The 132589-nt window shown below is 38.9% G+C and overlaps 2 protein-coding genes and 3 non-coding genes across 5 annotated transcripts; 4 read left to right on the forward strand and 1 right to left on the reverse strand.

Annotated features, from left to right (window-relative positions):
• The first annotated feature begins 24025 nt into the window (after window positions 1-24025).
• On the forward strand, window positions 24026-93352 carry LOC150088961 (potassium channel subfamily K member 18-like). The gene is made up of 2 exons (XM_090370971.1): window positions 24026-24744; window positions 91854-93352. The coding sequence occupies exons 1-2, from the start codon at window positions 24333-24335 to the stop codon at window positions 92702-92704; spliced, it is 1263 nt and encodes a 420-aa protein (XP_090227097.1). The 5' UTR covers window positions 24026-24332; the 3' UTR covers window positions 92705-93352.
• TRNAV-UAC (transfer RNA valine (anticodon UAC)) lies at window positions 52398-52470 on the forward strand. Its single transcript has one exon. It is a non-coding gene; the product is annotated as a tRNA-Val (tRNA).
• On the forward strand, window positions 54374-54446 carry TRNAV-UAC (transfer RNA valine (anticodon UAC)). The gene has a single exon. It is a non-coding gene; the product is annotated as a tRNA-Val (tRNA).
• TRNAV-CAC (transfer RNA valine (anticodon CAC)) lies at window positions 61004-61076 on the reverse strand. The gene has a single exon. It is a non-coding gene; the product is annotated as a tRNA-Val (tRNA).
• A 19994-nt stretch (window positions 93353-113346) lies between the features above and the next one.
• On the forward strand, window positions 113347-114681 carry wuho (tRNA (guanine-N(7)-)-methyltransferase non-catalytic subunit wuho). Its single transcript, XM_090370369.1, has one exon. It carries the CDS (start codon window positions 113347-113349, stop codon window positions 114679-114681), a length of 1335 nt encoding a protein of 444 aa, XP_090226495.1.
• The last annotated feature ends 17908 nt before the right edge of the window (window positions 114682-132589 follow it).

A 132589-nucleotide genomic window follows, 5' to 3' on the forward strand; every position in this document is an offset into this window, starting at 1 on the left:
CTGGGGTTGGATGAGTAAGGTAGCCCCTAACTGGAGATTCTGAAGATTAAATTTTTTTTTTTTTTTTATATATTTCATTTTAATAGCTTCTCCATCAGCATGAGTTTGCATAGAAACACAATGTTTGGTACATGATCAGGTGTAGCCCCCTGATGAAATACCTGATCTATGTACCAATTTTTAATTTTTTTAATTTTTTATAATTTTAATTCTTTAATTTTTATTTTTGAATTTTATAATTTTTATCTCTATTACCCTCCCCTCTTTTTCTTTCAGCTTTTGTACATATGATTAGCCTGTTAATTCGGCATTAATTCAGACTTAATTCTACTTAATGATTTTTTTTTTTTTTTTTTATAGGTTCTTAACATTCTTTCTCTCTTTTTTTCTCTTCGACTAGGCTTGGCATTTTGTGATTAATAACTTCTCCATCTATATTTATTTTTATTTTATTTTACTTTCATTTGTAACACTTATTTATATACATGTATCCTGTTTTGCTGCTTGGCGCATTCAGGTACACGTACTGTTTTCCTATTTTTCTCTTTTTTTTTTTCCCCCCCTTCCACTTCTTCGTTTTCATATTTCATATATATAGTGATAAGGGAGGAAGAAAAGGAATAAAAGAACAGTAAAAAAAGTCTAAAAATAAAAGAATAAAATTAAAGTATGTGAGGGATATTATAAAAATACACAATTACATAAAAATTGATCGAATGATGATGCTACCACAAAACTTACAAAGGCAACCTCTCATCAGGTGCCAGTGGCTGTAATTGCAAGCAAAATAGCAACATGTAGTAATAGTAGTAGTAGCAATGACAAATGATGCAAGAAAGCAAGCTTATATAGCATCAGCCAAAAAAAAAAAAAAAAAAAACTACAGTTCATCTATCCATACCTCCAAGGATTTTCTAGTTCTTCCTTGAATTTATTCAACCCATCCACTTCCACAACAACAGATGGAAGCCTGTTCCAACAATCAACCACCCGCTGGCTGGAGGTAAAGTTCCACACATTTATCCTGCAACTATCCTTCATCAACTTGAACTTATGCCCTTTCATGAGTGTAGTCTCAGCGAGTGGAAGAATGCCATTAATATTTAGCTTACTCAATCCATTCAAGGCTTTAAACACCTCAATAGATCTCCATTCTAGTGCTTAGTTTTGAGATGCTGCAATTTGTAGAACTGAAGCCTTTCTACGTAAGAGCACCCTTTTGTTCCCTTCACCAGTCTGGTTTCTCATCTCTGCACCCATTCCAGCAGATCTACATCCTTCCTAAAGTAAGGTCTCCAGACCTGTATACAGTACTCAAGATATGCAGCCTAACCATGGCCTTATTATCTCTTTATCCCTGCTAGCAAACTTTCTGTGTATCGTTGACAAAAACCCATGAGTTGTCCTGGGAGCATGTCTGCACTACTCAAAGAATTTCACATCTGACTGCACAATAACTCCCCGGTCTTTTCGTTCTCCAGTATCCTGCGTATAGTACCACACAGTTGATAGGTTACCCTGGAGTTACTGCTACTCATATGCAGTACTTTGAATTTGTCAATGTTAAACTTCAACTGCTATTTCTCAGCCCATTGACCCAATTTTTCTAGATCTTGTTGCAGTAGCTCACCCTGATGACTGTCATTAACCACCCTGCCTACCTTTGTGTCATTTGGAAATTTAGACAAGCCTGATAGTTATACCATCATCAATATCATTAATAAATACTGAAAACAACGATGGGCCCAGCACCAAATTCTGGGGAACTCCACCAATAACATTAGTCCATGAGAGCACTACCCACTGATAACCATTCTCTGTCTTCTTCCACTTAACCATCCCTTTATAATAATATAATAGAATAGAATATTTAATTGCAGTATGACTTATATACAATGAGTCCCACCATGATATGGTGGTGCCAGGGGTTTATGATACATATTTACATCCATACAGACAAAAGAAACACATGAAAAATACATACATGTTACATAATATACATCCAGAACATTGGAAGGCAAAAGCACACTTCTAAATTTTCAGTTTAGCAAGGATGCTCTTTCTGTATTTTTTGTTGTTGGTCTCTTGCAGTGAGATCAGTATTTGCTTTGGCAGGAATCTGTTGGTAAGTACTCGTTGGTTATGGTCTGCTAGCAGCTATGCTGAAGACTGAGATTATTCCTAGCAATAACTTGCCCTTAATGCCACATTTCTCCAGTTTGTACAGCAGTCTTTTATGTGCAACAGAATCAAAAACTTTCCTGAAATCCAAGTATATGAAGTCAAAATTATTTTTGCATTGAGTTCGTTGGTCACTGCATCATAATAAACTATCAGATTGGTTAGACAAGACCACCCCTTCACAAATCCATGCTGTGATTGCAGTATAATTGCATGCCTATCCTGATGGTCCTGCATTACTTCTTTAACCAGTGATTCCATTATTTTCCCTGGAACAGATGTTAACCTAACAGGTCCGTAATTACTCATGTCGTCTTTTGATCCCCCTTTATGAATTGGGGATACATTCATACGTCTCCAGTCCAAAGGGACCTTTGCTGAATCCAAGGATGCTCTCATAAGTATGGCTAAGGGTTTGCTTATTTCCTCTGCTGCCTCTTTTAATATAACTGGATGGATTCTATCCACCCCAAGTGCCATTTTTAAGTCCATCTTCAATAATTTCTCCTCCACTTTCCTTTCAGTTATCACGAAGTCATTTAGCTCCTCATGTCTTCATTTCCAACGTAAACCACATGCTAATGGGTAAAAAGCGTAAATATAAATGAAAACGGGAATAAAATTTAGTTACCAATATAATGGAAGATGCAAAATAGAAATCACTAGAATTAAAAAGGGGATTTTTTAGAAAATGGCTTGTGAAATTTACAGCTGATACAATGAAGAAGCAAAATTAAATTGGAAATAATAATAATAAAAATAATAATTAATAATATTATTATTATTTTTTTATTAATAACACAAACCTGACAAGGGTTCAAAGAAATTATTATTATTAGTGATATGGTGCAAGGAAGCCTGAGGCTTTTGCTGCACCACCCAAAAAAAAATTTCTGAGTTACCCAGGGTGTGTATGTGTGTGTGTGTGTGTGTGTGTGCACGCACACGCAAGAGAGAGAGAGAGAGAGAGAGAGAGAGAGAGAGAGAGAGAGAGAGAGTCAGAAATAGAAGGGAATCACCAAGAAAGAGAAGAATGATGATATCTGGCTTGGGACTCTGGGTGTGCCAAGCCCATACTCACCAGATGAAGACAAAGGAAAATTCAACTATGACTTGGAAAGGGAAAGGGAACTAGTGCCAAAACTATCATAGGTCCAGGTCCACCACTGTGGGGAGAGCTTTATGGGTTAGTGGGGACCTAGAATAGTTACTAGAGAGCAATGGGGGTCCCATTTGTAAATCTTGTGGACAAGAATTTTAAATGAAATGAACTTCAGTTTTCCACTACTGAAAAAAGTCCTATCTTTGTGCTAAGTTGTTTAAAAATATGCTATTTTCTTACAGCAATGAACACTTGACAGGAGCCACAGTTCTCTGAAGAAATGCTTTCAAGAGTTTCAACATACAACTTTGTCTTCCTCTACAAAACTTCCCCATTGCATCATATTTCTCAATCTGACCCTAAATAATGTTGACCTTTAGATGTTGACTGATTACTTCTAAGCCAAGGGTATTTATGTTGAACTGTGAGAAAGGTTAGAATTTGTGTCTGTATTACTGACATGGTTGGCTAATTAAGAACAAATTGAGTGATGGATACACTGAGTGGCTCCTTTATGGGTACACCTACCTACCTAGTAGCAAGTAAGCACCCTTTAGCCCTTGGAACAGAATGCATTCACCATGGCATAGACCCAACAAGGTCTCAGGCATGCCACAGTTATGCTGGCCCATGTCAGTTGCTTCTCATAGTTTTTGAAAATTAGACGGTTGTACATCTCTACTCTGACAAGCTCATCCACCAAGTACTCAACTGGAATGAGATCTGATGATTAGGGACTCCTGCAGTGATCTGTGTTAACTCTTATGTTCTTTGAACCAGTTTTTTTAAAATTCTGGCCTTATGACATAGTGTATTATCCAGCTGGAAGAATCCATTCACAGTCAAATACATTACAGCCAAAAAGGGAGGCACCTGGTCAGAAACAATTTACAGATATCTTGTGACATCCAAATGTTTCTCTACTGGTATCAAATAAATACTAGTACAAATACAAATACTATTACTAATACAAATACTATACTTACCATACAAATAAAACATTCCCCACACTATTATACAGCCACTGCCAGCCTACATATTGACTCTTAACAAGATGGGCCCATAGACTCATACTATTTTTGCCATATTCTTCTTCTCCCATTAAAATTGTCATATACTGAAGGCCAGCCAAGAAATACCTCATCTACAAGTGTGCATTAATGTCCATAAATTTTGTGTGTTCTCTGGTTGGTTTGCCCGTTTTTCCGGGCAAAATCCGTTTCCAGGAAGAACCTTACTGTCCTTGGCTGAGACCAACTAACTCATCCATGGAGTGAAAAAAGCTCATAAAATACCCTTGCGTCACTGATGGGGTTCGAAACTGTGCCTTTCCCACCTGGTGTGGGAACGGTGATTATTATAACTAGTGTACTACCCACGATGATAGTCCTCACATTACAATGAAACAGTAGAAACTGCAATTCGTCACATGAAGCAACTTTTTTTTTCTATCCTCCATTGTCCAGTGTTGATGTTCCCGAACTCACTGCATATCGTACCTTCATGTAGGGATGGAACCCACCTCAGTTGTTGGCTGTGATACCACATCCACAATAAGGTTGAGTTGTGGCAGGGTAACAGAAAGGTTACACTGTATCCTTTCTGTTACCCTGCACAATTCTTGTCAGCCTCTGCTGAATTCTTGCATCAAGCTGTTTCGAACCACAGGGTTGCTGTTAGCTGGATGTCATCTGTTTATTGGACCAATCTCAATATATCTGATATACTCATACATGAAGACAACACTATTGCAATTTCTGAGATACTTATGCCTGCACATCTGGCACCAACCAATATGTCACTTTCAAAATCACTTAAATCTTTTGTCTTACCTATTCTTGGACAAAACTGCACACGTATGGCATCCCTCTGTATTTGCCCACCTGCTTTATATTACATGATTCAAACACATGATGCTGGTGGATACTGTGGGACTCCATTTCATTAAAAGGGTAGATGTTCCTAATGAAATGGCCACTCAGTGTAGATCCTTCATGAAAATATACTGAATTTTCCATGTGCTACACATTTGAGTAGTTCAGGTTGATATGCTATCAGAGAGTGGATATTTTAAAGGATTTTTCAATCAAGGCTGTTAGCCAGTCTCAGAGGATTTATGGCTTGTAAAACAAGCAAGTTGGCCCACAAACATTCAAGACATACAATCAAAATTGATCTTAAACAAACTGGCAGATTTCAGCTAAAGCAGCCATTACACTATAAAGTTCAAAAACAATCACTCAACTAACCCTAAGCTTATCTAGTAAAATGTACATAGCTTTTCATATTATTTCAACCATGCTAGTAAATATTACTAGTTGTATAACATAGCCTTCCCTAATTAAACCTACTGAAGATTAGTTTTCATCACTGTAGGCTTTAATCTCATAAAAGTCTGCACCAAACCAAGTAGCTGTTGTATTTTAGTAAAATACTTGTACAAGAGAAACTCTACTGAAAAAGGCATTATGCTGCCTTCCCTGTGATAACTTTTAATATATATTACTGCATTTAGCAAGGAAAAGAACTGGATGGTGAGTTTACCACTTATTTATTATTATTATTATTATTATTATTATTATTAGCTGTATGGTGCAAGGAAGCCTGAGGCTTATGCTGCACCAGCCAAAAAAAAAAATCCCGAGTTACCCTAAGAGAGAGAGAGAGAGAGAGAGAGAGAGTGTCAAAAGTAGAAGGGAATCACCAAGAAAGAGAAGAATGATGATATCCAGCTCAGGACCCTGGTTGTGCCAAGCCCATACTCACCAGATGTGGGCCCCCGGGGTTAAATTCATACTAAAAAAATATTCTCAGTTTGCCAATGATAATGGTATTTTTTAGGTGTTATATATTAACCTGCTAAAACTATTTAGACATTATCACATTTGGGAAAAAAAAAAGAGTTTTAATCAACAAATTAATAAGGTATTGAGCTGCCTTTGGCCCTAATAATAATGCAGACCTACCATGGAATATTTTCAACCAGTTCTTTTTGTAGGCAGCAGAACCTTCTGTCCATTTCTCATCAGGTACAGTCACGAGTTCAACAGTAGAAGAGGGGTATATTTATTCTCCCTAATGCAGAGTTTGGAATGGCATAAATAAGGTATTTCATGATTCCTAACTGTTAGATACCATGAAATGTCAGGAAAGCTTGCTGGAACCACCTAGTACACTGCACTGTTGCTGGACAGTGCAGTGTCGAGCAGAGGCGGATTTAACGGCGGGTGCACCGGGCGCACGCGCCCTGGGCCCCGACTTCTGAAGGGCCCACGCAAAACCCCAACAAATTAGTTGAACATATTAGTTCAACTAATAGTTAAACCTAATATGTTCAACTATTAGTTCAAAACATTGTGATTATTATTATGTTATTATTAATTATATTATATTCAAATTTTACTGGAAATAAAACATTAATAGTACATAATATTTTTTATTTATTTAAAAAAATGGTTAACATGTATTTTTATTTTCCCTGTCTCTCTCTTTTTTTCAAGGGGCCCAATATTTTCTTCTGCGCCCGGAGCCTCAACCGACCTTAATCCGCTCCTGGTGTCGAGTCAGTTTGGTGTGACATAAGCATTGGGAGATCAAAATTGACAGTAGGAGTGTGTTATAGGCCTAATGACTCTGATGAATATAGTAACAAACTGTACAGGGAAATAAATTAGCCAGTAAATCAGAGAGTCTTATAATGGGGGATTTTAATATCCCAGATATTGACTGGAATTTGTGGGTGGGTCATTCACACACTAGAAAGGCTTTTGTGGATTTATCGGATGATTGTTTTCTAAATCAGCATGTTCGGGAGGCAACTAGAGGGAGCAATACTCTTGATTTGATTATCAGTAGTGATTCTTCATGCATTAAGAATCTACATATAAATGAACCACTAGGTGGCAGTGATCACAGTGTGCTGAAGTGGGATTTACCCAAAGAGGTAACTACCATCAGGGGTAAAGGGAAGGGTTTTTGCTTTTGCAAAGGCGATTATGGTGGTCTGAGACAGTATTTAAATTCTATACAGTGGGACCAACTGATGATGTTACCAACAGAAAATTCAAAATGGGAAGCAGTCAAAGAATTTATCTTGGGAGCTACTAGGCTTTACATACCAACTAAGAAATATTGTTCAAGGTTTAGGCCTAAATAGATGTCAGATGAACTAATGAGATCTATGGCAGAGAAGAAAAATGCATGGGATACATATAAATTAATGGGTGACATGGAAGCCTATGATAGATATAAGTTGGTCTGTAACCAAGTCACAAATGAGATTAGGCAGGCAAAGGCAGATTATGAGAAATCCTTGGCAAAGGATTCAAAGAAAAACAGAAAACAGTTCTTTACCTATGTAAACTCTAGAAGGAAAGGGATGAATCAGATTGGTCGACTGGATATTGATGGTTCAACTGTTGATGATCCTGCTCAGGTGGCTAACAAACTAAATGAGTATTTTGCATCTACATTCACCCATGAGGAGTTATTCAGGGAGGGGAATGCCAGAGGTGAAATAAACTCTGGCAGTGAGCTAGATGATTTTGTAATAACTGAGAGGAAAGTGGAGGAGAAATTGTTGAAGATAAACATAAAAAAGCCACCCAGGGTGGATGGGATCTATCCAATTATATTAAAGGAGGCAGCAAAGAAAGTAAGCAAACTCTTAGCCATAATTATGAGAGCTTCTTTGGACTCAGGGAGGTACCCATGGACTGGAGATGTGGAAATGTGACCCCAATTCACAAAGGAGAATCAAAGGATGACCCAAATAATTATAGACCTGTGAGTTTAACTTCTGTTCCAGGAAAATTAATGGAGGCACTGGTTATAGAAGCACTGCAGGGTCATCTAGACAAGACTTCAATTATAGCTCGGACACAGCATGGTTTTGTTAAGGGAAAGTCTTGCCTGACCAATTTGCTTGGATACTATGATGTGGTCGCAAAGGAACTGGATACAGGGAATAACTTTGATATTATAAATTTGGATCTTAGAAAGGCTTTTGATACTGTTGCACATGGAAGACTGCTGAACAAATTGGAGCAGTGTGACATTGGAGGCAAATTGCTTCTATGGATAAAGGGATGGTTGAGGGGGAGAAGACAGAGAGTGGTAATCAATGGACACTACTCATCATGGAATAATGTTATTAGTGGAGTCCCTCAGGTTTCAGTGTTGGGTCCATTATTGTTTTCTGTATTTATAAATGATATTGATGATGGTATATCAAGCTTAATGTCCAAGTTTGCAGACGATACGAAGGTTGGCATGGTTGTTAAGGACAGTACGCTGCTGTAACAGGATCTAGAAAAGTTGAGCAGATGCGCTGAGAGATGACAAATGCAGTTTAACATTGACAAATGTAAAGTACCACATATGGGAGAGTAACCCCAGAGTAAAGTATCAACTCTGTGGTACTACACTGACAGTGGTAGAGAACGAAAAGGACTTGGGGATAATTGTGCAGGCAGATATGAAGTTTTCTGAGCAGTGTAGATGGTCTGCAAGAGTAGCTCATGGTGCCTTGTCAATGATATACAGGAAATTTTCTAGCAGGGATAAGGAGGTGATTATCCCCTTGTATAAGGAAATGGTCAGGCCACATCTTGAGTACTGTATACAGGTCTGGAGGCCTCATTTCAAGAAGAATGTAGAGCTGTTGGAACGAGTACAGAGAAGGGCAACAAGATTAGTGAATTGAACAAAGGGCTGTCCTTACGAAGAAAGGCTTAATTTTTGCAAATTACAGTGTCTGGTACTAGGCAGTAGCAAGGTGTTCTGTTTGAGGTGTATAAAGCCTTGAATGGTTTGAGCATGCTGAAAGCTGGTGGGATTCTTCCTCTTGTTCAGAATAATCCCTGAGAGGGCATAAATTCAAATTGAGGAAAGACAGATGGAGGATAGATGTGCGGAAGTTTGCCTTTACCCAGTGGGTAGTTGGTTGGTGGAACAGACTTCCATCCCTTGTTGTGGAAGTTGATAGCCTAAATAAATTTAAGGCTGAGCTATACAGGTATTTGGAACAAATAGAGGGGTGAAATGGGGGTAGTTTTTTTTTCCTTTGGCTGATGCTGCATAAGCTTGCTTTCTTGCATCAGAGGCATAGGATGCAAGAAACTTCGACTTACGATTAGTGTTAGTGGTAGTTTTTGGAGTCGACACGAGATGGCACCACTAGATGACGTCTCAACCGTTATTTTTCATTAATAACGGTTAAGACTGACCCAGCTCCAACCTTAACACCGTTGAACATCTTTGGGACAAACTGAAACGTCGGGGCAGGCATTCGCACAATGAATAGCTAAACTGATTACTTTGAGGAAAGGAACAAAATTCTGCCATTCTGTTATCACAAATTTGTTGCAATTCTACTGACGAGTTTACATTATGTAACTAAAGTGAACGGCAGGCCGACCAGATATTGTATCAATACAAGTTGTTTGAAATGTCAAATCCTTTACAGTACCTCTGCTCCATTCCTTTTCATTTGTGAACATAAAACTTACCAGCAGAAGAAGAAAGTGCCATCAACCATGATGTTAAAAGTAGGTGGTTGGCTACAGGTGTCTTAGGACATTGACTGCAACGGTTTTTCGATGGTTCTTTTTATGGGTTCTTTTCGCAACGTGGCTGAGTTAGTTGGTCTCAAGTGAGGGCATAATGGTTTGTTCTCCCGGAAACTCGGTTTTTCGTCCAGCAAACAGAATATCGACCTCAGAACGCATGCAATTTGCAGACAATATACACGGAGCAATTTGGTCTTAGTCACTGATGTTTCCAAAAAATATATATATATAATAAACCCTACTACTGCTACTGCAGACAACCTATGTGTGATTTACATGTGGTTTCAGGGGCACACACTAATTTTTTGTTAAAAGCTCTGCTCCTTTGCCTGTAATCGAATTACTGTAGCCCTGTTATCCCTGTATAATGCATAATTATTTTTTATTGAGAGAGAAATGTTATTTTTAGGTGGTGGTGTATTAAGTAACAACCAACGAATCTTAGAAACATGGGCAAGAACCCTTTTCTTGAAGATATAGGCATCTTTATTAGCAATCAAAAGGCTGCTTCTCTTGTTGATAATATTGGTGATGGCTATTATGTTGATTAGTTATTGTATGGTTTTAGAAACGTCAGAAATTTAGGCCACGTTGTGCCTTAGATAATATGTCTCTAAATTGCGTGTGTTCTGTGGTCTATTTGCTGTTTTACTAGATGAAAAACCCGTGTTTTTGGGATAAAATAACATGCTGTCCTCTTCTGAGACCGACTAACTCAGCCACTTTGTGAAATATACTCGTAAAAATTTCTCAATTCACTAACTGGATTCGAACTCAGGTCTTTCCCACCCAGTGTGGAAAAGACCTGAGTGTGAGAAGACCAGAGCATGGGCTGTTATGTAAGCTGACATATAAATTATATCACCATTCGTGTTTTTTTGGGAAATTCAGCCTGTTTATCTGCGTGTTTGAATTCAAACGCTAAGGATAACCCTAGAAAGATTATAAATTAAGGCCAGAGGTAAAAATATGACGTAAACAACAGTCATACCTTTATTTTAAAAAGTATAAAGTTAATATAACAATTGTGTTTAGTGTTAAGAGTGACACACGGAAATTTAAGGTACTGCAAAGACCACAATTGGTACCACAATAAAAATGTGCTGAAAGTAGGTGATATGAGCTACAAGAGATCACGTATCTTTCTTTTTCGGAAAACTGAGAAGCCCTCATTTTCATCACGCTGTGGCTGATACACAATATCTAAGTTTCTTGGACATCCTTTAAGATTGCACGTTTTAAGTCAAGCTGAAAGGATGGCATAGCTTCGATTTAGTGCGGTTTATTTGGTGGGTTGAGTACATGAATACTAGGCAGATGAGCAGATACATAAGGATGCCGTATTTTTGCAATTCAATACAAGAATCGATAAGACAGAAGAACTGAGTTTGAGAGTGGCATGGTAGTTGACACCAGTGGAGAGGCGCCAATATATTTCGAAATATGGATGTCACAGGTTATGTGGAAATGTTTACGACCAGACGCATCTGTTCATGGCTGCTGCGTATTCATCTGTGATAAAGTCCTTTCAACAGGCCACAAGGCCAGAATTGTACAGAACTGGTCCAGGAACATTAGAGTGAATTCAACTTGCTGTAGTGATCTCCCCATTTAGCAGATCTCAATTCAGTCTGAATGACTGTGGGACGAGATGGAATGAGCTCTGCGAAGAGGAGATCCAAAATCATCCAATTTGCAACTGTGGGAATCAGTTGAGTTAACATGAATCAGCACCCTTTTGCATGGATGCCTTGTTCAGTCCGTGCGACGGGAAATTCTGGCTGTTCTGAGGGCTAAAGTGTGACCCACTGTTTGTCAGTCGTACTTAATTAAGTAGCCACTCACTGGACAGACCAAGAATGGTAAAATTTGTATTTTAGCATTCTTTTCAGGCAACGTCTTGACACGATCCTGCACTCTTCTTTTCTTGTGATGCAGATCGTTTCTCAATACTGTGTCATTGGATAATTTCTGTTATTCATCACATGATGACACGCCATTTAAATTGATATTGTGTCGTCATTTATAGATGCAAATAAGTTCAATTTGTTGTGCTTAATATTTATTGAAATGTGCTCCTCTAAAACTGCTCAACCACTGATACACCTCCATAAAATCTCGCATTTTAGAGTACTTTTCTGGATAATTTATAAATTTGAAAAAACTTAAACACTGTACTGCTTTCTATTCGATGGCACCTTAAGTAAAGAAAACGTGTACTTTGTAAGGATCGGTGTACTTCAATTTTAGATAAGTGTCATCTTAGTATTATCAGTAGTGGAAATGATGCAAGGAAACAAGTTTATACAATATCAGGAGGTCAGCCATAAAAAATTATCCAGTTCGTTTATCTGTTCCTTCTAATAATTTGTCCAATCCCTCCTTAAATTTATTCAAGCCACCCACTTCCAAAAATTGAGATAGAAGTTTATTCCACAATCAATTATGTTTTGACTAAAGAGAAATTTCTGCATATCTATCCTGCAACCATCCTTTTCAATTAAATTTTGTCCCCTTATGCGCGTCGTCTGAGCTAGAGCAGGAACGATACCAATATTTATTTTGCTCAATCCATTTAAGCTTTAAAAAGTCCAATTCGGTCTTCTTGCAAAACTAATCTTGTTGCTCTTCTCTACACCCATTCAGAACCCACCCACATCCTTCCTAAAATGAGGCTTCCAAACCTGTAAGTCGTAGCCTAACCATTGAATTATACAACGGAACAATAACCTCTTTTTTGATAGAGGTCCTAGCTTCCTGTCTGTATTTTTAGCTCTTTCACTTAATTTCAAACAATATTTGAGCAACGTTGAATTTTTGTTTAGTAAATGGACTTTAGGTTCTTGAGACTATTTAGAAGCTTACACCTTCACGTTGGAGACTGTTAGTACCCTGGGTCATTCGCGAATCCTGAAATACAACACCTATATAGGCATATAGGAAGTGACCACTCAGTTGCGGCCAAGAAATAGGAAGTGACCACTCAGTTACCACAAGATGCGAACTCCGACCACCAAAAAATTTACTTCCACTTCAACCCGCAGACTCACGACTTTTTCCCCTTTATACCACAGAGAAGTCAGATACAGAGTGGACACTTTCTCCCTTTTCTCCCCCCTAACTTTTCTTTTTCTCTCAAGTTTGGAACGCCTCCCCCAAGGACTCCAACCAATCCCCATACTGTTTAATTTTTTATTCCTTTCTATTTGCTAAAACAACTTACCACAGCTGACTCCCTAGTGCACAAACCAACCCTTCTCTAGAAATTTCTTATTTTTTTTCACATGGCAGTATGACCTTTTCATGTTTACCAGTCACCCCTAAAACACTCCGTTTCGTGTTCACACCTTCTCTGCTAAATATAGCTAACTTGCCAAAATATTAGCCACCCCGACGCCGTTTTCTTTTGACGAAAACACTGGACGTCTATTCATTTCCTGTTTACTTCCTAACGGTGGCTTAGGTCAAAAGAGGCGCTTCGTAATCCCATTTTACGATCCTATTGTTCTTGCCCTCAGAAACACTTTCTCACCTGTTCTCAAATGGTACTCCTTTCCTAGTGCTGACCGCTGTCCCTGTTTGCTCTCTATATTACTCGAAATTACTTGTTTATGCATATATTTAACTTATATGTTAAGTAGCCTAGTGGTCAGGCGCACGGGTGCATAAGTACACGTGCCTTGAGTGACCGGGGTTCAAACCCGTGACTGCTGAATACGGTGCTGTTTCTTGTATTCTGTGTATCTTGTAAACTCCTCTGAACATTTGGTCGTCCCGCAGTATAAACAGAAAATTTATTTTTATTTATATATGCATAAATATGCTTTCCCATCCTCAAATCCAGTGTTTCTTCAAACTTATTTACATTAAAACTAAATATCCAATCTTAATACTCACTATTTTTAAACTTAATGCTCCCTTTCCACCGCCCTTCCTGGATTTATTTTAGCAAAACAGATATTTCTATTTTATTTTTAAGATCTACATCTTATACAGGCAATACTAGGTAGTAGATGACTCTCATCTGTTCATTTAACAGATGTAAGCAATACCGCCACTTTGCTTATTGGAGGCTTGAAGTGGTGGAACCCATGTTTAGTCTTCAGAGCAAACATCCAGCAACCTCCCCCTATCTTTTCCATCATGCAATATGATTGATGTCTTTTGAGGTTATGATGGATATCAGGGCGAGATAAAATCTTTACATTTCGAGGGTACAGCTCTAAAACGGTTTTCGCAGGCTGGCCGATAGATAGATAGTCCACCGGACCCAACCTATGGGTAACTCTCTAGGAGTCTTGGGATCAGGTAGTGTATAATCTCGCTGGCCCCACGTAGCCCGATAATGACTCGAGGAAGTCCGACTAGTGGGTCGCGAATCGTGAAATACAACACCTATATAGGCATATAGGAAGTGACCACTCAGTTGCGGCCAAGAAATAGGAAGTGACCATTCAGTTACCACAAGATGCGAACTCCGACCACCAAAAAATTTACTTCCACTTCAACCCGCAGACTCACGACTTTTTCCCCTTTATACTGGCTCAACCTGGCATTGTCGAGGCCACGTTATGTCAAGGAGTTGGATATATTCTTGCTGAGTGTATGCCATATCCAAAAATTTCATTACTACACATAGCATATCCTCCCCAACTTTTCTTACTACTGAATACACCATGAATTGTCAGACTAACAGTACAAACTTTTCGGCAAAAAGATCTATACCTCCCAAATACATCCTCGTTCATTTAACAGATATAAGAGGTCTCGGTTCGAATCGCAATGATGCCCAATTCCACTCACAGCCTTCCAGATTCCACGTACTTTTTTCAGATAGAATCCCAATTGAGATGAGCAGTGGTTGATTCAACCACTGTTCATCTCAGTTGTCCTAATATTGATTCCTTTTGCTTTAGAGGCAGTACTTGTGCATATGTCTGTTCGAATATTCCCTGTCAGAAACATAAAAATTTGGAATCTCCTCTTTTCGATCCTCTCTGGCTTAAAATCTCTCTACCTCATTGTGTCAATTTCATCTGTTGCCTCTATTGTTCTCCTAACTCCACTAATCACCTGGAACTCTTTGACTTCCTCTCTTCGAAACATTACTTTCTCGAGTCCAATTTTTCTAACAGTGAGGTAAATTTCCTTAGTGATTTTAACTTTCACAAATCGGCTGGGTCTCATTTTCTAGTCACACTGACCCAGCTGGTCTATATGCTGAGGCTTTTGCAATTACTAATGACCTCACACAAATTGTTCATTAACCTACCAGACAATCCTAACCACACAGCCAACACTTTTGATTTTTTTTTGACTAACTCGTCGGAAAAAGATCAAGATGGTGTGCTTACACGAGATGTCCGCACATGATCGAGGTGAATGGTTCTCTAGGCGCCTCAGATCACAACTTGGTGATAGTCCCTTCTCCAATGGAGCCTTTCTCTCGTGGCTATTCTCAACCTCGCGTTGTTTAACATTACTAGAATGCAAAATGGGATGACCTGCGAGATTTCTTTTCTTCTTTTCCTTGATAGGATTACTGTTTCAAAACTTCTGCTGATATCAACGTTTGCTCAGATCGTGTCAGTGCAATTATTCTTGTAGGGACGAAATCCTTTGTTCACCACTTCACCTTAAAATCTCGTCCTCTATCTACACCTTGGTTTTCCAATAAAAGTACTCGATTGTGGCATAACGCAATTGGCTTACATCCAAATCTCCACCTTAATTTTCTGCCTACCCCAAATGCTCAAAACCAGGGTGGCTCAAGGGTACATTGCCCCCCTAGGACACACTGACTGATGGCGCTCCTAGGCCACATTGATTTTTCTTGCGAGCTTTGTTTTTGGAAGGAGGAGAACGTGTTGGCACCCTCTAAACCCTGGCGCCCCTAGGCCAGTGCCTACTCGGCCTTACCCTAAAGCCGGCCCGGCTGACAACTATTATAAAGTAGTTATTAATCAGTCCAAACTAGATTTTGAATAGGCTAAGAGTAGAAACTTGTTTTTGCCCATATGGTACCCGAGCATTCTGGTCTCTTGCCAAAGATATCGGCAAATACTTTTACCCATCTCTATTCCCCTGTCTGTCAAAACCAAATAGTTCTATTGCCACTTTAGCCAAAGATAATTTTGTTACCTGCTAGAATTCTATTTTTCTTCCAATTCTTCTATTGATGTTCTTGGTTAACTCCTACCATTCCCAGTACACTCCATTCAATGTCTCCTGTGGTTGGTCTTCCGTCAAAATGGTGCCTGAAGAATCTTGAACATTCTTGAAGCCATAAAAGGGCTACCTTAATCCTGTTCTGTGTCGCCTTTTTTCGATTTCTTATTCCACATTTCCCCTTCTGCTTGGAAATTTGCTCATATCTAGCCAATTCCTAAAAAAAGTGACAAATCCTTCCCATTCAATTATCATCCCATTGCACTTACTTCTACTCTTTTTAAAGTAATGGAGAAATCTATTAACCGCCAACTCTTAAACTATCTAGAAACCGTCGTCTGAAGGTTCTTCAATGATCGCCAGAAGAGATTCTGTCAGTGTCGATCCACTGGTGATATATTGATTTATGTTACTCATCTATGGTCAAATTCAATGAAAAGTTTGGTGAAATTCAAGTAGTTGCCCTTGACATTTTAAAGGCTTTTGATCGTGTTTGGCATAAAGATCTTCTCTGACCGCTCTCTGCGGATGACGGTAGATTGCTCTCTGTCTTCTAACTTCTCCACTAATTCAGGTGTTCCTCAAGGTTCAGTTCTCTCTCCCACTGTTTTCTTCTTGTATATTAATGAACTTCTTCCATTCACTGGACATCCTATCGATAATTTTTTTGATGATAGTACATTCCATCTTCCAATTTGAGAAACCTTGCCCTGCTCAAACAGCCTGAATTCGAATATCCACTTTCCTAAAATGTTAATCTCTAAGTAAGTATCCAGTGGGACAAGGATAACTTAGTTGATTTCAATCCTTCTAAAACTCCGTACTGTCTTATATCTCGCAAAAAGGATTCTACTGCTCCCATGCTAATCTTCGATGACATTCTGATTTCTAAACAAGATCACACAGCTCTATTGTGGATTATCTTGAATTCTAATTTCTCTCTTCGCATAAGCACATCACAAATATTGCTTCCTCTGTATCTAATACTGTTTTGTCTTTTGCTCTTGGCCTCACTTTTCTTCCAAACAGCTGTTCACTCTGTGCAAATTGCAAATCCGTCCTACTACCATGGAACATTGTGTCACGTCGAGGGCCATGCCTCCAAAATCTCTCTCGGGCTTCTAGATTCCATTCAAAAGAGTGCAATTAGGTTAATTAATACCCATCTCTAACAGAATCTCTCCACTCTCTGTCTCATAGACTCTTCGTTTCTGCTGCATCGTGGGCACTGTTCTTCTGAATTGGTTTCTATAATTCCTGCTCTCTCTCTCTCTCTCTCTCTTCCAAACTAATCCGAACATGCCACAACCAGTGAGCATCCTTTTACTGTCAAAATTTAAATTCATTGACCCAACTTTTTTCTTCATTTAAAGTCCGCTTTCTTGAACAACTTCCCTTCATACATGTAGTTCCTGAAAAATTCACTCTTCAGAAATTCAAGTGTAATGTGAACAAATATATTCTTTCATGTGCTGAACCTTCACCCATGCACGATAATAAGTACTAGGGATCCAATACCTTTCGTGCTTGGTATTATCATTTAAAAAATATATATTCTCTGATGAAGTGGTTGGAACTTTGAATGGTATGGTTACCACAGACTCACATCTAAGCATATGAAATAGTTTTAGTTATCTACAAGGAAAAAATGCTTATTATATGCAAGATGGGGAGGTACTCCCTCTCCTTATTATTTGCATGTTGCACAACGATCAAGAGCTGGCTATGTCCATAGAATAACGTACATGACCACTAATATGCATATCACGTGATTGAATTATATTCGTATGATGCCAGTATATCGGCTGGTTCGTATGATGCCAGTATATCGGCTGGTTAAAGGATTTTAGGCGCATCAGTATCTTAGGTCATATTGCACTGTATATGCCTGAAAATTGCATGTCTTGTGTGGTCAATTTGCTGTTTGCTGGACGATAAACGCAGGTTTCCCGAAGGAAAAACCCATGCTACCTTCGCCTGAGACCAACTTCCTCATCCATATTGTAAAAATGGCCCATAAAAATTCCTCGCGTCGTTGACTGGATTCGAACTCAGGCCTTTTGCACTCGGTGTGGAGAGGATGGTGATTATACCAACTGTGTTCCTCACGCGGGCTATGTATAGGCTGCTTTCCTTTTTAAATTTATTTATCTATCTGGATGAAGTATTATCTAGTCTGTAAACAAACCCCAATCAATAATTATTGAAGTTATAGAGCTCTCGTGGGTAGCACAGTTGGTAGAATCGTCATCGTCCTCCTCTTCACAAAGGATGGAAAAGACCTGACCTCGAGTTTCGTCGAAGACGGGAGGAATATTTATGGACCTTTTTCAAAAGGTGGATGAGGTCTCAGGCGAAAGAAGCATGGTTTTCCCTCCCGGAAACTCAGATGTTTCGTCCAGCAAACAGAAAATCGACCTCACGCAATTTACAGACAATATACCCGGAGCATTATGGGCTTAGTTGCTGATGCTTCTAAAACCCTACAACAACAAATGTGTGGAAAAAAATCTATCTTCTATTACTATTATATGTTAAAATGCTCAATGTTGAAGCTACAATGCAGATGAAATGTGAAAAGTTCTAATGAGTGTATAATAAAAAAATATTATAATCATGTTTATTAAAGATTCTAGTGCGAGTCATTTGCAACATGACTCAATTAATTTTCATTTTCATTAAATAAATATCCATTAATCTATCTATCCTTTTAGATAAGTTCTAATAATAAAACAGAAGTGCATCATCGTTTCCAGAGACTAATCAAAATACTGGCCGGCTGTTATATTTTGACAAGCATGAAGGGGAGGCTCCCACATTCAGATTGCCTCGATTTTCGCGTTTGACACAGTGAACAGCTTAGTGAACTTGAAATAGATTCAACGACAGGAAACAAGGCCTTCAATCTGCATGCCAATGGCTGACTCGCCCACATGGCATTCGGCTCTCTAATTATCATCGGCATAGTCAGGATTGCTAAGCCTGCTGTAGACAGCTGTGTTGTCAGTGCAACTATTTCCTGAGCCTAGAATATTATCCAATGATTACTGCTGATTACCTCCTACCGCTAGTGCAGGAGAGAAAGAGGGGTGAAATACAGCAAAACATGACGATGAATGTTTGTAGTCAGGTGCCACAGAAGATGAAACGAATATGTAGACAGCTAAATTGAGATTGGTGCCCTTGTACTAATTTCGGTTGAATTTTTGAAGAATCGGTTGACCACGCTTTTTTTTTTCTTTTTCTTTCTTTTTTCTTTCTATTATATGCACAAAATTCAGTATTATTTGCTATTTCCGTTTCTCTCTAGTAAATTAATAAATATAATTACGCTAAGTATTTATAATTCGGTCATTGAATAAATGAATAATTGTGGAAAATATTTATAGGTGGCACTGATATTACTTTAATTGTCATCATGGAAACCTTTCGTGCAAAGTGTGAAATAATAATTATTTTCTATTATTAAATCACTGAGTAGAGATATGTAGATTATAATAAAATTTTAAACAGATTTGCCTTTAATTAACTTTCATTCGCTGCTACAAACATTAATGGTTATTTTTCAGGTATTTGCATGAATTTATGGATAAAATGCAGCTCTGAAATATGTTATTGTTGAAAAGTTTAAGGAGCATCAGCTATATTGCTTCGTGTACAGTGTTTGTAAATTGGGTGTGTTCTGAGGTCGATTTTCTGTTTGGCTGCACAAAAAACCAGTTTCAGGGAGAAAAAAACCATGCTGACTTCGTCCGAGACCACTAACTCAGCCACATTGTGAAAAGGTTCATAAAAATTCCTACTGTCATCGACTGGAGTCGAACTGAGGTCGAACTGAGGTCTTTTCCACCCGGTGTGTGGGGACGATGGCAATCCTACCAACTGTGCTACCCACGAGGGCATGAAATATGCAAATTAGTTCATACAAAACTGACGATGAGTAATCACAAGGCCAGATTTACTGGGGTGAAGCCGTGTTATTGTTTTAGTTTCCCAAAATCGCAGGAGCCCCTGACAAATGCCTACCATAAGTAAATTTTTTTAGCTTTTAACATTTATGTGAAAGAAGGCAAGATTGAAAGTAGGGTGGCTGAGGAACGGTATAGCTTTAGCCATTTAGAAAAACGTTCGCAGTCGGAAAATGAAACTACCCTTAGTACCCAAATCTTAACCTATCACTCACCAACACTTATTTTATCTAAAACATAACTTCTTTTTGAGCAATACTTCCTAAAATTGTCTTTATTAATCAAATTTATATGAGCACAAATTTAGCTAGCATACAGCTGGTGCCACCATAACGTTTTTCTTTACATCCTCAAAATTCTGAAATCTTTCGAGGGCAGTTTTCACCTTGGGAAAGAGGAAGAAGCTCGCAGGTGCTAGATCGGAAGAATATGGTGGATGGCTGATCTGTACAATGCCATATTTCATTAGAGATGCTTCGTAACAACTAAATGCGGAATGGGCGGGGGTATTGTCGTGCAACAAGAACCAGCTGCCTTTCTCTGTAAATTGCGACTTCACTCGGGAAATGCTCTTCAATAGTCTTTGAAGCACCTGTACGTAGAAGGCAGCATTGACTCGCTCCCCTTCAGGTACAAATGCCTTGTGAATCACACCCTGTTTTTTTGAAAAATATGATCAGAATTGCCTTGATCCTGGACTTCTGTAAATTAAACTTTCTGGACCTTAGCGGTGATTTCGAAGACTACTGTATGCTTTGACACTTTGTCTCTGTGTCGTACTGAAACATCCACCACTCATCTCCAGTGACAATACAGTCTACGAAATTAGAATTGTCTTGACAAGTATGAATGAAGTCTTCGGATGGCGACGTTCTTCGGTGCTTCTTTTGAATGAAAAAAAGCCCATAAAAGTTCCTCCAGTCATTGATGGCATTCGAATCCCGTCGATGACGCGGGGTACTTTAGTGGGATTTCTTTCACTCCATGGCTGAGTTAGTCGGTCTCAGGCGTAGATAGCAAGGTTTCCCCCAGAAACTGGCGATTTTTCGTCCAGCAAACAGGCAAATCGACCAGAGAACACACGCAATTTACAGACAAAATTAATATATGGGTAGATGTAATCATTTACGGGGGACCCTAATATCATAATTTGTTTTTTTCATCGGGTCTTGTCCAAGTTGTTCCGCTACTCTACATTGCACATCATTCACGACAGCTTTAGCATCTTTCCGTTTATCTCATCTATACCAGCAGATTTACCTGTCTTGTTGTATTTCCATGCCTGCGCTACTTCATTCCATGTCAAGTCTGTCTGGTCTCTTTCTGTATCGTCTCTTTCGTCCTCTCTTTTATGATCACCCTGCCTTTGCCCCTTTTGTCTGGCTGTCCTGGACGTTCAACAGATTTTCAAAATACTTCCATGTTTCTTTTATCTCTTCATCCTTGGTTATTAGGTTCTCATTTTCACCATCAAGTATTTGCTCTGCTCTTCTCTTCTCCCTCTCACTATACCATACAGCATATTTTTATTACCGGCAATATCTTGTCGTAGTGTTTCACTCCATTGTTCCAGGCGCCTCCGTAGCCAGGTGGGAAGGAGCAGCAGTGCGTAGCACACGCTTCTTGATTAGATCGGGGTTCGAGCCCGTCACCACCAAATGCGGAGGATGCGGAGAGGTCAGTGAATGACCACTGCATATCCCCGGAGCAATATGGCCTTAGTTGCTAATGCTCCTAAAAACCAAATAACAACTCCATTGTTCCAACCACAGTCTTCTCTCCTCGTTAACTGTCCTCTTGGCCTCTGTCTTCACGGTTTCATAGCTGGTTTTATTCTCATCATTTCTGTTCTGGAAGTAGATCTGGAATTCATTATTCTTGTTTTTCACAGCCTCTCTCGTCCTATCATTCCACCATGGGGTTTCTTTCCAGTTCCTTCTATTGCTTGTCCTTCCGCATACCTGCTCTATCAGTCCTACTATGCAGTCTTCGCAAGCTTTCCATTTTGAGTCCACGCTGTTCATCACAGTGTTAAGTACAAACTTCCTGAACTGTTCTCTGAACATCTCCCCTTTTTCCTCTTCTTTCAACTTCCAGACCCGTAGTTTTCGCTCACTTATTTTGATCCTCTTCAATTTAGGGAATCTTAAAACTCCAACAACTAGCCTGTGATCGCTAACCAGGGAGACACTCGGAATGACCTTGACGTACACTAGTCTTCTGTGTCGCTCCTTATCCACTAGTATATAGTCAAGGAGGGATTCCTGTTGACCGTCCCAACCGTATCTTGTCACTTCGTGACTCTTTCGCTTCTTGACCAAGATGACCAAGATGTTCCGTAAACAGAAATCCAACAGCCTGTCACCATCATCATTTCTAGGTCCCCAACCATGCGAACGCATAACGTATTCTAGTTGTTGTCTCTCCACTCCAACTTTTGCATTCAGGTCATCCATGATGACTATATCTCCACCTGTGATGTTCTCTTAGTACAGCCTGCAGGCGAATTCTTGTCCGGTATTGGTGTGTCGGAAGAGAGAAACCTGAATATAGTCATCTGAAGAGGTGGTACAGAGTCTAATGCCCCCTTATTATTGCTGATATAGGTTAGTATCAGACTGTGCTTGTGCAGAACTCCGTTTCACCAGAATGAAACGAAACAATGCAAGCAGATATAGCAAGGAAATTCTACCACCAATGGTTGTTCTCTAGTCTGCTCCTTCACTTTATGTTCTTTGTGTGCTATAGAAGGAGAGATGAAAAATGCCCATAACTCTTTTCCACCCGTGTGGAAGTGGACAGTAATCCTACCAATTGTGCTACCCACGAGAGCTACGGATCACTTCTGGTGGTTGCTGTCAACATGAACGGATGCACTTGGTCAGCAACGATGTTTAGGTACGATAGATTCAGACGTGTATCTATGGGTATCAATGGATCCAACATGTGCCAAGAAAACATTCCCCACACCATAACACCGCCCCCCACCACTTTGCACAGTAGTCGTCAGACACGACGGGTCCATGGATTCATGTTGTTTTCGCCAAATTTTGAGCCTTCCATCAACATGATGCACCAGGAACTTCGACTCGTCAGACCAAGCAACTGTTTTCCAATCCTCAATAGTCCAGTGTTAGTGTTGCTGTGCCCACGGGAAGCGTGTTCTCTTGTTCTTCATTGATAACAAAGGTACGCAATGTGGCCGTCGGCTGTTGTAGCCCATTCAAAACAAAGTGCGACTATTGGTACGTTGCGATATTTTGTTCTATGCGCCAAGGTTGTATTCTGACGTGATGTGCGACATTGTGGCCCGTCTGTTTGCTTGCACATTTCTAGCCACCCTCCTCTGACCTCTCTCATCAACAAGCGATTTTCTTCCACAGGACTGCCGTAGAGAGGATGTGTTTGTTCGTTGCACCATTCTCGATACAAGCTTTAAACTGTGGTGCGTGAAAAGTTGAGGAGAACTGCCATTTCAAAGATGCTTTGTCCAGCACGTCTTGCACCTACTACCATGCCACGTTCGAAGTCCGTTAGATCACTCCTTTTCCCCATTCTTGCTACGGTTTGTACGCTTAACTGATACTAGAAAGGTTGTTCTGCTGCATTTATATTCACAGCTGTGGTCATGTGACTTGCAACGTTGTGGGACAAACCATTTGTGTGCACAGCAGGGATGTACCTAATAAAGTGGCAGCACAGTGTATATCATCATATTTACCACTCATCAAAATCCTGGACTACTTTCCTTAAATCTTCTAAATATTTAAATTAAAGCAAAATTACAGAATTTGCATAACTATTTCATCTTTAATTGATTGAAATTAATACTTCTATGAAATATTTTACAATTTTCAGCTTGATTCTGCATGTAAAGTTGTTCTTGGGAAGAATTATGATTAACAGGATTCACTGTATATGCTTCAAACAGCTCAACTGCTGAAGGTCCCCAAAAGGTGGAGCCACTGTACCTTTATTAGCTAACGAGCATCACCGGAACGAGCTACCGAAGGTTAGAACGCACATTTTGCGTCCGTTGGTAGCTTAGACACGCTATAACTGTTTTCCCGCTCTTCTGCCTCACTGAACGCGTGCTACCTTGATGTGGTAACCTCTTCAAAGAACGACACATGTTGGCAACTTGTCTCACGCTAATCAGAAGATGTCGAAAGAACCTGGAGAAACTAAAAGCAAAACAAAGTTTCTTTCACATCGTTTGACCTTCCAGAAAATTCTCTGAACTCAAGCGATAGTTTGAACACGTGTCTTTCAAGTAACTCGGGTCGATGATGGAATAAAATAGCCAGTTGTTGTGAGGTTCCTGGACTGATAGAAGGAATCAGCATGCCGAGTTCTCGAGCTGAAAGATTAGCTAAATGTAAACATTACGGAAGGATATTTCTAACTCATCTCTTTTCTCACGTGGGATTGTGTGGACTTGTGGTTGGCTATGCCATCGTTGGAGCATTAACTTTCGAGACTCTGGAAGCCAAACACGAAGTCGAACAACGTTCAACCATTAGAAACATTCGTGGAAAATGTCTTGAAGATCTATGGAATATGAACTATAATTTGAATGTCTTCCATGAAGAAAAATGGAAACGCTCTGTGGGAAAGAGACTTCGGGAGTTTGAACAAGAAGTAGTGAATGCTGTTAAAAACGAAGGTTATGATGGAAAGGAGACAGAAGATCCAGAATTACAATGGTCTTTTTCTGGTGCTTTGTTGTATTGCATAACTGTTATCACTACTATAGGTAAGCTGAGTCCTTAAGTAAGTAAAGATTGACTTTAGTCCTTAGTCCTGAGTCCTTAGTAAGTAAAGAAAGAAATTTTGTTTGACGCCATGATTTTAATTTCAACTTTTCAGGAAAAGTACGTTTAGGGGATTTTGAGTTATTTTCGAATTTATACCAGGGAAAATTGGTGGGTCTCTCCAAGAGGCGCAACGTTATTTTTAGGTACTGGTCGGGGGATTTATGTAAAGCGTTCCTGGAACGCACCATTCATTCAAAGAAATGACTGAGTGGAACAAAACAGTCGGTTGAAGATCATTACAAAGATAGTGATCAGTTCTTAGTTGTTTTCTTGTAATTTTTGGAAAAAGGAGTAGGAAAACGTTTCTTAAAGTCACGAAATTAAAGTTCGATTTTTTTTCAATTCAATTCGATTGTATAATTAACAGAAATGAAAAGCAAATATAGTCTCTCCTTATCAATTAATTAATAAGATCATAACTTCATAGAAAGATATAAAAGCTGTAATTCAACGTTCTGTAAACTTAGCAATTAAATTTAGTTACAACTGTATAATATTTATTACTCTTCTCCCGTATACTTTTTTTTCCACAGTGTCAGAATATATGAGGGTTGCGTGCCATACGTCTCACTTCCCGTTCCAAAACAACCCACAAGCGTTCAACTGGATTGAGGTCAAGAGAATTAAGATGGGTGATACATTCACTGTGTTCCTCACACCACTCGTGCACATAGGGAACCCATGACACGGCACATTATCATCTTGGAAGATCCTGTTCCTGTCCAGCAAAAAACTGTAACATGGCAGGGCGCACGTGGTCTCCTAAGAGCTGCCGGTAAACCTCACCACTGAAATTGGTCCATACGCCCCAGGGGGTTCTAGTTCTTGGCAGCAAAACATGCCCCATATTAAGCAACCACTGCCACCTGCCTGCATACTGGGCACCATGCATAGAGTCCATGGACTCGTGTTGCACCAGGAATTTTGACTCATCCGACCAGCACACTCGTTTCCAGTCGTCCAGTGTATTCACCATGAACGATGATGGGCGGTGAGGGAAGGGCATCTCTTGGATCGTCTGCCGTTGAACCCAATACGTCTGATTGTGCAGTGCATCGTCATTTGGAATATTGTTCTTGCATTTCCCCATACTGTATTGCAATGCCAACTGTCGCGCAGTAATCTACCGTTGAGCCCATGCAACGCGCTGCATCCTTTGCTCACCACGAACATCCACCTTGCGTAATCCTTTACAGTTCTGTCGGTGGGAGGTAGTTTGAGCCATTCGACACCATTCTTTGTACACTTTAACCACAGTGGGCAGTGAGAAACCAACAAGACGTGCCCTTATCAATATGGAAGCATCCGATGCACGAGCCCCGACAATCATACCCTTTCGAAACCCCACGGTATCTTTACTACGTACCATAACTGCTACATTATCACTTTGACCTGCACGACCAGATCCAAATTACCACTGCCCTAGCGTAGAAGCTATTCAGCTTTTTATACTGCTGGCTATGCGACATAGTGATGGGGTGGTCATAATTTAATGATCACTGAGTGTATGTATCTCTTCACAAACGACATCACGTTCATAAGTGCCAAATATAAAATTTCTGGAAAATATGTTCACTGGAAATCGAGTTGGTACATGTGGACGGATAGACGGGCATAGTGAAGACAATATGCGCATATATATATGCGAACGTGCCTAAACATTGATATTTAATAGTTTAATAATTTTTATCTGCTGTTAAAAACATTTCGAATCCATTGCAATGAATCTTATGGTCATCTCAAATCTGAAGTTTTACTAATATGTTAAAGTTTACATTCAATAATATTCAATTTATTAATCAAACAGTTCAAGTGAGTTATCTCATCAAACTGTAGAAGAGATGCCAACATATCATCACACATCTACACTCACTAGCCAAAAAACTATACGCCTTCATCAAATGTTTTGTATGGCCACCTTTTCTGCCAGTTGACGTTGTGACATGCATTCCACTAGATGTCTGAGTGAGTCTATCTCCAAATTTAACCATTTTCCCATAACGATATTTATTAGTTTCTCTGATTGGTAGAGAGCTGCAGAGTCGAACAAACATTTCCAACGTATTCCAGCATTCCCCAATTCGATTCAGATTTAGAGAATTAGGCAGCCAGGGTAGATGCATTTTTTAAATCTTCGAAATGTTCCTCGAACCATTCAAGTACAATTTTTACACAGTGGATAGTTGCATTATCGTCCTGAAGGAATCCATCGCAAACAGGATCAAAATGAAGAGCTACAGGGTGAAGTTAGTTCGATATGACAGAAGGATATTCATTGGAGGTAACACGACCTTCTAACTGTATGAAAGGACCCAATCCGTACCACAAGAACATACCCCATAACATGATACAGTCTATGCATGGTTTCATGGGGTTCACGCCGCACTTTCACCCTACCATTGGACCAAAAAAGTCGAACTCGAGACTCGTCAGACCACATGATCTTCTTCCACTGTTCCATAGTCCAATCTTACCGTTGGTGGCACCACTCCATTCGAATCTTTCTATTTTTTTACAGAAAAGAGTAGCTTTAGATAGGCACTGTTCCAAATTCTTCAACTGCTGCCCATAGTTCGGTTGGAAATGGTCCATGGGTCCATTTCCAAGGACCATGGGTCCTTTTTTGAATAAATTTAATTTTTCAGTCATTTGCTGCACACGCAACTTTCTATTCGGATACACAATTCGCTTTAAATTCGTGCGGTCTCGTTCTTGGAGTATCAACTTTTTGCCACATTTGTTCCTTTAGAGCTGCATTCTCCTTCCTCTTCCCCTCATTGTATATTTTTGATGTGGTTGGTTTCGACACACCAGTGATTTCGTTTCTTTTCTCAGCTGTGACTCCTGTTAATCATTCTTCAACGATAGCATCTTTCTGAAAATCGGAAATATCATCCACCTTCTCCATGGCCAGATCGAATAAGAAGCCACAGGAAAGCGATTTGACACCAGGGAACTTGCGATCATCACAAGTGATTAATTTACATTTGAAGACCCAACGTTTAATTATCTGTTGACGTAAATTGCAAAAGAATTCCATTTTTTGCTTATATTTCCGTGGAGGACTTGAAAACCATTAAAAGCAGACCTGGTTGGTCGTGACTAACTGTTCCAATCAACTCTCGATGGTCGACACCATCGAGAGTTGATTGGAACAGTTATTTGTCTCATTTCTCCTCAGATTTCATATATATTAGGAGTAAATAAGTTTGAGGGGGTAAGCTATATGGTGTCCTCAATAAAGAATAATTAAGGAAAGAAAACGCCATTTGCCATAGCTGTTATACATCAAGTAGTGTCCACCAACTGTAACATCCATCAATCGTTCTGTCTATCCAATGTACAGTAATGTTCACCAATCGCCCTGTAGACCAACTATTGTGGCCAGCAATTTCATTCAAATGAGGAGTGTGAACAGGCAATGAAAACGTGGATTAGGTGGCAATTTCTACCACTATGGTATAGAAAATTTAATTGTATTCTTAGATCAGTGCCTAAATGGATGCCCCGTGGGTAGCACAGTTGGTAGGATCGCCGTCATCCCTACACCGGGTGGAAAAGACCTCAGTTGAAGTTCCGTCGATGGCTTGAGGATTTTTATGGGTTCTTTTCACAACGTGACCGAGTTAGTCGGTCTCAGGCGAGAGTAGCCTGGTTTTTTCTCCAGACTTGGATTTTTTGTCTAGAAAATCGCTGATGCTCTTAAAACCCAACAACAACAGTCTAAATGGATATGACTTAATGGATAAGGTGTCTGTCATCGATCAAAAGAAAAATGCAAGTTCAAATCCTGTCGCGCATGGCTTTATGTACACATTTGTTACTTGGATTGTTACCGAACGTGCCAGATTCGTCATGGGGGTGTAGCTCAGTGGTAAAGCGTTTGCTTTGCATGTAAAAAGCCCTGGGTTCACTTCGAATTCAATTCATTTTTTTTATGTACTCAAACCGAAAAAAACTAAATATTTGTAACATAATACCTTGTGTACAAAATAGTTATTTATTTAAATATATTGGGTATTTGTATATACCATCTTCTGTCTCTTTTAAAGTTCATTAGCTGTAAATAACATCACTTTACGCTTGTTACGAGCACTACACACACTTAAACGGCCATTTGCTCACCATTTTGGTTCCCTGCTAACTTTTACACACTTTTTATAACATCTTCATATTCCTACGTCAAGACAGTAAGAGGCGTGCTATTGGAGAGTCTGCTGAACAGATCAGCTGATATGCAAATCGTTTACGTCCATATACGTCACAGTTATGCATCGAAACTTTTAGGTAAATCCATGCATTCTTTCTAGGTAGAACAAGTTCAGTGACAAGCAGTATAGGTCACCAAAATGATCCATAGGAGTTTAGAATCTAACTGTGCACGCACAAAGAATTGTAATGCAAGTGTTGCTCTTTCAACATATATTGCTCAGTATATACTGTCTGTAAATTGGGTGTGTTCTGAGGTGGATTTTCTGTTTGCTGGACGAAAAACCCAAGTTTCCGGGATGGAAAACCGAGCTACACTCGCCTGAGACCGACTAACTCAACCACGTTGTGAAAAAAGTCCATAAAAATTCCTCACGTCATCGACGGGACTCGAAATAATAAAGTCTTTTCCACCCGGTGTGGAGAGGACGAGGTCCTATGAACAGTCCTAAAGTTGCACATCTTGATTTTCTTGTTCCTTTGTAACATCCAGAATAGGATCCCCTTGCCAATCCAGCCACATGGTTCGGTAGGATTTCACAGACCATACTAACCCGGGTATACCCTGGGTAGGATGCTGCTAACCCAGGCCTCGGATTGGATAGGATCCAGTGGTTTAAGGCTACTCCAATGTCAACAAGCGACCACGTCCAGTACCCTCACTGGGTGGCTTTTCTTCCCTTCCCTGGGGATGCCCCTCCCTCTTTTGCCAGGTGAAGCCAATGTTCCATCTATAATTAGGGGGATACCTTCATCTACATCCTCTCTCTCCTTTTTTTTAACACTTGGTCTTGTTCCAGGAAGCTCAGACAACTCTAGCGAGACCAACCAGAAAATAATGGGCAGCCTGGCTTACCTCCTAGTGGAGTGTACGGACAACGTGGGGTCCCATTAGGGGCCCAGTCCTCAAACGCCAGAACACAACAACAGAGCCCAATATAATACTACTTACATACCACACACACAATACTTTTGTCTGCAATGATTTTGCAAAGGACTTTAATATGAAAATGCCCAGTCTCCACATCCAAGTGTAGTTTTTTTTTTTTTTTTTGAAAAACAAGGATTTTTTTCTTATAAAAAGGAAGTAGGCGAAATTAGAATCAATAAACTCTTCACTTAAAAGCAGAGACTCCACTTATTACAAACCTGAATAGCACAGAGCGAAGAGGGTAAGAAACCTAATAAACATAATCGGTGCCCATTCATTTTATTCAATGTCAAAATATAATCTGCAAAGACGAGGGCCATTTCCGGTTGTAAACGTCATTTGTTGTAAGTTTTCTAAATTGAGGCTTGGACCATTACAATATAAACATGCCATATTTTAAAAGCTATTTTAAGCCCGGCACATTGGAGGTAAATATTTAGTTACACTTCACCAAAGATTTTTTAGCTACATCATCGCATCCTTTCAAAGTTAGTAGCAAGAGGATGGCAGCCATGCACAAAGCGGTAAAAAAACATAAAATATCAGCAAAGTTTCTGAAAGGATATATGGAATTCTGCAGCCTACTTCATGAAGTCAGAAGGAATGAGCTGGCAGAAGACAAATTTTCTATTATAGCATTTTTATTGTTGGTACAAGGATGAAAAACCGGCGCTGTTGTGGAGAGTTTAAACTAAGGTGGCTTTTCTTTTTGTTTAATCGGATGCAGTAAATTTCCAATTAATTTATTTTACAATCTGACAGTAGTATATATTTAGTGATTTTATTTTTTTGTATTTTATGAATTTTTCTGTCTTTCATACCTTGGACCATTGCCTGATACACTGCCTTAACATTAATATCTGGGCACTTGCATATCTACAAGCCCTCATGGGTAGCACAGTTGGTAGAATCTCTGTCCTCCACACACCAGGTGGAAAAGACCAATCCCATCGATGATGGGAGGAATTTTTAATGGGTTTTTTCCACAACATGGCTGAGTTAATCGGTCTCAGGTGAGGGTGGCATGGTTTTTTTCCTGTAAACTCGGGTTTTTCTTCCAGCAAACAGAAAATCGACCATACAACACGCAATTTACAGACAATATACATGGAGCAACATGGTCTTAGTTGCCAATGCTCCCAAATCTACAACAACATATCTACAAATAACCTTTATTTACAGAAAAACTAATAATGTCTGCTGAAACCTTATGACAGCCTCTCCACTCTCAACACTCTTCACCAGTTTTTTGTTCTCCGATATTTTGCGCCATTCGCCTTCAAAGCGGTATCCAGTTAAGTTCTGTTTTCTGACAGCCTCTCCTCACACGCACTCAAAAATCCAATTCATCCCAGAGATTCTCTATAGGATTGAGGTCAGGGCTCTGACTAGTTTGTCCTGCTATTTCAACGCCCTCAACCTTAAACCAGTTCGTCACAACACGGGCAGTATGACACGCAGCATTATCCTGCTGGCACAGGTATGGGACTTCCCTGACATGCTAACACAATGTAGGTGAGGATTATTGTCTACGACGACTAGATAGACCTCAACATTCATGGTTTGCCCAAAATAATCAATGATTCCAGGCCAAACCATTAAAAACAGCCTCAGACCATCAAACTTCACTGTCGGAACGATACAGTCGGGCAGGTAGTTTTCTCCGAGCATCCCCACCGCCGAGGCACAACCCTCAGACTGGTAGATCACGTACAGTGGCTCGTCTCTCCAAAGCATAGCTTTTCACTCTCGGTCCAAGTACGGCGGGCATTATACCAAGCTAGATGGCATCTGGCATTAGTCGTGGTAATTAGTGGCTTGTGGATGGCTGCGCCACCGTGGTAACCCATATCATGCAGCGTCCTGCGCACTGCATTGGTGATGACAAATTTCCAAATCGTCTCAAGGAGGGCCAGTGTGTGCTGTGAAAACGCCGACGCGCGTTCCGAGTGGACTATTCTTTACTTTCCTGTGTCGTTCTTTCACCTTCGGGATCGTTTTATGACGGTTTTTTTAAGGGTGCGGTTGGCCCAGATTTTCTTTTCATGCACGACAATACCACTGCAGATAGAGCAGAGATAGTGGAGATTTATCTTGAAATGGAAGATATCCAACGACTGCCGTGGCCAGCACGATTCTCAGACTTAAATCCGATCGAACATAGATTTGACACCCTTGGGCGTCGCATTGCATTGGCAATTTCTCGGTCACTTGGTGAGCTAAGGTCTGCGCTGGTGGATGAATGGGATTTGTTGCCACAGAATGTTATAGACACCCTTATATCGAATATGGTTCACCGCTGAATATCTGTTTAACCATTGGAGGAGAGTAAGATCATGTGACCATGTTTTCGAGATCTGGTATCGACTTGTGTAATGTGACCTTTTTGGAAATTCTTATACAACCCTATAAATGTACCTGTCGGAAGTTCCTCGTTGTCTCCTCATTTCATCGTTATTCTGTGGTACACCACCCTACAACATTTTATTCTACTTCATCGCACGCTACACGAGCTGCACCACGTTTTTTGTGTTCTGTTAATTTTGTTGAGCAGTGTATTATAATGTAAAGTCAGACGCATTGCGTGATGGTTTTACAGCAATGCACAGATGTACTGAGGTGTAGTTTACACTCATATTTTCTTGACAAAATCAGGAATAAAATACAGATATCAAATATTTTTAGGAAACGCAAGAAGCAGGGCCTTTGAAGGAATTTTTACTAATTTACATATTCTTTTTTTTATCTCCTTTTTATTATTAATAGTATTTAGTAATAATAATGTGAAGTTTGCAATTAATTAAAGCTACAAAGCCCCAAGATATTACAATTTAACTAATATCCTATACAGTGTATTAGCATTATTTCTACACCTAATCAAATTATATTAAAGAAGAAAGAATATTCTTCAATGATAAACTAGTTTCAAATATACATACTCTTATGAATTTCTTAGGACTTTGTGGAAAAGGTATCTTCTACGTCTTAATGTTTTCCTTCCAGAAAAATTAGTTGGCCTCCACTGAGCTTTTTGTCAACCACAGATGCCGTTGTTGTTGTCAGATTTTGGTGGAAAACCTTAAGGTTTTAGGATATAGTGTTGAATTGCTTCCTCTTCCTCGTCACCATCATCAAACAGGTGTTACTGTTCCCATACTTTATCTGGCTGTAATCTTTGCTCTCGCGTAATATGAGGATTGGTATTAGCTGTTATTGTAGCGTTCTAGGCGCATCAGCGACTTAGGTCATATTGCATCATATACACTGTGCTGCCACTTTATTAGGTATACCTACCTAGTAGAGTGTTCAGCCTCCTTTAGCCTTCAAAACAGCCTGAATTCGTCTAGGCATGGATTGAAAAAGATGCTGAAAACGTTGTGCAGGAATGGAGTATCATACAGACAGGAGTGTGTCACGCAGTTCCTTGAGATTCGACGGAGGTGTAGGCCAGCAGCGAACAGCCCTTTCCAGCTCATCCCCAAGATGTTCAATAGGATTGAGATCCGCGGACTGAGCGGGCCACTGCAGCAAAAGAAAAGTCATTGTCATTTTCCTGGAACCTTTCCATAGTGATTCGGGCTTTGTGCACTGGCGCATTATCCTGCTGGAAGTAACCATCTGACTGAGGATAAACTGTCAACATGAACGGATGCACCTGGTCAGCAACGATGTTTAGGTACGATGTGGCATTCAGACGTGAATCTATGGATATCAATGGATCCAACGTGTGCCAAGAAAACATTCTCCACACGATAACGCTGTCCCCACCACCTTGCATAGTTGTCGTCAGACATGACGGATCCATGGATTCATGTTGTTTTCGCCAAATTCTGAGCCTTCCATCAACATGATGTACCAGGAACTTCAACTCGTCAGACCAAGCAACTGTTTTCCAATCCTCGATAGTCCAGTGCTGGTGTTGCTGTGCCCACAAGTAGGCGTGGTCTCTTGTTCTTCATTGATAACAAAGGTACGCGATGTGGACGTCGGCTGTTGTAGCACATTCGCGACAAAGTGCGACTAGTGGTCCGTTGCGATATTTTGCTCTGCGCACCAAGGTTGTATTCTGAAGTGATGTGCGACATTGTGACCAGTCTGTTTGCTTGCACAATTCTAGCCATCCTCCTCTGACCTCTCTCATCAACAAGCGATTTTCTTCCACAGGAGTGCTACAAAGAATGGTACTGAATGGGTCAAAACGCCTGGCCGATAGAACTGTAATGGATTACGCAAAGTGGACGTTGATGGTGAGCGAAGGGTTCAGCGCGTTGCACGGGTTCAACTGCAGGTCACTGTGCGACAGTTGATATTTCGAACGCAAGAACAATATCTGGCAGTTGCTGCAGCTCGTACCTTACTAAAGTCTGTCCAACTGCAGACTACAAGGTCCTAATCTGCATGGATAGCTTACCATTATTTGCTTCTGATGTGTCCTTTCTAATAAGGCCTCAACTAAACTAATCCATCATCATTTTCAAGAAAACAACAATTACACATTCTGCGGTCCTCTAAAGTGTATTAGCAATTGTTATAAATCATTTAAGGGAAAAATGGATATAAGAATATGAGAAACTCATATTCTTATATCCATAAAAATAGAATGCACACTTTTGAAACTTAACAGCTCTAATAACCCATATATCTGGATTGATTTATTGTCATTGGGATATCGAACAGTGCCCTTGTGGGTAGCACAGTTGGTAGAATCACCGACCTCCCCACACCGGGCAAAAAAGACCTGAGTTCAAGTCCAGTCGATGACGAGAGGAATTTTTATGGGCCTTTTTCACAAAGTGGCTGAGTTGGACTCAGGTGAGGGTACTGGATGAAAAACCGGGACTCGGAGTTTTCCATCCTGCAAACAGAAATCGACTTCAGAACACACTAAATTTACAGACAATACGCACAGAGGAATATGGCCTCAGTTGCTGATGTTCCTAAAACCCTTCTACAACAACATGTCGAACAGTTGGTAATGTGTTCATGACATTACCTTTCACACGTGGGAGCCGGTGTGATGACAGAATGATTCTACAAAAGGAAAGTGAGATAACAGAGTTAAAATTAGTGTTCCTGCCCTCGCGCACAGAAAAACGTTATTTTTATTAAAAGGAATACAGCTACAGTAGAGCGATGAGGTTTTCTATTACATCATTGGGTCTGATGAAGGAGTTGAATTTTATATTTAAAAAAAAAAAGGATCAGAGACTTTCTGACATTTGTAAATTATATGACCTAATTTATTTTTACTGATGCCTTTATTTAACTTACTTGAATTTTTTTTTGTTTTATGGTTAGACGTAAAAATAAATAACTAATAATATTGTTATCAATTAATTACCGCTTTATTAATTAATAATATATAAAATTGTTTCACTTCACTGTACATACCTCACAACGTAATATTCACTCCATGTTTTGTAATATTTTATAAACACGAATTTCAGGCTGTGTGATTAAATAAATTGAACAGCCTTAGTACTATCAACGTATTTGTAATGCAATTTACTTATTTATCCCTGGAAGTTTAGCAATTGCAGTACATTTAACGCTTCTGCTGTGAGAAAATTCAACTTAAATTAGTTGATTTTTTTTATTTTAGTGATTAATAGAAGTGAATAAAAGTAAACAACTAATAATGTTATTACAATCAATTACTAATTAATTAACTAATATTTAAAAGTAATTGTTTTCACTTCACACATCTTCTAACAACGTTGGACGAAAATTTTCAATACTTTTTAATTAATAGCGCACGAAATGCAACATGAATTTCAGACTGTTAGGACGATAAACCATCTCAGGTAGAGAAAAACATTAATCCTTCCCTCCTGAGACCGGGTAACTTGGCCACGTTGTGAAAACAGCTCATAAAAGTTTTTCGTTTCATTAATGGGATTCGAACTCGGACCGTTTCCATCTGGTGTGCGAAGGACAGCGATTATATCCATGTGCTATCCGCTAGGATCAGTACATAACAGTATTATGCGAACGTTCAGGTGTAGGGAGACAATCTTGAAGAGTAAAAAGGCAATTAAAAAACAAGGGAGGAGAGGGACCTACCAATCAGTGGCTCACATCTGGTGAGAATGGGCTTGGCACACCCAGGGTCCTGAGCCGGATATCATCATTCTTCTCTTTCTTGGTGATAAATTAACAGAACACGTAGAAAACGCGCAGCTTGCAATGAAGCTGGATAAAATTTGGTATGGTGGTGTACCATAGAATATCGATCAAATGAGGAGACAACGAGAAACTTCGGACAAGTATAAGGGACATTTATGGGGGTTGTATAAGAATTACCAAAAAAGCCACCTTAGAGAATTCGAAAGAAGATGCACGAAAATATGTTCTTGTTTATACTCCTGGAACAAGCACCAGGTCTGAGGAGTTTACAATAAATTATCAATATAAACATTAATCGTATTAACAGTCAATGGCCTGACCACTCGGCTACGTCAGCCTATGGTCACATGACAGCCTTTGGATGGGATTATACGCCATATAATCCCATCCAACAGCTGAATGGGCCCGACAGCAGTGAACCATGCTCGATATAAGGGTGTCTATAAGATTCTGTGGCAACAAATCCTATTCTTCCACCAGCGCACGATTTATAAGAATTACAATAAAGGTCACCGTATAGAAGTCGATAGAAGATGCCCCAAGTGACCGAGAAGTGGCTGTCGGTGAGCAATACAAAACCCAAGAGCGTCCCACACATGTTCTGTGATCATGCTAGCCACGGCAGTCGTTGGATATCTTTAGTTTCAAGATATTCCTCCACCACTTGAGCTCTTTGTGCAGTGGTGTTGTCGTGCATGAAAAGAAAATGTGGGCCCACCGCACCCCTAAAAAGTCACACTAGGGTTCCAGGATCTTCTTTCGGTATCTGTACGCAGTTATGGTACCGTATCAAAACATATAAAGGGGCGCAGCCGTTGATCATTATTCTGCCCCACACGAGAACACCGCCACCACCGTAATTGACCCTTTCTCTGATATTGGCGGAATGGTTTCGCATTCCTCGTTGTCTCCAGATGAAATAACATCTAGAATCTCTAGGCTAAAACCAGACCTCCTATTTTATTGTGAACAGTGTATTCGGCGACATTGTCACAATAAAATATTCATAAAATCATTTTGTACTGTTAATTTTGTCGAGCAGTGTATATTTACACTATATACCTGCTCCCGGGCGTGAAACTAAACAGTTTTTTGTGTGGATCTAGACTTTTCTTCTTCTTTGAATTTTTTCGTAAGGAAAACTCCAAATTCCAAGAATTACAAGATGTGATAGTTTATGTACTATTTCAGGTGGATTCTACAACAGTACACCCTCGGGTATCATGGGGCTTACTGGCAGATTTGTATACGCTAGTGTGAACTGGAAAAGAACCATAGATGGATAATGGGAAAAGAGAGAACTAAATATATCTTTTACCAACCCAAATAAACAACGTAAGGTGCGAAAATGATTACATCAGCAGCAAGGTGTGAATGACCTGACCCCCTCCATTAGCGTGCTTATAGCAGTAGCTATCGACAACGTTCTGGGATGAAAGTAAACCGGCAAAACATATGCCACACTGTTGCAAGCAAGAAATGGAAAACACTCTCTCCATCGGTACTGAATGTATCAACAAGAACACGTCTTTCGCAAACGACTTTGGTGTGATTTGCTCTCGTTCTTTACTGGCTAAAGAGTCGTCGTTGGGCAAATACAACCTACAGAACAGCAATTTTGAGCTCAGATTGGGTATAATTTGTTTATATTAACTGCTGTAACCCATCACAAAGGGAATGAACTCATATTGGTTCATTCACTGGGATTAACACCAGACCAAAGACGGCATCAGCAAATGATGTGTGAGGATTGTTTAAATATGAATGAAGACTTGTAAAACTATATTGGTATTGAATATCACAATAACAAACATAATGTTTTGAGATAGTCATCCTATTTAGCGTAACGTTTCTGACATCTTTCATCTAATTTCCGAATATCGTTTTGAAGGAGCTTTCCAGTTGTTCAAACAAGTATCATAGCCCACATTTAATGGCTAAATCCGGACTATGGTCGAGGGGAAAAGAAAGCATCTTCCATTTTATCGTTACTGCGGTTTATGTGAACCCCGATATTATCTTTGTGGAAACATGCATTTATCAATGGTTTTTAGTGAACTTAGTCTTGTGGTAACAGTGTCCCTCTCTAAGATGAGTGAGGTTTATTACCACCTTTGCACATGGAAGGTTCCGGAGGAAATCCATGAACCCCAGTTCATCTCCCTAAAACGCCCTATACGTGTCCAATTTTTGGCGCATTATAGCTTCAGATGCTGATGCGTCATAATACCCTTATACTAACAAACAAATGTGTCCAATTGGATTCAAATCCGGAGTAGTGGGTAACTACTTCATCCGAAAAATACCCTCACTTTTGAACGAATTCGCCGACCATATAAGAGCTGTGTGGAGGAGTATTTTCGTCAATGAAAGCGAATTTAGGGCCCATGTTACTCCCAGAAAACTTCACACAGAGTTCAAGATTCATGTGCCAATGCCTTCAAACATATAGATACCACCCTCAAAGATTTGGAGATCGTTTCGGCCATGACATTTCCCTCAGACCACGGCTCGAAATTGACCCCGGAATCACGTTCCGATTCGCCATTCGCTAATGTCATTTATACTGGCCAACTGACTTCTGTTTTGTTATCCTGACGAGTGTTACATTTCGAACCCTGCCTCAGACCATCACAACATCGTAACGATAGATCGTTTCGTCTCTCTAGAGATAAAAACATCAGGAATCAAATTCAAAACTAAATCTCTGTCATCTGTTAAGAAAACATTGGCTTATTTGTCTTAGTTTCAGAGATGGCGTTGTCTAAATTAAATCAAATGGGATCTCTGGTGGGAACGAACCATGGATTTTCTCACATAGGATCATTTTGTTAAACAGAATTCAGTGTGAGACGACCCACCCATGGTAACAATCGCCCAATCCTGAACTTTCCTTCGAAAAACCTCTTCTGACATCGCCCTAACTTTGAAATTGTCACTTTTGATATACTGAATGCTCTAGCCAACTCTGCTATCTATCTGCAGTCTACAGAAAACTTAATCAGATGTGTCCTCTACTGCATTAGACTAGAGATGAGTTATAAACGCACAGTAGTGTACTTTTATAACCCCCCTGATCGCTGGGCTTAAAATCCCTAACATAATATTCAGGTTTATCATAATAAATTGACGTAAATGACGTAAATTTTACAAAAAAGAAATAGTTGAACCTTAACTTTTGAAAACTAGTGTATATTTTTATTTGGTTATTTAATGAGAGGGAAGGGTTGAATTTGGGCCGAGGTGATTAAAAGGAAGAATCGTCTGTCTGCCTGAAATTGCGAGCATTCTTTGATTGGTTTGTCTGTTTTTATGCATAAAATCCTCTCCGGGAGGAAAAATCATGTTGGTTGGTTGGCTGTTATTGGATTTTATGCGTATATAATATGTCTATAAGTTATAGACATATTATATACTTCTATAATATGTAAACTGCGTGTAATGCGGTCGACTTTCTGTTTTCCGGAAAATTTTGAGTTACTGGTAGAAAAAAACCAAGCTACCCTCTCCTGAGATCAACTAACTCAGCCACGTTATGAAAGATACCCATAAAAATTCCTCGCGTCATTGACAGGATTCGAACTCAGCTCTTTTCCATCCGGTTTGGGGAAGATAGTGATTATACCAACTGTGCTACCCACGAAGGCGGAAAACCATGAAATCCTCGCCTGACACCGATCCAAGGCCATTAAAGTTCCTTCCACCTAGATGAGATTCAAATTCAGACTTTTTCCCCACGACGTTGGAGGGCAGAAATTATAATCATCGTGTTAACTGAGAGCGCAGTTAGCGTAGGAGTGGTCAAAGGCGAGGATAAAGAAGTAGGCGTGTTTTAGTTAACAAGAATATCAATTGAACCACATGATATTCTTGTCAACTCAAAGATCTTATCTAGCTCTCTTCGAGTATTAATGTGTGAACGTAATTCTTTTTAAAATATTAAAATATATAATGTAATGCAATTCTGTTCCTGGGTGTAAATGCCCTCATGTTAAATGTACAGTTGGTAGCATCGCCGTCCTCCCCAAACCGGATGGAAAAAGTCCTGAGTTCGAGTCCCGTGGATGACTTGAGGAATTTTTATCGGGCGTTTTTCACAACGTGGCCATGTTAGTCGGTCTCAGGAGATGGTAGGATTGTTTTATCTCCCGGATACTCGCGATTTTCTGTTTGCTAGTCAAAAAACCAGAGTTTCTGGGAGAAAACCCGTGCTACCCTGGCCTGAAGCCCACTAACTCGGCCACGTTGTGAAAAAGGCCCATAAAAATTCCTCACGTCATGTACGGGACTCGAACTCGGGTTTTTTTCACCCGGTGTGGGGACTACTACAACAATGTTTAATAAAGTATAAATTTTTAAAAGAATTAAAATAAAACTTAAATCGCTATTTAAGAAAAATTACCAAGACACGCAATTTTGGAAGTATGAGTGTCATAAACAAGTTTCACTCTTCCAAACAGACAAAACAGCTCATAAGAAAAACCGAACATTTTTATTGATTTCCAATTCTTCGGATACGTTTTCATTTTCAATTCTAGTTTCTTAAGACCAGCTATAAAATTAGACACTGCAAAGTATATTTGATGAAAATTTGTTGAAGATTTTAACCTCACACGTGTGTGAGGTTATTTTAAACGAACGAAAAATCTATTTTGTGTTAAAGACGAACTGGTGCCTAGGAATTCCTGGTTTTACGATCAAACCTGGAATGTTCACTCTTCTGGAGCAGGGACATGACAAGAATGGTATAACACCAGGTTCCCGTGTACCTGTCTTCAGTAAGAGCTCCAAATTTAAATTCCGTCCTATGTCACCGCGTGCCAAAGAAAACATTAACAGCTGCCAAGGTCTTGAGGACAAGCAATGGCATTTTCTCAAACTGTCATGTGGTGTTGTCGAGTTAACAACTCTTATAGGGGACAATAGGGGGAAGTAAACACTCTCCCCAGAGTCGCGATTGTTTTGACTGTGAGAACTATTTACAAGGTGACTAAGAGATTTGCCAGATCTTTTATCATACGACAGCTTAAAATACAAAAAAAGAAAAAAGAAAAAGGCGGCTTACTTCTGTGAGACACTGTTTAAGAATCTCTTTGTGTGAGTAGATTAACCCTTCAAGATAATTTTCTTTCGAAAGAGTTCAGTACTCAGAATGTGTTGAAATTCAAACACGACGTCTACCTGATTTCGGTACTAACTAGAAATGGCTGATTAGGTTTCAACTTTTCTCAAAAACAATGAAAGAATGTAAAATATGAATAACAAAACAAACAAAATTATTTCCTTAAATCAATTTTTAATAAATTATAATGGAGTCAAATTCTAAATGGTTTTATGTATTAAAATAAGAGCACCATCTACCGAATTTATAAATGTCTTCTGTATGAGTTTTACAAAAATCCAAGAAATGTATAAATAAATGAATTTTCAGTTTATACTAGTGGAGGACCACACTGTTAGAGGAGTTCACAAGATAGAGAGAATACAGCAAACAGCACGGTATTTAGCAGCGACGGGCTTAAATCCCTGTTACTCAAAGCACATGTACTTATGCACCCCTTATTCAATGAAATGAAATTCATTGAATGATGAAGAATAATAAAGTAAGGTTTATCCAAATATTACTGTTTTGTGAGTCACGCTTTTCTTTGTTCTGATCTGACAGAGCAGCCATGTTCGAGAATACCTCATGAATCATTCGATGTCATTTGCGTTTCCGACAGCACAAGATGCGAGAGTACTAAGTGGTACGCGAAGTGCGTCTTCTCTAAATTAGGTATCTCTAACAGGCTGACCTTAGCAGATGGCTTCAGTGGCATATTTATAAATTTTTAAGTCCTAGACAAAATATCCATAAACTAAACAAGCCTAACTGAGGAAGCTAACGATACATACATGGCTTGGTAAAATCACCAGCTATACAAAAAGATGACTATGTTATATAGTATTCGTCGCTCTTTAAGCACTTCATTATCTTTAAGAAGAATCCAATTAGGTTCTCGAGGCTAGTACGATAGTTATATCATCAACTGGCATTGTCCCAATGTATGTGGCCACTATTACGATTGAATATGTACTACAAAAATTAACGAAGAGTCCATTGATGAGTACCAATTAGTTTCATTGCTGTAATAATGAAATTCTAAACCCGCGTTTCTGGCCAAGGTCCATCGAAAAGTATAAAAAACGATTGTTCATTTACCTACCAGAATACCAGACAATCCTAACCACGCAGCCAACATGCTTGGTCTTTTTTCTCACAAACAACCCTTCAAAGTACGCGGTCAAGGTGAGTAGTCCTCTAAGCTCCTCAGATCACTACTTTTATGATCTCTTCTCCAATGGAGCCTTTCTCTCGTGACCATTCTCAACTTCGTGTTGTTTGGCATTACAAGAATGCAAAATAGGATGATCTCATGTCAACGTTTGCTCAGATCGAGTCAGAAAAATTATTCATTAGGAACACCTACTGAGAACTCGGTTGTGGTACCTTTAGAGTTCTGCGACATAGACTTCTAAATGCTGTAGGGTATGATAACACATATGATAATCATTCAAATCAACCACACCACATTCTACAGCTGCCGGTTGATTGGTTTTAGGCGCATAAGCAACTTCGGGAATATTTCGCCGTATATAATGTCTGTAAACTGCAGTGTGTTCTGTGGGCGACTTGCTGCTTGCTGGACGAAAAACCCGAGTTCCGGGAGAAAAACTATGCTAACCTCGCCTCAGACCAACTAACTCAGTCACATTGTCAAAAAGGCCCATAAAAATTCCTCGCGTCATTGGAGGGATTCGAACTCAGGTCTTTTCCATATGATGTGGGAAGAGGGTAATTCTACCAACTGTGCTACCCACGAGGGCGAAATTAACAGAATCGCCTGTGCCCGAGAGAAGAATGGTTTTTGTCGTCTCTAGCTTATTTTTAATACTAGGGGCATTTTGAAACATCGTGTGCGTTATGTCGTTATAGATATCTGTCCGCATGTGGTGCCTTTTTCTGTCTTGCAATTCAATTTACTGTCAACTCCAATTCGTTAATCTGACTGGAATACTTTGTATTTGATAATCGGACTGATTAACCGTTGTCTGTTGTATAGATTCTATTAGGCTGCTGTACTTGTACTCGCGGGTAGCACAGTGGTTAAAATAATCATCTTCCTCACACCGAATTTAAAAAACAGGGCTCGTCAATGAAGCGATGAACATATATGGCTTTTTTTTTCACTTCATGGTTGAATTTGTCGGTGTCAGGTTTTTTATCCCGGAAACTCTGGCTTTTTGGTCCAGAAAAGCAGCAAATCGACCAGAGAACACGCGCAATTTATGGACATAATACACATGAGTTTATAAGTTAGTTCTTGGGTGGCCCTAATATGAGAGTTTTTTTTTTTTTTTTTTTTTTTTTTTGTGCATATAGAAGGCTGGTAGTGAGTTCAGTTGAATCTTTAGTTTTTGCAATCGTCCCCTGGCATGTGTCGGGGACTTCGACTTCAATCTCTGTCATCTCACTATGCTCAAGCCTGATCTCATGTGGAGCATTTGTGAATGCTATCCACACTCTCTCTCTCTCTCTCTCTCTCTCTCTCTCTCTCTCTCTCTCTCTCTCTCTCTCTCTCTCTCTCTCATGAGGATGTCCCACTTGCGAGATTTCAGCATTCCAGTATCACTTGTGTTATGATGAATTGATTCTAAAGATTTTAACATTAAGCCTCACAAAAGTTTTTGGAAGCAACCTTTTCTCTTTAGCTGCAGTTATTTGTCCCAAGTGATTAGTTCATGTGTTCAGGAGGTTAGGGAGGTGATTCCCCTTCTCGATTGGCTTTCATCCTTTTCTTATGAATGCTGGAGGTGTAGTAGCAGACATACTGGGGGTACGCTCATGTCGATTAGCGGTGTCGCATCAGGTGTTGTCCATATCATGTTTATTGGAAGGCAATAGTTTGGCAATTGCAATGGCATTAGGATTATTCCCATTCTGTTCGTCATAGGAAAGATAGATCCTGATCCTGTCAGGGCTGTAGCTAGACTGTCTGCAGGTACATACACTAGTGTCCGTTGGCCAACTCATCATATGCAAAAGGAGGAAGTTTGCTTCCTGTGAAATCGTGAATGCTCAGAATCCAGTTACTGCTAAGCAATGCCTCCATGTACTGATCGTAATTTTCCCCATCCTTACCACATCTGATGGCCGACTATAGCTAATTTTATTAATGTGTGGCTTTGATTATGACAGCTTCCAGTAGCCCAGCAAGCCCTTTTAGTATGGGACAGCTTAATTAGCTTCGAAATATTTCCTTGCGCTCCACAGAACTGCGTGCAGAAATATGCTCAGTTTCCTGACACCTCACGATATTTCTTCCTTCATCTCCTATGTAAAATAATCTAACGCTTAGTAAAAAAATCTTGTCCTGACCAGACTCTCTGATTTCAGTGGCCTTAAAACAAGAAGACAAAAAAAAAAAGTAGCTTCTGTCCCCTTTTCTAGTGTTTATGAGCATAGAGTTGGTAGTGATGCTGTTGTCAGCAGGATTTTATTCTGCGTACAAATGTTTATTTTGGTGCTGTTCTACTTTCGCAGGCTTGCAGTAGTCCTACTGAGACCAGTTCGGTACAAGAATCGTGGATAGTTTCACTAGTGGTATAAGGTTTAAAGGACTGTTGAATGTCACTGCACATTGACAAACTGCTACAAAAGGAAATATCTACTGACGTAAAAAAACAAAATCATGGTTTAAAAATGTCATGTACCGCGTTAAAAATTTTATGGTCTAGTACAGCACCTAAATATCAGAATTAAGATTTTTCATTAATTCTACTATTTAATTTCATTAATTCCTGGATCTACAACATGCTCCTCTTTCAGCTGTTACTCACGAGCGATATATCTTTATTTATAAAGGAGACTTTTTGTTTTTGTCCTGTAGCTTATGAAAACTTAATTTTGGCATTACAGTGAACAAACTGTCTGAAGTCTGAGCATGAATGAAAACTCGTTGGCCCAAAGCCAAAACTAAGCTTCCTTCTTCTTAAAGTTCAAATCGTAGGCAACGAACTACAGTCAAAACAGTGCTGTAGAATATTATTACTTTAAGCTCTCAATGAGTTCAATTCACTCGTTTCTTTCAATCATATTCACTATCACTAATGACGTAAATTGATTGTTTGGCACCAATGGCCAAATACCATAAATTTGCCTTGGTTTTTGATAAATTTATTTAATTATTCAAAACATTTAAATTAAATTAAAATAACAATTATATTAATTAATAATTATAATAGCGATTAAAATTCTATGATAATTATAAATTCTTATCAACAGCGTGAAGTTTTCACATAAAAGCTACTATGTGATGAAAAACCTTCAACCAAGTGAAAAAAAAAAACTTGTCATATTACGGCCACCCAGGAACTAACTTGTGCCCATAAACTGCGTGTGTTTTCTGGTCCATTTGCCTGTGCTACTGGATGAATAACTCAAGTTTCTGGAGGGAAGGGAAGATGCTGTCCACGCTTTAGACCAACTAACTCAGCCATAGAGTGAAAATAGCCCGTAAAAGTTCCTAGCGTCATTAACGGGGTTAGAAACTGAGCTTTTTTTCACTGGTGTGAAAAAGAAGGTGACTATAACCATGCTACATGCGCAAGAATTTTTATATACCTTTTTCACAACATGGCTCAGTTAGTCGACATAGTTTTTTCTCCCGGAAACTCGGAATTTTCCTACAGCAAACAGAAAATCGACCTCAAAACACACTCAATTTACAGACGATATACATGGAGCCAGGCCTCAGTCGCTGATGCTCCTAAAACTCTACAACAACACGCGCAGAACTTCAACCACCAAAGAAAATTTAATAAATGACACTTTATTCTCCTAAATCCAGCCTTGAAGGACGGATTTCAACATAGAAATCAGAAGCATTGCCAATTTTATTTAGTTAATGGGACTGTCTGGATCTAATGATATCAATTTGTCCCTTAATACCAATAAACTAATTAAATATTTCACGCAGTAAAATCTTTTTAGTTAATTTTTTTACCTAGTAGTATTTCCATCCATGTCTTTCCCTAGTTCAGTTAAACCTGCAACCATTACAATCTCAGTCGCACGTTTTTTTATCCCGCTAACGAGAAACTTTATGGTTGTTTACAGAGAAGAAAGAAAGTTTGTTATTCAAAGAGATAAACTTTTTATTGGATGAACGAGAAAGAATTGTTGAGGACAGTTTAAATATAATAATAGAATGAGCTCAGGGTTGCCATATGGCTCGAAGAGTGGGTACTTGAGTAGCGGTCTTTAGTTTGCCAACCTATTTATGACACTGTTAGATATTGATAACAACATGTTCGATGCTGACATGTTGTTGTTAGTTATAAAAAAAGCTTTGCATGTATCGATTGTTGTTGTTGTTGGTTGTAGAGTTTTAGGAGCTTCTAAGCCTAAGGCCATATTGCTCCATATATACTATCTGTAAATTGCTTGTGTTCTGAGGTCGATTTTCTGTTTTCTAGACGAAAATCCGGAGTTTCCGGGAGAAAAAAACCAGGCCACCCTCGCCTGAGACCGGCTAAGTCAACCACGTTGTGAAAAGGACCCATAAACATTGTGGGAAGGTTGGTGAGTCTACCAACTTTTCTACCCACGATGGCGTATTGAATGTAAAAGAGTTTAAGCTAATACGATCATTTATTGCGGTGTGTTTTTATTTTATTTTATTTTACTTTTACCATTTATTTTACCAAACAAAAAAAACAACAGTCGAAGGAATTATTCGTTTATTTATAAAGGTGTAAAATCTACTTTCCACAGAAGATAACAGGTTACCTGCTCTTTCAGCCCTCTAGATTTACGACTGTTTGATCAAAAAGAAAAATTCCAGTGGTATTTGAGAACCCATTGAAAAAGAAGGCGTGAGGAATATTGGAACAGCTGACTCATTCAAGACGACGTGTTTAATTAATTTATATGAATATTATTTTTTAAAATAAATTTAGTCTGGAACTATTTGATCAGGTATTGATACAACTTGATGGTGACAATTAATTATCCTTCAAAATTAATTTGGATACCTGATTTGCCATTTCACATGTAATTCACTTGAAATATTGTACCCTAGTATTAGTCTATCATACCCTAGGATTAGCACCATCCATTCATCTCAGAGGAAAGTTAAGACAACAGTACTTTATAGGAACCAGTTAAAGTAACTGCGAGGTGCAAGGTATCAGTCACCCTCACCTCACTGGCAGTCTGTCTGGACGTCTGCGCGTATAGCACAGTGGTATCGTCACCGTCCGCCCCACACCGGATGGAAAAGAGCCGGGTTCGAATCCCTTCGATGACGCGAGGAACTTTAATGGGCTTTTTTTACTCATTGGCTGAGTTAGTCGGTCTCAGGCTTAGATAGCAAGTTTTTTTTTTGTCCAACAGAACAGGCAAATCGACCAGAGAACACATGCAACTTACAGACATTAGATATATGGGCATATACTGTATAAGAAATTATGGATGACCCTAATATAATAGCTTCAGGTTTTTTTGGGTTTTTTTGAGTCTGTTTGGATATCAATAAACTCAATCAAATCACGTCAAGATGAAATAGGCCTCACGCTAATCTGGCGCCTAGGTAACAATGTCCCATCCCAGTTCAGTTGGTTTATTGACAGACTAGCCATATTTGGACCTTGTGCAGAAAACGAGCATCTTTGGACAGAAGATTTGGTTGCTTCCTTCTTAAAGATGGTTTAAGAGAGACACTTTTTCAAACCATTAAAGTATTAATCAGCATTAATTATATTCCTCTGGCATTCTAAAACGGTTTCTTGGACACTAGCCATGATCTCAGGTTAAGGATCATGTGAAAACTAACGCCAAGTTTTAACGCTAATTCACTGGTTGTTACTCTTCCGTTACAACAAGAGTTAATCAACACACTTTGTCACAACATCGACTGCAACTGCTCAATTTTCTTTATGCACTTCGTTTTCCCCACGTTCGAGATGCTCCTTGGATAATTTGAACCATCTGAACACTGAAGCAAGACTGTTAGTACATACAGTCGACGCCTTTGATGAATTTCAAATCTTTTCACACCTTCTTTGGAGAAAAACATGCAATAATAATGCGTTGTTCAAATGAACTAGAGACATGCCAAATCAAGTTTTATGTACAGTCCACGATTTATTTTTAAAATTTAGAACTCTGTGCATGCGTACAGATGAACTAGAAGAATGACATTAAAAAGTAATCAACATGTGTTTTGGTTCGTGTTTCCTTTTATTTTAGACTGTGCAATAATTTCAGGACACAGACAGGATAATTTCGATGCACCAAGTCACAGCGACGCTAAGTACCATCTTGTTTTTAACATTTGTCACCCATTTATCATTATTTTCGGCCTTGCTCCAGTAATACATAAAAATGAGTGTCACTGCAACTCTTTCTTTCTTTCTTTTTTAATCCTTGACGTCAACAGACAAAAGGATAATGTTTCAGAAAATCCAATTTCCACAACTGTTCCACTCTACTCAGGTAAAAAGAAAAATATCAAGCAAGTTTAATTATCTTCTGTTTTTTAAAAGTATATCTGTTCTACCACAATAAATCAATGTCTAGTGGTATACGAAAGAGTACCATAACTTTTTTCAATTTCTGTCTTATTGTAAATGTCCATTCTAAGTTGTTATGCAGAAAATCAAATTATACAACGAATTTATAAAGATGATGTACGCTTACAAAGTTCTGTTTATCTCGAAGAGACAGAGAGAAGGGGATCGCTTGGCTCTTGTTCCATGGTTAGGTTATTCTAGTGTGACAGAGTTTATTACAAGAAGTGTGCCAGGAATGAACCCTCCTAGACCCCTGTAGACCAATTCCATAAATAATTCGACTGCACAAACGCACGTTAAGAAAACAACGGGACTCCAGAGTATTTATTTTTGTCTGCGTTACGGGGTCCAGTGGCCTGTCTATATTTACTAGAAGTATTGAAAGAAGGAGGGAGCCTAATTTGTTCGTAACCATATATTTGCGCCCACCTTCACTGCAAATGAACCGTGTCTTTGGAATTCACTCCCTACAAACGAATTCTGTAAGAAATTGTATGCAAATTTCGATAATTTATATTCAATTTTAATAATATTAAATAAAAGAGGAAGAAGGAAAAACCAACAAGTAAAGAAGAAGGGATAGGATGGTCTTAATTAAAGTTCAGATAATCTGACGCCTCTTTCGAAAGGGAGGATTCAATGCGTATTTGGACCCTACATAAATGATAAAATGAAAAATGCTCTGCAGTTTGTTAAATAAAATAAATTTGGTTATTTTATTTAACAAATAAAATAACAATACATATTGCACATAAATATTATACAATTACCATAATTTAACAGGTTCTGGTTGGTTGAAGAGCATGTTAATCTTGTGATTGGTGGGTTTTAGGCGTGTGAGCTGCTTGGACCATATTGTCCAATGGTGTATTATTTCTGGACAAGTCATGGACCGATATGCATGTTGTCGGTCAATAAACCAGGAATGGCTCATGGGAAAAAGCCCTAATTCCTTCCCCTTATATCAACTCAGTACAGCCTCCATAGAACAGGCCTTTAGAAAAGGCTTTTGATTCATTTACTCATCGACGGTACAAGGGCCGAGACCTCTGCAAACAAATGAAAGCGACGAAACCACCATACACTGAGTGGACAGAAATCATGAGATGCCTACCTATAACTCGAATAAGGGCAATCACACGGCGAAGCATTGAGTCCACTAGTTCACGAAAGTGTCCCACGGGTATTTCCATCCATGTTTGCTGCACCGCTGTCCATAATTCCGTCGCATTCCTGGGTGGAGGACCCAAAGCTCGAATGGACCTTTCCACAGCATCCCAAAGATGCTCCGGTGATGTCCGGTGAACGAGGAGGCCATTCCATGGTGGTAAAATCTGTGGAATGCTCTTCGAACCATATTCTAGTCACCATGGCTCTGTGGGGAGGCGCATTGTCCTGCTGGAAGAGTCCATTGCCCTGGGTGAACGATGATCATGAAAGGATGCAGATGGTCTTCAAGGATGAATACGTAACCTGGACCGTTCAGAGATGCGTCTAGACGTACGAGAGTTCCCAATGTGTGCCAGTTGTCCACGCTCCAGACCATTACCACCCATCCTTCCACCTGCCTGAACAGTTCCTCGTTGATATGACGGTGTATAGTTTCGTGCGGTTTCCGCCAGATACACAACCTCCTGTCCGCACGAAATAACTGGAAACAGAAGTCATCGGACCAGGAGACCCATCTCCAATCATCCAAGATCCAGTGCCAATATTCTTTCGCCCAGTTGAGGCGTAGAGTGCTGTATCGTGGTGTTAACAATGGGACTCTGACGGGTCGGCAGCTCCTATTGCGACTAATGATCACCTGATGGTTTTGGTGGAGACGTTTCTGGCACCTCCCTCGTTGAAGTCGGCGGTGATTTGTGCCACTGTCGCTCTCCGGTTGGGTGAAACAATGCGAAACAGACGGCCACGTTCATCCACCACCTTTCTCCGCCCACAGCGCTGTCCACGATGAGATGTTATTCTAGAAATGGCGTATTCCCGATACACTCTTGATACTGTCGAACGGGGATAGTGCAATTTCTGTACCACCTCCGCGATAGAGTGACCTATGCGTCCGGCACCCACTATCATCCCTCTTTCAAAGTCGGTTAACTCACGACGTTAATCCACACTGACATCGAATTACCGTCTGTCTACGTGAATGCAGTGTACCTATATACCTGCCAAGCGGTGGGTTCATCCACTAGCGAGAGAAGTGACAGCGTCGCGTTGCCCAGTAACCAGGTATCCAATGAATTCTGTCCTTTCAGTGTATTCCCATACGTTGAACTATTCCACGCTTTCCCCTTCAGGTAACCTAGTAGATCTCGTGTGGTTGTAAGCCGTGAACTATTTTTGCTATACGGTATTTTATTAGCTTGGTTTTTAAGTCAACCGTTTTTTTTTTTTTTTTTTTTTTTTTTTTTAGGGTGGAGACTGTTAACTGGTTTGGTAACTGAATCGGAAACCAGCAATTATTTTTTATTGTTTTCCTTCAAAATCGGAAACGCTCTCTCATTTTTTTTTTTTTTTTTTTTTTTTTCGTTGGCCAAATCTGGCAACACTAAGCGTGGGTGTCTCACGGTAACTGACATCATCCTTGGATGACTTCTCCTTTGGTTCAGCACGTGTGTGAGTAAGCTCAGGAATGTTGTTGTCAGGGAGGGAGGAACTCTTCAATGTTTTCATGGCTGAAGTTTTCTGAGAGAAAAAAAGAAAAAGAGAGAGCGAGCCTCATTTTTTTTGTGATGTGTTTCATAATTAATGTACGTTAGTCTGGTCTGATGGCTTTGGTGCGATATTCACAAAAGAAAGAAGGACTGTTTGAAAGGGGTACATTTTCTTTTAACAAAGTTAATTCTTTAAAGCCCTGGTGACTTTCGACACCACTGCTTTTAAAACACAATACATCGTACCTGGTCAAACATACGAAGAGCAATTAAGAGAATTAAAGAATGCGGATTAGAGCATCAATTGCATGCAATTCAAAAACCCACTACATTCACCTAAAATGACTTGACTTAATTCACCTAAATGTGCTGCTGACACAGCAGGACCGTGTCAGAACACATTATTAATTCCTCCCACTAGTATCTTGCCCAACCTTGAGGAGCATGAACCCTTCTGCAGAAATCTGTTTGATAATGGTCGTTGCGAACGAAGCCCAGATCACAGGCATAAAGTAGTGAGGGGGGGAGGTAAACAATAGACTTAACATATCGTTGTTAGGGCCTTATCTGAGATGCAATGCAGATGATTTTCCACTTGAGGCATGCAGCGCGATTGAGAAGTTTGTCAATGCGATGGTTGAATCCTAGTTTGGTATCAAAGAGGACCCCTAAATCACTGAGGCTTCTCCAAACATGGGTGAGATCAAAACTATGAGAAGTATTCGTATTTATCTGTAGACAACTCGACTACGTAGGGGGGCAATAAGAAATACTAATCTAAAATATATTGGAACTAAACTGGAACCAGAAAAGTAGAATCAGCAACGCTCTTGTTGGTACTAAAGATGACGCCCTCTTTAAAAAGAAAGCAAAAATCAGAATCATAGCATCGATAATGAAAAATTTGATAGCAGTGAATTTTTGGGATTATATACTTTTAGGATCTAAAGCGGTGCGTCTTATAGTACGAAAATACGGTAATTAGAAAATATCGGCCTTACCTTCCAATATAATTTTACTATCTACATCCTGGTAAGGGAACTCTAGAGAAAATGTTTCCGTGGTGTAGTGGTTATCACGTGCGCTTTACACGCGCAAGGTCCTCAGTTCGATCCTGAGCGGAAACAATATTTTTCCTTCTCTCTCTCTCACATTTCGTTTCCCATGGATTTTTAACCCTTTTCTTATAAATGCTGCGAATTATTATCCTATTTTATTATTATTATAGTAGATTATATATATCTCTCGAGAACTTTTATAATATACAAAATGTTTTACTTATTATATTTTATATATTATTTGAACATTAGTTCGAAAAGAGAGTTCCTGTAGTCGCTAAGGCTGGATTGGCTCTGAGCCATCACTGAGCAGGGGCGGTTATAGATAGGGATTAAGAGGCTATAGCCTCTTCCCTTATGATCAAAATAATGTAGATTTTTTTTTACTGCTGAATGTTAATTAAAGCTTAATAATTCCCCGAAACACTGCTTTAGCCCCTACCTTCCACCTTTAGAAAATCCTGAGACTGCTCATGTGACTGAGGGACACTCCACTGGAAGATCCCTCAGTCACATGACTTTCCCGGAATACTGGAGCAGCAGTATTCTGGGTTATTTGCCTACTAAGCACCCAGCATTTGGTGATTATTTAAACTGATGACGATTTAAACTCGGCAGTGGCGTAGAACAAGCCCACAGATTTCTTACCTCTGCACGGGAATCGAACCCAAACCTTTTCTGCACTGCATGGATGAATGATAACTGTATCCACTATCTTGGTCTGGGGATCGTGGAGCACATCGATAAACGCAGTTATCTGAAGACATCCATGCTGTTGCAGTGGAATGTTTCTCACCAATAACAGAGCATGTCACAGATGCTCGTGGTGACTTTGAAAATTCATCTGTACAACTAAATCATACAACATGTTAATGTTATTTATTCAGTTTATTGCTTTGTACATTAATCTCCTGTACAGTTTACAAGCTAGAATTCTTCATTGTTAGGTATCCTCTTATGGTTTAGATATGAGTTAAGCAGAGCTGGGATACAGATTCTCATAGGTTTTTCTTCTATGAGTTTTATTTTCAGTTAATTTGTGGCGATCCATTTGAAATTCATTAAAGTATTTTATGGTGTTTCCCTAGAAATATGAGGTAGGCAAGATTAATTTTAATCTTTAAGGGAAGAAGAGGATTCTTTGATTCCACGCGACGCGAACCTGGGACTGCGGCATGTTGGCATGTAATATCAATCGAGTTATGGTGAATGGCTTCCTCCTAACTGGTTTAGCCCTCTTAGGATTCAATATTCAATGCAAAATATCTTTTCTTTATGGTATGCCGGTACGAGGACCAGATCGTTGAAGCGTATAGAGGAATAAACATAAGACATCTTGTTATATATCGGCAAATTAGTGATACTTTATGGTAATCTGTTTCCTCCTGCCTGATTGCCCAAAATGTTGAATATCTATTGTTTCTTTGACAGAAATATGAAAGCTCGGAAGCGACCACATTCAGGCGCCAGCTCTCAGAGACTACATAAATGGTAGTGTCGTTGAGAGGGAAGAATAGGGGGATCAACTGTACATCGAATAGGAATATTCAGATCTTAGTTATTATTTAAAAGTTATAAATAATGGGATCTGGCGAGATGTTATTCCTTAGACCATTAATGTTGATCCTCTCCACTTTTTTATGAAGTGGAGAGGATCAATATTTACATATTTGCATGTGGGCACTTAATAATTTTCGCAGAGTCTTAACCGAAACTTTTAAATCCTTCATTGTTCTTTGGTTCTTTCACGAAAGTGAAATCACACGACTGAATAAATCGTGTGAGGAATTTCAGCAAAAGTGGCCTCTTATAGCTCAAGGATTTACTGATTCCAAAATTATTAGTGTTCTGCTTTGCATTTTAAGGATTTTAAAATGGAAACTAGAGCGCCAAAAACCTCCCATTTTAACGAATTAAACTCTAATTCTGACAGTTTAATAAGAATACAAAATAACTTAAAATCTTTCACAGCGTTCCCGTGGTGTAGTGGTTATCACATGCGCTTTACACGCGCAAGGTCCCCGGTTCGATCCCGGGCGGGAACAAGAAAATAGATTCTTTTATCTATTCAAAATTCGCTGTTGGCATTATTCCTTTTTCATAAAATACCATAGTATATTGCTGATGATCAAAATTTTCCAATAATTTCCATTTCTTAACATAACCTAATCCAACTTCGCCAAAGGAAATATTACCAGAATTTTCTTATGTACTCGTAAACGATTGGTTGACATTTTCTTGTTTGCATCCAGGAGCTTACAATTTTTATACAGTCCTAACTGACACTTTTAAATCCTCCATTGGCTGTTGGTATTTCCATAATAACATAAAATAATTTCAGTTATAAAACATAAAAGTGAAGTCGCAGGACTCGGCAAATACCACAATCACATCTGAGTCAAGCGGTGGATTTAAGCACAAGGGGCCACATACTCGAGAATTCAGGGGCATCAAAATTATCATTGCCTCTGGATCAGATATAGACAGAAATAGTATTAGTATCAGTATTTCTGCTGACGTAGCGGAGTGGTCAAGTAGGGAGGATGCACGATTCAAATTCAATTTAGATGTGTGTTCAACAAAGATGCACATGACCAAAAATCTATACTGAGATGTACAGGACATTTTTGACACCGGTAGCGTGCAAAAGCAACATGGAGGAGGTCGTCAAAGCTTCTCAGAAGAGTGACTTGAAAGGTATTTGCTGCTTTTGTTCGCAGTCCACGGATATCAATCAGGCGTGCATCACGGGAATTGAACATTCCCCGTGCAACTCTGCATAGGATCGTCCACAAGCGACTGCATTTGTACGCCTATAAATTGCAAATGATTAAAGAAACTGATTGACAGACCACAGCGACAAAACTTCGCTATTGATATTCTTGATTGCATCGACTAAAACCACGATTTCTTGAGTCATATTATGTTTCCTGACGAGGCAACATTTCACGTTTCGAGAAAGGTTAACCGACGCAATGTTCAATATGGGGTTCTGAAAACTCGCACTGTATCCAAGAGCACATTCGAGACAGTCCAAAAATGAATGTGTGGTGTGGTATTATGAAGAACATGATTATCAGACCATTCTTCTTCTTCTTGGAGGATACCGTTACAGGAATCATATACCTAGACACGTTGAAACAATACGCATTTCTCAGATCGCACACCTACAGCCCAACATAATCTTTCAGCAAGATGGAGCACCGCCTCATTGGAGCTTGCAGATGTGCTCTGCTCTGAACGACACGTTCTCTTACCGTTGGATTGGCGTCGTGGACAGATGCCATTGGCCCCTCGTTCAGCTGACATAACTCTCTTAGATCTCTTCTTTTGGGGTTGTGTGAAGGACATGGCTTATTCCAAGGTGTGGAAACTGGGATTTTTTTCGTCCAGCAAAGCAGGCAAATCGACCAGCGAACACACAATTTACAGATACAAATACTAGTTTATGTAATGAATTACGGATGACCCTAATATAATAATTTTATTTTATTCCAAGGTGTGTAATATCGCCACCTTATTTACATATATCGTGCAAGCAATTGCCACCATCAGTGCAGATATGTTGGATGGAGCGAACCCGGTTTGAAATCGAGTATCGTTCTTCGTTGCACCAAAGGAACCCATGTAGAAGTTTGCTAACTTTTTTATTATAAACTGTTTGAGTTTTCTTTCCCAATAAAAGTTATTAATATTTCCTGGTTTTCTAGGTTTTATTCTGCAAAGACATTTAAAATTGCGTGTGTTCTATGGTAGATTTTCTGTTTGCTGGACGAAAAACCCAAATTTTCAAGAGAAAAAACTACGCTATCCGTCATCTATTCCAGCTCTGTGGAAAGTCGTGGAAGCAGTATGGTTGCAGATCCGTACGGACGTCTTCGGACTACAGTGTTCACCTAGGCATTGACGCCATCAATGCCTAGGTGAACAGCGGCTGTTATTCGTGCGAACAGTGGCCCAACACGGTATTCGGTAGGCGGTTATAATTCAGTGATCACTCAGTGTTTTTCCTATAGAAAGGCAATCACAGTACATAAAATAAAATTGTATTCTTGTCGATGTTTCGGATCCAATTTTGAGTATCCATTATCGAGACACAATTGAGCAGGTGTCTTAACCTCTCCAAGCAATCTAATTTGGCCTTTTAGTAGGAAAGAAGTGTCTTTTGTCTAATTTCTACTTCAGGAATTCAACAGTCTCCATAAAATTGCATCAGTAACGTCGGTTTAATGTTTTAAATCTTTGACTAGTCATCCCTAATAATGTCTTTCACGCAGTATAATCTTCAGCTGCCATTTTTCAGAGCATAACTGCCGCCGATCTTACTCATCTTGAAGCATTAATAATGGCCTGGTTCTGGTCTTTAACAGCTCTTCCTATCCTCCAATCATCAGCAATCTTTGACGATTTGCCCGCATTCCCTCGTTAATGTCGTCAGGGGAGTTTAGAAACAGGAGTGGTCCCCGTAATGATCCCTGAGGGATTCTACTTTCTATAACGGTCCATTCTGCGGAATGGTTATTTATGACTATTCTCTCTCCTATTTTCAGATAGTCTGATCCAATGAAAGATCTTAGGAGCAATCCCAATTTGCTCCAGTTTATATAATATCCTCTCGTGAGAGGCTACTACATAAACTGGATCAAATTTAATCCTCAAGGAATCGGAGAATCCCATGAGGACTAAATAATGTTGAAGTTGTTTCTTCCATCCAACAGATTAACATCCAACCTTGGATACAAGAAACAGAGTCGAACTTGAGTCTGGGCAGTAGAAAACACTTTAAATAAAACAGCAATACACTTAGCCACTGGAGCAGTGCGTTTTATTTAGAGAAGTGCAATACCAAGGCAACTTGTGGCCGGGGGTGCCTCCATAATATGAGATCAATGCACTAAGTAGCAAACTTAGTTTGCTCAACGCTACGTAAAAAAAAAATTTCTCAAATTCTCAATCTTTCACTACTTTCACTTTATATGGTTGTCACGGAGTATAAAACAATCATTTTATTTATTTATTAACAGAACAGATAGTTTACAAACTTTCGAAATCTCGCCCCCCCCCAGTAATACGATGCCAGGTTATTAAAAAAAAGAAAAAAAAATCGGGTAAATCTAACCATGCATTGGAGGTCTACTACAGGAGTCATCATAGCCGGTTATCTGAAAATAAAGGTATTATTCCATCTTTGATTATGCTGCAGCTGTCAAATCAGTTAAAGATTGTTTGATACGGCTAAGTTCTTGATTTAGGACCTACAGATGCAGAATGGTTGTGAAGTCCTTTTCCCCTTTTGAAAATTAATAACTCGAAGATTATAGATAGTATCTTAGAGCGGTTTTCGCATTGTGATCAGTATATGTTGGAACTTTATTAAACAGTGAAAATTTTGTTCGAATTTTGACCATCAGGAAGTCGCACAAAGTGATAATTTAGAAAATAACATTCAGATAAATTTTTCACCAACCTTTATTGACCTTCAAATCTCCCCCGTGTCGGTTTATTATTTTTTTAACGAGCAATCAAGACAGAGCACTGTTCTTCATTGCTGCCTTCAGAATTTCCAATGGAATTTTTCACTACCTTTCAACAGATTGATTTCTTCAATTCTGAACTAGTTGTTGCTTTTGCACCTCATCAGTTCTTTGAATTACTTTTTGTGATGTTGACAGACGACAATTTCTAGGCTTAGGAGTTAGACAACCTGCTTCGAAACGCCTTACAATATCCAGGCCCTGGGACATTTTTCTCTCTTTGATACCCTCTATGGCCTGTAATAACGTGATAACACTTTTGCTGTCCTTGTAATAAAGTTTAACGAAAAGTATTTTGTTTTTAGACGTTATAAAACGAATTAGATTACAACTGGTCACTTAAGTTACCGTTAGTTTCAAGCTTTTTTTTTATCATGAAGACGAAGAATACGACCCAACGACAAGACAAACATTCCCATTCTCCGATCACAGATCTTTCGTTTTTATCACGAGAGCAAAAGTTAATTTATTTACTGGAGTGAATAATCGCCTAACCCCCGGTGGTAAAATTTTGAACTAAGTTTTAATTGTTTAAAATTCTTTCACATACGAGGGGAGGTTTAAAGGTTTCTAGCTTCTCATAGAAGGAATGCTGGAAAGTAGTGAAAACCCATTTATTTTTCAAAGTAGTCCGCCCTTAAGTCAATGCACTTTCTGGCACGATCCACTAGTTTTCGTAATCCACTAAAAAAAAATTCAGAACATTTTGACTCTAACCAGTTGTTGCTTGCATCCATCACAGCATTGTCACTATCGAATTTCTGTTCTTTCAAGTCCTTTTTGAGATTTGGATATAGAAAATAGTCTAATAGCATTAGCATTAGCATTAGCAGAGGCATATGATGCAAGAAAGCAAGCTTATTCAGCATCAGCCAAAAAAAAAAAAAAAAAAAAAACCCACTCCCATTTCACCCCTCCGTTCGTTCGAAATACCTGTCCAATAGAGCCAGATCTGTTGAGTAGGTGGATGCTGTAATAGCTCGAACCGACAGTCACGCAGTGTTCTTGAGTACCAAACATTATCTGCGCAGGTGCACACAGCGTTTGTGCATTGTCTTGATGCAAGATGACTCCTTTGGTAAATTTCCCTCGCCTTTTGAGCCTCAATCCTCAATAACCAATGTCTCAGTAGGTTAAAATAATACTCGACATTGATAGTGGCGCTTCGTTCCAGGCAATCAACCATGATAACCACTTCTGCATCCCAGAAGACGGATGCCATGACTTTCCGAATTCTGCGCTCAAAACTTCTAGGAGGGCAGCAAGTGGGACGCTTCCACTGTTTCGAATGTTCTTTTGTTTTAGGGTCGAAGTGCTGCCCCATGTTTCGTACATATTGGTATACCGCACCCAAAAAACTGAACTTCATTAGCTTCAAAATGCTGCACAATCTCATGAAAACACCTCATTCTTTCACGCATCTGATCTGCATTCAGTGCTAGGGACTTACCTAGAATAAACTCCCTTTCATTCCTAAAACATTCACCACAATATCGTGCCCTCGCTCATGGGAGATGTTGAATGTTGTTTCAATGTGCTTCGATGTTATTCTGCAGTCTTGCATGATCAGGTCATGAATGGCATCCACATTTGCCGGTGTCGAGACGATAATAGGTCTCCCACTGTGGGATCCATCTTCAACATTGTCTCGTCTACGCTTAAATACTGCATCCCAGTTTTTGACTGAGGAGTATGAATGACAAGATTCCCTAATGATTGCTGTATATCATCATGAATTTCTTTCGGCGACATTCCCTTAAATTGAAGGTACTCGAGGACTGCACGATGTTTGATTCTTTCAACAGTCGCCATCTTCATTCTTTCACCTTCCACAATTCAACACCCTCCGTAAAGGAAAAGAATATAGTTAAAAACCTGAAATTTTCTGTGAACACACAAGAAGAGTCACGGCACAGATTGACAGTATTTTCTTTCATGAAAACCTTTGCGATCTATATTGAACTAAAAACTTTTCAACCCCCAATTTCTATTTCAATGCAAACCGTTTTTCGAAACGACTTATAAGTTTTTGAGTTGTTATTTTTGTTGGAGTAGGGTTTTAGGAGCATCAGCGACTAAGACCATATTGTTCTGTGTATATTGTCTATAAATTGCGTGTGTTCTGAGGTCGATCTTCTGTTTGCTAGATGAAAACCTCGAGTTTTCGGGAGAAAAACCATGCTACCCTCGCCTGAAACCGACTAACTCGGCCACATTGTGAAAGAGGCCGACGAAAATTCCTCCCCTCGTCTACGGGAGTCCAATTCAGCTCTTTTCCATCCGGTGTGGGAAAAGACAGCGATCCTTCCAACTATGCTACCCACGGGGGCCAAAACTCAGCCTGTTTCGGCTCGGGATCGAACCGAAGACTTTGGGCGTATGAGGCGCACGTGATAACCACTACACCACGGAAACATCGTTGTTTTTGTGTTTTTAATTTTTAAAAGTGAGAAGAACTCTATAACCATCATGTATATGAGTGAAGGGCTTTTCTAGTAGCGACAATGTGTTAATGTAATAATATTGTTTTCGGACGCAATACAACTAACACCAGAAATGAGACGGCTAAGAAACAGTTAAATGAAACAAACTAATTTTCGAAGCCATAACTGCCATAACTCCATTAACCTTATATGAAAGCACGTTACTCATTAAGACCATGAAAATGCTGTACCACTTGAAACACGTGTGTGTTCAGGTATACAGTACTTATATTTATCTAGTTTTAAATTTTAGATCCATCTTTTATCCATGGATCAGAATGGACAGGAGAGAAACAGAACGCTGTTCCTGTTTATCATACATATCAGTCATATCGCGTATACGCGTTACCTTTTCTTCCATTAACCTGAAACACGTTCGGGTTTCGTAAAATTTTACATGCAACATATAGTGTTGCACATAAGTGGCGAAACTACCATACAACAAAACAGGCCACTGAGGGGAGAGGGAACCCGAGCAGCCATAGTTTCGCCACTGTTGCATATACTGTGCAGTTTCACGAGAAAAATAAATAAAAATGAAAAGGATATCAATTTGAAAAGGAGAGGGGGAAAAAAAATGCACTCTGTTTCCGCGCGGGATCGAACCGAGGACCTTGCGCGTGTGAGGCGCACGTGATAACCACTACACCACGGAAACTTCGTTGTAAGAAAAGCCATTTCCCATTTCTTTAGTCCTCAGACAAAGACCCAATTAATGTCCATGTCTAATGCTTTCCAAACTTTTTTGACGCCGATACCCTATGTATGTGGCAAAAATAATTTGACACCCTATCTATAGTTTTATAATCATTCGACACCTCTCCCTTTCTGTTTCTTATCTTTGAAGTTGATGGCAAATGCAACGGGACGCATAATAAAAACAGCGTTGATATGATGCCAAAATTTAGTGACACCCTTTGGGACATGATGCGACACCCACTTTGTAAAGTTCTGGACAAGTCAAGGTAAGTATTATTTTGCAGAGACCATGTGAAACACTTAATTTCAAACATTTATAGGAACATAAACTTATCATCCACTCATCACTATCAGGATAACTCAAAGAAGTCTTCATTTCGCTAAAAAAACATTATTTATAAGTAGGTCAAAGTTCCTTATTTAATAAGGAGCGCAATGATTTTAAAGAAAGCAGAATAGGTTCGAGAGAACTGTGAAAGCTGGCGCCGTCTGAAGCAGAGAGAGAAATAGAGAAACGTTGCTGAAATAATTCCCCCCCCTTAACAGAAAAAACAATGACTTTCATGTTCACATTCAGTCAGATACGCTTGCAGAATTTCAACTGTGCATTCTCTAATGCTGCCAGCTTTGATGTTCTTCTCAGCTGTCATCATTATCCTTCTGTCTTCGTGTACTCTAAACGATTTTTTAAATATTTACCTCTGCCAAAAATAATTGACATCAATTAAAGAGAAATATTTATTTCTTTTTCTCTTGTTATTTTAGCCGGCACCATTTCAGATATCACTGACTAATGTTTAGTCTGTTTCCATACGCCAAACCAAGCAATGAGAAATTTTGTACATTTACATTGCTGGTTGACTCAGAGTTTGCCACTAGAGGGACAAAGAAAAATCTCTCCCTCTAGTGGCATAATCAGGCGTGGGCTAAAGGATTCTAAAACTACAGCTATAAATTTCTTATTATTCACTAAGATGGAAAATTATATCATTAATAACAAAACATTATTTTGGTTTGTGAATTAATAACTTTTATTACTGCAATAATAAATGGAATAAAGAACAATTAATCAATGTAAAAATTATTTTATATATACAGTACAAGACCCCTGAATTCATTAATTTATGGAACAATATAAATTTTTATATCGTTTAGCCTATAAATATATATATAAACTTATATAATCTTTTAAATTATAAAATATAAATAAATTTCAGTCGATAACATGTAATAAAAAGGTTTCCTTTTTTATACTTTTCGATGGCCCCTGGTCAGAAACCTGGGTTTAGAACTTCATAATTACAGCAACGAAACTGACTGGTACTCAGCAATGAACTGTTCATTAATTTTTGTAGTACAGATTCAATCGTTCGAATTTCGTAATAATGGCCACGTGCATTGGGACAATGCAAGTTTCAGTTGCGCCCAGGGATCTAAAGGATATCCTAGTTATATCCGGACAACTCCGGCTGTGTCTATTAACGAGACAACGTGCAATACCACAAAGCCGACAGGTTGCTAATTGGTTTCGGGAACATGACAATGAATTTCCGTCCTCCCATGACCGCCCACCTCACTTGATCTCAACCCAATTTGAGCATATTTGGAACCTACTGGAAAAGGGCATTCTTCGATGCTACCACCATCGAAAAATGTCTAACACTCTACAGCACCTTGTGGAGACTTCGCCAAGAAGGCAGTATTACGGACAAACGGTGGCCCACGAATTCATTAGGAGCTGCTAATGCAAAGCTAACCCAGTGTGTGTGTGTATATATATATATATATATACACTGTGCTGCCCCTCTATTAGGTACGCCCCTGCTGTGAACAGCAATGGCCTGTCCCACAAGGTTGCAAGTCACACGACCACAGTTGTGGATATAAATGCAGCAGAACAACCTTTCTAGTATCAGTTAAGCATGCAAACCGTAGCAAGAATGGTGGAAAGGAGTGATCTAATGGTCTTCGAACGTGGAATGATAATAGGTGCAAGACGTGCTGGACAAAGCATCTCTGAAACGGAAGTTCTCCTGAACTTTTCACGCACCACAGTTTCAAGGGTAGATCGAGAATGGTGCAACAAACAGAACACATCCTGTCAACGGCACTCCTGTGGGTGAAAATCGCTTGTTGATGAGAGGTCAGAGGAGGATGGCTAGAATCGTGCAAGCAAACAGACGGGCAACAATTTCGCACATCACGTCAGAATACAACCTTGGTGCGCAGTACAATATATCGTAACGGACCACTAGTCGCACTTTGTCGCGAATGAGCTACAACAGCCGACGGCCATATCGCGTACCTTTGTTATCAATGAAGAACAAGAGAGCACGCCTCCTGTGGGCACAGCAACACCAGCAATGGACTATCGACGATTGGAAAACAGTTGCTTGGTCTCACGAGTCGAAATTCCTGGTGCATCATGTTGATGGAAGGCTCAGAATTTGGCGAAAACAACATGAATTCATGGACCCGTCATATCTGATGACTACTGTGCACGGTGGTGGGGACACTGTTATGGTGTGGGGAATGTTTACTTGGCACACGTTGGGTCCATTGATACCCATAGATTCACGTCTGAATGCCACATCGTACCTAAATATCGTTGCTGACCAAGTGCATCCGTTCATGTTGACAGTTTGTCCTCAGTCAGATGGTTACTTCCAGCAGGATAATGCGCCGGTGCACAAAGCCCGAATCACCATGAAATGGTTCCAGGAACATGACAATGACTTTTCTTTGCTGCAGTGGCCCGCTCAGTACGCGGATCTCAATCCTATTGAACATCTTTGGGATGAGCTGGAAAGGGCTGTTCGCTGCAGGCCTACACCACCATCGAATCTCAAGAAACTGCGTGACACACTTATGTCTGCATGGTACTTCATTCCTGTACAACGTTTTCAGCATCTTGTTCAATTCATGCCTAGACGAATTCAGGCTGTTTTGAAGGCTAATGGAGGCTCAACACGCTACTAGGTAGGTGTACCTAATAAAGTGCCAGCATAGTGTATATTAATATTATGAAAAGTAAAATTCTCGAACGAATGTTAAAAAATGTCCAAAATGGGATTTACTCACATTTTTTGTTAATGCATATTGGTATTAAAGTTATTATATTAAAACCACTCTTATACCACGTGAAATGGCTATTATAACCATATAATAGCCAGCTAAGATTTCTTTAAGCAACATGGCTTGTCCCGGATTGTTAACCTCCTTTCCCACCATTGTCAGTAGACATTGAAATTTTCGATCATCAGAGAGTCTCAAGGTTTTAATCAAGAAAAAACATACCGACCGACTTAAAATACACCAATTTTCCGACACAACATACTGCCACCTCACAGCCTCAGTTGCATTGATTAACACATACAAACACCAGTAACAATGACAATGATTGTTGACACAAATTCAATAATCATCCTGATTGTTGTGAAATGGAAGCGGATCTTATATTTAATTGGCCATTTTTGACGTAATAATGCGAGTTTGCTCTATATATACTTGTATCCAACACGATCAAACTGTCTCAGCATGTTTCCATTGCTGAGACAGTTTGATTATTTCCTGGACTGATGATCATTCAATATTTTACGGGTTCCACAGATGAAGGCAGTTTCTGCTCAAGTCAAGGATACCCTTAGAGATATTGGCATTCAACCGCACAGTATTATAATAGTGAATGATGGCCGTGGTAGGCTGGAGGTATCGTACATCATTTCTATTTTTAGCACTCTGTGCGGTGTGGAGTCATTGTCTATCGTAAAGTGGCGGGTGATCATGTGTACGGTGTGCTTGGTGGGTCAATTGGAGTTTTCTTTTAGACTTTTTAGCTGCCTGTGAGGTGAAGGCACAAGTACCACAGGTATTTGGCTGAGAGGAGGGGGAGGAAACAGTGCACTATCTGTATGGGCTGGTGCCTTAAACATCGTGGATTACTGATTATTTCTTAAACTGATAATTATTCAATGTTTCACATGTTTCACAGATGAAGGCAATTTCCGCGAAAGTCAAGGTATCTTTATAGATATTGGCATTCAACAGTATGGTATTACGATAGTGAATCATAGCCGTATTATTCACTATCGTAATAGAAAAAATAGAAATGACGGTGCATCATTTCTATTTTTTAGCACGCTGTGTTGAGGGTGTCATTGTATTGGCGGGTGATTGTGTTTGGGGTGGGCATTGGTAGGTCAGTGAGTTTTTTATACTTTCAGTGAACTGAAACTAGTTGGAATTAGGGTCTTGGGGTGGAGGCACAAGTGCGACAGCTATTTGACTGTGAGGAGGGGGAGGAAACAGTGCACTATCTGTATGGGCTGGTGCCTTTCCGTATGGGTAGCCCCTTAAAAAGGCTCCCGTGATTTCTAGTTATTTTAAACTAATAATCATTTTTTTCAATTTTTTTTACAGGGCTCACAGAAGAAGGTAATTTCCGGGAAAATCAAAGTACCTAGAGATGGCATTCAACCGCATAGTATTACGATAGAGAATGTTGGCCGTTTGGTAGGCTGGAGGAGCGAGCGGTACATCATTTCTATTTTTAGCACGCTGTGCGGGGGGAAGTCATTGTCTAGCTTAATGTGGCGGGTGATCATATTTGGGGTTGGGGCAATGTATTTTTTGTTGTTTTTTTTTAATGAACTGCCTGTGCGGTGAGGGCACAAGTGCGGCTGGTATTTGTCTGTGAGGTGGAGGAGGAAACAGTGCATTATCTGTTTGTGCTGGTGCCTTTCCGTATGGATAACCCCTTAAACAGGCTCGCGTGGATTTCTGTGCCGGTTAACTAAGTTGAGAATCAATGTAGTTAGTGTAAGGGCAGAGATATCCATGTATTCGATCCCGAATAGTTGACCATGAGGAACCTCAGCTCGACAACTTGAGGGGATCCATCGGTAGAGAGGATCGTATACCTGACAAGGGAGCGAATGGATAAATTCTCTTTCTGTATGTGCTCTTCTATGCTTGAATAATAGACAAAATCTAGGACGCACTTTAGATTTAGATTCTAAACGCAGTATCTCAATGCAATATTATACTTTATCTGATTTTAATTTGTAATAAATAAATGTAATGAGAATATAGAATAGCACAACAATTTTTCTTTTTTTTTTTCAAGTTCTCAGTTAGCTGGTCTCAGACCGTGGTCGTGAGGTTTTTCTCCGGGATTTCTCCGGTTTTCCCCTCACAAACATCGAACCAGTCTCTGTGATGTAAGGATAAAAGATGTTTAAAATTCACTGAGGTACTCTACGCGGGTAATTGAACTAGATGACAAATTTCTGCAACTGTTCGAATGTAAATTATAATCCCTGAGGTTTAAAATTAATAAACATTTCCATGGTCTAAATTGTTTTATCAATAAGGAAAATTGAACTACAATTAAATTAATAACAAAAATTCATGTATGAAGAATTGCTTTTCAATAAGAAGGTTATCATTGTACAATACACCTTCTGAAAAGCAACTCTTCAATTTCTACACCTTTTGAAAGTGTTCTTATTCTTGCAAGAAAAAGAGAAAAGAGTTATTCTCAAATAATTCTCAAAATTTATGACACTACAAAACAGCTACAACGTCACTCTCCAGAATATAACTGTGACTGTGAAAAATTGGAATTACAAAATTGCTAAATATTTTGGCTTACAAAAGTAACTGGCACGTCAACGACTTCATTCCAAACACGAAAAGTTCTGAACAATCTTTGAAAAAGACAGAACATTTCAGAGGCCAGCATAGAAAAGTTATCTCAACCTAACAGCATCTTTGGGACGAAATGAACAGAGAATTAAGAAAATTATAGCTAAGGCGCATTTAGGGCTAGAGCCTCAAGCTGCGAACAAATTTAGACTATGTATATAAAGTGCTTAGCATCATAATACACAGCCATTTCTGTATAAACAGAAAATTTTTAAGGTGGCATCGTTTTAGGTTATATCTCATATTGTGAATACCTTCACAACGAGTTGCCATGATATTGCACTACTAGTAGTGCAATATCATGGTTGTCATGTTATGATATTGCACTACTAGTAGTGCAATATCATGGCAACTCGTTGTGAAGGTATTCACAATATGAGATATAACCTAAAACGATGCCACCTTAAAAATTTTCTGTTTATACAGAAATGGCTGTGTATTATGATGCTAAGCACTTTATATACATAGTGAAAATTATAGCTTTATTACATATCTAGGACAAGGACTAAGGCCTGACAGATAGCTACGTAATTCCTTTGTTCATTCCAGTTGGTTTGAAACTTGCCTCATCACACCTGATCGAGGTTATTGCGATATTGGACTAATTGAAATTGCTAAGACACGAAAAATTGCTAACTGTACTAACTGAATTTGCTAGGCCAAAAAAAGAAAAAAAAAAAAACCAGCTTCCCATTTCACCTGTTCATTCTTTGTCTAGCTGTAACTCGAATTTATTTAAGCTATCAAGCTTGTTCCAGCAACCACCCGCTGATTAAAGCCAAAATTTCGCATATCTATTGTGCAACCATCGATCCTCAATACGAATTTGTGCCCCCTCATGTGTGTAGTCTGAGCAAGGGAAACAATCCCATCAGAATTGAGTTTGCTCAATCGATTCAAACCCTTAAGCACCTTAATCTGATAATCTCTCAAGTGCCTAGTCTCCAGATGCTACAATTTGCAGCACTGAAGCTATTCTGGGTAAGAGCAACGCTTTGTAAACCTTCGCCAATCTCGTTGCCCTTCTCTGTACTCGTTCAGCAGCTCTACATCCTAAAATGAGGCCTGCAGACCAGTATGCAAAGATGTGACTTCACCATTGCATTATACAACTGGATTCAAAGCAGTGCAATACCTCGGCCACTAGTTGTGAACTTATCCACAATATGAGATTCAATTAAAACGATGCCAATTATCAACTTGAACAGTTCACTACGAACAAAACATAGTGCAAAGGCACTGACCCGCTCAATAGTGAATCTTAAGCGTAGTCCCATGCTTCATGCAAAATAATTGCAGCAATCTTTTATGCACAACAGTATCAAACTTTATTTACGAAATCAAAATTATTTTTTGTATCCAGTTCCTTTGTGACCACATCGTAGTAACCAATCAAATTAGCCAACCAAGATTTTCACTCAACAAACCCAAGTTCTGTCTGAAGTATAATTTCAGCCTTTTCTAGATGATCCGGCATTTTTTCCCGGAATAGAATTAAATTAACGGGTCCGTAATTATTCGTGTCCCCTTTTGATTCCCTGTGTGAACTAGGGATCATCTAGAGGTTCATTCCCTGTGTGAACTAGGGATCATACATTCACACATTTCCAGTCTGTGGGGACCTCCCATGAATCCAAGGATGTTCTCATAATTATGGCTAAGGGTTTGCTTGCTTCCTTCGGTGCCTCCCTAATTATCACAGTCCCATTCTCCCCAGCTGCCTTTCTTATGTTTAACTTCAACAATTATTCCTCCACTTTCATCTCAGTTATTATAAAATTTAGCTCCCTGTTAGAGTTTGATAAACTTCTGGCACTCCTCTACCTGAATAACTCCTCATGTCAGATTATCAGCTATCTGAGCAGGATCATCAACAGTCGAACCACCGATATCGAGTAGATCAGTTTGATTCATTCCCTTCTAGTGTTTAAATAAGTAAAGAAATCTTTGCTGTTTTTCTTTACATCTTTTGCCAAAGATTTCTCGTAATCTGCCTTCACCTGCCTAACCTCCTTTGTGACTTGATTACAGACTAGCTTATATCTGCCATAGGCTTCTGTGTCGCCTGATAATTTATACGCATCCCATGCATTTTTCTTCTCTGCCACGAGTCTCAGTAGTTAATCTGACGTCCATTTGGTCCTAAACCTTGAACAGTATTACTTAGTTGGTATGAAAAGCCTAGTAGCTTCTATGACTATGTAATTCCTTGTATGCTCTCCCATTTAGAATTTGCTGATGTTGTTCCCACTATATAGAATTTAAAAACTGTTCCAGACCACCATAGTTACCTTTACGAAAATCAAAAACCTTTCCCCTTACCCCTGATGGTAGTTACATCTTTAAGTAATTCCCACATCAGTACATTGTGATCACTGTCACCTAGTGATTCTTTTATCTGCAGGTTCCTAATGCATGAAGAATCACTGCTGATAATCAGATCAAGAGTGTTACTGCCTCTAGTTGCCCCTCTAACATGCTGCTATAGAAAGCAGTCATCCAATAAATAAAGGTCTTGCTATTGTGTGAATGACCAACCCACAAATTCCAGTCAGAAACAGGAAAGTTAAAATCCCCCATTATAAGACACTGTGATTTACTGGCTCACTCTATCTGTACAGTTGTTCGTTGTACTCATCAGTCATTAGGCCTATAACACACTCCTACTCTCAATTTTGCTTTCACGCTGCTTATGTCACTCCAAACTGACTCATTACACTGTCCACCCAAGTCAACTGGATGCTCTATCTTAGATTTTATGTGCTTCTTAACTAAGAGCATAACCTCCTCCTCCTTTCCTACCCTGTCCATCCTTTCTGTACTCCCCAAATTCGAGTTTTGCATCCCTTATATCTGAGCGGCACCATGCCTCTGATATCCCAACAACATCGCCTTTGATATCTTCACCAGCAGCTGAAATTCATCAATTTTATTTACTAAACGCCCAGCATTGGTGTACATGTAAGTATACATGCACTTGTTCTTACTCTTAGTTACTCTAACACAGCCCACGTATTTACGTGTTCCATGAGGACTCTCAGCAGTTCTTGAAATCCTCAGCACCTTTCTTTCAAGGCTGCTGCTCATTCCAATAGAAGCATTACAAGAATCACTTTCGCCTCTGTCTGCCCCTACTCTTAATCTTTTAGTCTGTTAGTAATTTAGTTTTCCGAATTATAAAGAATGGTTTGGTTTTCTGATGTTCTAAAACGAAAAGAAAGTTCCCAAATGATTCATAAGGGCACAATTTCGTTAGGTATTTTCAAATATGTACCATAAAGTGACAACTGACTCTACGTTCATGCCACGAATCACAAATATACTCGAGTGTGTGTATTCATTTGTTTCCTGATGCACATCCTCTGTAAAACATAACACTTTTTAATCCATGTATTATTATAAACAGGAACTACCTGTGGTGCCACTTTATTAGGAAGGAAGCGTGCTGTCAGCTGTCCTGTTTCAACAGTTTTGGAGCCTTTCCTAGCTCACAATCTTAACTTTATCTCTTACGCCGACGATCTGAAGCTGTTATTTATTTGGTTTTTAGGAGCATTAGCAACTAAGGCCATATTGCTCCGGGATATGCGGTGGTCATTCCCTGACCTTTCCGCATCCTCCGTATTTGGTGGTGACGGGCTCGAACCCCGGTCTAATCAAGAAGCGTGTGCTACGCACTGCTGCTCCTTCCCACCTGGCTACGGAGGCGCCTAATCTGAAGTTGTACGTGAGCTCAGATCATAATCATCAGATTCATGATATCAACCAACCAGATACTGAGCTTGGAAAATTATCTTGCCACAATTGGGCTGCATATGAGCCCTTCCAAATCAGCGCAACTGCCGATAACCAAGAAGAGAGTCAAAAATGATATCCCAATCTTTGTTAGTAGGGAGCCGGTGCAAAAAGTGCTCCCATTTTGTTGGGCTCACCTTTCAGCCTCACTTTGTCAGGATGAGGCAGAAGACGTACGCGGCTCTTTGGGCAATGCGTCAGGAGCTGGGTGGTGTGCATCAGCCAGCGCTGCTTGTTCGGCACATCCTGAGGTGTATTACGCTGATTGCAGGTGTATTACCCTCTCTATGCATCAGAAATTTGGTCATCTGCCCCTGCCTCATACCTTCACAAGTATCTCAGTTTGGAGTACTGGTTGCTTAGGTGGATGAATACGGTGGTAGGGACCCCTAACTATCTCCAGATCGATCCTCAAGCAATTCTGGGCACCACTCCCTGGAGACATATCATCATGATAAAAAATGTCCTCACGCTTGCACTGCTTCTAACGCGGCGAACTGATGCTCCATCGGTATCCACATTAATCTCGGGCACGGGGAGGGCAAGAGGGGAGACTCAACTCCTGTTTCTGATTCCCTGAGGAACATGTTTCCAGCCAATTGTCTTCGAATCTTCAATAAATTTAGGATACACCCTGATAGGTTCTGTGAATACAAGCTCTACAGGCAGGAAATCCTCAAGAACTGCTACCAGATAATGAATCTATGATACACACCTGCTCCTGGACATGACGGACTGTTTTTTTTTTGTTGTTGTTGTTTTTTTTTTTTTTTTTTAACTTGCCTATTTGTGCTTGACAAAGACTCATGCAATTGTATATTTTACAATCCTGTAAATGTCTCGGGTCGAGCACGCATGCACTCTTGTTACTTGGGAAATAAACTGATTTCAACAATAATAATAATAATTAGGTACACCCCTGCTGTACATACAAATGGTTTGTCTCACAAGGTTGCAAGTCACATGACCACAGTTGTGGATATAAATGCAACAGAACAACCTTTCTAGTATCAGTTAATCGTACAAACCGTAGCAAGAATGGGGGAAAGGAGTGATCTAACGGTCTTCGAACGTGGAATGGTAATAGGTGCAACACGTGCCGGACAAAGCATCTCTGAAATGGCAGTTCTCCTGAACTTTTCACGCACCACAGTTTCAAGGGTGGATCGAGAATGGTGCAACGAACAGAATACATCCTCTCAACGGCACTCCTCTGGGTGAAAATCGCTTGTTGATGAGAGAGGTCAGAGGAGGATGGCTAGAATTGTGCAAGCAAACAAACGGGCCACAATGTCGCACATCACGTCAGAATACAACCTTGGTGCGCAGTACAAAATATCGTAACGGACCACTAGCCGCACTTTGTCGCGAATGGGCTACACCAGCCGACGGCCACATCGCGTATCTCTGTTATCAATGAAGAATAAGAGAGCACGCATCCTGTGGGCACAGCAATACCAGCAATGGACTATCGAGGATTGGAAAACAGTTGCTTGGTCCGACGAGTCGAAGTTCCTGGTGCATCATGTTGATGAAAGGATCAGAATTTAGCAAAAACAACATGAACGCATGGGCCCGACATGTCTGACGACTACTGTGCATGGTGATGGGGGCAGTGTTATGGTGTGGCGGAATGTTTTCTTGTCACAGGTTGGGTCCATTGATAACCATCACGTTTGAATGTCACATCGACCTAAATATCGTTGCTGACCAAGTGCATCCGTTCATGTTGACAGTTTATCCTCATTCAGATAGTTACTTTCAACAGGATAATGCGCCGGTGCACAAAGCCCGAACCACTATGGAACGGTTCCAGGAACATGACAATGATTTTTCTTTGCTGCAGTGGCCCGCTCAGTCCCGGGATCTCAATCCTATTGAGCATCTTTGAGATGAGCTGGAAAGGGCTGTTCGCTGCAGGCCTACCCCTCCGTCGAATCTCAAGGAACTGCGTGACACACTCATGTCTGCATGGTACTCCATTCCTGCACAACGTTTTCAGCATCTTGTTCAATCCATGCCTAGACGAATTCAGGCTGTTTTGAAGGCTAAATGAGGCTCAACACGCTACTAGGTAGGTGTACAGTGGCAGCACAGTGTATATATACAAGGTGTTTCAGTTAAACGTTTCAGAACTTCTAAGAGGGGTAGGGTACATCCTGACAACTCGAAATCATATAGCAATGTGGGGTCGGAAATGCTTTCCTGAAGCGGTGTTGTACACAGAAGCACCATAAAGAAAAGAGACCGTAAGTGAGAAATCGTTTTAATAATACATGAAAAGAAGCAAAAGGTACATGGATTAAAGTAAGTGTTCGAAGTTTCTTCCACGGGCTACAATGCACACCTCACATCTCCGACGCATGGACATCTGAACATTCTGGAATACTCCAGGCGAATTTCGAATTTCTTGAACAAGAACGCCAAGTTAGTAGGATGGATGGATGATTACACGAACGCAGAGTTAGCCGATATGCATTTGGCGTACGGGGCTGCAAATTGTAGTGGGCCAGCCGCACAGCGTTTGTACGCGGAACGATATCCGACGAGGCGTATTCCCAGTCATAATTTCTTTGCAAGACTGCACCAGAGGTTAGCTGAGAGAGGTTCATTTGAAAGAGCTGACAGGGACAGGGTAAGAACAGCACGGACTCCAGCCGTCGAACAGAATGTGCTGCAGCATGTACAGGGGAATCCAAGAACGAGTACACGAAGTCTAGCAAACGCAGTCGGGGTTTCCCATTGCAGCGTCTGGAGGATTCTCCGAGAACAAGACATGCATCCGTTTCACGTGCAGCGTGTCCAGACACAGCAACCGGAGGATTATGCACCTCGTATTGCTTTCGCACAGTGGTACCTTGGAAAATGTGCTACAAATCCCCTTTTTCCTGCTGAAGTGTTGTTTTCCGATGAGGCATCCTTCACAAGGGAAGGAATTTTCAACACGCATAACGACCATATCTGGGCGGTCGAGAACCCGCATGCAATACGACGTCGTGCAGCACAGATTCGATTTTCGGTCAATGTATGGGCCGGTATTATGGGAGATCACCTCATCGGACCTTACCTGTTACCGTGTCGTCTAACCGGACCTATCTACTTGATCTTTCTGCAGCAAGTATTGCCACAACTTTTGAGAGATGAACAGATTTCTGCATCGACGCAACAGACAATGTGGTTCCAACACGATGGAGCCCCTGCCCATTATAGCGGAGATGTTCGTAACTACCTGGATGTCACATTTGGTCAACAGTGGATCGGACGTGGTGGTCCCGTGCGTTGGCCTGCTCGGTCACCCGACCTATCATGTCTTGATTTTTATTTCTGGGGTCATATGAAATCGCTAGTTTATGACACCCCTGTTAACAATGCTGAGGAGCTGGTTGCAAGAATCGCAGTAGCTGCCGAAGAAATTCGAAATTCGCCTGGAGTATTCCAGAATGGCACTTTGCCGTCCCGGGGTGGTTTCCTTATGGAAATAAACAGATAATAATAATAATAATGTCCATGCGTCGGAGATGTGAGGCGTGCATTGTAGCCCGTGGAAGAAACTTCGAACACTTACTTTAATCCATGTACCTTTTGCTTCTTTTCATGTATTATTAAAACGATTTCTCACTTACGGTCTCTTTTCTTTATGGTGCTTCTGTGTACAACACCGCTTCAGGAAAGCATTTCCGACCCCACATTGCTATATGATTTCGAGTTATCAGGATGTACCCTACCCCTCTTAGAAGTTCTGAAACGTTTAACTGAAACACCCTGTATATATAATATAGCTCAAAATGACAAATTTAAATAACCCAAGTTGGACTTTATTGTTGTACCCTATAAATAAACACATATAATAAAATAAAATAAAAATAAAATGACATGAAATAGTAGAAGTAAAATGATAATATACCTAATTATGGTTACATTGAGTGGAACGTTAACAAGGGCTAGCTCCACTCAATATAGCCCATCAATAATTAGCAGAAGCTATCTGTTTCTGTTTGCCATTTGCCAGTATTTCTATGTTCAAATATACTGAGAATTTACTGTAATTATATAATTAAATTGGCTTAATTACTTTTATATACCTTAAATTTAGCAGAAAACTGGCAAAATAACCGCTAGCCCTACAGATAGCAGTGCAAATTAATAATAATGGAAGTGAAAAATGAATAATATATATGAGTACCAATTATTTATTTATGTAGTGAAAAGGAAGGCTTATGCCTAAAAATTAAGACGAATATGAATAGGATTAAGAATAGTAATAGACCTCAATCTTCCTCGAATTGCTCTAATAGATTTTGAGGTATAAAAAATTAGAGTTAGCAAGCAAAAAAGCAAATGCATAGAAACAGCATTTCATATAGATACTTCGGATTTACCGGGAGCGTAACTGCCCGACCTTTTAGTAAGGATCCTGTTATTTAGTATGAAGTGATATTTGATGTAATTTAAATCCAATAATGATTAGAAATTATCTGATATATCAGAAGTATTTTGAATAAGATATAAAATTAAGTACAATAGAAAATGCCTGATATATTTGAAAATATGTGAATAAGATAAAAATATAGAAAAGCAATGGGAAATTATAAGAATGAATCCTCGTTTACTTAAATAGCAGTTCAATTAGTTAATCAAAACTAGTTTTCTGTTACAGAAAACTAGTTTTGCTAATTATTGATGGGATATATTGAGTGGAGCTAGCCCTTGTTAACGTTCCATTCAATGTAACTATATATCTATAATTAGCTTTATTATCATTTTACTTTTACTATTTCATGTCATTTTATTTTTATTTTATTTCATTATATGTGTTTATTTATAGGGTACAACAATAAAGTCCAACTTTGGTTTTTTTTAAATTTGGCATTTTGAGCTAATGATTATAGTTTTCACCCCTAATACTCTTGTCCAATTTATCTCATTAGTATTATAATTAACTAAATTATTGTTATATACAGACAGATGTAATGTACAATCATAAATTTTATGGCATTATTCTGTTCTGCAACTCTTTCCCTATCTTTCCCTTTCTTTTTCTTAAATTCTTTTACATAACTTCGTATATATATAATCTTTTTTGTATACAAAAGTGGTATATACAATACACCCTTCACAGCAGCGATTGTACATTGGCTGGTGGACAATAGCCTTGAGGAGACTGGGCCCACATCGAGGTTCGGGCTCGTCTCCCAGAGTCAACAATAGAATCAGTGTCAGCTTATTTACAGAATATTATGCTTTTGACAGTATTTGCAATGTATTAATAAAGATATTCATAAATATATTCATATTTATATTGACAGTTTATTTTATTGACATAAAATATTCATATATTCTTGACTTTATTCACCATGCATTCATAAAGACATCGTACTTTGAACATTATTTACAATATATTGGGCATTATTATGCTGCCCATATCAATGTGCAGTTTGCCTGGCCAAGGTCTTAAGGATCTGTCTTCGGTACTTCCGAGCCTTCGCAAACCTGCAGAGGTCACCGTCAATTGATTGGATTGTGGGGAGCATTTCCCTGGGGAGAAAACGGTCACTAAGGGCTAGGCTGTTATAGTTGGCTGTGAGCGAGGGAACTGACCTCGGTCCGGGTAGAGGGATCCTCCAGCCGCACAGTTCCCAGCTGCTTGGCTCCGAGACCATTCCGGTTGTCATTTTGGCAGTGAGAACAAGGCGTTTTTCCAATACAAGATCTGAAAGTCGAGCAAAATTTAGTGAGATCGCCATCGCAGTTGTCCTTTGCTGGGGTGGACAACGACGTTTATGCGTGATCCAACGAAGGAGCCAGTATTAGGAGGAGTACACGCGCTTGATGTTGGTAGGGGCCGCGGACCTCCAAATTTCCGAGGAATAAAATACGACGGAGTATACTGAGGTGTATACGTACCGACGAGTCACATTCAGATCCCTAACGTGGAGCAGTTGTTTTGTGGTCCAGCGCATTTGATAGAATTTTGCTGTTAGCTTGTCAATATGGGGGTTGAAGCTCAGTTTATAATCGAAAACGACTCCCAAGTCCGTATGCATCTTGACCACTAGAACGGGAATGAGAAGCTTGGATTTCAGTGGGTTGGCGCTTCAGAGAAAAGACAATTTGGGCTGATTTGGCAGGGTTATCAGGAGGCCAAATTGATGGAGATAGGATCTTAAGTCGTGTAACTTTTCATTGATCTTTTTATTGATGTTTGAGAGAGAGAGAGGCCCCCCCCCCATCGGCATAGCAGAGTATGTCTTCTCTCTGTTGCACAAACGGAATAATAACTGCAGAGAATAATGCTCCGGAGAGGACTCGGCCTCGGGGACCTACCACAGTGATCTTTCTCCAGATTGTGTGTTGATCCGCTTTGAGAAGAATGGTTCTGTCAAAGAGCAGGGTTGTGATAAACCACAACATGTCACCTTTTATGTAGAAGTAATTTTCTAGGAGGTGAACAAGCGAGGGACACTTACTGATGGAGTCGAAGGCAGCTTCCAGGTCAATGTACGTGACGGCAAGCTCTGCATTAGCTTCTAGTGCACTGAGAATGATGTTCATTATGTATGTTAAATTGGTGACTGTGGATCTTCCTGGAATGGCATAGTGAATCTTTGTGAGTTTGTGAAGCATGATTTGATTGGTGATGGTTGAAAGTAATGAGCTTCAAGAGGCTGGAAGAATGATAGATTGGCCTGAACTGTTTAATGAGGGTTGCAGATTGGCATTGAGGGCGTGGCCTCACAGCATATTTGTTCCAGAGAGGAGGAAAGTAGTGCTGTGCATAGTAGTGCAATATATGCATATAATGATATCATTCTCTATTGCAAAATATTACGTCACTGATTTTGGATCATTGATCCATGCTACTTTGTGAAGTACTTGAACTATCACTTTTTTAATATTTCCAGTTTTTATATACGTACCAAGTCAAAGTTCTTTTAATCCTAGCATCGCTACTTTCATATATTATCCAATTCCTCCTTTGCTGTCTCCGTTTGGTGAGACAGCAAAGGAGAAAAAATTGTAATGAAATCGTCCATGGCACTGTTAGATGTGTGGAGTATTTCCTTACTCCACAGAAGTAATTGCATCAAGTCATTGGTATCCGAAATAGTCATAACGCTGGTAGTCTGAGGTGAATAGGAGTGCTTTCCTGAATGGAAAGTCAACCATTATCTAAATATACATCAATCGTTTAAATTCTCTTTAGCTACAAAAAAATTTTTTTTTCATTGATGTATATTTGAGTCTGCTTACAGCAACTTTTAAATAAGTGCCCCAAAAAATAAAACACTAGCTGCAATTCTAAAATTTATTTATTTATTTGCTGCTGAAAAGGTGATGGATTTTTTTCTCTACTCCGTCATCTAGAAAAAAATTGTCTTCATCAGCCATACTTCACTTAGCACTATTTCTTCAGCAGTTTTGAGTTTGCCAGTATCACCTTTCTTATTACACCTTACGTAGTGCAAAGGTGCTTCATCAACAACGTCTTCGTGGTAGCACAATGCTTATAAGCACTGTCCTCCCCACACCGTGTGGAAAAGGTGTGGGTTGGAGTCCCATCACTAACGCGAGAAATTATTAAACATTTACAGATATAATATATGACTCAATATGGTCCAAGTTGTTCGTGAACAGCTACACCAACGAATAGTGATGCATCCTTCACAATCTTATATTCTACATTAAAAAGTGACCAATTTCTTCTTAATAAGTTTTGTCACTGGTACTATTTCTTCTCTTCCTCTTATTCTTATATATATATATATATATATATATATATATATATATGTTTCCTCTGCTCAGCATTAATGATAACCATTTCCCATGTTCGAATGTCCTCAACACTAGAATTTTCAGTAGCCGTGCGCCCATTTAAACTCTGTAAATTTTCATTTACGCAGACCCAAGTAATCACATTTTCTTTATGGCGTCTACATTTCCGGTACTAATATCCGTTCAGAATCGCAGACAACTTCCTATTGCTTGTCAACATGAGGATCGGGCCGTGAAAATACGCTTCTACAGGCAACTACACTATATAGATATAAGAAATGAAATATGGGATGAAAAACCTGAGTTTCCGAAGAAAATAAATCCTGTAGCAAATTCCGAACTCCACATAATTGAATATAATATTTAAATAGTGGGTCTCGATTGGGGAGGGGGGGTCTCAACTGCGAAGTGTGCATATGGAGGATGGAGAAAAAATAATAAAACACGTACCAATCAAAGTTTAGTTTTAGATATATTTTAACACTGCAATTTTCGATAAATTATGAATCTTGAATCTTTAGTCAGAGCTCTGGGCTTGTTTCACGCATAGTAAGACAGCTTTTGAGTTTGGTTGGACAAAGCTGATATCCAACCATATTAATTTAATTACGCAAACTAACTGATGGGAATCATTCGAGTTAACCCCAGCTATACTGAAAAACTGCCTAATATACCTGAGTAGGTTTGACTGTTGCTTTATTAAAGATAATGGGTCAGTAACACTCAATAATGGCATTTAATTTTCATGGTAATGGAAGTAGCAATGTTTTCAAAAGATAAATGGAGGTTGGCGATTTTTTTCCTTTAACCACACCAACCTTTAATTCTAAAATTTCTTTCATTTTCTCCTCTTTCCTTAATCCACCACAAAGCGTACTTAACTGAAACCATCCCTCATTTCCTCCAGGATGACGTACGTCAATGTGTCTCCCCCTCCTCACTTCCGCAGCACTCTCTTGTGTGCCTAGCGGTGATGTATTAAAAGGACTACATTAACTCATCTTTGAGAGCGTTTGGTGTGCGTGCGCGTGTTACTCATTCTTTCTTGTCAGTCTTCGGGACTACGTTTCTGTTTTCAGTCTTCTATGGTTGCAATACGATCTCTATATTTTCCAGACTAAAATAACATCAGGTTGAAATACTACCCTTCTCTTCATAATGAAATAATTCATCTTATCAGTGATCTTCCTTTCAACTAATCTAATTAAATCTTTTGTTCTATTTTAGTTGTTTTGTATACCATTTTGATCTTATCCTTGCTTTCACGTACAAAGACATGTCATCTTATCTCTTTATCTATTGTCACATTTCCAGCTTTTTGGTTGTAGCCGTATTTTTTTTTTTTTTTTTTTCTCTCTCTCACCTCGTTATTTTAAGCAGACCTGTTTGTCTGAAGGCAAATAAACAGGGCATCAGTCAGGGCTCACATTTAAAGCAAAGGGCCATGACCATATTTATATCAGTGTATTCTACTACAACACAGAAAGCAAATTTTAATAAAATATTAAAATGAGACATCAACTGCTCATTTTAACATGCAAATAAGCCGGATAACAGATTTTTTATACTGAGGTTCGATTCAGTCTTTTTTTTTTAAACTGAATCACTCCCAATTTTTTTTAAGTCATAGAATCACAGACAAATGTTTAACAAATCTGTATACACTACCCTCCGAAAACTATTGGGACACTCCTGATTTTGTCCTACGCCTGAGTCACTGATTTTCCAGAAAGGTCCATTGGACCTTTCTGGAAAATCAGTGACTCAGGCCAGTATATAAGGTAGACATATGAGCCATACATCTTAGTAGTTCTCGTCATGGTACGTAGAAAAAAAAATTATATTAGGCCACCAGAATATTTATTCATTTGCCGTGCATTGTGTATTATGTCTGTAATTTGCGTGTGCTCTATGGTCGATCTGCTTGTTTTGTTGGACGAAAAACCCGAGTTGCCGGGGGAGGGGGGGGCCTTGCTATCTACTCCTGAGATTGTTGTTGTGGATTGTTATTTGGTTTTTAGGAGCATTAGCAACTAAGGCCATATTGCTCCGGGGATATGCGGTGGTCATTCCCTGACCTTTCCGCATTATCCGTATTTGGTGGTCACGGGCTCGAACACTAGTCTAATCAAGAAGCGTGTGCTACGCACTGCTGCTCCTGCCCACCTGGCTACGGAGGCGCCCTACGCCTGAGATCGACTAACTCAGCCACAGAGCGAGAAAAGCCCATAAAAGTTCCTCGCATCAGTGATGGGATTCGAACCTCAGTCTTTTCCACCCGGTGGGGCAGAGGGCGGTAACGATGCCACTGTATTACCACGCAGACTAATGGCACGTAGAAAAAAAAAAAAACTATTATATTAGGATCACCTGGAAAATTACTTTCAACTATCCATGTGTATTGTGACTGTATATTGCGTGTGCTCTCTGGTCCATTTGCCTGCTTTGCTGGACAAAAAAAAAACAAGTTTTTCAGTAGAAAAAATCTTGCTATCTACAGCTAAGACCGACTAACTCAGCCACGGAGTGAAAAAAAGCCCATAAAAGTTTCTCGCATCATCGAGAATAGAGCCGAAATGGCTGATTTCAAGAGGGATGTTATTGTCAGACATCCCATTGTTGGCTTTTCGATTCCAGCAATTCTGCCAGCCTATGCCATCCATGAAATGGCAGCGCGTAGGTGCCACCACTGTCCAGTAATGGACGGCAAAACCACTGAAGCTTTAGAGTACCAAAGGGTATTCGGAAGGATAGTACGAATATCTCATCAGACAGCCGTGAAAAATATCAACCAGAAATTTAAAGCGTCAACAGAAGTTGAGGTCTATATGAACACACTACGTGGGGAGCTCCACGGCTTCGATTTTCTAGAGAGAGCACTGTGGTGCATAAGCCAAAGTTCACCAACCACAATGAGTTATCTCGACTAGCATTGTGTGCAAATAATGCCGTAATTTGTCCACAGAGTAATGAAATCGGTTCTATGGAATCACGAATCTCTCTATACCCTATTCCGATCACATGGTCGGGTGTGTAATATGCCTGGACAACATCTGCATTGGCGATGACAAATTAAAATTATTTTGAATCTCCAGATTGATGAACTCTCATTATTATAATAATGAGAGTTCATCAATGATTAAAATCGTTATCATAATGATTTTAATCTCTCATTAAAATCATTTTGAATACATGCAATTTACTTCGTAAAACAATTCTGCAGCAACAAGTCGTTCAGTTAAAAATGGAGTAATCAAAAGGTGTACCATATCTTTTGACAACTAGTATCAATAAAGATCTTGGCTATTTGTTTATAATGTTTAAATACGTTGGATAAACTTCTCACAATATTTAATCTTAATTTAGTTGCCAAAATTAGCATTACACTTGTTAATATCTTCCAATTCGAGTACTTTTTTTTTTTTTTTTTTTTTATTTATATTACACTTGGAAGGAACGGACAAGGAGATGTAGAGCATCAGATGTTTTGCCTGAACGAAAATTTCCTTTCGAATCGCTCCTTGCAGTTCTTATGGTTATTATTGTCGGGCTGCCAATTCACGTTTTTGTTTTTTACTTTGCCAGCTGTCTCCTCTGCTCTTTTATTTTAGCAGTACCCCGCTCTCTGCTGTTTTTTTTTTTTTTTGTTTTTTTGTTTCTAGCAGCGCCCGTTAAGTTTTGACCTTCGAGTGCTTTTTGTTTCTTTTTTCGTCATACAAAGTCTTTTGCTGCTTTGTAAATCAGCAAATTTTGGGGCATCCCTCAGTTCGATTGTCTTCCCCATCTTTCTGTATGCCTACCCGTTCGTCCGTCTGTCCGTTCGCATGTAATAACTCGACTCCTTTGGACACATTTCCATGAAATTTTATATTTTAGCTCTTTTAGAAAGATTTGTCACACCACCAGAAATATAATTAAAATCGGAAAAACAAAAAATCTGACAATTATTATTTATTTTTTTATACATATCACATGTGTGAACCATATATAGTATATTTTAGCTGAAGCACAGGATATGGCAGATGCGCAGAATCAAAATGTTATCGGTTCGCGTATAAAAGTCGTTATTTTTGAGCAGCTCAGTTTTTTTATTATCAGCTTGTTAAATATATAAATCACAAATTATTACTATTTTCTTATTATAGCATCACAGCAGAAACATGAAATACGTGTTATATTTCAATTGTTATTAAAATTCAGGAATAAATAAGTAAAGTGCATTATGAAAGTGTTGACAGCACAATACGATCTGAGGTACCTCTGCTATTTATTTCATTTATAATTATAACATAGTAATACAAACGCCAAGAAAATAATTTTATGCTGTGAGGTACGTACAGTGGAAATAATTACTTTTATATATTATTAGTTAATAAATTAGTAACTAACTGATAACAAGATAATTTATTATTTATTTTTCGCTTCTATTAATTAATCACAGTAAAAGAGAAAAAATTCAATTAATTTAAGAAATAAATATGGACTGTGCTTAAAATGTAATGCACTGAGTATATTACTAACTTGTTGACTTTGGAAGATAAAAATCAGTCGATTTTGTTCAGCTCTGATCGGAAGGTTATCTGAATATTTATAGTAAAGAGATGCAGTTTACACTGAGTGGACAGAAATAATGGGATGCCTAGTAACGGTTAGGCCCATCTTTCACCCGCATAAGGGCAGTCACCTGGGGGGGGATGAGTCAACTAGTTCACGAACGCGTTCCACAGGAATTTCCATCAGTGCTTGCTGCACCGCTGTCCATAATTCGTCGCATTCCTGAGTGGAGGATCCAAAACTCGAATGGACCTTTCTACAGCATCCCAAAGATGCTCCACAGGGTTCATGTTCGGTGAACGTGGAAGTCATTCCATGGTGGTAAAATCTGCAGAATGCTCTTCGAACCATGTTCTAGTCACCACGGCTCTGTGGGGAGGCACATTGTCCTACTGGAAGAGTCCATTGCCCTGTGGGTGCACGATGAGCACGAAGGGATGCAAATGGTCTGCAAGGATGGACACGTAACCTGGATCGTTCAGATGCGTCTAAACGTACCAGAGGTCCCAACGTGTGCCAGTTGAACACGCCCCAGACCATTACCGAGCGTCAGTCCACTAGACTGAACAGTTCTTTGTTGACGTGACGGGTGCATAGCTTCGTGCGGTTTCCCCCAGATACGCACCCTCCCGTCCATTCGAAATAACTGGAAATGGGACTCAACGGACCAGGAGACCCGTCTCCAATCATCCAAGGTCCAGTGCCGATGTTCTTTCGCCCAGTTGAGGCGTAAAGTCCTGTGTCGTGGTGTTTGCAATGGGATTCTGGTGGGTCAGCGGCTCCCATAGCCTATTGTGGCAATGATCGCCTGATGGTCTTGGTGGAGACGTTTCTGACATCTCCCTCGTTGAAGTCGGCCGTGATTTGTGCCACTGTTGCTCTCCGGTTAGCTGAAACAATGCGAAACAGACGGCCACGTTCATCCACCACCTTTCTCCGCCCACAGCGCTGTCCACGATGAGATGTTATTCCGGAAATGGGCGTTCCCGATACACTCTTGATGCTGTCAAACAAAGATAGTGCAATTTCTGCAGCACCTCCGCGATAGAGTGATCCATGCTTTGGGCACCCACTAACATCCCACTTTCAAAGTTGGTTAAATCACGACGTTTATTCATACTGACATCGAATTACCGTATACGTGAATGCAGTGTACCTATATACCTGCCAAGAGGTGGACTCGTCCACTAGCGAGAGGGGTGACAGCGTCGCGTTGTCCAGTAACCTCGAAATATTCATCGCGTTGTCCAGTACTCTCGAAATATTCATCCACCCCTTTTTCGATACGTTGTTGGTTTTGGGGGAGAGGGAAGTCCACTCTAATATGCGCCTGCATTTCTGGGCACATATTGAGCAGATGTTTAAAGAAAAGCTTTCGAGATCTCTTTGGGGGACAGGTTTCTTGGCCCCCCTGAATTCCCTCTGTCTAGATTCCTGATTATCCCTACTAAAAGCTATTAGTGTTTTCAAAGTTTCTAATTCCTAAGGATGCTGTACACTAACACCATTTTATTAAAGAATCTTGTGTAATTACTAAATGAATTAATAATCTTTTACTTTAAGTGTGCCACCCGAGAGATGTTCAGAGGTTTTAGATTGCATGCATGGCTTAGTTTTAAATGGCTCAAACATGCAAAAGTTCCCCGATACTACTGTAAACAGCATGCAGTGTGTCTACAGATGCCAATATGTTACTTTCATGTAGTGAGGTATAAACTTCCACAAGGCATATCGTCCTTTAGTTTAAAGAATTACAAGCAAAATTATTCATTGTGACCACCTAAACGACAGTAGACGTTTTCCATCTATCGAGAATTATTACGGAACTCAAGGGAGACCCCAGGGTGGGGATAGCTTCCGGATTTCAGTCCTTCCAAAGAGACTCTATTAGAACGAATAAACAAACAAAAACTGAGTAAGCTTCTCTATGTCAAAGAAACGGTTGTGATTTTTCGTGGCTACACTTTTGTTTAAGTGGCTACACTTTTTTATAATTTTTTTTAATGTTTCGGAAAGGCAATTTGCAAGAATGCAGCGGTTTTTGTGTGTGTGTGTGTGTGTGTGTGGTTTTTTTTTTTTTTTTTTTTTTGTTAATGGGAACTTTTCTCCCTTTTTAATTTCCAGTTTACAAGCACTCTTTCAGTGCATTACAGGTCTTTGTTCTGTTTTAGACTGACATCACTTTCGCAGTTTATCCTGCAAAACATCTCCACGCTCAAGGTCATTGAATACCGCGTATAAAGTTTCTCCCTGTCATTTGGAGTTGAAACAAACGGTAGCTAAGTGGAGCAAATATCTCCAAGCGTTGACTGTCGCAAGGACATCATTCATCCCTCTGACATCCTCATTATTAATAAACGGATAACAGGGCCCATTAACGGAATGAATAATTTCTTAATTTGAATGGTTTACAAAAAAACACTAGCACTTCGAATAAAAAATAATAATAAATTAACTAATAATGATGAAGAATATCAATGAAATTTTACTTCTTTTTCTTATTGTGTACTTAAAGATACTGTATGTGGATCTTTTTAATAGAAACAAATTATTAGTAGCTTTTAGTGAGCTATCTTGACATAATATTAACTATTTATTGAATATTTAAATCTACTCACCATACAAATATCAATCCCCTAACCGGAAGTGAATGCCTTTGGTAAGATTCGCTTTCTTTAAGACGAGCACTTAATATGAAATTGTATAGACTGTTATAAAAAATATAGCTTTCAAAAATTAACCTGTCTATAAAAACCACACTATAAAAACCACAAATAAAGGAAATTTATAATTGTAGTGATTTATTTATTACTAAAATTAAATTTAGAGCACACTTCAAGCAAACGATATAAAATCGTTTCTGAATACAGTACACTTCCGTTTCAACGATGACAGCGCCACTACTCACTATTGTCATTTAAAAATTATGGTTATTTCCTGTTCCAAATTCGCTGATTATATAATAAAATGGAATTACATTCTATAAATTTATAATTGCAATTATAAATATGCGACAAATAATAATAATCAGTAAACTGATAATTTAGGGTATCTAAAATTAATTAATTCGCCGCATTTTCCATTGAGCATTTTTCAATATATAAACGGCACTTTATGTGATTAATATTTTGAAAATTTATAAATATTGTTTAAGTAAGAAAACCAAAAAAAAATAAAAAACTTCCTTTCTCACCTTTTGAATTATTGAATAATGAAAATTTTCGTCTAAATAATTCAAATACTAATTTGCAAGATAAACGATCTTTATTATTAAATCTTGTCAAGTAGAACAACGCTATTTATAGTACTCATGTATGTAATAATTATTATTTCAGTACAGTTATATCTTATTAAAAAGTAAGCACATTTTCATTAAAATCATTTATGGTTCTGTTACTAAAAACAGTAATTTAATTCACGTCACATTAGTATATATGAGCATACCTCGATGAATTGCTATAAATAAATTAAACAAATCACAGAATATTAAAAAAATAAATAAATAATTCTTCTAAAATTGTTATGGATTGACCAGCATTTTTAATTATGATGTATTGATGTACGAAGTCCTATATTTTGGCTCTAGCATATCTCAACATGCTTTCTGTCAGTCCTTGTCACTCTCCGAAAGGTTCTGGCGTTTGTTATCTTCGCTCTTATTTCGTCGCCTTTGACTCCACCTTGTTGAGTGCAGTCAGAAAATAGTAAAGTGAGTGTACGCCCCTGTCATTCATTCTAATGCACTTATTTAGATGGCGGTTTCTTTGATCACGCACAGGTGCAAGTAGGCCACTAGTCGATTTTTTTGAAGAATTATTGTACAGGGTGCCTGTAATTGGATTTATCCTATTTTGAATGTTCTACGGATGCAATTAATGTTGAGAAAGCATTAAGTTTCGGCACGCGCGCTAGTGAACAGGCGAGCACCCTGAATTTTTCTTTGAGAAAAGATGAGAATGAAAGTTGCCATTCTGACGTTGAGAATATTAGTAAGATTTTTTGTTTTGATCAAGATGGTTTCTTAGTAAAACTTTTCCGCATCAGCTGGCAATCTAAGCAACACCGAGTGCACCCTTACTAGCCGGAAAATTCAAAATAGAATTACATATGCAGCATTTATAGCTCCAAAAATCGTCATTATCGGGCGCAACGTTGCTAGCAAAGATTCCACTTCAGAAAAGTAGTATTTGTATTGGTATTCGCAATGCCACAATAAAATAAAATGAAATTTAAAATAATAATAATACTAAAATAACAAAAAATAAATAAAATAAAATGATAAGGATAAAATAATAATATGAAGAATAAAATTAAAATATACATACATAATAATAATTAATAAATAAGAGAAAAGGAAATGGACAACCTAACCGTTTCCCTCCTCCCGTAGGTAATTATCCAGCTGACCTTTGAATTTCCCCAAACTGTCAGCCTCTACCACCCACGTCGGTAATTTATAACTCGCTGGCTAAAATAAAACTTCCTACAATCCAGTCTAAACAACAACCCCCGTAACATGAAATTATGGCTCCTAGTTGTAGAATCATTTATAACCGTGAAAATTTCGTCTTTATTCATTTTGCTTATGCCTCTCAGAGCCTTAAACACCTCAATCAAGTCTCCTCTAAGGTGCCTAGTTTCCAAGCTCTGCAACCCACATATTCGAAGTCTTTCCTCATATGGACGCCTTTTTGCTGCTCTCACTAGACAAGTTACCCGTCTCTGGACCCTTTCAAGAAGCACAATGTATTTCTTTAGGTGCGGTCTCCATACCTGAACGCAGTATTCCAAGTGTGGTCTAACAATAGCCTTATATAATGGGATTATGACGTCCTTATCTCTAAATAAATTAATTTTCTGTTTATACTCTGGCACTACAACCAAGTCAGTAGAGTTTACAATAAATCGTCAATACAAATATTTATTGTATTTAGTAGTCACGGGCTTGAACCCCAGTCCACTCAGGGAACGCGTGCTATGCACTCTCGCTCCTGACCACTGGGTTACGTCAGGTTCGATAAATCATCGATAGGACACCATGGGCCTTCCTTGCAACCTGGCTACAGTGTTCAGAGAACTTCATGTCTGACCTTATCGTAACACCCAAGTCCCTTTCCTCCACTACTGGCTTTAGTTCAACTCCGCCAAGTGTATAAGTTATTTTGGGGTTACTGTTCCCCAGGTGCAATACCTTACACTTTGCTGGATTAAAGCATAGCTGCCATTTTTCTGACCATCCCTGAAGTCTATCTAGGTCATTCTGAAGAAGCTCTGCTTGGCGGCGATCATTAACTACTCTACCAATCTTTACATCATAAAGATTGGTAAAGTAGTAAGTATATTTCTTACCGTTTGACAAAAAAGGAAAATTAGACTACAACAGACCACCTCGATTATTAGTAAACAGTAAACAAATTCCTCTTGTTTCCCAGATATAATATTTAGGGGTTTTCTTAGATGATAAGTTATTGTTTTCACAACATTTGAATTATTTAACTAGGAAAATAAAAAAATTACACTGCCTCTATAGTTAGGGTTACCAGAAAAGATTGGGGATTAGGTAAACGCATTTTGTAGCTATATTATAAAGCTCTTTTTATTCCGATTGTGTTGTATGCTGCATCAATCTGGTACATTCGTACTGTCAATGTAAAATTTAAACAAAAACTATTATCAATACAAAGAATAATGTTGTTAACTATTTTGCGTGTTTGTAAGACTGTTTCGACTAATGCTCTTCAGGCGATTGCGGGGGTATTGCCTTTGGATTTAGCAGTCGTGTATAGAGCTTTTTGTTATTTTATACGTAAGGGAAAACAAATTACATTTATGGGGATTACTAATGAAGTTTCTTCTGCAATTAGCAAACAGAAGACAGAAATTTTGGTGAAATTAATTAAATTATGGCAGGACCGTTGGGATTCCAGTAGTACTGGTAGGATAACTTATTTATTTATATCTAGTGTCGAATTTAATTTTAATAACAAATTGCATTGCTGGTTTTATCCAAGTATGGAATGCTCATATTTGATTACGGGGCATGGTTCCTTAAAAAATAAGTTGCCTCAATTTGGTTTAGTGGAAGATCCTTACTGCGTTTGTGGAAGGTTGGAAACATGGGATCATATCTTATATGAGTGCAATTTGTATGACGAATTTAGATTAGACTTATTTAAGTTGGTACCTAATTTTATTAGGGGTCCTGAATTAATTTGGTTGTCTAATGAAAGGAATTTTGTAGAATTTCAACGGTTTTGTAGGTTGACATTTAATAAAAGGAGGCGTATACCTGTGGTTACTAATACCGAGTAAAGACCTGTACCCTTTTTCTCTCTCTCTCTCTCTCTCTCTCTCTCTCTCTCTCTCTCTCTCTCTCTCTCTCTCTCTCCTTTTCTGGATGGATAGGCATTCTGTCTTGGGAGAGGGAGAAAACCTTTTTTTCTTTTTTTTTTTTTCGCAGGCTTTGTGGAAATACCATGAAGCGGGATTGTTGCCACTCATTAGTAAGAAGTATTCTTCTAGTTTGTTTATGTTTTTTTTTTTTTTTTTTTTTTTGCTGGCTCTTGGGTGTGGACAGCCCAGGAGCGGGACTGCTGGACTGGTGCACACTTACTGGTGGGTGCGGGATCTAGGTGTAATATGCACCGCCAGAGTTAGTAGACCCAGGCTTAACTCCTCGTGCCAGGGAATGGCGTGGTGGTAATTGCCCAATGGACTATCACCTGGTGGCAGTGTAGCCTGTTTCACTTTACAACACATTACACACACTTACACTAACAGGCCATTATGAGAACATGGTATTATATGCTAAATTGGTGGAGATGGATGTATGCCCGGGTGCCACCCTTAGACAGTTAAAAACATACATATATTACCGCCTGACAAAATAAGATTGTTAAAAAGGTAAGAAATATATCACCTTGCCAATGATGGAATCTGTTGGAAACAAATATTTCAAATTGATGAATCAGTTCGTTTGATTGACTTTTCATGAAAATTATGTTTGAAAACAATACATACAAAGGATTTTTCTTAACTTAAAAACAATTTATAAATTATTCAACGCGTTCATCAACGCCATTTATACAAAGCGATATGCCTGAGGGCTACTAAATGTTATAGTGAGTATTAAGTTTTCACAGTGATGTCAGTGCTTTTAGTATTCATAAAGCAACAATAGTTAACATGTGCAACAGGCAGAGACATGTTAAAGCAGAAGACGAGAGCAGACCCCATCAAGGCACCAGCTGTCATCGGTGGGAAAATGGTAGCACCAATATAACTGAGATCTTTACCTGAAATTGGGGTATGGATGACTTTTGTACTTGAATCCACAGAATTGTCTTAATTGATAACTTTGATAATATAAATGCATTGCTACAACCTCCATATTTAATTACTAATCATTGTTTCCATCAATAGGAGATCTCCAAACCACAGTAATCATCTAAAAAACAGTTGCAATATGTTTATGCATATTTTTCACAACTTTCTAATCGCGGAGAGAGAGTGCAATCATTTTATTTGCATGTGATAGTTCTCTTTTAGTCTGCATTATTTTGGATTTGGATACAGTGCATATAGTGGATTTGGAAACTGCTATTGCAGACAATATCTCTAAGGGAAGAAATGAGAAATTTCAGGCCCTTCTTGTTGACCAGAAACAAGACAATGATACCTTAAGGAATGAACTTCGTAAAAGTCCAGCATAGATGTTACAGATTCAGCTTTTAATTAGCGTCTAGAGCGAAATTTGTAAATGATTACTAATTAAATAACGTGTTGATACGAAATTAATGACACAAATTCAATATGAAGAAAATTACTCGCTAGATCTTTTGAAAAGAATCATTGCTCTTGATAATCTGTTAAGTAAGCTTGGTTTAGCATTTAGATGCAATGATAATATACATTGTGAACGCAGTGGCAATTCCTTAACTTGTTTGTAATGTCTTAGTCAAATTTGATGAATTTTTAAGCAAAATTTATGATTGTACTCTGGATCTGGTCAAAAAAATTATCCCCTAGCCGGAAGTTAAATTCAGCAAGTTTTAATTAATTTATCTACCTGTAAAAATGAAAAACCTATTTCCCAATTAAAGAGTTCGAAACTGGCGAAAATATTTAAATATGTAAAATATGTATAATTTATAAATAACAGTTACAGATGTATCTTCTCTAACGTTGGAACTGTTGGACATTGAATGCCAAAGCTTTACAAAGACTAAGAGTCACACAGAGAAGAATGGAGCGCTGAATTTAACCGACCAAAAGATGCCGAAAAACATGTGCATGGATTCGCCGACAAACCAAGGTCTGTGACGTCATTGAAAGAATAACACGCTTAAAATTGAAATTGGAAGATCACATATCAAGAAGAACTGACGATAGATGGACCAAACGAATTTTGGAATGGATACCCCCCTTGATTCTATGAGGTGGATCAATGAAATTGGAAAAATTTCTGGTGTACAATGGCAACAACAAGATTGAAATTGCTGGAAATGTGCTGAAGAGGCTTTCATCCTACAGTGGATCAACAATGACTGGAGATGATGACGATGATAAGCATGTATACCTGTATTATTTTGCGTTATCAATAATGATATTAAAAAGTTTTTCTTATATTTATTTTTTTAAATCTGAAGTACCCAAACTACAAGGGGTCCCAACGTTATTTTGTACCTAATGCCTCTAAGGGTGTAAGTTCGGCTCCATGTTGATTCTAGTACATGGATTAGTTCTTAACAAAGTTCTACGTGATACTCTCATTAGTTGTCTTTGCATTTTTGGATATTTGTCTAAAAATCTATTACAAAATAGCATAATTTATTTTGTTGTAAAAGGTGTTTTGAAGTTTTAAGAGTTAACCGTATTGATTGTTAATTATCGGTTTTTGTTTTTCCAGGTTATGGAAATATTGCTCCCAAGACAGAAACAGGAAAAGTAGTGACTATATTTTACGCTCTTCTAGGAATTCCTTTAATGTTAATGTGCCTTACAAACATTGGAAATCTTCTTGCTCGTTCATTTAAGTTTACCTATTCTCACGTGTGTGTCCTTTTCCGAAGTCCACGTCGTCAACCAAGTCAAAGGCACCATGTCATGATATCCGAGCAATTAGAGAAAAATTCTTCAGCTTCTCCCGATTTAGCCTTGGAGAGAGATGAAAAATACATTGTCACAACTGTGGACATTGTACCAGAAAGTGTGCATTGTGAAGACGCTAAAAATGGAGATGCTTCTACTCCACTTCATTGTGCAGAGAAAACAGTGGACTCTGGTAGTACAACTCCAACTACTCCAACCAGTGTACCGTCTTCAGCGAAATCTTCGCAGCCCAATAACGTTTCTCCAACTAGACAGCAGGAAGAACTAATTGTGATAGATCGGAGCTATGCTAAAGAAGATTCTGAAGAAAGGGTGCCTATGTATATGGTCTTTGCCCTTGTTACAGCTTATATATGTGCAGGAGCCATTCTCTTTTCACTTTGGGAAAAGTGGAGCTTTTTAAATGGTGCTTATTTTTGTTTTATTACACTCAGTACAATTGGATTTGGAGATTTGGTGCCAGGAACAGCCACCTTTGACACACAGTTTCAGTCCGGTCAAGCAAAACTAATTATTTGTTGCTTCTATTTGATTTTGGGACTTTCTGTGATTGCCATGGCTTTCAATCTTGTACAGGAAGAAGTTATTATCAAATGCAAGAATCTTGGTAGGAATCTCGGTATCCTAGCAGACAATGAAGAAAATTAATTTTCTAAAGTGAAAATGGTATCGTCATCAATTTCTTCGCTTGAATTCTACTGTTGATTTTCAAATTAACAAAAAAATATCAGAATTCAGCCAAAACGGGCTTCTTCATTGGTGAAAGAAAATCCATTATGAAAGGCTCGTCATCAAACCAAATAAAGGTTAGCGCCGATTTTCTTCTCTGATCACTTTGTGTTTTCAAATGAAAATATTAAACCAGAAAGGGGGATCCTCATAAAAGCGAAGGTATTTTGATCACTGAAGTTTTTATGAAAGAATGAATCTTAATAAAGAGAAGGTAGCAAAGTTTTCTAGATACCTTACTGATAGAAGATCATCTGCATTGTCTTTAAGTATTCCTAAGAGCCAATGTGGCCAAAGTAGATAAATAACAGCAGGCTATGAATGGTGGAGTGGATGATAGATACCTTCCCAAATAAACTTTTGTTGTTCAAAGTTATCTACCGGGGTCGCACAATATCATCTGTCTCCTAAGCATTCCGTTATACCTCCTGGCATCCGCCAGCTATGCATTTGATATTGTTTTTGAATGGAGAAAGTGCATCCTGATTCTTTATTTAGTTACTTAAGCCATTTTCTGTGACTTTATTCAAGATAAATCATCTCACATCGGAGTATATGATGTCAGTTTACAAAAGATGAATGAGGTGTTTTGCAAATATTAATTGGGAATAAATTTATGCTGAAACAAAAATAACTCCTGAAAAGAGGAGTTTGAATAGACATTAAAATTAATTTATAAAATGTTCATTATACACATTAAATAAATCTCTCAAGAAGTTGCTAAATTTATACATGGATCAATAAGTTCTCATGACATCTTTTGTAGCCTACGAGGCCATTGATTTTGTTTTAACGATTGGCAAAATGTAGGAATAAAATTGTGATAGACAATGATTGTTTTTGAGGTTCTCTCTAGACATTTTCGAGAAAACCTACTTGCGTGACACTATTTAACAAATTTTCAAAAAGGTCTCTATTTTTCTGCATTTCTTGAGTTTTCTTTATGAATTTGAGGATGTTGCTCCAAACAGGGCCTTAATTTTCAAATAGCATCAACAAATTGTCTAAAAATGAAAGAAAGGTAAACATATAATAATGCTGCATGATCTATTAAACAATGATTTATTTCTGTACAGTATAGAGTATTAATCTTTGCTACCAGTAAACAAACTAAGAAATGCAAATTAAAAAATAGAAACCTTCTGCGGATTAACAATGAAAACATTTCCATATTTGAAGATCTACAAGAGGTACATTTGAAGATCTAAAAGAGGTACATTTGAAGATCTACAAGAGGTGAACAAAATAATGGAAGAGCTGGTGTGAAAATTTTTGTAATGATTGTATGCTGTCTTTATGAACTTATTTTTTTGGTTTTGCAGGTAGTACTGTGAAGGAAAGTTAATAAAAAGCTGACATTTATTTAGAGGTAATATGAAAAGGTACATGATGAAAATGACCAACCTGTCCGAATTTCAAATATGTCAATTTGTTGGTGCACGTTTAGCTGGGGCATCGATGACTAAAACTTTGATTTATTTGTTGTATCTAGAGTAACTATATTGAAAGTGATGTCTGCATTCATCATGTGTGGGAAGATCAAAATCTGATTGGACCAATTGTGAAAGAAAATCGAAGCTGACTGAAAGAGACCATCGGACACTGAAAAGGATTGTATTCCGAAAACAAAATTACTGTAGAACTTAATGTGAGCCTCAGCAATCCAGTTTTTAGCAAATCAGTTCGGCAATAACTTCATAAAGCTGAAATTTATGGAATGATATTTCCAAGCCACTCGTTACTAATGGTAAATCCAGAAAGAGGACGCTGTGGTGTCATGAGCACAAAAACTCAAGACTTGATGATTGGAAATATGTCATTTTTCAGATGAATCATCATCTACACTTTTTCCAACATTAAGGAGAGTTCACGTTTGACAAAGGAAAAATATCACCTTGACAGTCTTGTTCCAACTATCAAGCATGCAGGAGAATCAACCATGGTTTGGACAATGACATCTTAGTATCTTTATCTTTATTGCAATCAGCGAAAATAAGTAAATTTTACATTTTAAACCCCCTAATGCTAGGGGGTTTAAAATGTAAACACATGAAAACAGTTTTTTTTTCACAATATCAAAGAACCGATCAAGGAAAAATAGACGGTCACTCGATTGAAGACGAGAGCTGCTCCATGATGATACATCTGTAGGTTTTGTCCACAATGAATTTCTTGTAGTCAGTTGTTGTTGTTGTTGCTGTAGTTTAGAAGTTTGGTCATTTCTGAAGTATGTGTTAGAGGTGGAAACTTGAGCTTGAAGAGCACCCACCTAAGAAGCACTCATCAGATGAGATGGTTTTTAGCGTGGTTTTTGCTGCCGACGCCCAGATTTCAGATCCATAGGTAATGACTGGCTGAAGAAACCGGTAAATGTATTGTAGTGTGAACTGAGACTCTGTGACATGAAGGAGATGTTGTTTGGCAAGCCATCTGGATCGGCAGACCTTGTTGTAAATATCTGCGACATGGTGTTTAAAGCTGAGCTTAGGGTCAAAGATGACCCCGAGATGTCTGTGCTTGGTTATTGGAGGAATAGAAGTTCCATGGATTTTCAGGTTTAGTTGAGTTGGGTGTGATTTGAGTGAGAACGCCATTCGTGTAGATTTATTTGGGTTAATCTGCAGAGAGAACTGCGCTAAGTATATAACAAGAGTTTTTAGGCTGTTGATGATGGTGTCGGAAGCAGTCTCAGGTTGGTCAGTCCCATGGATCTGATAGAAGAGCTTCAAATCATCTGCACAGCTGAGAAAATCCGTTTCCTGGCACAGGAATGGGTGTTGCAGCAGTAAAGAGGAGCCCAGAAAGAACTCCGCCCTGGGGAACGCCTACACTGACTTTCCTAGTGAAGGATTTTTTATTCACCGTCAGGTGAAGAACCCTGTTTGTAATAAGAAGCGACTTTAAGAATTCAAGGATATTTCCTTTAATCCGGTATCCCTCCTCACATAGCTGAAGGAGGGGGCTGGACGTCAATGCAGTCGAAGGCAGACTGGATAGCTAGATACACAATTGCCATCTCCTTCCGCTCTTATAGAGCCTCAAGATTGGTGTTAGTGGTTGCCAGCAGGTTGGTGATGGCGGCTTGCGTTTCAGTGCATAATAGATAAATTGTGAATTACATGGGAGAACCTGGTTGGTTAAGATGGGAAGAAGGCACTTCTCCATAATATTGAGGATGCTTGACGCTTTCATAATTGGCCTGAACTCTGATACTAAGGTAGCTCCATGTGTTTTTGGAATTGGCCGAACTATATATTGGCTCCAGGCTGTTGGGAAACTTTGAGTTGTGTGAATTCCATTTAGGATTCCTAGAAGCGCAACTATGATGAAAATACTTACGCTCTTAAGGATAAATTGTGGGGAAAAAATCCCATCAAATTCAGCACATGACGTTGGTGGGATACTATTGATGGCCTGGATGAGCTCTCCTTTTGTAATGATGATGGATGCGAGGGTATCTCGCTGTCAACTGTTGTGAAGGTTCTTGCGGTCTAACGCAGACTTGGGCTCAAATCTTGTAATGTAGTTAAGCCATTCGATCGGATTAATTTGTTGATGGAAATCATCATGTCCTGCCTTAAACAGTGTCTTTGAGTGTTTTGAGTGTACTTTGAGTGTTTTGAGTGTACTTTAAGTGTTTTATCAACGTAGGCTTTCATGACTTTAGATTTACTTCTGTTAAACTGAACACGGGTTCTTCAGTATGCTATCCTGTCTATTGGGTCTGATGTGGCTTTCCATTTTGCATGAAGTCTTTGCTTATTCTGAAATTCGAGGCTGAGCTGTTGGTTCCACCATGCATTGCTCCGGCGAGAAATTCAATCCCCATGTACTTCTCTAACTTCGCTCAGATTTTCTCTGAAGCAGATGTTCCCAAACTTTTATACCTTACACACCTTTAACGTATTTCATAAATTTCACGTCTCTCTTCAGAACAAATGTCTGGCAGTTACTTCGCATTGCAGTGATAAACAGAACTGACATAAAATTTACAATGAATATACATACACATACTTTTATAAATTAACATCTACTTCAACTAATTTAACATAAATTAGTGGAATGGTTTGTCTATATTTCTTTTTAAAAAAGTGCTTCGTAAAACCAACACGAGTGTCCCAAAAATCCAATTTCTCCCGGGTAGTGCACGCTGAACTTCGAGAGCCAATGGGAAGAAATCCAGATGAAAGTGCAAGTAATGGAACTTGATTGACCTTCTGCGTCCCATTTTTCCGCACTTTTCAATCAGTTTGTCAACTTGTTTTGTAATTTTCGCTTTCAGTGTTACTAAGAAAGCCATCAATGCAAAGTGACTGATACGCATTTCGCTCAGCATCCATCATTTTACGGTTCAGTTCGTAAAGCCAACGTCTGCATTACTTGTTGACCAATAAATGTGCCACCTCCTTTCAGTTTGGCATCAGACAATTTTAAAAACGTAGATTATTGTTATTGCTCTTATATTATTTCTCCCTGATTGGAAGATTCCACCCCTTGACGAGTATTGCTACTAAGTATACAGGGTGGTTGTTATGCCTGTGTTACGTTTAGTCGTTGAGGAACTCTCTGGCTATCCTACAGGTGTTCAGGATTGCGACTTTCTGGAGTTCCTTGTACGTGTTCTCTGGGAGAGCTATTGCTGCTAGGCTGTTATGTAGTGTCTTTGGCACTATAACGGTGGTTGACGCGATGATCGGGATGGTCGTTACTCACATCTCTTTAATCTCCTGTCTTAGATTCGTGTACTTTCTTATTTTTCTCCCCGTAAGTTTTCTGGAGTTTCCCAGTGTCGGGCACCGCTATGCCAATCAGATAGATGGCATTTTTCTTCTTGTCTACAAGAGTTATATCCAGTATGTTGTGCGGGATTGTCTTGTCCGTTATTATGGCGCGATCCCAGTACAGCTTGTGGGTTGGGTCTCTAGTACTGCCTGGGGTTACTACTTGTAATACGGTACACTTTCTTTGATCAACTGTTATTTCCTTGCTGGCTTCGGATGTATTATCCTGGCTACCTGGTCGTGTCTACGAGTGTACTCACCAAGGGATTACCTTGCATCCCGTGGTGATATTTTGGATCGTTTCTGGGCTAAGTGGCATCGTCGACATGCGTCATCTGACACTCTCGGCTCCTTGGCAATGTATTTATTATTATTATTATTTCTAACTTAATGGGTGTTCCACTCCCCGATGTGGAACACCCATTAAGTTAGAAATGAACAGGGTGGTTGTTATGTCTGGCTATTACTGTTGGTCGAGGAACTCTGACTCTCCTACAGGTGTTCACAATTGCGACTTTCTGGAGTTCCTTGAAGGTATTCTCTGGGAGACCTATTGCTGCTAGCTCTTGTGTAGGGTCTTTGGCACCACACCGGTAGTTGACACGATGATCGGAGTGGTCGTTACTTGTAGTATATGTGCCACATTTCTTTGACCTCCAGTCTATATACTGTTTGTGTTCCGTACTGCGTGAGTTTTCTTGTAACTGCTCATTTAACAAACAAAACACAATGATCAACATGAAACTAGCTTCCTGGTATCCAAAAGCATTCAAACAAAGTGCATAGCGTTAGGGAAAAGGCGCCTGCGGTGGTTTCCACACATTTGTGCCATATGAAATTTGTGGAGACAACAAAAAGCCAGAAAGTGTTATGTTTTGTATATGACATTTTGTGTTGGGTTCTGTTGTGTGTTCTGGCTTTTGGCGCAAGGACCTCTAGTGGGATCTCACGTTGCGCGCACACGCCGCTATGAGGTATCCAGGCTGCCCATAATTCTCTGGCTGGTCTCTGCCAGGGTCGTCTGAGCTTCCTAGAAAGAGACCAAGTAAAAAAAAAAGATAGAGTACAGGATGTACTGAAGAGAGTGAAGGAAAGGTGGTATAGACAGAGCGATGGAGGATGTAAGGAAAAGCATCGTCCGCAGGTAGGGTGGAATTTCTCATTTAAACAGGTGTGTGCAACAGGAATCCACAGATGCATATTCACGTTGTGAAGCAACATAACTTTCAAACTTTCACTTGAACTGTTTATAAAAACACGCCACTCTTCTGGATCGTTACCAATTTATAATTTTTCTTCATAAAACCAATCAAATCAAAACAATAGCAGAGGGATTCTGTAACGAAATAAGTGACATGTCTTTTTCTGTATGTGGAAATCTTGCAGCTGGGATCGAGAAGATTCCACTCTTTTAAACGAGATGTCAGGAGCTCTGCATTGGAAATGGTCGGAGCCAAGTCTCTTGCTATTTGATCCAATTCTTGCTCACTAGGGAAATGTGGCGCTTTACTTGAACAAAACCTTGCAGTCTTCGCCTGAAACCAAATGACTCAACCACGAAATGTAATCTCATAACAGTTCTTCTTGTCATTAACGGGCTTTTTCCACCCAGTGGGAGGAGAGATAATTGTTTGTATTTCGTATGTTTACTTGCTAGTTATGCATATGTAGATGCAGAAGTAGACTAAGATGGACTAATTCAAATTGCGCAACGCGCTATGAAGCCATTTTTACCAAAGTGAAACTTTTCATTCAATGCAAATTGTTTTACATAGACAGGTCCTTCGGGGCCTTATTCTCTTTATGGCCTTAGCCTTCAGGTTAGATTCGAAACAACCCAGCCATATCTACCATATTCATGACTTTGCATTTTTGAAGAAGAGGAGGTGAATCATAAGGTGCTTCCTACTCCCCACCAAGCGTAGCAAGGATAATGAAAGCTACACTGGACAAAATTTGATGAGAAGGTTTCAGACATCCTCCTAACAGTCCGAATTTTCTTTTATCTGATTATCGTATCTTTAATCCATGAAAAAACAAAGCTCTGAACGTTTTTCCATGAACAACTAAGACAACCTTTTTAATAATTTACCAAGCAAAGTTTAAATATACATATTTTCTGTTTTATTTGAATCACCCCTAAATGGAGAAAGAAATAATTGCATGAATTTTCTGTGTGTACTCTGACCTAATTACAGCTGTAGATTAAAGTAGAGTTCCAAAAGATTGTGAAGGGTATGATGAAAGCATCTAGGACAGGACATACAGGACAGTCGTTTTAAACTAACTAGATGATCTTTATTGATATCAGCACACGAGTATTAGTGAGCATATTAGGGGCAAGACTATTCTATACCTGACATCCTAATAGTACCACTCAGTTAACAGTGTAGGAACCTTTACAGTTGTGAATGATTAAATGTAAATCTTTAATCAAAAATTAATATTCAGCACTAATCAAAAATTAAAATTCAACACTATGAAGCTTCTAGAAATTGATTATCAAGTTGCTAAGCACAGTTCTTCCGAGTTGAATTTAACATGTGCCGAATGTGGTTAATTCTACATGGGATTCAATAACTGTGGGTCAGTTCCAAATGAAACCTATTAAAAATGGTAAAAGAGAGGAAACCAGTAAATAAGACTAGGTGAAAATGTTATGTGAACAAATTATACGTATAATCCAGTCTACTCCTACTTCTAACACACCTATAAAAATCACGTGCTACTTTACATAAGAAAGGCACCTGGGGGGTGGATGGAATCTATCCACTTATATTAAAGGAGGCGGCAAAGAAAGTAAGCAAACCCTTAGCCATAATTATGAGAGCATCCGTTGACTCAAGGGAGGTCCCCACGTACAGGAGATCTCCAAATTTATCTCCAATTCACAAAGGGAGATCAAAGGGTGACGCGAGTATTTACTGACCTGTTAGTTTAACATCTTTTGTTCAGGGGGAAAATAATAGAGTCAATGGTTAAAGAAGCATTGCAGGACCATCTACATGTGACTAGTTCTAAACTAGATCTGAACTATTCTCATCTACATAAGAATGGTTCAGACACAGCATGGGCTTGTTAAGGGGAAGTCTTGCCTGGCGAATTTGATTGGATACTATGATCAAAATAATTTTGATATCATATACAGTCTACTTGGGTTTCAGGAACGTTTTTGACTACTGTTGCATGGAAGGCTACTGTACAAATTGGAGCAGTATGGCATTAAGGGAAAGTTGCTACAATGGATAAAGGGATGGTTGAATGCGAGACAACAGAGAATGATAATAAATGGACCTGCTCTTCATGGACTAATGTTATTAGTAGAATCCCCCAGGGTTCAGTGGTTGGCCCATTGTTGTTTTGGGTATTTATCAATGATATCGATGAAGGTATATCAAGCTTAATGTTCAAGTCTGCAGATAATACAAAGGTTGGCAAGATTGCTAATGACAGTAAAGACAGTATGCTACTGCAACAGATCTATAAAAGTTAGGCAGATGGGCTGAGAAGTGGCAAATGAAGTTTAACATTGACAAATGCAAAGTACTGCATATGAGTAGCAATAACCCCAGAGAAATGTAGCAACTGTGTGATACTACACTCAGGGTAGTGGAGAATGAAAAATACATGGGGGGGGTAATTGTGCAGTCAGATATGAAGTGTTCTGAGTAGTACAGACATGCTGCAAGGGGAAATCATGGAGTCTTGTCAATGATATACAGAAATTTTGCTAGCAGGGATAAAGAGGGCATTGTCCCCTTATATAAGGTAGTGGTCAGGCCACACCTGTAGGCGTCATTTTAGGAAGGATGTAGAGTTGCTAAAACGGCTACAGAAAAGGGCAACAAGACTGATGAGGGGAATAAAGGGATGATCTTACCAAGAAAGGCTTAAGTTCTGCAAATTGTAGCGTCTGGTCTAGGAAGGCATTATTAAAAACCAAGTTCTCAGGTGAGCAAAATTTCTTGTTCTGTTCTCAATTTCACGCAAAAAGAATTCTGCACATCGTCAAACGCCACATACATTATAATTTTCTTGTTTATACTGCAGCAAATCAGTGGAGCTTACAATAAATCAATCAATACAAAAGTTAATCGTATTTAACAGTCACGGGCTTGAACCCTTGTCCACTCAAAGAGCGTGTGCTACTGCACTCGCGTCTGACTACTGGCGTACATCAAGCATAACAAGAGACCTTATAAACACAACTTACTGTACGTTGTTTCCAAAACGATTATGCATTGATCTTTATATCCATTACGATTTTGCGCCTGATATTGAAAATCAAAATCAAAACAGCCGTTCTATTAGCTATAAAATCCCTTATTGGTAAAGTAAGTGACATGCAATAAACTGATAACGCACAGCGCATGTAGGTGGCGCTAGTGTAGGTTTCTGGATTAGTTATAATAATCCACTATAATTAGATTTTTTTGGTATCCAAACAACTAGTTTACGATAAGTGATCACAGTTTGTGTCAAAAGATTAACATTTACAGTATGCGGATGGAACCTTTTGTTTTTGGAGAGAGATTGAGAATACTTTAACGCTGTATATTGCAATATCAACTAGAGACTTTATTCTGTAAAGTCTCCAGTTGAGATTATTTTGAAGAGCCCATAGCGCCATTATAAAAATAGCACCAAAAAAAAAAATGAATACCTTTGAATATCTCTTACTTTCTCCCAGAGGAAGATGCAAGACCATAGAAATTTATAACTTCACCTTAAGTAAAGGGCAAAGGTAGCTCATAAAATGCCAAAATGACATTAAGGCCCAAAATAAATGGGACAATTTTTATCAGTCCAATGCATTAAAGAGATAGAGGAGAAAGTGCAGTTGATTATAGCACTTTGCAAATAGGCTGAAGCAGGACCAAAATATACAGAGTTGTTTAAAGATAAGCATCCAGAAAACATTTTATCTCAGTGGCGGGGTTTCAATTTAATCAAGAATGAAACGAATTACGGAAGCTATACAGTAAAAGTATTTCAGGAAAAAAATTCCATTATCAAAATTACATAAATCTGTAAGCATCAAACTGGTCATGAATTTGCATGCTATATTAAATAAAACTACCAAAAAATGTACTGTTCTCTCAAAAGTATTCGAAAGCAGTTTATTACAGAAACTTATAGATGAAATTCAAATGTATTGAAAAATTCATTAAATACTCTTTTCTTATTAAGTTTTCGGGACTTTGAAAATATATTCAATATAACCTTGGAATCTTCCATTTCTATCGGATGAAAAATAAGACATTATGTAGCATTCTTTACAAAGGGTAGTGTTTATATAAACATTGAGTGGCCACTTGATAACGAGCAGGTCTCTTCCCCTTTAGCCCTCAGAACAGCTAAGGTGGACTCGATAAGGTGTAGAAAGCGTGCCACAGGAATGCTATTCAGCCAGTTGCTTCGCAGTTGTTGTAAAGTGGTTGCGGATCTCTGCTCCAAAGTGCTCGTTCACTTCAATCCACAGTTGAGATGGAATGAATTCTGACTTTGATCTGATGAATGGGAAAGCTGCTACAGAATGCTGAGTTCATTCTCATATATCTAAAATTGTGTCTGTTTAGTTCTGGACTTGAGACATGGTGCATTATCCTAATGGAAGAAGTGGTGCGTTATACTTCATGGGACTCAAGGCAAAATTAAATTTGGGGGCCACATCTAAAGGAAATACTAATAAAGAACATTTTCAATTTCATTTTATTGTGACAACAAAACAAATTATATGACATAAGAACCAAATATAAAATTTAATCAAAATCGGTAAAACCAATTTTGGAAAAAAATGTAATTTTCAAATTAATCTTCAAGTAAAGTTCATTGACCTTGGAAGGTAGAAGGTTCAGTTTCCGATAAAAGAAATCACTTAAAAAATATTAGTGAAAGATAGCAATGAGCTTTTGAAACAGTGATTTTGGGCCCCCCCCCCCCCTCTGGTCGCAGATGGCTTTTTTGCCTATAGGATAACGCGCCTATGGGTTAAACTCATTCATGTATGGGTACTCTTCACCCATGAAGGTATGCATCTAGTTGAAAACAATTTCCAGGCAACTCACGGTGTTGCTCCACTGGTATCACGAGTCCTAAAGAGCACCATGGAAACACTACCGACCACCATCCTGAGTTGTAGAATTCTGGCAGGATGGGTTGGAATCATGCTGTTTTTGCCAAATGGAGAAAACATTCTTTCTCTCCACCCATCCTTTAGCCCTTGCGAGTAGCTCAGTGGAATAATCACTATGCTTTCCAAACACCGGGTGGAAAATACTTGAGTTCGAGTCCCGTGAATGATGCGAAGAATTTTTATGAGTCTTTCTCACAACATGGTTGAGTTAGTTGGTCTCAGACAAAGGTAGCATGGTTTTTTTCTCCAGGAAACTCGGGTTTTTCGTACAGCAGACAGAAAATCGATCACAGAACAAACGCAATTTACCGACGAATTATACAAGGCGCAAGATGGCCTAAGTTGCTGATGTGCCTAAAACCCCACAACAACCAACAGTGGGCAACGTAAAGGGTTTGATAGCCTCTCACAGGGACCACAGTTTATACAAAGTGAAAAATAATATAAATTAGTTCAAACAAAAGAAACTGCTACACTAAGCAACAGCTGCTAATTTCTAATCAGAGAGTCGCCACTGATTAGGAATCGCTGGCCTGTGAAGGACAGAATGCTACTACTGGGTGGCCAACCTCCCTATTACCTTCTTATCATTTGAAAGCTTGGATATTAAGCCTAATATTCATCATCACTATCATTAATACTGAAAACAACAACGGGTTCAACACTAAAGCTTGGAGACTTCAGTAATAACATTAGGCCAAGAAGAGAAGTGTCACTTATAAGACACAAAAACAGAAACTTGTGGCGTTGACCTAATTCTTCTATGAAATTTGCTTATCTTAACATGTCATTGTCATGACGATTGAAAACGTCTAGATGATCTATGATATTATTATCAGCGCTCTCCTATAAACAAGGTATGCATCCGTTTTATTAAAATCACTGTCAGTTCTATCATTTTATGGGCTTTTTCACTCTGTGGCCGAGTTAGTCGGTCTCAGGCGTAGATAGCAAAGTTTCTGTCCAGTAAAATAAGAAAATTGATCAAAGAACATAGGCAATTTACAGACACAATACATATGAATAATTGAAAGTAAATTTCCAAGTTTCCTTAATATAATAATATAATAGTAATGCTCCTACAGTATAACATGCAGGGAAACATAGACTATCATCAGTCGAACTGGTTCAACGCAACAATTGTTTCACTACTGTTCTATACCAGTGAGTACATTCATGAGAAAGTAGAATCCGGCATTAGTTTAAGCAATTTATGGGGTAAATAAGCATATGAAAACATCCACTGTTTCATATGCTGGAGATATGCATTCATATTCTCTAAAGAAAATTTAAATCAAACGATACAATCAAATATGACCTATTTCGATAACCTTCACTTAATCTCTTACTAAACAACAAAATTTGAACAAAAGTTTGTCAATAAAATCATGATTTTTCTGAAGTAACAAATTGCTTATTTATGGCGCCATCTTTTGGTTGTTAAAACTATTATTTCATTTTAAATTTCTTATTTTTAATTCTCGTTTTTGTTGTTCACTTTAAAATGTCTTTAAAAACAAAACAAAAACAAATAAAAAATTTCTAACTTCCAGTTGTTCAGGTTTCTTAGAATAATATCGCTATGTAAAATCAGTTTGAAAATCGAATTATCCATAATAAAATGTCGCGTTGCGATGGAAACAAGAAATACGATAAATTTTCGATTATCCCTGTGTGGATTATTTCAACAGGTTTAAAAATAAATGACATGTTAAATAAGGTTCCTTGTGGTAATATTAGGGCGTTTTGGGTTTTATTGTAAATTTTACACTTCTATCTTTCCATTTTTATGGTTGTAAACCAGCTGTGGAATACCTGGCGTGTTACTTCTGCCTAGAAAAGTATTCTTTCCTCTAGCAAAGTTGTAATTCCCCAGTGAACCCTCAGTTTCATCAAAGCGTAAAAATTAAAAATTTAATAATAACAACAGCAAAACTATTAAAAAAGAACTTTCTCGATATTTTTAGAAGTCGATCTGACCAGTAATGATTATTCTCATTAATTATTTATCCTAATCAACGGTATAATATAACATGTTGTTCTTGATATGTTTTTGTTACATTTATGAATTTTCTTTCATTTTGCAAAATATTTATTGAATTTGTCAGTTTGCTGACAAATTCAATCAGTTATCAGTTTGTCAAAATTAATTTTTTCAGTATGCTGACAAATTAAATAAATATTTGGCATCTATATTCACTCGCGAAGGACAAGAGAAGTATATTAGGTTATCACTGGGAGCTCTTTCTTGCAACGTGGCTGAGTTAGTCAATTTCGCGCGAGAGTAACATGGTTTTTTATCCAGGAAACTTTGATTTTTGTCCAGCAGACAGAAAATCGACCACAGGACACACGCAAATTACAAAACGTATATACAGTGCAACGTGGCCTAAGTTGCTGACGTGCCCAAAGCCCTACAACGGCAGCAACAATGGGAGCTAAATGATTTTGTGATAATCCAAAGAAAGTTTAAATGATAATCCAAAGAAGCAGCAAACAGATAAGAAAACATTTGTCATAATTATAGCCAAACGTTTGCTTATCCTTGAATTTAGGACAGATTTCTAAAGATTGGAGATGTACAAATGTCTCTCCTACTCACAAAGGAGGATCAACGGAAGATGTGAGTAATTAAAGACCTGGGAGCTTGACTTCTCTTCCAGGAAAAATAGTGAAGTCAGTGATGAACGAAATAATGCAGGATAGCCTTGACAGGAATGCACAGTTATAAGGCAATTACAGAATGGATTTGTTAAGAGGAGACATTATCCTATCGATATGATTAGATAATATGACGCAGTGAACAAAACAACTGGATGGAAAAAATAATTTTGGCATGGCATCATGTACTTGGATTTCAGTCAAGCTTTAGACACTGTTCCACATGAAAGAGTGCAGAGCAAATTGGAGGAGTGTGACATTAAGACAATTTACTGTTTCCGAAAAAGAAATGACAGAAGCCACTGTATGGTTATAAATGGACACTGCTCTTCTTGGACTATTGTTTTTAGCGGAGTCCCTCGGAGTTCAGTGCTGGGGCTCTTACTATTTTCAATATTTATAAAAGATATTGATGAAGACATATAAGACTTATTGACTAAGTTTTCAGATGATATGAAGTTTGACATAATGGTTATGACAGCGATCAAAGCATAATGCTGCAGCAAGCCCCAGAAAAATTAGGCAGATGGGCTGAGAAGTTAAACTTGATGTATAATATTGATAAATGCAAGATATTGAATGTGGGCAGCAGCAATCCCAGCATATCATACTATAAGGGATGGTTGAGAACGAAAAAATATTATGAATAATTGAACAATTTCACATGAAGCACTCTCAGCAGTATAGACAGTCTGCTAGGGAAGATCATGGGGTTCTGTTGATGATATACTAGAATTTGGCCAGCTCATGGAGCAGTGTGTGAAAATCAAAAATAGCAGGTAAATAAGGAGGTGATTAACCAATTATACACCGAATTGGCTTTGCATTAGCAATACCACTTTGTATAAGAATGGAATCGCCTGCGATGCTAGTGAAAGCTCAAAATTTGGAACGATTGATATAATATTGTTTTTCGCCACGTGGCGATCGGTTTTTTACTGTCTGAGAGTAAGAATGGGTCGGCATTGAAATATTTCCGACTTGGAAAGTGGCATGATTGTAGGGAAGAGATATGCAAATGTCAGTATCTCGACAACAGCCAAAACGGCTAAGTGCTCCCATTCTGTAGTACCACGAGTCTGCTGTGACTGGCTCAATATCGGTCAAACCGAAAGATCCCACGTGGAACAGCCATGTGTGGTCGACACCCTTGGTGAGTGTTGTGTGTCTCCGTATTGTAACGCAGCAGCGACCCAGCAAAGTGACCCAGGTAATCACCCACACAACTCAGATTTTGCAAGACCACTATTCACACTGACTAGTCACCATATATTAGCTTGTAAAAGCTATGGTAGTCGACGGCCGTCACGGGTGCCCACGTTTAAAAAAAAAAACCTATTTATTAGGGTCACCCGGAACATTATTTCATCTACCCATGTGTATTGTGTCTTTAAATTGCTTAGGTTCTCTAGTCGATTTGCCTACTTTGCTGTACCCAGGGAAATCATTGCTATCTACGCCTGAGACCGACTAATTCTGACGAAGTGAAAAAAAAGTCCATAAAAGTCCTCACTTCGTTGACGGGATTCGAACCCAGGATTTTCCCGAGAGGTGTTGGGAAGGCGATGGCGATACCACTGTGCTACTCACACAGACTGATGCCTTCCCTGAAGTGTAAACTGTAAAGTGTGTTAGTTGTCTGACAGCACCGGGGTTTCCCCCATCTCCGCGTGTGCCCGCCCTTACTGCAAAACACAAGAAACTGCAACTTACATGGGCACCTCAACACATGAGCACTAACACTGGACTACCGACATGTGGAAATCTATTGCCTGGTCTGATGAATTCGGTTTCCAATTTATCATGCTGATGGGCATTTGGAGAAGACACAACAACTTCCGGCGTCTATTAACAATACAACGCGCCATGCCACAAAGTTCGGTAGGCTGATAACTGGTTTCGGGAAAACGAAAACGAATTCCCCATTCTTCCTTAGGCGTCCGTCTGCGCGGTAGCATACTGGTATCTTCACCGTCCTCCCCACACCGGGTGGAAAAGGCCTGGGTTTGAATCCCGTTGATGACAGGATTCGAGAAACTTTAGTGGGCTTTTTTCACTCTGTGGCTGAGTCGTCGGTCTCAGGCTTAGATAGCAAAGTTTTCCCCCAGAAACTGGGTTTTTTCCATCCAGCAAACAGGCAAATCGACCAGAGAACACACGCAATTTACAGACAAAATAAATATATGGGTAGATGTAATCATTTGTGGGGGACCCTAATATCATAATGTTTTTTTCCATATGAGCATGTTTGCGAATTGGAGTAGTGTGAGGAAATGAAAAGCAGGAGGCGATTATCCCGTTGTAAAGCTGCAATAGAGTATTTTATGCTATAACCATCCACAAGTGAAAGTGCGGACATTACTGGAAACATTGCGCAACATATGGGTAGCAATTTTACAGGATACTCTACAACGTTTTGTGGAGAACATGTCAAGGTGTGTTTGGGTTGTGTTATGGCTAAAAGGTGGCACTGCGTGGTATTAGGTGGGTGTTGCTAGCGATCTTTTAGGGTTTTTTAAGAGCATCAGCGATTAAGGCCATATTTCTCCGTATACTCTATCTGTAAATTGCGTGTTCTGTTGTCGAGTTTCAGTTTTCTGGACGAAAAACAGAGTTTCTGGAAGAAAATCCATGCTACCCTCACCTAAGACCTACTAAATCAGCCACATTGTGAAAAAGGTCCATAAAAATTCCTCACGTCATTGATTGGACTCGAGCTCGGGTCTTTTCCACCTAGTGTGGGGAGGACAGTGATTCTACCAACTGAGCTACACACGAGGGCATTGATAATGCAAAGCCAGCTCAGTATATAAGGCAATCCTTAGGCTGCATTTTAAGTGCTGCATGCAGATCTGTAAGCCTCATTTTAGCAGGGATATGGATCTATTGTAACAATGCCAAGGAAAGCAACGAGATTAGTGAGGGACACGAAAGGATACCAGTGCCAGAGAAGAATTCAGTTTTGCGACCTTGGCACCTCTAAGAAGATCTCACTGACGTGTTTAAGGTTTCTAATGAATGGAATAAACTAGATGTTGTGTGCATCCTAACTCTTTCTCAAACGATACACAAGCTAGGACATGATTTTAAATTGAAAAATAATGATTGTAGGATAGATGTCTGAAAATTTTCTTTTGGTCTCAGAGTAATTGATTGTTGTAGCAAACTTCCATCTACTATAGTGGAAGTGGGTAATTGAATAAATTTAAGCAAGAATTAGAGAAATATTTAGAGGTCATTTGCACTGCTAATAAGCACATCACAAATATTGCTTCCTCTGTATTATAAAATTTCTTTCATTCTTTTCTTTTTCGGTCTTGGCGTTACTTTTTTATACACTGATACTGACTCTGTACAAATCTCAAATCCACCCCACCACGAAATATTGTTCGCACATCTGAGTGGGTGTCCCCAAACCTCTCTGAAGCTCCTTAAATCTGTTCAAAAGTGGTCATTTAAGTTAATTAATGACCTGTCTCTTACGGAGTGTCTTCACTTTCTGTCTATCAGACTTTCATTTTCTGCTGCGTACTTTTTTTTACAGATACTCTGTTTTCTATACTGGAAAATGTAATTCCTGGCTTTCTTTCAAATTTCAACACATGTCTGAAGTAATTGACATCCATTCACTGCTTAACTCCAAATTAACGCAACAAACTTTTTCTTTTCTCACTTATTCTTTCTACCACTGTTTTCTGGAACAACTTCGAAACTTTTTAATACCCGATCGACAGCTTGCTATAATCTTAACTAGATAGTTTTTGAATGTGTTATTGTTGTTGTTGTTGTTGTTATTGGGTTTTAGGAGCATCGGCGACTAAGACCATGTTGCTCCGTGTATATGGTCTATAAATTGCGTGTGTTCTGTGGTTTAGTTTCTGTTTGCTGGACGGAAAACCCGATTTTCCGGGAGAAAACCATGCTACCCTCGCTTGAGACCGACTAACTCAGCCACGTTGTGAAAAAGACCCATAAAAATTCCTCCCGTCATCGACGGGATTCGAACTCAAATCTTTTCCACCCGGTGTGGGGAGGACGGCGATTCTACCAACTGTGCTACCCACTAGGGCTTGAATGTATCACAATTCATTATACGTGACATCTTCTAAGGAACAAAATTCTGAAAATTTCAAAGTTTGATGAACTAGAAATGAAAATAACACCACATTCTTTAGCAAGAGTAATGGAGATTGCAGGGAGCATTGCCTCACAACACAACGCAGATCGTCTGTCCAGCGCTGATATAAAATCATGCCTTTTAGACCGCAGGAGGGTGCTCTGCAAAACGGCATGAGTGCACTCAAAATATGCATCACTGAGACCACTTATAGATAGAATAGAAGAAAAAGAAATATATATGCCTAGCTGTCATCCTAATTTTCTTACAATTAGCTATTTGCGATTTTAACGCATAAATGTTTATGCCAGCATTAGTCGCGCTTGGAGATTTTCAATGAATTTCTGCAAATGGAATTGATAAAGCAGGTTATCGGGAGAAGGCAAAAAGATATTTTAGGAGCACTCTGGTTGGGATCCTCCCTTGTTTTCAGCGCTCCAGATTCAAAACTCAAAATACAGGTCTTAATCACAGTTACTCTCCCTCCAGTTGGTGCCATTAATTTATAAGCCGCTTGGAGAGCTGCAATCAGTATCTCCATTTGTACTCCCAGTAACCTGCTACACTGGTGTGCCAAACTTAAGGACCAATACTATTTTTAAAGGTTACAACCACAAAATCAAACGAAACAGCCTGTGGCGATTCGCATAACTGTGGCCCTTAAGTAGAAAGCTCGTGCACATGTAAAAATTCGAATCGTGATGAGAGGGCTCACGTAAACAGATAAAAGCAGTAGTTCAGCAGTTATGTGCAAATTATCGAATGGTGAGCACGATTGTTAAAGATGTTCGATTGGTTTCATACAGTGCTAGAGACAAAGAAATAGCCAGTAGACAATATTTGGATGACTTTACCCGGGTTCGAATAATTGGGAAGCTTGAGGAAGGTCGAAGTGCGAGGAGTGTGCTGCAGAGTTCGGTATCGCCCATAGAATCGTCTCACGTGCATGGTCGGACTTCAGAACGACAGGTACAGCTGTTCGAAGGATCAGTGGTGGTCGTCCATGAAAACCAACGCCCAATGCTGACCGCTATATACTCCTACAGGCCAAGGGGACCGACACCAGACAGCGGGACCCAATGCATACCAACTGCACAGGAGCACAGGACGCAGGATATCGCGATTTACTGTGGCCAGGTGACTCGACAAAGGTGGACTGTTTGCCCGACGGCCAGTACGCTGTGTCTCTTTAACACCTGCCCATCGGAGACATCATTATACAGTGGTGCATCGAACAAAAGTACTGGACAGCAGCGCAATGGGGTAAGGTACTCTTTACTGATGAAAGTAGATTCAGTCTCAGAAGCGATTCTGGACGCCAGCTAATCTTGCGAGAGGTTGGCACATGGTATCACCCGGCAAACATCACTGAAAGGGATCGATATGGCGGTAAAGGGTTCTCGTCTGTGGAGGCGTTATCCTCGATGTACGTACACAACTCCAGATACTGGAAGGCGGTACTGCAACTGGTACAGGCTACTGTACTGAGGTAATTCTTCCCTATGTGCATCTGATCCGAGGTGCCATTGGCCCTGAGTTCGTGTTTATGGATGATAACGCCACACCGCATCGCACTGCAGCTGTTGATATGCTTTTGGAAAGTGAGGACACAAAGGGGATTGGCCTGCCCGTTCCATCAATCTAAATCCCATCGGACACATATGGGACGCTCTGGAGAGATTCCTAGCGGTAGGTCCACACCCATCAGAAAATGTTCACGAGCTGAAGGCGCCGACAGAGGAATGGACGATGTTACCGCAAGAACTTATCGACAACATTGTTCTAAGTATGGACAGGCGGTGCAAAGCCTTCACGACATTTGTGTGTCCATATCTCCTACTGAGGACTACCTGTTCCCTTTGTTCCATCTTTGGCAGTGATGCATCTGTATCATGGCAGTCAGTGCTATGTTGCCATTTTTGAATAAAGTCCCTCTGTACCGTTGTATTTCCGTTGTTGTGTCGATGTTATTTCCTTCATCATTTCTGTACTTCACAAGGTTTCTTTGGTATGCCTTTCCCATACCCAGGCCACTCCTATGAGAAGCTTCAGGTGAAAACCTGACTGCTCCTTAAGTTTTGCACACTATTGTAGTTTATCTGCAAGAATGCAAGGCATTAATAAAATATCTGTTGTGTGACTTATCAATTTCTGATAGAGCTCTTGGTGCAGCTGTCCAAGCGGCTGATAAATTAATGGCACCAACTGGAGAAAGAGTAACTGTGATGTAGACTTGTATGCCTGGGGCACTGAAATCAAGGGAGGAGCCCAACCAGGGAGCTTCAAAAATATCTTTTTGCCTTCTCCCGATAACTTACTTACTAGTTAATCTGCAAAAACTACAAGAACGCAAGACATTAATAAAAGATTTGCTGAGTGACTTACCAAGGGGAGTTGATAAAAACTGCCCGTTAAACAATTGTGTTTAAACCAGAAAATTTATGCGTCCCGATAGATGCTTTCTGGACACTGGGATAAAATATTGAAAACTGGGGTAAATCCCCGATAAATCGAGCCGTCTGATATTCAAATTAACCCCAGGGGCTCACATCTGGTGAGTGTGGGCTTGGCACACCCAGGGTCCTGAGCTGGACATCATCATTCTTCTCTTTCTTGGTACTTCCCTTGTACTTCTCTCTCTCTGAGGGTAACTTGGAATTTTTTTTTTTAGCTGGTGCAGCATAAGCCTCAGGCTTCCTTGGGCTATATTGGCTAGTAATAATAATAATAATAATAATAATAATAATAATAATAATAATAATAATAATAATAATAAAAGATATAAATTTGTATAAAATTCCTCAATTTGTATCATTTTAAACTCCAACCAGGTGGCGCTACGTTTAATTATTGCATAATATTCACTATGGCGGCTGTGGTGGTTCAACGTGGTGTGTGTGATCATGTTATTTTCGTTAGTGGGTATGAATTACTTATATTGTCGCTTAATACTGGTAATACAACGAACTTAAAATTAATAAATGTTACTTCTAGTATTCCACCAGCAAAACAGTTACCTGCAAGCACTTCCGAGACTAGCAGTAGTAGTCAAGACAGTAAAACAGGTGAGAGACATGTTACTTGCGCGGCTTTCTCATTCTGTGGTCAGTGGTTTGCTGCTGTTGACAGTTCCAAACAACTATTTCTGTGGAAATTTAATTCAGAGAGCAACTTGGATATAATTAGCATTAGAGAGGTTACTCGAAAATGTGTTAAGATTTCATTTCTTCATTCAGGAGAAAATGTGATAGTGTGCGATAGGGGAGGTGATGTTTATTCTTTTTCGGTTAATCGACCAACAGAACGTGGCGTTCTTTTATTAGGACATCTTTCCATTTTGTTAAGCTTTGTGATAACATCTGATGATAAATATATTATTACATGTGACCGTGATGAAAAGATAAGAGTGACAAATTATCCAAAAACATATAATATTGAAAGTTACTGCTTAGGTCATACGGAATTCGTTTCCTCTGTTGTTATATCGCCCACCAACCCAGAGATCCTAATATCTGCATCAGGAGATGGAACTTTGAAAGCCTGGGAGTTTGTTAATGGAAAAGAAATCGGTAGTATAAGTTATGTAAACGATGTGAATGAGTTAAATGTGCCAAATCAGAAAATTTTAGATGAAGATATGGATTGTGCAGAAACGAGTAGTTCTAGTGTTCCTTTAAATGAGTGCTCAACAAATAGGTTATTGGAAACACGTGGTAAAAGAGATATTAATCCAATAAATTTTTTAAAGAGTTCTACAGCGCATAATCTGTTGGTTGCATTTTTTGACAAATTGTGCAGTGCTTCAGTATATGAACTCAAAACATCCAATGGATCGTTTTCATTTGTATACAGGCAGACACTTAACATTTCTTTTGTTCCAAGGGATGCTGATTTTGATGGAGAAGACAGACTTTGGGTGCTGGGTAATTCTGAGAACATTAGCCTTCAAATATTTTGTATTTGTGATGTTGATGGAGAAAATAATTTTGTGTCTATTTCAGAAACATTGTGTTCAGATTTATGGAAATTTACTGAAAACGTAAATGCATATCATGATTTCTTTAGGCAATCCATTGGAACAGAAAACTCTTTGGCTCCAATGTATAAACAGTGGTATGATAATGTTGATATATATTTAAATAAGAAACGACAGAAAGAACCAAAAAAATCACGTCCAAAAGGTAAAAAAATACGAAATTAATAAAATGGTAAAAAAAAATCAGTGTGTAAAAGTGATGTCTAATTCCAACTAATTCTAATGTCTAATTACCAACATATGCATTTTCATTTAATATAGAGTACAGCAAATTAAAATGGTGACTGCATTTGTTGCCTGGGTATCATTGGTATGATATGGGTCTGCAGCTTAATAGTTATTAGTTTGTTTATAGGGGTGTCAGCATTAAGCTGAACCACAGGCTGTTAGGAGAATGCACAGGAACTTACTTGCTGACACCCCTAAAAGTAAACTAATAATTAAATCCATGAAGGATTTCAGATCTGCAAAAGCCACTTAATACAATGGTTTGATCAGCAATATATCATTTTTTGCTTATCAAGTGGTTTCATTATTTCTACTTACCTACTTAAAAGTGAACTATTTTTAGAAAATACATTATTAGGTGAGTTAAGATTAAAGTATTAATTCAAAATATTTTTTAATTCGAAGTTTCAATAAAATTTTAATACTAGTTAACCAGCATATATTTTGGAATTTTTCAGTCTGAAACATGTCATTAAGCATAGCTGAGCAGTTAGGAGCCCACTCTAAGCTAATATGGCAAACTTAACCTCTGGCCTTTTATTCAAAGTGTATCTATAATTTTATTTCTCTAATGATTTTGACCTCATGATGAAATGTATTAACTTAGTTTGGCAAAAGTTTCTCTTCTACTGCTTCTAGTTACTGAAAATATTTTTATGATATTTTATTTCCAAGAATTTTATTAATTTGCGATCTTTTGATGTTTTTCTTGATACTCCATTTTACTTATGCTTAAGGTAGCCAGATTTTCTGAACTAGAAAAGCAGATACCTGATTGCATCCACATATAATAACCCACATTAGATGATTCTGGACTAGAAAAACATAACATTGCAATAAATATGCTTAAATAATTGTTATCCCACATCTACAAGTTGTTCACAAGGGTCATTACTAACAGATTAGAAAGAATACTTGATGAGAATCAACCGAAAGAGCAAGCTGGCTTTAGGACAAGATTCTCAACTATGGATCACCTTCATGTAATGTCACAGCTAATGGAGAAGGCAAATTAATATAAAACACCATTATGCCTGGCATTTGTGGATTATGAAAAGGCATTTGACTCCATACAGTATAAGGCAATGTTTCGGGCACTGGAAAGACAAGGTATAGATACCCCACATATTATGATTTTGAAGAAAATATATGAGAATGCTACCTCCTTTATTAGACTAGACAAAGACAGTAGGAAATTTAAAATCAAGAAAGGAGTTTGACAAGGAGACACAATATCTATGAAGATTTACTGCTGCCCTTGAGGAAGCTTTCAGAAGATTAGACTGGTCGCAGAAACGAGGCAATGTGAACGGAGAGTACCTAAACCATTTATGATTTGCAGATGACATTGTGGTCAAAAGCCACAATCCCAAAGAATTAGAGGAAAATCTTAATCAGTTATGCACAGTTAGTAAGGATTTTGGACTAAAGATGAATATGGCTAAAACAAAAGTAATGATCAACAAGTATGCCACAGAAAGGGAAATAATGATTGAAGGAGCAGTAATTGAAAAGGTGGAGTCATATACTTATCTGGGACAAGTTATTAGCTGTAATAATGAAAAATGGCTGGAAGTCAAGAGAAGAATAAATGTTGGATGGATAGCATTCAAGAAATATAGTCACATACTGAAGAGCAATATCCCAGTTTGTCCGAAACGTAAAATAATGAACCAATGTATACTCCCCACCATGACTTATGGAAGTGAAACTTGGGCACTCACAAAAAAGAATGGAAGAGAAGCTGAGAACTACACAGCGAAGAATGGAATGAATTATATTGGGAATCAGACTGTTAGATAAGAAGAGAAACACATGGATTAGGCAGGAAACTCAACTAAAGAACTAAAATGGTCTTGGGCAGGACACATAGCTCGAAGACATGATGACAGATGGACTAAGAAAATAACAGAATGGTACCCAAGAGGAGCTAGAAGAAAACCTGGAAGACAAAGGCGGAGATGGATCGATGAAATTCATGAGTTTTTGAGTAGTAAATGGATGGCCAGTGCTCAAAACAGAAGGAACTGGAAAGTTGCTGGAGAGGCCTTCATCCTGCAGTGGATTGAAAATGGCTGATGATGATGCTTATAATACAGCATCATCATATGTTTAGGAATTCGGTCATTATATGTTTTATTTTTTGCATTATAACAGAGCCTTGTTATAAGATGATATAAAGTAAAATTGAATTTTACAAGTTAAACTGTTTTTAATTCTTTGAAATGAAGTTGATTTTTTTTTAGTAGAATAACAAATTCTTGTGAGGCCTTGCAGAATTCAACACTGGGCTTCCTGTCATTAATTTTATAAGAAAGCAAATATGACAATAAGAACGGCAATGGTTTATTAAGTTAATTTTCATACGCAAAGTAAAAAACAATGTTTGATAATCTTAATGTATGCAGTGCATTACTTTTAGGTTTTTTTTTTTTTTTTTTTTCCTTAAATGAAATTATTTTTTAATTCTGTGATTAATAAAAGTGAAAAGTAAAATATGTAAATATAGCTATTGCCTTATCAGTTAATTACTAAGATCATACAGAACTTTACAGAACACTTAATAAACATCTGTTGTTTTACATTCTCTAAATTTTGCGTTTAATTTAATTACAACTGTATATAATACCCTTACCCTTCTCCCATATACTCTTTTTTTGGGTACATTCAGATATATATGAGGTGTGGCAATAAAGTTCCCAGCTTGTGCAATAAAAAGAACACAAAAATGAAGGAACTCAAAAATTGTTTTGTTTTTATTCAAAGTAAGCACTATCCAACTGAATGCACTTATTATACCATTCTAAAAGTTTTTGAAAAGAGTCAATGAAGGTGGTCAAAGAGGTGATGTTTAGTTAGGTAGTTTCATTTTTCTTTATGTCCTCAACATCCTGACATATGTTTCCTTGATGGCAGTTTTTACCTTGGGAAAGGGGAAGGAGTCTGTTGATGCCAGATTGGGAGAGTAGGGTGGATTGTTTGTCTTTACAATGCATTTAAGTAATCTTTCACATATAAAATGCAGCATTACCTCTCTCCCCTTCAGATACATAATTCTTGTGAATCACACCGTTTGTCACAAAAAATTATCAGCATCACCTTGAAACTTTTTTGCTTTGGTGATGATTTTGAAGTCCACTGCATGCTCTCACACTTTGTCCCTGGATCATATTGAAACACCCAACAGTCATCTCCAGTAATAATACAGTCAAGGAAATTAGGATTCTCTGGATGAAGTCTTTGCATGGTGACAATCTTTGTTGCTTCTACTCATCCATGAGGCTGTGCAGCAAAATTTTTCAAATTTTGACCTTCCTTTGCCCCAAGTCTTTATGCAGAATTTGACAAATTATCTCCTTATTCATATCTAACTCATTGACCATGATTCTGAGGATCAAAATTTAATCTTTTGCCACAATTTCCTAATCCTTTGCAACTGTACTCATTTTGAGAGGTTGATGGACATCCTGTTCTTGAATCATTATGAACATCCTCACATCTGTCTTTGAACCGCTTATACCATTCAAATACACCAGTATGGCTTAACATTTTATCACTTCAATAAACTTTTTAACATTTCATACATTTCTCTTACAGATTTTCCCAGTTTAAAGCAAAATTTGATATTCATTTCTTGCTCCCTTGCAAAATTATAACAGGAATGTTAATGCCACTAAGGAAACTGGTTGTTACTTGCAACCTGTTAGCCTACTGGATAATCTCTGAACCACCATCTGTTGGAGGAAGTTTGAACTACAACTTTCCACTTCCATTTATTTTTAAACCCATCAAACATGACAACAACATCAACAGTATTGCCACACCTCGTATGTATAATATGCCAAGCACCTATTGTCTTCACTGTGCTCATTCCATCTATCTGCATGTAACAGAGGGACCCTTATTGGAAGCATTTCATGAAATTTGTGTTAGGACTTGTTTTAAAAATATTTGTGAAGCCAAACCAAATTTCATTAAAAAGTGCAGATAGAAATCTGGCAATTAATATTTATTTTTTCTATACAATTTGAATGGGAAAAGATAATTAAATAATATATAAGAAAATTTATATATATATATGGAGACAAGATAAAAATATTAATGTGGAAGGAGAGTAATAAATATACACTTTTAATTACATTATATGGCTAAGTTTAGAGAATGTGAATCTATAGAGTTTTATTAAGTCTCCTACAAAGTTTTTAACATTTAGCAATTAATTGATAAGGAAATAACTCTATATTTATTTGTCATTTCAACGAATAATTTGAATTTATGATTAATTTTTTTTAAAAAAATTGGAAGTGCCTGAAATGTAACATGCTGGGTACATTAACTAACTTTTTTTTTTAAGTCTCTTTCTCCCTATGTATATATCTCTACATAATCAACTCTATATTCATGAGCCTCATGTAACAATACATGTGAATTGTGCATAGACTGTCTAAAGGTAAACAGTACTGCATTAAAATTACATTTAATCTATGAATTTCTTTTTTACATACAAATTATATAGAAAAAAGAAATAATAACCAGATTTCTATTTGTCCATTTTTAATGAAATTTCGAATAGCTCAACAAAGATTTTTAAAAGGCCCAAATATAAAATTCATGAAAATCCATCCACTAGGAGTTCCTCTTTTACATGCAGATAGACATGGTGAAGACATTTGGTGCATATGACACACCTAAAAGGCACCTGGGGTTTATTATTATTGTTGCTCTTATATTATTTCTCCCTGATTGGGGGATTCCACTCCGTGACTGGTACTGCTTCCAAGTACACAGGGTGGTTGTAATGTCTGGTGTTACTGTTGGTCAAGGAACTCTCTGACTATCCTACAGGTGTTCAGGATTGCAACTTTCTGGAGTTCCTTGTAGGTGTTCTCTGGGAGACCTATTGCTGCTAGGCTGCTATGTAGGGTCTTTGGCACCATACTGGTGGTCGACACGATCGGGATGGTCGTTACTTACTGCATATGCCACATCTCCTTTACCTCATGTCTCAGGTTTGTGTACTTCCTAATTTTTTCCTAATAGGTTTTCTGGACATTGCTAGTGTTAGGCACCGCTATGTCAATCAGGTAGGTAGCCTTTTTCATCTTGTCCTCAAGGGTTATGTCCGGTCTGTTGTGCGGGATGGTCTTATCTGTTATTATGGCTTGGTCCCAGTAGTGCTTGTGGGTTGGGATCTTTAGTACTGCCTGGGGTTCATACTTGTAGTATGGTTATTATTATTATTAATATTATTAGCCATATGGTGCTGGTGCAAGGAATCCTGAGGCTTATGCTGCACCGGCCAAAAAAAAAAAAAAATTCCCAAGTTACCCTGTGAATGAGAGAGAGAGAGAGAGTCAGAAGTAGAAAGGAATCACCAAGAGAAGAATGATGATATCCAGCTCAGGACCCTTGGTTTGCCAGGTGCATACTCACCAGATGTAAGCCCCTGGGGTTAGCTGGGATCTATCCAATTATATTAAGGTAGGCAACAAAAGAGGTAAGCAGATCTTTTGCCATGAATATGAGAGTGTGCTTGGATTCAGGGGAGGTCCTCATGAACTGAATATGTACAAATGTATCCCCAATTCACAAAGAGGGGAATCAAAGGGTGACATGAGCAATTACAGACCTATAAGCTTGACTTCTGTTACAGCAGAAATAATTGACTTACTGGTTAAAGGATGCAATGCAGTTATACTGCATCACTCTCTAGATGGTCCTTCAGGGATTTATCAAGGGGCAGTTTTGTCTGACCAGTCTGATTGAATACTATGTTATAGTAACAAAGTAATTGGATACAAAAAAATAGTTTTTACATTATATACTTAGGTTTTAGAAAATCTTTTAATACTGTTGTACATAAAAGACTGCTATACAAATTGGAGCAGCGTGACATTAGATGCAAATTACTGCTAGGGATAAAGGGATGATGGAGTGGTAGAAGACAAAGGGTGGTTATTAATGGGCACTGCTCTTATTAGTGGAGTTACCTAGGTGCTGGACCCATTATTATTTTCTATATTTATCGAAGGCATATCAGGCTTAATATCTAAGTTTTCAGATTATACAAAGCTTGACATGGTGGTTAATGACAGTAATGATGGTATGCTACTGCAGCAGGATCTAGAAAAATTAGGCAGATGGGCTGAGAAATGGCAGTTGAAGTTTAGCCTTGACAAATGCAAAATACTGCATATGGGTAGCAGTAACTCTCAAAGTAACGAACTAACTGTGTTTTATTACATTCGTGGTAATATGAAAATGACCTGGGAATAATTGTGCAATCATATTTGAAGTTCTCTGAGCAGTTCAAACGATGCCATGGCAGCACATGGGGTTTTGTCAATGATATATAGGAATTTTGCTAGGAAGGATAAGAATTATGCTAGCAGTGATTATTCCATTGTATAAGGCAATAGTCACGCCACATCTTGAATACTGCATACAAGTCTGGAGACCTCATTTTAGGAAGGATGTAGAGCTTCTGGAACAGGTTCAGAGAAGATTGGTGAGGGAAACAGAAGGGTGTACTTATCAAGAAAGACTTCAATTCTGCAAATTGCAGCATCTGGAAACCAGGCGCATACAACAATGATAACTGATTGAGTTGTTTAAGCAACTGAACTGAATTGAGTTGAGTATTATCGATACTTTTTTATGAGCGTTTTCCTCATAGTTATGAGGTGGTGTTGAGAAAAAGCTGAGTTAAAAAATGCTCCGTGTGAAAGTGTTTGGAATTTAATCACCCATGACAGGAAGGAGTATGTGACCTTGTCAGTCAACCATAGCCTAAAAAGACTGTGCAATGCTCACGGGGTAGAATTTTTCTCCCAGTGATATGCACTTATTTAAGGAATTGTTTTTGTAGAGATGGGATAAGCTTGAATTGAAGAGGGACAAGAATATATGCTTATACTACTGAGGCAATGTGGTAACTATTTTTGGAAACTATTGTGTGGCAGATAGTACAGGACAAAAAAATTTTATAGTTAGTTTTTAATGAATTTTGAAGTAATGGTTAAATCATTTAATATATATAGAGGTCAACCAAATTTGTTCCAGGTGTAGGCATTAACATTAAAGTCAAAGAAAGCATAATCACATTAAAAAATAAATAAAAGGAAAAAAACTAATAAACAAAAAATTTCCACACTTCTCAAAAACAAAAAAAAGGTCATTTTTGTGCTATGCTATTATGTTTGCTACTCAAGTTGTTCCTGTAATGTTGCTTATGTAGTTTTTGGCAATTGCAAATAATAATAATAAACTACCTTAAGGTAGTATGGTATTAATTTTGCTAGTTAAAATGAACATTTTAGTTTCAGTATGATACCTTCAAATAGTGACCTGCACTATTTGAAGGTATCATACTCAAGATTTAATACTCTTTGTAATGTAATAGTTTTAGAATTTTGCTTGCTAAATTTTTGTTATCTGCTCAATCAGAAAACAGGTATGTACTGATAACTGCCACATAAAATGTAGCAGTTATCAGTACATACCTGTTCCCTGATTTTTGTGGCCACATGTCTCTGTAGTGCAATCAGTAATGTTGGTAGAAATCCAAAAATATACCGAAGGAATAGTATTAGTAATGGCCGCATGGTGCAAGAAAGCCTATGGATTATGCTGCACCAGTCAAAAAAAAACAAAACAAACAAATAAAACAAGTGTAATAAAACAAGTAGACAGTGTGTATCTGTCAGCACTGTGACAAAAAGTGTCACTATAAAGAAGCAAAGTCTGCCGAGGCCAGATGAGTGTGTGAGTAGTGTAGGTATCATGGATAGTGTTGTTCATCTGGCCTCAGCTACTGGAAGGCCCTGTCACCAAGAAAAGGCATTCCAGCATCCATCCACGGCACGAGCCTGACCAGGTCAGTAGAGGGACACCTGTTGGAGTCCAAACCCTCCCCCAGCAAAGCAAGGAAAGAGACTCAAGAAATGACGTAGGGTATCGGGAAAGAGAGAAGAAAGGGGAAGGAAAAGGTGCGACCTCAAGGAAGGGAGGTCCCAAGGCGAGCAGTAGTGCAGAAAACCACTAGTAGGAGAGCACCCTTAAGAAAGGTGAGAGGACAGCAAAAATCAGTCAAGTAAGAAATGGCAAAAAAAAAAAGTGTAGGCAGCAGAAGGACCCTGCATCAGGAGATCCCACACATGGGGAGAGGGCGTCAGCAGGAAAAAATAATAATATTAAAATTACTCCTATCCCTAAGGGTTAGCTGGCTACCAGAGGAGAACCTTGGTGGAAGAATTTTGCACTGAAATGTGGCACCTCTGTAGCCAGGTGGGCAGGAGCAGCAGTGCATAGCACACGCTTCTTGATTAGACCGGGGTTTGAGCCCGTGCCCACCAAATACGGAGGATGTGGAAAGGTCAGGGAATGACCACCGCATATCCCCGGAGCAATATGGCCTTAGTTGCTAATGCTCCTAAAAACCAAATAACAGCACTGAAATGTGTGCACCAGCAGGAACATGAGAAAATCCTACATCAGGTTAGGGTTTGCATGAAGATGATCCTAAGTTCGAAGAGAACATAGGGACAGTCTAGGAGGTTTCTGAAAAGAGAAAACTAGTCAGGTTCCAGTGAGATAGCAGGAGCAACAGCAGCAGTAATCAGAAGGTATCTCCTCTTGAAAAGGGCAATACAGAAGTGTATGAAGGCATTGAAGATTTCTCTAGTTTCAATCAAAGATTTTACAGGCTGGGGAGCAAGCAAGTTGCTTTGAAGGAGGAGGAGGAGGAGTTGTTGTATCAGATCTAAATAAACCATACAGTCGAGCATAAGGTGATTCCAGTTCTGTTTCACCACAGATGCATGTGTCATCCACTGCTCCAAACTGATGAAGATGAGCTTTGAAGGATCTGTGCCCAGTGAGCATAAAGGTGGTCTCTAAGTTGGGATGAGCTAAGTCAGGATACTTTTTGTGAGCAAAGCAATATCCAGAAAGAATTTTCTGGTGGTCTCACCCTTGAGCTCTGCAAACCAGTGGGACTGCCAGAGGTTGGAAACTTCAGACCTTCTTCTTAGTTGGTGTCGGCAGCATCAGAGATACCGATGAAGACAGTTTGTAAGTTCCTTCTGGTGCAGTGCAAGAGACTGTAGTAAGTAATGTAGAAGGCTAAAAGTAGATTTCTGGAAATGACCTGAGTTCTAGCATGGAGATAGTTCTGCAAGCTCTTGTGGATCGGAGGAGAAAGATGTTGAATTCTATTCAGTTTGTTGGCAAAGATATTTCTCTCAACCCTGTGGAACCATGCAGGGGCACCATATGAAACAATCAGGAGGAAGCTTGCAGCGTACCAATGCTTGAGAGTCCTGCCTTTGAGTTCCCAGTCTGTTCTGGTCATGCAGGCCAACACACGCAATTTGCAGAAATATTATATAGGGCGCAATATGTCCTAAGTTGCTGATATGCCTGAAACCTACACCAACCAACCAACACATTGCAAGGGCTTTGGTTGCGTCAGAAGAATGTTAGAATGGGGGTGAGGATCAGTGGATCAGACAACAGCTGACATCAAAGAGATCGGTTACAATCCGTCAAGTTTTCAACATTGCAATCCAATCTCTGTATTGGCCTATGTTAGGAAACACTACAAGCAGAAAGCTACAAGAAGCGGAGCTACATTCTAATGGTATTGTGTCATCTTTGCTAATGAATCACGTTTGGGATCCACTGACCACTGTATGCATATCTGGAGACATACCCAGAGAGAGGCAAGTTAGCATGTCTAAGGAGTAACATACCAGGCCAACGCCCAGAATTGTTCTCTGGGTAGTCATTAGTTACAATAGCTGTTCAGTTCTGGTGATTCTTGATGGCACTTGGACCTCAAAAATAATTTGCTGAAATCATTCTGAGCAGTGTGCTCTTGTCCTTTCTATACTCCATTCCATTTCTATTTTCCCGCAGGATAATACCCACCCACATGGGCGCCGGCAGCATCATACAACCTGGTGCAAGTACACCACCTTTGGATTTCGAAGTAATACACAATTTTTAATATTTTCATTAATTTATTGAAACACTAAAACAATAGAAATTCTTTCTTTCAAAATACAAGTACTTTCTTCCACCGATCATGAAACGTTGGCTCTCCTGTACACGTAAATCAGTCAAACTTGACTTAAATACCCCAGGAGCTCACATCTGGTGAGTATAGGCTTGGCACACCCAGGGTCCTGAGTTGGATATCATCATTCTTCTCTCTCTCAAGGGTTACTCGGGAATTTTTTTTGGCTAGTTCAGCATAAGCCTCAGGCTTCTTTGCACCATATGGCTAATAATAATAATTAAAATATTGCATATATTCGAAAATTTATTCCCACATGCACCACCTGCCTGCGCCCATGCCCACTCACTCACATACATCTCTTACATCCAAACACTGCCTATGTAATATAGACATGCTTCCCTGGCATGTACATTCACCAAGTCTGTGTGAACAAGTGCAAGAAGAATGGCTCAGTGCCCGTCAGAATGATATTGATACTACTCCCTGTGTCACATTTGACTTTTAGCAATCTCAATCCCGAGGAATATATCATTTTAGCAATCTCAGGTCATGAGGAATATATTTTTACTCAGTACTGCACGCAAAACCTCCATATCAATATAATAAATCTGTATCCGTTCTGAAAAGTCTGAGTTAGTGTCATCTTAAACCAGAGAAATTTCTTTCAGTTAGTTTCAAGTGGACGTGCTGCGTTCAGCTTCCACTTTTCATCTTACTATGATTCATATCTGAATTTTTCATAAGAAACTTGCTTTGAACGAATTTCACATGATACTATTAACGTTTTTGGTACTGAGCCAAAGACGTGATTAATGTGTAATACCACGTTTATTTAGTGTAATAATTCTAATAACATCATTCAATGATCCTGACTTAAGAAATATTTGAAGTATTCTCTACATCTTCCATTTGTCAGCACCATTTGATCTGCTTCCCGAGTATATTTTGCGTGTTCTTAATCACTTGTTTTCTTTTTCCTAGCTTTAGACACTTTATAAAAACCTCTTTTTGTTTCTTTGATTAGGAGTTTGTTAAATGCTAAAGCAACTAAGGCCATGAGGTGCAAATGTGTTGTCTGTAAAGTGTATATATTATGTGGTCGAATGACCGGTTATTTGGAAAAAAAAAACCCGAGCTTCCGAGAGATAAAGCCATGCAACCTTAGCCCGAAGCCGACTAACTCAGTCACGTTGTGACAAAAGCCCATAATGCAGCTATCACCCAACTTTTCCCTCTCGTATGTATGTACACTTCGCCTAAAATTTTCGAATCACATTTAATTTCTCTTAATTTTAAAAGTTTTTTTTTTTTTTTAAATAGGACTGGCTTGTTTGCCAGTTTTTATTAAAATATTTTCTGTTATCTATGAAAATCAAAAACCTTAAATAACATTTAAGAAATTTCTAGAATATTCGAAAATGGTGTAGAAGACTTCTGAACGTTGTAGATGATTCTAGGAAGAAGTGGAAGTATCGTTTCAATATTATAGATGATTCTAGAGTGTTTTGCAACAATATAAATATAAATTTTCTTTTCATGAACGACATAGAGTGTATAACTTTCTTTATACAGAGTTATAATAGAACTTCTTTTTTCAGTTCAGTTCCTTATTTCTTGCCATGTTTAAAAAGAAACATGGCAAGAAATAAGGAACTGAACTGAAAAAAGAAGTTCTATTATAACTCTGTATAAAGAAAGTTATACACTCTATGTCGTTCATGAAAAGAAAATTTGAGCGAATCGCACCCCAAAAAGTCGCACATACGGTTCGAGGATCTGTTCTCGGTACCTCTGTACAGCTACGATACCCCTATCAAAAATATGAACAGCGGTGCGGCCGTTAATCATTATTCCACTTTACACTAGAACACCACCTCTGCCGTAAGTGTCATTTTTGCTGATGATGGAGGGATAGTATGGCATTTCTTGTTGTCACCAGATGAAATAACGTCTGGAATCTGGAGGCTAAAACTGGACTCATCAAAGAACAGAACTGTACCCCCATTCGTCAGGGCACCAATTCACATTTCGATGCGCTCTGCGATGGTCTGGGATAATTGGGATATAAACGAGTGGCTTCCTTGTGTCCTTTAGCCTCCTTAACACAGTTCGGTGGGAAATGTTTTCATCTGTGGTCTCAGCAATCTGAAGGAACAGTTGACGAGAGAACAATATAAGGTTCCGTCTTGTTGTTAGAACCAGATAGCGTCTGTTCTGGTTGATGTAGCCCTCGAGCGACCTTGGTCAGCTCTTCTTGTAATGAATTATGTCCCCTGAAGTTACTTTTAACTACATATTTGTATCGTGTCTGTAAATTGCGTGTGTTCTCTGGTCGATTTGCCTGTTTGCTGGACGAAAACACCAGTCAGTTTTTTCGAGACCGACTAACTCAGCCACCGAGTGAAAAAAGCCCTTAAAAGTTCCTCGCGTCGTCGAAGAGGATCGAACCTGGGCCTTTTCCACCGGTATGGGAAGGACGGTGACGATACCATTGCACTATCGCACAAACAAACTATTTCCATGGATAGTATCTTATGTAGGACGGCACCTGAATGAAAGTTCAACTCTGCCATTAAACTATTATTTTTAGGCCAACCGAATAATTAAATTCATCTGCCGTGCTGTGTGTCATGTCTGTTAAATGCGTGTGTTCTATGGTCAATGGTCAGTTTGTCTGTTTTGCTGGACGAAAAACCCCAGATTCCTGAGATCGACTAACTCAGCCACGGAGTGAAAAAAGCCCATTAAAGTTCCTCGCGTCATCGACGGGATTCGAAACCGGCCTTTTCCTCCCAGTGTGGGGAGGACGGTGACGATACCACTGTGCTACCCACGCAGACTCAACTCCGCCATAGCGCCTATACTCCACTGAGTAACACATTAAGCCAATGTGCTACCTCCGACTGCTACAACCATGCTTCAAGCCCACACAAACTGCCCACCATCTCAAAGAATCACCTCAACGACGATGTCTTGCCATCCTGAGTACTGGAGATGTGACTATCCCACTGAGCAACCCAAAAAACATGAATGATGTGGTCGCAACCCATGTTTATAGGAATGAATAATTTGCATGATGTGCTGCTCTGTAGGGTGGTAGTTCGATTTCTATTGGTAACTTAGAATTTGCATGCCATCATCATCATCAGCCATTTTAAATCCGCTGCAAGATGAAGGCCTCTCCAGCAACTTTCCAGTTCCTTCTGTTTTGTGCAATGGCCATCCATTTACTACCCACAAACTCATGAATTTCATCTATCCATCTTCGCCTTTGTCTTCCAGGTTTTCTTCTAGCTCCTCTTGGGTACCATTCGGTTAATTTCTTAGTCCATCTGTCATCTTGTCTTCGCGCTGTGTCCTCCCCAAGATCATTTTAGTTCTTTAGTTTTTATAAGAATGTCCTTTACTTGAGTTTGCTGCCTAATCCATGTGTTTCTCTTCTTATCTAACAGTCTGATTCCCAATATAATTCGTTTCATTTTCCACTGTGTAGTTCTCAGCTTCTCTTCCATTCTTTTGGTGAGTGCCCAAGTTTCACTTCCATAAGTCATGGTGGGGAGTATACATTGCTTCATTAATTTACGTTTCAAACAAATTGGGATATTGCTCCTCAGTATGCGACTATATTTCCTGAATGCCATCCATCCAAAATTTATTCTTCTCTTGACTTTCAGCCACTTATCATTATTACAGCTAATGACTTGTCCCAGATAAGTATATGACTCCACCTTTTCAATTACTGCTCCTTCAATCATTATTTCCCTTTCTGTGGCATACTTGTTGATCATTACAGTACTTTTGTTTTAGCCATATTCATCTTTAGTCCAAAATCCTTACTAACTGCATAACTGATTAAGATTTTTCTCTAATTCTTTGAGATCGTGGCTTATGACCACAATGTCATCTGCAAATCATAAATGGTTTAGGTACTCTCCATTCACATTGACTCCTTTCTGCGACCAGTCTAATCTTCCGAAAGCTTCCTCAAGGGCAGCAGTAAACAACTTCGGAAATATTGTGTGTCCTTGTCGAACTCTTCTCAATTTTAAATTTGCTACTGAATTTGTCTAGTCTAATAAAGGGGGTAGCATTCTTATATATTTTCTTCAAAATTATAATATGTGGGGTATCTAGCCTTGTCTTTCCAGTGCCCAAAACATCGCCTTATGCTGTATGGAGTCAAATGCTTTTTCATAATCCACAAATGCCAGGCATAATGGTGTTTTATATTAATTTGCTTTCTCCATTAGCTGTGATATTATGTGAAGGTGATCCATAGTTGAGAATCCTGTCCTAAAGCCAGCTTGCTCTTTCGGTTGATTCTCATCAAGTATTCTTTCTAATCTGTTAGTAATGACCCTTGTGAACATCTTGTAGATGTGGCATAACAAGCTAATTTGTCTATAATTTCCAATTTTTAATTTATTTTCTTTCTTATGCAACAAAACTATGATTGCATTATTCCACCTCTTAGTCGTTACACCTTTTCTAATGCATTTTGTGAAGAGTATTGTCAGTTTTTGTGTTATATCTCTTCCTCCCAATTTTAACAATTCTACAGTAACTTCATCTTTCCCCAGGGCTTTCTGATTCTTCATTTTATTTAACGCATGTTGTACCTCATCAGGAAGGATATCGGGTATGTCGTATGTGTTACTAATTTGCGATCCATCCTCCCCACTGCTGCCATCATTCCCTCGCTCCTTGTATAATTCTGTATAGTAGTCTTCTGCTATTTTAATTATGCTTTCTCTGCTATTTATAAGTACACCATCGTAATTCTTCAGTTTCAGTATCATTTGTCTTTCTGTATTACTGCTCATGGCTGTTGATTTAAATCCTTTGTTTTCCCTTAATGCTTGTTCTACTTTTCTTGTGTTAAATCTTCTTATGTCCTCTCTCAGTCTCTTTCTAATGGCTTTGCATAATAACTCAGTATACTCAATTTTCTCCTTGTTAGTGTTTATCTTTCTCTTCAATTGTCGTCTTCGGTTCATCATGACAAGTGTTTCTTGACTAATTTTTTCTTCTTTGGATTTCGTTTTACCTGTAGGTTTCTCGGTCTTTATCACTTTCAGAAAGTTGTAATATTCCTCGTCGATATCTTGGTCCTGAGCAGTCTGCAGAAGCTCAAACTTGTTCTTAAGTTCCTGTGCATACTGCTTTTTCTCCTCTTCAGTTATCTCAAAGGCCTTCGTATTATTTACTCGTCAATTTTTTTTTCCTTTTTTTTCTTACATCTATATCAAGTGTGCATCTTACCATTCTGTGATCACTTCCAACATTTGCCTTGTTCAGGACGGTAACATCATTCACGATATATCTTCTGATAGTGAGGATGAAGTCGATTTCATTAGTTGTTAATTCATTTGGGCTCTTCCATGTCCACTTTCTGTTCACCATTTCCTTGAAAAAAGTGTTCATTACTGACATTCCTCAAGATTCTGCAAATTCCACAAGTCATTCACCTCTTTTATTTCTTTCACCAGTTCCAAAATTTCCTATGGTTCCCTTTTCTGCACTGTTTTATCTCTTTCCAATCTTAGCATTGAAGTCCCCCATAATGATAGTGTAGTGGGTTTTCTGCTCATCTAGAAGTCTTTCAACTTCGGTGTACATTTCTTCAACCTCTTCATCATCATGGTTCGATGTTGGTGCATAATTCATTATAACCTTTAACTTGTAGCTCTTAGAAATCCTTGTAGTAGTCTTGACACCCTTGGTAATGTACTTTTGAATTCCAAAATGTTGTTTTTTATATCTTTATGGACCAGAAAGCCAACTCCACCTTCTCTCCTTTCACTGTTTCCATTGGTGTACAGCAGATTTCCACTTGGTAAACTTATGTGATTCATTTCTTTTTCTTGTTTCAGCCAAACCGATGATATTCCAGATTTTCATGCCAGGAAGCCTATTACATCAAATATTCGTCTTCTGTGACACTCTTCCCAATAAAATATTCATGAAAAACATATTGTTCTGTTAATCTGGCAAAGGCAGACTATGAAAAATCCTTGGCAAAGGATGCAAAGAAAAACAGAAAAGAGTTCTTTACATACTTGAACTCGAAAAGGAAAGGGATGAATCAGATTGGTCCACTGGATATTGATGGTTCAACAGTTGATGATCCTGCTCAGGTGGCTAACAATCTAAACGAGTATTTTGCATCTACATTCACGCATGAGGAGTTATTCAGGAAGGAGAATGATGTAGGTAAAGTAAACATTGGCAGTGAGCTGGATGATTTTGTAATAACTGAGAGGAAAGTGGAGGAGAGATTGTTGAGGATAAACATAAAAAAGGCACCTGGGGTGGATGGGATCTATCCAGTTATATTAAAGGAGGCAGCAAAGGAAGTAAGCAAACCCTTAGCCATAATTATGAGAGCTTCCTTGGACTCAGGGGAGGTACCTATGGACTGGAGATGTGCAAATGTGACCCCAATTCACAAAGGAGGTTCAAAGGCTGACACAAGTAATTATAGACCTGTTAGTTTAACTTCTGTTCCAGGTAAATTAATGGAGGCACTGGTTAAAGAAGCACTGCAGGATCATCTAGACAAGAATTCAGTTATAGCTCAGACGCAGCATGGTTTTGTTAAGGGCAGGTCTTGCCTGACCAATTTGATTGGATACTATGATGTAGTCACAAAAGAACTGGATGCAGGGAATAACTTTGATATTATATATTTGGATCTTAGAAAGGCTTTTGATACTGTTGCACATGGAAGACTGCTGCACAAATTGGAGCAGTGTGGCATTGGAGGCAAATTGCTGCTATGGATAAGGGGATGGTTGAGTGGCAGAAGACAGAGAGTGGTAATCAATGGACACTGCTCAACGTGGACTAATGTTATTAGTGGAGTTCCTCAAGGTTCAGTGTTGGGTCCGTTGTTGTTTTCGGTGTTTATGAATGATATTGATGATGGGATATCAAGTTTAATGTCCAAGTTTGCAGATGATACAAAGGTTGGCAGGGTCGTTAAGGACAATACTGACGCTATGCTGCTGCAACAGGATCTGGACAGGTTGAACAGATGGGCTGAGAGGTGGCAAATGAGGTTTAACATCGACAAATGTAAAGTGCTGCATATGGGAAACAGTAACCCCAGAGCAACGTATCAACTCTGCGGTACTACACTGACAGTGGTGGAGAATGAAAAGGACCTGGGGGTAATTGTGCAGGCAGATATGAAGTTCTCTGAGCAGTGCAGACGAGCTGCAAGAGTAGCTCATGGTGTCTTGTCAATGATATACAGGAATTTTTCTAGCAGGGATAAGGAGGTGATTATTCCCTTGTATAAGGCAATGGTAAGGCCACATCTTGAGTACTGTATACAGGTCTGGAGGCCTCATTTCAAGAAGGATGTAGAGCTGCTGGAACGGGTACAGAGAAGGGCAACAAGATTAGTAAATGGAACAAAGGGTTGCTCTTACGAAGAAAGGCTTAAGTTTTGCAAATTACAGAGTCTGGAGACTAGGCACCGGCGAGGTGATCTGATAGAGGTGTATAAGGCTTTGAATGGTTTGAGCATGCTCAATGCCAATGGGATTCTTCATCTTTCTCAGAATAATCACCTCAGAGGGCATAAATTCAAATTGAGGAAGGACGGATGTCGGATAGATGTGCGGAAATTTGCCTTTGGCCAGCGGGTGGTTGGTTGGTGGAACCGACTTCCATCACTGGTTGTTGAAGTTGATAGTCTAAACAAATTTAAAGCTCAACTGGACATGTATTTCGAACGAACGGAGGGGTGAAATGGGAGTGGGTTTTTTTTTTTTTTTTTTTTTGTTTTTTTTGGCTGATGCTGAATAAGCTTGCTTT

The sequence above is a fragment of the Mastigoproctus giganteus genome, chromosome 3 (assembly GCF_048544385.1).
Source record: "Mastigoproctus giganteus isolate SK-2022 chromosome 3, ASM4854438v1, whole genome shotgun sequence".
NCBI classification, from domain to species: domain Eukaryota; kingdom Metazoa; phylum Arthropoda; class Arachnida; order Uropygi; family Thelyphonidae; genus Mastigoproctus; species Mastigoproctus giganteus.

Excerpts from the sequence above, each read along its gene's own strand:
- wuho (XM_090370369.1), top strand. The coding sequence starts at position 113,347 with ATGGCGGCTGTGGTGGTTCAACGTGGTGTGTGTGATCATGTTATTTTC.
- LOC150088961 (XM_090370971.1), top strand. The coding sequence starts at position 24,333 with ATGCCGAGTTCTCGAGCTGAAAGATTAGCTAAATGTAAACATTACGGA. Across the intron at positions 24,745-91,853 it reads AACTGTTATCACTACTATAG|GTTATGGAAATATTGCTCCC; the intron begins GTAAGCTGAGTC and ends TTGTTTTTCCAG.